General features: G+C 40.9%; 2 protein-coding genes across 4 annotated transcripts in view; one reads left to right on the forward strand and one right to left on the reverse strand.

Annotated features, from left to right (window-relative positions):
- apip (APAF1 interacting protein) overlaps positions 1–22,474 on the reverse strand; it is a 22,758-nt gene extending 284 nt beyond the window's left edge. Inside the window, exons 1-8 of one of the 3 annotated variants that reach the window (XM_008117404.3) lie at positions 22,111–22,449; positions 19,245–19,321; positions 17,420–17,520; positions 13,031–13,079; positions 8,583–8,700; positions 6,464–6,599; positions 1,601–1,768; positions 1–653 (exon numbers count right to left, since the gene is read on the reverse strand). The exon at positions 1–653 is cut by the window's left edge and continues 284 nt beyond it. In XM_008117404.3, the coding sequence (XP_008115611.1) occupies positions 554–653; positions 1,601–1,768; positions 6,464–6,599; positions 8,583–8,700; positions 13,031–13,079; positions 17,420–17,520; positions 19,245–19,274 (702 nt within the window). In that variant the 5' untranslated portion in view covers positions 19,275–19,321; positions 22,111–22,449 and the 3' untranslated portion in view covers positions 1–553. The other 2 variants (XM_003225169.4, XM_062967867.1) reach the window with 2 other exon arrangements.
- A 4,557-nt stretch (positions 22,475–27,031) lies between these two features.
- Positions 27,032–99,448, forward strand: pdhx (pyruvate dehydrogenase complex component X). Its single transcript, XM_062967868.1, has 11 exons — positions 27,032–27,210; positions 38,727–38,810; positions 44,018–44,118; positions 47,856–48,061; positions 48,319–48,417; positions 57,795–57,978; positions 59,717–59,864; positions 73,366–73,424; positions 76,729–76,887; positions 95,542–95,606; positions 97,345–99,448. The coding sequence occupies exons 1-11, from the start codon at positions 27,069–27,071 to the stop codon at positions 97,607–97,609; spliced, it is 1,512 nt and encodes a 503-aa protein (XP_062823938.1). The 5' UTR covers positions 27,032–27,068; the 3' UTR covers positions 97,610–99,448.
- Positions 99,449–103,066: the final 3,618 nt, after the last annotated feature.

A 103,066-nucleotide genomic window follows, 5' to 3' on the forward strand; every position in this document is an offset into this window, starting at 1 on the left:
ATCACATTAACCTCCCTCCTCCATTTTATTCCGTTTTGCCAGCAATCGCAGGCAAAACGGAAGGCATGCAGGGTGCCTCATGGCACTCCCATCACATGGGGGCATCGGACAGGGAAAAGAGTGGCAACATGCATTGCCCTTTCCTCCATCCCATGAGTGAAAGACATTAAAAATGCGGGTAGCTCCACTGGAGCTACCTAAAAATCACTTACCTTTCTGTTATTGCCAAGGAAACATCTTGTGATGCTTCTTCACTATTTCAGACATGAATGGGGCACCATCATGTGATGCCAGCATCATCTGATGGCGCTAGGCAGGCCCCATCCCCAAAGAGTATTAAGGGATCAAAAACCCCAAGTGTGATAAGGTGGTAGGTAGCAGAGAACGTTTCAAGAAACCTAACAGTCTAGACTATCTTGCAACTTCTTTGTGATTATAACAAGTAGACATGTCTGATAGTAACATTTTGTAAAATAGGCATGTCTGCTAAGATATGGAGCCCTTTTATAATATTCCACTGAAAGACGGGCGTCATCTCAAGGCAAAACCTACATTAAACAATCCCATTTTCTTTAGTAGGAACTACAGCAGGATCGAGTCCATGTTGCTTCATTTGTACTGCAACATCGAAGAGGTAATCAAAACACTCACACCTGGAAAAGAAAACAAAACAGGAAAAATACAATGGCATTTTTCTGAATAGTTATTTCAATTCAAGGTCCAGCACCTTATGTATCACTAATTGAAGCAACATGGCTACATGGGAACTAATACCTTTCATTCTTGCATAATATTATTTTAAGAATATTTTCTTTTCACATTGAAAACACTATTGTAATTTGTGATTAAAAGAATAAAGCAGTTATATGGAGGAGCTATGATAACAGCTTAGGAGTTACGATTAGCTGATAAACCTAATTGTTCCAACTCCATCCCCACCCTCAAACCTGTATTAAAATTCACAAAAACTGGATGTCCTTAGAAGCACAGTAGAGTCTCACTTATCCAACATAAACAGGCCGGCAGAACGTTGGATAAGTGAAAATGTTAGATAATAAGAAGGGACTAAGAAAAAGCCTATTAAACATCAAATTACATTATGATTTTACAAATTAAGTACCAAAACATCATGTTTTACAACAAATCAACAGAAAAAGCAATTCAAATGTAATGTAGTAATTACTGTATTTATGAATTTAGTACCAAAACATCGCAATGTATTGAAAACACTGACTACAAAAACATTGACTATATAAAGGCTGACTGCGTTGGATAATACAGAAGGTTGGATAAGTGGAGTTTGGATAAGTGAGACTCTACTGTATTTGCAAAATGACTATGAAAATAAAATGTCATGGCTAGAGAATAAAGGTATTTTTCTCTGTGAACAATTTGACATCATGATAATATTTTCAATTTCTACGTGATTAAAAAGACAGTTCAAGTGAAGCAGAAATTACGATGCACCATTACCCTTATATGCGTGGGGATACATTTCTAATTTTTGCCTAACAGTGACATGCATGTGGTTATGCATGAGAATAATAAGAAACCTCATTTGCCATATCAGAGTTACTACTGCTAGTTGTTCTGTACTTACATGGTCTTAGCTTTTTCCCAAGTTCCGCCCCAAACATACACTCCGTGGCGTCTAACCAGGACAGCGCAGGAGTCTGGATACTCAATCATTGCCTTGGCCATTCTCTCCTTCAGATCCTTTTCTTCAGGTGTGTTCTCAATAATGGGAACAACTAAAGTATCATCATACCTGAAAAGGATTCAAGCAGAAAACATAGATCCTGTTTATATTAGGTGATAGGAACAGTGACAGGATAGCATGGAATCATGACCTTTGCCCATCTGAAATAAATGTGAGGAACACATAAAATCTTTCTCCCCTACAACTCAGATGGTTTGAAAGTCACTTCGGAACACAAATGTTGTAAGAACTACATGTCAGTGAGTCAGAGCAGCCTAGACCCCCCCCTCCCCCCCGAGGCAAAAAAAGTAACAGATTTGCTCTTCCATTCCCTAGGTGATGTGAGGCATTTTTACTTTTAAAAAACAATGCAGAAAAAGTTTTTAAAGTCAAAATAAATGGAGCATGTGCAGCTCTTCAGTCTTGCAGTGGGTGAATGAATTTGTCAAACACTTGTGGTTATTTATCCCTGATGTATACAGTATTATGGCAACAATGCTTGATCATAGTAATCTAAACCCTAGGTGATTAGGTGCATAATAACTGGACATGAACCACATTATTCAGGAGTAAGTCCCACAAAACTTTAGAGCATTACTTCTTTTTTAAAAATGTTTTTAAATTAAGTTTCCATATGAGATTTACAATAAAAAAATGGGGGAGGGGGAAGTAGGGGGAAGGAAAAAAGAAAGGGAAATGAAAAGGGAAAAAAGAAGGGGGAGGGGGGAAAATGAGACGGGTATATAGGGAGGGGGGGAAAGGGGTAGGGAGAGCATTACTTCTTAAACTGTGTGTTCTGACCCCAAATGGGGTCCCCTTAGCTCAATGTTGGGGCCACAAAATATTTGGCAACAGCAAACACTTTCTGAATGCCCATGTTTACAGTAGACTCTTCAGAAAATGCATCAGCCATACACCATAAAGAGGAAAACAGACTGTTTAGCAAATGCTGATTTGTTATTTTATTACCTATTGATTTTTATACCTATTTTATAAACCTGTATACATGGGGTCATGCAAAATGTTCTTGGGCTGACAGGAGTCCCAAGTAAAAAAGTTTAAGAAGCCTTTGGCCTAGAGTACAGAAGGACAAGTGCAGAACTGTATATGGCATGTCCCAGGGAAGGATCCAACAGAACCATTGCCCCTGCACTGTGGCTGTGTGCCTGTTCAGAATGCATGGAGTGTTGCCATGGGGAGAGGAGGGAAAGGAAACCCTGCTGTGATAATAGCTAGCTGCTACTACAATGCTGGATTCAGGTTTTCCTGAATGTTGCTCAATTTTTGGCTGGGTTGTGTCAATTTTTCTGTGTTTTGTATAGATTTGTCTTAGGGTCCTTCCACACAGCCATATAACCTGGAATATTAAGGCAGAATAACCCACAATATCTGCTTTGAACTGGGTTATCTGAGTCCACTGTCATATATCCCAGTTAAAAGCAGATATTGTGGGATTTTATTCATCTGTGTGGAAGGGGCCTTAAAAACCTTTGCTGCATCAGATCTGTACAACTACAGTAGACTCTCCACATTAGCTGATTTTTCATTATCAAGTAGAACTGCTGGCTTAATGAAAGTGTGGGGCGCTGGTGACTCCCCAAGAAGTTGTTAAACATTAATTTCCATCAGCTGCAGCCAGTACACACAATGAACAGAGACAATTAGAGCTCAAATCTAATAATATCTGGAGGGCCATTTATGTCCCACCCTGCTTTAGTGGATTATCTATATTATTCAAATAGTATTCCAAGATCTTGATTGTGAACAAGAGACAGCATGTTCCCTGCAGGAATTTCCATAATGAATACTAAAGCAAGATAACCCTGGCATTCTTCAAACCATATTAATTAAAATTGGTCAGAGTATATCTAATGTAGATACTGGAACATAACAGAAAGCATAACAGAAATCACAAATTGTACATGCCATGATTTTCAAAGAATTATATGCTTCAACTTCATGTTCTCAAAAAAGATCAGATGTTGAGATAGTGCTATGTATAAATATATTTCTATTATATATATAATGCCTATGGTTTGCTCATGCATAAAAGTATTATGAGTCTTAGTGTCAAGACGTCCTGATAATTATAAAAAGCCTGAAGAGGAAGCATGTTGTGATGGTGCAGATTAATAACCAAGAAAAATGGAGCTATGAATTAGTCACTGGTTCATTTCTCACTCTGTCATAAACTGATTTGGTGGTTAAAAGCAAGTTACTCTATGCCTCCATCACTCACCTACAATATAGGGGATAATGGGACCAATTTCCCTTAAAATTGGGGTCTCATTCAGCTGATAAAGATTTCCTTTCTAGTTCACAGAGTGTTTTCTGCTCTTCTCTCCATCAGTGAAAAAAGATAAGAGGTAGCTGGCTGTTACAAAATGAACTTTGGTCTATTTTCCTGCAGTTTTTGAATAAAAAAGGAACTTTGGTTTGTAGATTGGAAAAAAAAACTTTACAAGAAGTGCTCTGGTTTGCAGATTGGTAAGGCTTTGCAAGAAAATGAGCTCTGGTTTACAGATTATGGAATATATCCAAGAGAAGTAGTTTATCACTCTTTGGTCATACCCAACCCTGCACTATGGGCATGGCAGTTCAAGGAAGATATTGGCAAGCAGGAAAGTGTACAGAGAAGGGACACAAAATGATCAAGGTCTGAAAACCAAGCCTCAGGAGGAACCATTTAGGGGACTGAACATGTCAGGCTTGCAGAAGAGAACATCGATGGCTATCCTGAAGTATCAGAAAGTGGTCACTGGTCACATAGAAGATGGAATGAGCTTGTGCTCTGCTTAAGTCCCCCCAGGGAAATAGAGAGGAATATAAATAAGTATATTATTATTATATTGACATAAACCAATTCATTTAGATCACAAGAAAAAAGATTCTACCAAAAGCATTAGAAAAAACTTTATTGTAAGAACTGTTTGACAATAGAGCAGACAGGGTTGCTGTGAGTTTTACGGGCTGTATGGGCATGTTCCAGAAGCATTCTCTCCAGCCGTTTTGCCCACATCTATAGCAGGCATCCTCAGAGCTGTCGAGGTCTGTTGGGAACTAGGCAAATGGGATTTATATCTGTGTAATATCCAGGGTGGGAGAAAAAACTTTTGTCTGTTTGAAGGCAAGTCTGAATGTTGCAATTGGCCACCTTGATTAGCATTAAATGACCTTGCAGCTTCAAAGCCTGGCTGCTTCCTGTCTGGGGGAATCCTTTGTTGGGAGGTGTTAGCTGGCCCTGATTGTTTCCTGTCTGGAATTCCCATGTTTTCTGAGTACTGCTCTTTATTTGCTGTCCTGATTTTAGTGTTTTTTAATACAGTAGAGTCTCACTTATCCAAACTAAACGGGCTGGCAGAACCTTGGAAAAGCAAATATCTTGGATAATAAGGAAGGATTAAGGAAAAGCCTATTAAACATCAAATTAGGTTATGATTTTACAAATGAAGCACCAAAACATCATGTTATACAACAAATTTGACAGAAAAAGTAGTTCAATACGCAGTAATGTTATGTTGCAATTACTGTATTTACAAATTTAGCACCAAAATATCATGATATATTGAAAACATTGACTACAAAAATGCCTTGGATAATCCAGAACCTTGGATAAGCGAGTCTTGGATAAGTAAGACTCTACTGTACTGGTAGACAGATTTCGTTCATTTTCATGATTTCTGCCTTTCTGTTGAAATTGTCCACATGCTTGAGGATTTCAATGGGTTCTCTTGTGTAGTCTGACATGGAGGTTGTTAGAGTGGTCCAGCATTTCTGTGTTCTCAAATAATATGCTGTGTCCAGGTTGGTTCATCAAGTGCTCTGCTATGGCTTCTCTGGTCGAATTAGTGTCTTTCATGTTCCTTGATTCGTGTTTGGGCAATATGCTGCGAGCATAACCTCCTGAAGCCGGAAGTTGGAAAATGCTGAATTACCTCTACTGTCTGTATATCTGTGTTGTATGTCTAATAATGGCATTGAATGTTTGCCATGTATATGTATATTGTGATCTGCCCTGAGTCCCCTTCTGGATGAGAAGGGTGGAATATAAATACTGTAAATAAATAAATAAATAAATTAGCATGGCCATACAGCCCGGAAAACTCACAGCAACCCAGCGATTTTCAATTCTAAGATTCAATGATTAGGGAGAATTTAAATGGAACAGAAGCTCAACTTAGCAATTAGGAGAGATTTTATAGACCTTGCAGAAGCGTTGTTATAAATTTGAATTGAAATGAATTTAGTTAGCATTGGTATCACATTATGTACATGAGATGCTCAACACTCTGAAGATGCAAAACATTACATCCATTTCAATTCATCTGCAATGGAATTACATATGGAAATCTCAACTATGAGGTGTAGTTGAAGAGATAACTACAATATTGGAATTTGAATCTTGACCAAAGATCTCCCTGCCACATCTTCCAAGGAATTCTATATCCTTAAACAGCATCAGAGAATATCTGGTTATATGAAATACTGCATCTCTCACTGCATAATTATAAACAGTAGGAGCAAATGTTTTACATTTCCCTGAAATGTCTTGGTATACATTCCTCTGGTTTTATTACAGCCAACAGAAAAAAGGAACAGCACCAACTGTGCTCTAATAAAAAGAAAACCGTTATGATGCTTATTATTGTCTCAGGTAAATGACTGGGAAAAGGGGTCACTACAGATAACATAAAATTTAATCTTCTGAATGTTGCACATCTAATAGACTTTATGACTTTAAATCACTTACTAATGAGAAATTACCTGAAATATCCTCCTGTGGTACATTTTTGGATTCCTTTTATCATCTCCTGATGAGTAATTTTAAACTCACTTCCTGGATAGAGAAGTGTTGCCATTACAGCAGCTTTGGAGTGGGTGTGGATCACTGCTCCTGCTCCTAAGGGGATAAATACAGAGGAAATGTCTACATAGTTGCTTTAAAAAAGAAAAGAAAACAGTACTGATATTTTGTCATTCAACATTAGCTCCTATTCCTATACTTCTTTGGAAGAATAAATGTCCTATAGGTTGAGTCTCTTTTATCTAAAATGCTTTGAACCAGAACGTGTTTAGATATTTCCAATTTTTGAAATGTCTGAATTTGCATAGACACAGTGAATGAGGTATGGGAGAAAGGAGGCTAGTCACACATCTATCAAGGAGGAAAATAGAAGGAGGACTCTACCTATACAAGGCCCCTATAAAAAGAAGAGGTACTAGATGCTTCTCCAGATATCACATTTTCTGCCCTTTTCATAAAATATCTGGGAGGGAAGGAAAAAATACCTCTATTGCATATAGAAGTGGTCAATGGGGTCACTCTGTAGTTGCAGCTGTTCACAGAATGTTCCCTACCTGTGCACTGCTTGGTCAGAAAGTGAGTGTGGAAGTGTGTGGAACATTTGCTTTTAACAGTAGTCTTATGTAAGTAAAGTAAACAGTAGTCTTATGTAAGTAAAGTATTCCCCCTTCTACTCTTTGGCCCATCAGGGCTCCTTAAGGAAAAACACAGCAGATACTGAATGTGTGGTTAACCCCCTTTCCCCAAAGGTGGAAATTTCATGTTTTGGAGTACTGTACTTCAGATATTGAATTTCTAGAGAAGGAAGATACATCAGAAAAGGAAGGAAATAATGCTCTTTTTAAAAAAGGTCTTTCTATCCCTCAGACAAATTCTCTTACAGCTTGCATGAAGTGCATTTAAACAGCACATCCTGTTAACATAAGGCGTCAAAATGCAGAGATTTGAAGATTCAAATATGTAAATGACTGCATCTCTGGATACTTGAATCTGCAGATGAGTCCTCCAAAAGTGTGAAACTACAACCCCAACAAATAGTTTTCTCAACTAGATACTTCTCTTGTCAATGATGCCACTTACAGGATTATGTCATGATAATTAGCATGAATATCCTGCAGGCAAGTTTTTGTCTTACTTAGAATCAAGCTGTGAAATCCAATCTCTTGTTCCCTGTGCTCATTTCCATTAAGAGTACACAATCCATCCTGTTCACAGGCACTGCGTGAGATTTTCCTATAGACTTCCTGCCTCCTTGCCACCTTTTCCCTAGTTGAACCTAGCAGTTTATGCACTGAGTTTCCCATAGTGCTATTTATATATTCCTACCCAATAAAAATTAGCCAGTGACTTGGAGAGCATGCATACACACAGATACACTCATAGTGACAGTTTTCATTTATATAAAATTGCAGTAACTTGTCCCCAGCTTGGATCATTACCTTGACGTGGGAGCTCTGGCGTGGACTGGTCCATGAGGTCACGAAGAGTCGGAGACAACTAAACGAATGAGCAGCAGCAGCAGCAGTAACTTGTTATAATATAGAGTATGTGCAGACTATAAGTGGGTATGGAAAATGGAGTCACTGTCAATGATTTTAAATAATCTAACAAGTTGCTGAGAACTACTATTTCTGCTGTGTGTTTTCAAGGCATTTCCAAAATATTTGGACATTAGAACTATAAGAGGGTTCTCTTGGCAAGATTGTCTCAGAGGAAAGGCATTTGCCTCTGAAGCTGAGAGAGTGCGACTTGCACAAGCTCTCCCTACTGGTTTCCAAAATCAATGGAGGTTTGAATCCTGGTCTCCACAGCTGTAGTCCAATCCCGCAAACCACTATACCAGGTTGGCTAGGATGTACAAAAGGTAAAACAAATAAATATGTTTTAGTGGTAATTGTAATACTTGTTTAATACTGTAGCAAAGCTTCTGCTTCAGTAACATTACAGTTGAAATGAAGATATTTTCATTTCATCAAAAGAATACACTTTCATGAATATTTAATATTCTCCCTCCCTCCCTCCGAAATACATAGAGTGTCTACTTTATACATGCATACATCAACATTTCTTTTGGCATACCTCTCATGGTATAAGCATTCATAAAGAGTGGTGTGCACTGGCTCTTCTTTAGCTTTTTGTGTGAAGGAGGCCCACTGATGTCTTGTTCTTCAATGTCACATACAAACATATCCTCAGGCTGTAAAGAAAGAACTGGAGACAGTAACTTGGCATAAGAAAAAGCATATTCAGGTATATACTATACAGTAGAGTCTCACTTATCCAAGCCTTGCTTATCCAAGATTCTGGATTATCCAAGCCATTTTTGTAGTCAATGTTTTCAATATATCGTGGTATTTTGGTGCTAAATTCGTAAATACAGTAATTACAACATAACATTACTGCGTTTTGAACTACTTTTTCTGTCAAATTTGTTGTATAACACGATGTTTTGGTGCTTAATTTGTAAAATCATAACCTAATTTGATGTTTAATAGCCTTTTCCTTAATCCCTCCATATTATCCAAGATATTCGCTCATCCAAGCTTCTGCCGGCCCGTTTAGCTTGGATAAGTGAGACTCTACTGTACCATGCTTATCTTGCAATAGTATAATATACATATATACTCATACATACTGTAAATATTACAGATACCTCTACAGATCAAAAGTTTTATATGTGATTCATGAAAATATGAGGCAGAAAAGATTTTGGAAGCAAGGATTTTGGAAGTAAATGTATACAGCCAATTTTATTACAAGTTGAAAAGCAATGGGATGAAACAGAAGTTGTTGAATTTTTTTTTAGTCTAATGGGAATCTGAGGGATTCTTCTGACGCTTGACATATTGTTTGAACAGGTAAACCAGTGAGAAAGTAGATGACATTCTGCACAGATATATAAATCTATGTCTAGGATGAACCTAAGGAGAAATTGGTTCTTCTTTGATACAGCAAGCCACATTGTCAATTGAGAGGTGGTGCCTAACCTTTGATCCTCATCTCTAAAACACCTTTAAAGGTCTTCTAAAATATATGGTCAATTTAAATGAAAGTAAAAACACACTAAAATAAATAGGTATTCTGCCTATCTGAAGTATCTGCTTCTATGGAGGAGGGGACTGGGACTCTTTCTACACTGCCATATAATGCAGTATTTGATCTTAGATTATCAGATTTGAACAGGATTATATAAATCTACATTGCCACATAATTCAGTTCAAGTCAGATAATCTGAGGTCAGAAACTGGATCATATGGCAGTGTAGAAAGGGCATGGGAAGCAAGATAGATAACTTGGAACAGTGCTCAAATATGGCTACTGAATTCATTTTGAAAGTAGAGGGAAACCTCAGATTTTTTTGAGCAGAATGAACCAAAACACATCTCATTTTGCAGTAAGGCTTGTGCATATTTTTCCCACTGCAAACAAATGCTTATAAACTAATTTGTAACACTGAAAACATTGTATGGTTGCTAGTATTTGAGAAAGTATGCGGCCCTGATAGAGAAACAAAAGCAACCCATGAGTTCTTTGACATCATACACCTACAGTGCGGTAATTACACTTTAAAGGACATGGCAATCCTACCACATCCTAGGATCTGAAGTTTAGATATTTAGCCTTCTCAGCCAGAGAACTCCAGTGTCTCATATGTTAAAAAATTCCAGAATTCCATGGAATATTAATGCTGCAGTTAAAATGGCATCATGGTGGCAATTTGACATTACAATTGTTCCTACACATTTGCAGGTTAAGCATTTGCAGATTTGATCATTTGCAGATAGCTGTATTTAGTACCATTGCGTCTGCTACTAACCTACACATGACTGAAAAAAATAAACCATACTGTTGTCTAGGCATTTGTAGGTCCTACAAAGCATTTCTATGGTCAACTTCTCTAGGAGGATCTACAAAGCCCTAGAGAAATGTTCTCTTGGGTAAACAAAAATAGTATGATTTTTAGATTTTTGTTTCCACTTTCACGGGGACCCTATGCCTTTAACCCCTGAAAATGTGGATGAACTCACAAATACCTATATATGTAGGATTGGAGCCATATAGTTTATCTTTGTTTTTAACCCCAACTCTTTTTGTATTGCTTGACTTTAATATTTGTCAGGTAAGAAGTGTACTTTGCAATTACTGCAACTTCAGAGTAACCATCAGTATTCAAAGTTTTTTCTTTTGAAAGAGTAAAGACAAACAAATGAAAGCTGAGATTCATATTCCCCAGAATCCATCTGAATTCTAGTACATATGCAAATAGAACCGCTACAAAGAACCTTGGTTAAATATTTACAGAACAGTCTATAGAAGTCAACTGAAAAGAAAAGTCCACCAGACAGGATTTCAGCCTTAATTCGAAAGTGCACTTGAACGATAATTTCAATAAGACTGAGTCAGAAACCTCACAACATAAGGTTGCTGTTGTTGTTATTTTTAAAGGACTGATTGGATCTTATTATATATTCTTAGGGAGTGTTGTTATGGGCTTTCAAGCCATTTCGCACTTATGGCGACACTGGCATGAAAGTTACTTGGCAAGATTTACTTGGAGGGGATTTGCCATTGCTGCCCTTTAAGATTGAGCGAGTCACCTAGTGGGTTCCCATGGCCAACTGGGATTTCAAATGGTGATATCCCAGAGTCCTAGTTTAACATTCAAACCACTATATTATATTGGCTTTCTAGAAAACATTACCATTACTAGTAACCTTACCTTTTGCAATTTTAGCCATATTTTTGGTGCATTACAATGTTCACAGCAAAAGTTTCTAGGCCAATATGTACAGGGCAATCCTTTAAAGTCAGATTACTCCATTGTACAAATAATGAGCTGAATCATTCTTAGAAAACCATTTCAAGAGAGAAAACCACAGAGGCCACTTTCCTGATACATAAAACTTTACCAGCATTCCAAAAGAGGCAGCAGAGGTGCTATTTCATCTTGCCTTTGAAAACAAGCAAGCAACTGCAGTATACAGTGGCCATATGACATTTCCTCTAGCTGGCTATCCTTGTTAAATCACCAATCGAAAGGACCATTGCACTCGTAAGCAGCTCTGCTGTTGATAATGTTCTCTAAGCCCAACACAAAGCCAAAGGATAACACAGACAGACAGCGTATAGCAGCAGCAGTGGCAGCTTAATGACAAATAAGGTTCTTTACTGCCAGCTGCCAAATGAACACAGAAAACAGGCTGGACAACACAGGAAAAATAAATAAACCCATTTTAACCTTCCTATGTAAGGCCATCTAGCATATCAGCATGAACTTAGCATATAGAATTGGTTAAAATAGCCACAGAAGGGAAGTTCTTTGTCCATCTACATATATTCCCCCCTCCCCAACTATTCTTGCACTGCAAAAGCCCCACCAGGCTCCCTTTCTGTGGCAAAAAAGACTGAGTTCCTTCTACTCAAAGCCTACAAGAAGAGCAGGTCACCCTGTAAATAGGTTGTACTATCCCCATTGCACTATTATTTATATATTATAATAATAATAATAATAATAATAATAATAATAATAATAATAATAATAATAACTTTATTTTTATACCCCGCCCCATCTCCCCGAAGGGACTCGGGGCGGCTTACATGGGGCCAGGCCCGATAAAACAAACAAAACAGTAACAAAGCAATAAAACAATTATCCCAGTAAAAAACATCAACATCAATAAAAACAATCATTAAAATCAACAAGCAGGATACAGTGTTAAAAACAGGAGACTAATTCGTAGATCCCAGGCGAAATGCAGAGTGATACGAAATGGGAAAAGGAAATTTCACAGTTGGACGATAAAGTGCGGTATAAAATGGCAAGACAACAACAATGGGACTATTATGGAAACAATATATATCACCTCATTTTATATATCACCTCATTTTCAAAACCAAAAATTGACTGAAATCTGGCCATTTCCAGTTTCAAGGTTTGTTTTTTCTTTGGCAGTCCACTGATCTCGGGGACACAAAATTAGCCCCTTTACTAAATGTAGTTGCCTATCCCAGCGATAAGTGGATATTATAGCTTTCAAAAAATTTCTATGCACTAACACTGTTCATAGCAGGTACCACAAAAAATCCTTCAATGTGGAATATGTGCTTCTTACACACAGGTTGGCATACAATCTAGGAAAATACACCCTCAGAACTGTCTCTAAGGCCCTATCTACACTGCCATATAATACAGTTTCAGAATGCAGTTTGACTCCACTGAACTGGTATATATGGCAATGCATGTCCTTTTCTGTTTTTGCTTTGGATAAGGATTATGAACTATTATATCTCAGAGCCGTTAACAAGAAGGGCCATTTAGAACTGAAACCTACCACCAGTCACAGCAAGGAAAGAAAAAACAAACTAAGCTCCATAAACATCTTTGTAGTCTGACACAGCACCAGGACTATTTAGCAGACAAGACTAAAGACCTTGTAAAACTACAGCTCCCAGAACTTCATTAAAGTGGTATCAGAATGTATTAATTCTACGATGCACCCTGGCATTCAAATGTTACAGGTACATACCTGGATTCTTTCTTTTTGGACACCAGAGGGAGCAATATATATCTCATCGCTGCAGGGAGAAACCAGAATTTTAGTAACAGGTAGAAAGCAGCACAAAGCATCTGGCTTAATTTGAAAACACAATAGGAAGCCTGAGAATTTTTCCCCCTGCAATGCTTGTCAGCAGTGGCAGTTAACCTATTGCCCTAGGCTTAGTCAGTCCTAGAACAGTTAGCATCAGTACAGTTTGGATGTGATTATTTTTGTTGCCCTATGCTTTAAAGGGCAACAAAATGCTCTATATAACATATATTCAATTACATGATACTGTGATTACTCTTGTACATTCCGAACATGGTAATTGCTTTATCTGCGCAGGCAAAAATGTGACATTTAACAAAATACACAGATCTAAGTAAGCTAAAGTAATGCAAAGCTACTTGAGGCCAACTTTATTTATTTATATCCTGCCTTTCCCCGGTATGGGTCCCAAACTGGAGTACAAACCTTAATGGAAGCAAAGTGATACAATTTTAAAACTCTTGATACAAAAATTAAAACACAAAAACATATCACATTGTGATTCCTTTTCCTGGACAACCAAAAAGGGCAAAAAAAGCTTCAAAAGCTATTGTAATGTTACTTTGTGTCTTTTGGTGGATTTAATAAAGGTTGGCACTGCAATATATGAGTATGTTGGATTTTGTTGTGGTATACTGAACTTTGGACTGCTTCCTTGGAAACGTGCAGAGCAGAGACATCTAGTGGTTAACTGAACCAGCTTTCTCTGTGTTTGAAGACAAAGGCAGCATTATGTTTCTAGTAAGAATGGAGATTGTAGAAGGGGTTCTTTTCATTTATAAATAACATTCCACTAGCATTGTAGTGACATGTTTTCACAGGCAAAAAAACCTCGATAATATATGTGGGGAAATGTTAGGAATTTTAAACAAGTTCTGAATGCACATGTTATTAATGTAAGTCACTCCATACATCACTTATGCAATGTATTTGTACCTAACCCATTTCATATCCCTTGGATTGATTTATATAGAATTTGGATTTGAGTAGGACCCTGTTTAGTGCTATACCCCACAGGAATAAAACCCTAGTATCTTTGTTTAAAAGGAATAAGGCACCAGAATTGCCACAATTGTCAGTGCCCCCAAACCTATCTTAACAGGCAGCAGTCACATTGAGAAATGGATATATTCTCCTACTGACTGGGGTTCAGCAGGATAAAGTTTCCACCTGCTCCTACCAGTGATTTCTGGTGCTACAAGAAGTTGCAGCTGAAGTCCTGCTTCTACGGCACTTTCTACACTGCCATATATAAATTCAGATTATCTGAACTGGATTATATGGCAGTGTAGACTCATATAATCCAGTTCCAGTTCAAAGCAGATAATGTGCATTATCTGCTTTGATAATCTGGATTATATGGCAGTGTAGAAGGAGCCTCAGTGTTGCATACTGTTGATGAGAGGAGGACAGAAGTGTCATCCTGCTCTAGACTGAGTAGTAGAGCAAATCTCCATCACTTGACGGCTGCTGGCTTTTGGTCTGAACAGGAAATGAGATGTAGTTACACATTCATAAATATGGCTATGATGCAGAGTCTTCACAAATGCAAAAATACTAGATTCAGGAAATGGTGGATTTATAGTTAAGACCAGGGAGTTCTCAGACTATGTTAGTTAGTCCAGTTTACGACATGCAGTAATTGATTTCAATTCAGGCATCAATTCTATTAGACTACTATATATTTATTTATTTCAATCGTTTATAACCCGCCCTTCTCACCCTTTTTAAAATGGTTCATGATTTTAATCAGTGATGCAAAACACTGTCATGGCAACAATACAGTAGAGTCTCACTTATCCAACATAAACGGGCCGGCAGAATGTTGGATAAGCGAATATGTTGGATAATAAGGAGGGATGAAGGAAAAGCCTATTAAACATCAAATTAGGTTATGATTTTACAAATTATGCACCCAAACATCATGTTATACAACAAATTTGACAGAAAAAGTAGTTCAATACACAGTAATGCTATGTAGTAATTACTGTATTTACAAATTTGGCACCAAAATATCACGATGTATTGAAAACATTGACTACAAAAATGCGTTGGATAATCCAGAATGTTGGATAAGCGAATATTGGATAAGCGAGACTCTACTGTAATACTAAAATGTGGGGAGGGGGTGGTGTTTCTGCCACCTTGCTGTTTCAGAATTAAATTTGATTGGTATAGCTTGTGTGTGTGTTTTGCAAACCAAATAATGATACAAAATTACTGCTAAATATTTTAGAATAAATATATCTTATTTGTTGCATGCCAAATTTTCTACATCTCATGGACACAAAACTGTGATAAAGAAATGGTAATCAATTTACTAAAGTGGAAATTTCAATAACTTTCTATTGGAATAAAAACATTCCTTGGAATGTCCATTATTGGATTAACCGCCTCTCAATCTTAGTTATTTCTTCAATTATTACATCAACCACTTTTTATGTTTGAAAATATATTGGGCCCTTGGTATTGGCTGAGATTTGGTTCCAGGCACCCTCATGGATACAAAAATCTGTGGATGCTCAAGTCTTATTATTTACAAAGGTGTGGCAACATCAAGGCTTTATGTTTGGAAATTATTTTGAATATTTTCAAGCAGTGGATAGTTGAATCTGTGGATACAAAATACATGGCTACTGTTATAGAAAAAGGATTGTTACATTGTTGCAATGGCATGTTTCAGGACAGTGACTTCTTAATATTCTTTTATCAGTCATTTTCAAGATAAGAGTCACAAACAAACAAATCAGAAATCACAAGAGACTGCAAATGTATATGACTTAATGGGAGCGTCTTTAAATTTTCCACTTAAACGGTCATGTATATTGTCTGCCAATATACTATAATGTATATTTCTTTGTGACTTTCTTCTACAAAAAACAAACAGGAATATTAAAAAAGGCAAATGTCACCATATCTTGAATCAAGTCATTGTGAAATGTACAATATCCATCCTAGAACTATCTGAGCTGGTAGTGGACTTTTTCTCTAGAAACTGGATGGCCAAGGGATAAACACTTCGTGGCATAGCAGTGTAATGTGCCTCCGTCTAGCTAGGAATATTTTGAATGGGTGCATTCTGCTACTAAAAGGTGGATGATTTTTCCTCTGATCACCACTAAGAGGAGCCAAGTATCCACAAATAAAAATATTCAGATAGCTTCAGTTAAAAGGGGCAAATATTTCATTATGTACTCTTTAGAAAATCTACTCTGAATAATATACCTCCAATCAAACCATTATTTTGTCAGGTGTTGGATATTATTCAGTGAGTTTGCTTCCGTGAGGGATACAAGACTGTAAACATCTTAACCTGAGCCCCACAAAGTTAGGAAGAGAAGGAGCGAAGAATTATGCTGGATCTGAGAGCAAAGGTTTTATCTAGTCCAACATTCTGTTCACACAGAAGGAAATCAACTGACTTTTAGAAACGTCCCATGCTCCACAGTAATTGATTCACAGACACATAGTGCCTCTGAGAGTGGATATGGTATATATCCACTTGACTAGGAGTTAATTCATGTTATCTTTTTATTTCTAGAGACACTGAGCCTGAAAAAACCAGCTTGATATCACCAAAATCTACATTATGTTTCATGCTTTCCTACTCCTTTCTTGTGATGGGTGGATTGAATGAATTGTATGTTTGGGGTCTGGTTGAGGCATATTCAGGTTTGGCAGGGATTACGATGCCATCCTAAAACTAGAACCTTGAAAATGGCATTATGGAGAACAAAGGAGGTGAAGAATTCATTACCTTTGGCAAGAAAAGTGCTAAAGAGAAAACTGATGACAACTGTTGAACTTTTGGTTGCAACTACCACATGTTTACATAGTCAAAGACAATAGCTCTTTTAAGTTAAACAACCTATTTGTTCTGGAATTGATGAGGCTATAGCAGGTCTGAGCTGAATGACAGAAGTTATCTAAACAACCAAGTAATGGATAACCAAACATCGATACTCTTTTCCTTTTCGACTCTGTAGCTGATTTGCGAGGAATGTAGTTCTGTACACCCAACTCTCTTCTCCAGCAGCAAGTCTGAATGTAGTAGGTTGGTGAGTATGAATGAGTGAATGTATGTGAGTGAATGCTGTGTATATGTGATGTCTGCCCTTTGTCTATTTAACCAATATTATAAAACTAATACTGGTTCTATGTGTCTGTCTACTTCTTTCTCTCAAAATGCCTGATCTACTCTGTCCCACTGAAAACATATTAAAGAACATTTTAAGGTTCAAAAAGTATTCATGACATTCTCTCCAAATTGATAATGTGTCCATAAGTTCACTTTAATGTAAAATATATAACAAAGAGAACACTACTAACCCATGCTTTATGCTGATACCACCACCGGTCCCTGTAACCCACCCTAAGTGATAAAACTGCTGGCAAAGCTCTGGGATTAGATTCCTGGGATGCACTTTGTCCTGTAGAAGAAACAAAAAGAATTGAAAAATTAGTGACCTATTTATTGAAAGCTGCAGTATTTAGTCAACTAACAAGATCAGTTGAATAAAAAATGTGTTTTTAAAATATCAGGGATATTTTAAAAAGTTAATTATTTTTAATAGATGTGTGGCTTTGTTATTAGAGAAACATAATTTCTACCTTATCTCAGAAGAAAAAATCTTCCTAAGACGCCTTTCTTCAGAATGATTGTTTGTTGTTGATTAAGTGCATATCCTTAATAGTGTAACTTAAAAAAATATATACAACTAACCTTAACTATATTTTAATGAATGGTAAATTCGTTTAAAAACAATAGGATTGGCAGGCAATACAGTTTTTTCTGTATACAGAACTGTGGAAATGTTCCTATTAGTTCTGTTCCCGCTGTATGGACATATGTCACTTAGCAAACCATGGACTTATTAAAGAGTTAAAAAGGGGGCATTACCTCTTTAACAGAAAATTTGGAATAAGTTCTAAGACCAGAACAAAAGAGCATGTGAAATAAAGCAACCAAATCTGGTATGCCTTGCAGAAGTTAACAAAAAGACTTTGACTTTTTGTAAACTTCTTCCAACATGTACGGTATATAGATTTTTCATTTCAACAGCCTCCATTGTTCTTAGGATTTCCATTTTAAGGGCCAAACTTATATAATTATGCTTAAAAAAACTCACTGCTGGTGCTGCTGACTTATCTGCTTTCTATTTTGCTGTTGAGTAGGATCCTAATCTTTCCTATGTCGAGCTTGTATTACAACATGTTCTACAGACACACTGCTACAATCACTGACAATTTGCATTTCTCCAGCCCTCCTTCATCATCTTTCCTATGCTGATGCAGTCAAACCTTACAGCTAGACAGAGGACATGGAGGAAAAGTTGAAGGCAGTATAGAAACACTTTGTAAAAAAAGGAGTCTCTTGAGGACCGCTGGCATATTTAACATATGCTTGGAAATAAAGGTTGGCTTTATACCATGCTTTCTGGAACACTCTTATCTAGAAAGAAAATCTTGGCACATGCCTCCTGTACTCTTCACACAAGGTCTACTCAGAGCTTCAAATTAACTTGTTACTTGCTGTTAGTTCCTTGCATTAGTAACAAATACATGATTATATAAACGGAATCATAAAATCTTAAGAGTTGGAAAGTCCATCTGCCTGCCATGTAAGAAAACAAAGCTAAAATACTTCTGATAGATCATCATCCAACCTTTACTTAAAGACCTCCAAAGCTGAGACCATCATACTTTATTGGAGTCAAAATTCACCAGACAGCATAGTGGTCATGTTGATTGTGGAGGCTATAGTCTGAAAAATAACATTTCAAAGCTCAGGTCCAGAATACATTTTGGATTTATTGGAACTACAGAATCTAATACAAATGTCTGCTATAGTTTCTGCTCAAAATCTGAGTCCTGGATGAAGGTTTCCTCTCTCTCCTTCGATAGACGGAAAGCTCCACAAACTTTGTTCAGCATCTTAGTATGCACAGAGGATGCTTCATATTAAATGTTTCATTAGACCTCAACTACTATACATTTTCTCATCAAAAGACTACTTTAAAGAATCCTAAATATTTACATTTGGACCGAAGAAAAATAAATTAGATTTCAGAAAGTCATTCCACTTGGTAGGGTAAACCTGCCATCAGTAGCAAAGTTAAAAGATAGCTTTTAAATGGAGTTCTGCTGAAATTACCATTAACAACTGCAATTTGTCATTCTTCATTTACCACATCTTAGCAGATGCCAACAAAACACTCCAGGGCTGTTTTCCTGTTAATGTAAATGGGAGTACCTCGATTGAACACAATGCAGCTATGCAGATTTACACAAGTTAATGTTGTGAATCATTGCTAATCTGGATTTGACTATAAAAATCAAATTCCCTTTGAAACCTTTCATATTACTATATATTAGTCCAGCTTTATACATGCTATTTGCGACAAAGAAAAATGATATAGATTTGCATAAGCTCAAAGCAAGTTTCACTGCACCAGAACTTCTTCCAAATGAGTTTCAATTTATGCTAAATATCAGCATAATAGCAGATATTTGCAAAAGGATTCACAAGGGATTTACAGAATTCATGTTATACAAACAGGATTGGGGTATAGTGATAAAAAAGGCAAACTTGCTCTAACATTTCAAGGGAAGTGTAGCTAACTTGTACAAAGGCCTTATATTATAACAAAACACAAGCAAATTTGATGTGCATTCAAAGTACACAAACAGATCCTTAGTAGAGGGAAATCTACTCATCTACTCATCATGGGTTTAACAGCAAGTACAGTAATTGCAGAACAAGTGACACTGAGGTTGTCAGAAAATGTGTGAACAGAAGTAAACTATGTGGAGGAATGACAATCGCAGTTGGTTAGAAAAACCAACTGGGATCCAATTGCCAAACTGTCCTATTTTCTTTCTGGGGATAATCTACACTCAGTCTGCTACATAGCCAAATTTATTATAAAAGTTGCCCACTTGAGAAATCTCTTTCTCTCACAAAATGGGATCTCTTGTCATGGCGACAAACTTATTTAAATCATTTTCTAATTTAATTTAATCTGATTAATCAAGCTTTGGGTGCCTAAATGTATTTTAGCTAACTATTACAGGAGTGTTAGGATAGAGATTTTTTGTTTATTGTGTCTTTGTATACTTGTCTATTGTCCTTTACTATTGATACGGTCAAAGGACTAATCAATAAAGAAATATATCTGTCTGTCTGAAAAGGAATGACTAACTTTTCAAAGCTCTGACTTCAGATGTGTTTTCAACCACCTGGTTCTGTACACAAAGACAGACAATATTCCCTTGGCTATTTTCAGTTATGCCACAGCTTTCCAAACTATGTGCTGCAACACCTTAGTGCGTGTTGGCTGCAGTGCGTAGGTGTGTCATGCAAATGTAACAAGAACTATCAGAGTCTATATATAATAAGCAATAAATCATATAATTTGAAAAATATAATTGAAAGGCTTCATTAGGTATGTTGTGATTCCGGCCATGAAAGCCTTCGACAACTCCAAGGAAGGAGCTGTTACCTGCTGGAAAATCAAAAACGCTCAAGCTAATATGGACTTTGCCACCAGAGATCTTTCATCTACAATGCCTGCATTGTAGCAAAGGAATTTGTTGTCACCCCCACCAACAGTTTAGTTTTCCCCAAGAAATAATTTTGCATTAGGGTGAGAACTGTGCAGCTCTCCAGAAGTTGTTGAACTGCAACTGCCAGCAGTCAGAAAATTCCTACCCGTGAAGTAAAGGTAACTTTATATCTGCTTTCATGAAATGAGACACACCACTTCTATTGTCTACCACTATGCGATACTAAGGCCTCTTCGACACTGTCATATAAAATCCAGATTATCTTCTTTGAACTGGATCATATGGCAGTGTAGAAGGGCCTAAGAGTCAGGATGGTTTAGTAGTTTGAATGTTGGACCAAGACCCTGGAGACAAGGGTTCAGTTCCCTACTTGGCCATGGGAACCCATTGGGTGTTACTTTCAGCCTTAGAAAACCCTGTGATGGATTAGTCTAAGGCTGTGGGCCCTTCCACACAGCCATATAACCCAGAATATCAAGGCAGAAAATCCCACAATATCTGCTTTGAACTAGGATATATGGCAATGTGGACTCAGATAACCCTGTTCAAAGCAGATATTGTGGGATTTTCTGTCTTGATATTCTGAGTTATATGGCTGTGGGGAAGGGTCCTGTATCTACACTGTAAAATTAACACATTGACCCCACTTTAACAGTTATGGCTCAATGCTAAGGAATCATAGGAGTTGTAGTTTTACAAGATCTTTCATCTTCTCTGCTAAATAGTGATTGTGTCTCACAGAATTACAACTCTCGTGATTCTATTGTGCCATGGCAGTTAAAGTGGTGTCAATCTGCATTAAAATTTTATAGTACAGATGTAGCCAAAGATGAAAATGAAGGAACAGAACAATAGTACGAAGCACTATTTTTCCCAGCATAAATTTAATCTAGTGTTTCATTAGGCTCTCAAAAGAGAATCGTCAACAATCTGCTAATCTGTTATTGACAACCTTCATTTAGGCAGGTAATCAAAATTATCAAAGTAGATAATCTGGATTTTATATGGTAGTATAGAAGGGGCCGTAGACTGAGTCCTGACTAATCATCTTCAAATGCAAGTATGAAATTCAACTGATGAAGTTTCCCAACTGTTTTGTCTTTGCTATTTGGTGAGTTAGGGGTGACTGACCTTGGAATCCAGGAGTTATAGTTCACCCGCATCCAGAGAGCACTGAACAAATGCAACGAGAAATGACAACAATCTTGGAAATGTATAATATTTTCTTACAAATCATATATTAAAAATATAAATGAAAGGTTTTCCTGAGATACGTTGGGTCCCTCCCTATATATTTTGTTATTACATTTTATGTATGTGTCCTCATCTCTTTTAAGGCCCCTTCTATACTGCCTAAAACACAGGGCACAAGTTTACAAGTCATGGTGAAAACCCCCCTCCCCCCAGCTTGCATGGGCTAGAACGGAGGCCGAAAGAAGTTCCTTCCTCGTTACCTGTGTGTTGTCCCAGCCATTCCTGCAAGGACAGCTGCAATCCCCCCGGGGTTCGGCCATAGAGCTAGATTTCAGCTGCTTCCCTTCTTTCCTCCTATTGGGCTGCTGGAAATGGGAAGGAGACGAAAGACCCCGGGCCCTTCCTGCTCCTGACGCAGAGCGAAGCCTTCTCGTGATGCTGCAGAAAGAGGGAAAGGCACTGGAAGTCACGCAAGGCACTCTCTGATCTTGGTTTGGAGCAAATGTCACGACCCAAATCTTCCCTAGAGTCTTTGATTGCTCCATCCGTTGCCTTTATGTAAAAAGTAAGGCTGTAGTTGCATAGGCGAACCCCAAACTCTAGGTCTCCAAGTTTAGTGGACTTCAACTCCCAGAAGCCTCAGCTGCCTTGGTCAATGAGTATGATTTCTGGGAGCTGAAGTCCAAAACGCTTGGCTGACCAGCGTTTGGGAAACTGCATTATACTATACTACGATTTTTGTTCCTGGGTTATAAATGCCATTTCCTAATTGGTTCTATGGAGCCCCCTGTGGTGTAGTGGGAGAAAGCCTTGTGACTTGAAGGTTGGGTTGCTGACCTGAAGGCTGCCAGGTTTGAATCCCACCCTGGGAGAGTGCGGATGAGCTCCCGCTATCAGCTCCAGCTCCATGCGGGGACATGAGAGAAGCCTCCCACTAGGATGGTAAAAACATCAAAACATCCGGGCGTCCCATGGGCAACATCCTTGCAGACGGCCAATTCTCTCACACCAGAAGCGACTCAGGTTGCTTCTGACACGAAAAAAAAATTGTTTCTATCATAAAGACATGGAAAAAGTTTATTAAACTGCAAAAACTTTGTTTCTTAGTGGACATCCTGAAACACATTTTGCTATAGCTTTTTAATGAATATCTCTTGAGTCTCAACCAATTCAACATAGTTTGTGGCAGCCATGAAAACGAAGTGTCTGGAGTATAACAATTACAGTAGAGTCTCGCTTATCCAACCTTCGCTTATCCAACGTTCTGTATTAGCCAACACAGTCTACCTTTTAGTAGGCAATGTTTTTGTCGTCATTGTTTTCAATACATTGCAATGTTTTGGTGTTAAATTCGTAAATACAGTAATTACTACATAACATTACCATGTATTAAACTGGTTGTTCTGTCGAGTTATTGTAAAACATAATGTTTTGGGCTTAATTAGTAAAATCATAACATTCCAACATTTTCACTTATCCAACATTCTGCCGCCCTGTTTATGTTGAATAAGTCAGACTCTACTGTACTTTCAAAGTAAGTACTGCACCATTAAACAGGAAATAACAGGAACCGGGAACAATTTTTTTCAAATTGTGTTATCTGCTGAATGCAAGCAATCTGTATTTACTCCTGATGTCTGTGTTGGTGCCCTCAAATTAACTATTTATTTATTTATTTATTTCTATCATTTCTACCCCACCCTTCTCACCCGAGGGGACTCAGGGTGGCTTACAGACTGGCAATTTATGCTGATACACCATAGTACAATAATATAAAAATTAAAACAGTTAAAACAATTATAATATACAATATACAAAATTTAAAATCGTGCAAAGTGCTTATGCCATTCATCCACCAGACCTTGTATTCCAGACCAAGTCGAAGCCAGTAAAGACTTATTCTTTAAACCAGGGGTCCCCAAACTTTTTAAACAGGGGGCCAGTTCACGGTCCCTCAGACCATTGGAGGGCCGGACTATAGTTGAAAACAAAAACTATAAACAAATTCCTATGCATACTGCACATCTCTGATTTTGAAGTAAAAAAAAACCCAAATGGGAACAAATACAGCCTCAATGTTAATCATAATTATAATCCTAATAAAAACAAAAAAGAGAGTTGGAAGAAACCCCTTGGGCCATTTAGTCCAACCCCCTTCTACCTTTGTGCACCAAAAGCACAAGCAAAGCACCCCTGACAGATGGCCACCCAGCCTCAATGTTAATAATAATAATAATAATAATAATAATAATAATAATAATAATAATACATCACACAGTCCTAAACACTTGGGAAGTGTTCAACTTGTGATTTTGTAATACAAAATCCAGCATATATATCTCATTTGCTGTGTTATACTGTGTCTTTGTGTCAATAAGAATAAGAATAAGAATAATAAAGAGGGTTGGAAGAGATCCCTTGTGCCATTTAGTCTAACCCCCTTCTGCCTTTGTGCACCAAAAGCACTGGCAAAGCACCCCTTAATAATTAAGTATTAATTAAATAATAATTACAATATCATTATAATCAAGCAAAGCTTCGGAAGGCGTGCACCAGGTGAGGGAGGAGGTTGGAAAGGTGTGCGCCTTTCCCTCCTCCCTCACGCCACACGTGCGTTCCTCGGTGGAGGAGGAGGGAGCTGCTGCCGCTGCGGGGGCTGGATAAATGGCTTCAATGGGCCGCATGTGGCCCCCGGGCCTTAGTTTGGGGACCCCTGCTTTAAACGTTTGCGCACATAGCCAGGTGAAATTTGGTGAAATAACACTTCAAACATATTTTACAAACATATTTTCTAAGACAGCACTCTTGTCCTGAGATTCCTCTTTGCTTTGATGATAAAAACTAATGGAAACTATAGTATTATCAGCAGTGCTATTTTTTCCTGAAGTAAATATAACTTCCATGAAAGTGAAACAATCATTTCACCTTCCCCCCCCTTTTTTAGCCTATAACACCCATTAGCTTTAGAGTGCAGCCGCACTGTACATTTAATGCAGTTTGACACCAGTTGAATTGTTATGATTCCGTGCCATGGAATCCTTGGAGTTGTCCCGAGGGAGATCAGGCTAGCTCCAATCACCAAGCCTTCCGTACACAACTGAAGACATGGTTTATTCGGCAAGCCTTTGACTATATTTATATTCTTTTAATGAATATAAATGGAGGACCTATAGATTATTTCACCAAGCACTTATAAGACTGAAATTGATGACTGTTGTTTTATACCTGCAGCTATTGCTGTATTTTACTGATTTTAACCGGTTGTGATGTGTGATGTTTATGTTGGCTGTTATTGTTTTATGTTATTGTTAGGTGGTGCAGTGGGTCAAACCCTTGTGCCGACAGGACTGATGACTTGAGGGTTGGGTTGCTGACCTGAAGGTTGCCAGTTCGAATCCAATCTAGGGAGGGCGTGGATAAGATCCCTCTATCAGCTCCAGCTTCATGTGGGGACATGAGAGATGCCTCCCACAAGGATGGTAAAAACATCAAAAACATTTGGGCATCCCCTCAACAACGTCCTTGCAGATGGCCAATTCTCTCACACCAGAAGCGACTTGCAGTTTCTCAAGTGGCTCCTGACACGAAATAATAAAATGTTATTTTTTTGCACTTTTTGTATTTCGCACCTTGGAGTGCTTTGTGAGCTGCCCCGAGTCTCTCTGAGAGGTGGTGGCGGGGTATAAATAAAGTTTATTATTATTATTATTATTGACACAATGACATTGTATGACACAGCAAACAAGATAGATATGCTGGATTTCATATCACCAAATCACAAGTTGAACACTTTCCAAGTGTTTAGGACTGTGTGATGTATTTTCGGATGATTCGCGCAGATCCCAGTAGGGTGGCCTTTTGCAGTTGGCAGATCGTAATTTTGTCAATGTCTATTGTTTCCAAATGCCGGTTGAGATCTTTTGGCATGGCACCCAAAGTGCCGATCACATTATTATTATTATTATTATTATTATTATTATTATTATTATTATTATATTATGACACAGCAAACAAGATAGATATGCTGGATTTCGTATCACAAAATCACAAGTCGAACACTTCCCAAGTGTCTAGGACTGTGTGATGTATTTTCGGATGATGCGTGCAGATCCCAGTAGGGTGGCTTTTTGCAGTTTTGATATTATTATTATTATTATTATTATTATTATTATTATTATTATTATTATTATCATCATTATTATTTTGTCAGCTTGTGAAACTACAGCTCTCGTGATCCCATAATATTGGGCCATGGCAGTTTAAAAGAAACAACCAGGGCCAGCTAATCACCTCCTCAACAGTGTAGAGATGAACCCTTGGTCAACACAACTAATGATGAGAGAGTATAGTATCTTCAGTCCAAAATTTTGGGTTGTCCACCTTGCAGTAAAGCAATAGAGATATGAAATGCTGTTGTGGGGCAAATATTGACATGAAAACAATGCTAACAAAATACAAAGGTGTGTATCCCTGTTTTCCTCTGTGAAGTGTTGGACAAAGGAACCTAAGATCATGATCTTAAACAAGTCACACACTCTCGGCCTCGGAGGAAAGCAACGGCAAGCCTCTTCTGTTAGGAATTGTGGGAGTTGAAGTCCAAAACACCTGGAGGGCCCAAGTTTGTCCAGGCCTGCCCTATAGCATTCTTTTAGCAGAGAAATAGTGTTGGGGAAGTTTCACCTGTTGGTTGTTATCATTATTATTTCTCATTACTAATTTGCCTGGCATGGTACCAAAGGTACCGGGCTGTGGCGCAGGCTGTTGAGCAGCCAGCCAGCTGCAGCCAGCTGTAACAAATTACTCTGACCAAGAGGTCATGAGTTCGAGGCCAGCTCGGAGCCTATGTTTGTCTTGTCTTTGTTCTATGTTAAAGCCATTGAATGTTTGCCTTATATGTGTAATGTGATCCGCCCTGAGTCCCCTTCGGGGTGAGAAGGGCGGAATATAAATACTGTAAATAATACAGAAGGCACAGATTGTGTATATACATGCAGTAACTTATAGAGCAGCAAGCCTCCTTCAATGAGAAAAAACATTTTGCTTTTCTGATGACGGGGAGAGAGTATCAGCATTGCATACAGAGTCCAGAGACTGAGTGTCTTTTCCACGCGTGGAGGATTAGTTTTGTGCAGGCGGAAGGGAGGACAGCCCCGTGGTGCCTTTTCGCTCAGGCAGGGCGATAGACAGCCCCGGCGGGAGGGCGGAGGGAGAGAGAAAGATGGCGGCCTCCTTGTGGCTCACCCGCTGCAGCCGAGGAGCGGCCAAGCTGTGGCTGGGCAGCAATGTATCCCGAGGGGTCCTGCGTTGTCCGCCTCGGGAGACGCAGGGGAGATTTCTTCACAGGACTCATGAGCTGCTGGGTGAGTGCCTTGCTAGAGTCCGGGGAAATGGGCCCTTTGCCCGCAGTCTCAGTCCTGAGGGATTGTCAGGCAGGAATGACATTGAAAGGGAAGCAAAAGGTGGGCTTGGGGTTGTGTGTGCGACCAAGAAAGATCTATATTGAATTGCAATGGCTAAATGTGTGCAGTCGTCTGCCCTCCTGCCCCCCTCAATGTATACACCAGGCATGGGCAAACTTCGGCCCTCCAGGTGTTTTGGGCTCCAACTCCCACAATTCCTAGCAGCCGGTAGGCTGCTAGGAATTGTGGGAGTTGGAGTCCAAAACATCTGGAGGGCCGAAGTTTGCCCATACCTGGTATACACCCTTAACAGTTTATCATTATGTAATGATAATAATGACAACACTATGTAGCAAAACTTGAATTTTTTTTCTGTTCTTGGTTTGAAAGTGTTATTTCCTGCTTAATTGTGCGGTACTTACTTTGAATGTAGTTGTTATTCTCCAGACACTTTGTTTGTGTGGCTGCCACAAACTGTGCTGAATTGGTAGAGGCTCTGCGATATTGTGTTGTCGAAAGCTTACATAGCCGGAATCACTGGGTTGCTGTGAGTTTTCCGGGCTGTATGGCCATGTTCCAGAAGCATTCTATCCTGACGTTTTGCCCACATCTATGGCAGGCATCTTCAGAGGTTTGTTGGAAACTAGGCAAGTGGGGTTTATATATCTGTGGAATGTTCAGATTGGGAGAAAAAACTCTTGTCTTGTTTGAGGCAAATGTGAATGTTGCAAATGACCAACTTGATTAGCATTTAATGACCTTGCAGATTCAAAGCCTGGCCTTTACTCCTGATTGAGGTGGGGTACAATATAGCTAAAACACAAAGTTGTCATCATAAACATTACATAAAATACACATATTAAAATGTCTTTCTACAAAATACATATGTTAACATACACAGAACAAAGATGAAAATATAGTGAACACAAGACATGGGTTTAAAATTCATGAATTAATAATACTACCAATATCAATACTTCAGTTGGGATTTTATTTAGTTAAAGATGTGTACATTTGGAGGGGGGGACAGATGGCAGATAATAATAATAACAACAACAACAACTTTATTTATATCTTGCCCCATCTCCCTAAAGAGACTCATGGCGGTTTACAAGGCAACAGTAGTGCAAAACATAAAAAATACAACAAAAATTAGCCAAAGTCAATAAACAGCACCAATTAACATAAAATAACAACATACAGGGATTAACAAAAACACGTCCATCAAAGTGAATAACTAATAAAACAAAATGATAAATTGTAGTTAAAAGCCAGCTATACAAACTAAGTTTAGCGTCCCAGCCACAAAAGATTAAAATATCAACATTAAAATGTTAGGGTGAAAACATCATTCTATTTAGGTCATCCAGTATGATATATTAGCCATTATCAAAGCACTTCTTGAATAGCCATGTCTTCTCCCTCCGAAAGGATTGAATTCTGAGGGCTGGACCCGAACCGTATAGGGTTTTGTAGATTATAACCTGCACTTTGAATTGGAATCGGCAGACAGTGGAGCTGCTTAAATAGGAGTGTGGTGTTCTCCCTATAGCAGGTCCCAGTCAGTAAACTTGCTGCCGATCTTTTAACTAGTTGCAATTTCCAGGCCATCTTCAAAGGCAGCCCCACGTAGAGTGCATTGTAGTAATCCATTCTAGATGTAACTAAGGCAATGACCACCATGGCCAGATCAGGCTTTTTGAGGTATGGTCACAGTTGGTGCACAAGTTTTAGTTGGGCAAATTCCCAACAATGAGTCTAGGAAGCCCACCAAACTGTGGTGTGTAATCCCATCGAGCACAGGTTGCCACTACATACCCCGATTGGCCTTATGACTGACCAGGAGAACCTCTATTTTGTCTGGATTTAGCTTCAGCTAAATGATTATAATTATATGAAATAATGTAATGATGCTAATATTATTTTGACATTTCTCCTTCTTAAAATGTATACACCCTTAATGGGATTAAAGATCCTAGTAGTAGAGAGATTTTGCAACATTACAAGAGAAGCTTTGCAACTCTGTGGTTTGGGCAAGAGCTTCATTTAAACTATAATGCAGTCTGGTGCCACTTTTAACTATCGTAGAATTATAGTGGTTGTAATTTTCTTTGGTCTGTAACCTTCACTGCCAAAAAATGCTGGTGTCTCTCCAAAGTACAACTCCCAGGATTCCATAGCATTGAGCTATGGCCATGAGAGTGGTGTCAAGAGGGATTACAATAGTTCTGTAGTACAGAGGCACCCAGTGTGAGCAGGTCATTGGTGCATAGAGCCAACCATTTGAACTTGGCAAATGTTTCAAAAAATTTGCAATAGCAAATCCATTAACAACAATAGTTTATAGTGAACTCTGCAGAAAATGCTTAATTTCTCCTGTATAAAAAGGGGGACATCAAATCAGCCTATTTAGCAAACCTTGCAAATAATTATTTATTATCAATAAATGTTTGATTTTATGCCTACTTTATAAACCTGTTTACCCTGGATAATGTAATAATTACTTGGGCAGAAAGGTATCTGTGAGTGGAAAATGTTTATGAAACTGGTCCATTGGATCTGAGTAGATCTGTACTTTGCAAAAATCGGTGGGGAGTTGTCCATGGTCAAGCTGGCACTTTGCTCACTTCTGGAGTGTCATCTCATGACAAATATATTTGGTCTAGAGTACTGATCCACTTGGCCACCATCATCTGGGCTGCCCTATAGTCTCAACACTACATCTCAATTGTGTAATACTGACCTAGAGGACATTTGGATGAACACATTTAATAGATAATGGCAATGCTGGCCTGACCTGTGTCAAAGAAGGAGAGCTGTATATAAATTGTTCTAATTTCCATGCATAAAGAATCATGTGGCAAATGAATGCATAATACTCCATTTAAATAGAAGCTTGTTCTTTCCAACCTACATATTGATTTGATACACAAAATCCATAACATTGGGTTTACAGACTTTACAAAATTGTTATAAAACCTAAGCCATACACATATTAGACAAGCAACTATCAATTGCGAACAATATACCTCTTCTATGAATGGTATTGATAATTTCAATCCTGTTACTAGTTCCATCTAGACCTTTTTGTGTCATTAGAAATCTGGAAGTCAGTACTTAATATGTTACACAAGTTCCATTGATTCAGAAACTTTACTATAGTTGGGACTAGCAGATGAATTTGGATCTTACATCTAATGTGACTGTAGTATGTTTGTAATATGCTCTGTATCTATATTAATTTTAACCCGCAGGTGGCAGAATCATATTATCTTTAGTACATTTTTTTCACTTCTTTTAAGACATAGCTGTACTGTAAAGGTGCATTCTAGGTGATGCATATGCATGATGCAGATGAATGAGCAGAAGTACTAATGGAGAATTTGTATGCTGATGAATATGGTAGTAGGCTGCTGAGAATATGTACTCAAAGCATTTATTCATTTCTTAGTTGCAAAAATTATTTTTATATGGATAGTTGATAAACATTGGTTTAGGAATCATTTCCAGGAGAGTTCTTACAATATTTTGTAGAAAATACAACAGTAAAAGAGTGGGGCACTTCCTTAAAAAACAGTATTAATAAAACTGATGCTTCCAGCTGTGTGCGCCCAGATGATTCAAGAATGCCATGTCTTCCCACTCTCCAAATACCTCAGCACTGAACAATACATTCTATATATGTTTAAAGTTTATGCTTTTAAAAACCATTATATTGACTTTTTGTTTTGATAGGACTATTTGTGTCTTGTCTTGTTCTTGCTTTTAAATGATGGCATTTTCTGCCTATAAAGAAAGGAGCCAGGTTAAACATGAAAAAGTAGCTGTGGATTACTTCTTTAGATGTTTGCATTCTTTAGGTGAATTTTCATGACATATTTGTTGATTTTGTACTTAAACATTCATAGAGAAATGTTATCCTCATTATCACTGCATCAGCCTATTAGCTAATGAGTAATAAGATAGAACCAGCCTATTTTGATTGTGTGTTAAAAAACTGAAACAAGAAGGCAAAATTGTATGTAGATGGTCAATAGCAATAGAGTTATAGGTTTGTTACACATTGTTATGCTTCTTATTTGCAATCCCATCTCCTGCTGTTTCTGTGTGTATCATCATTATCAACGATAACTCATGTCCAAGTATGATTGCTTTCCAAGTGTAGGGTTTTGGCAGTGTACCCATAGGTGACTGTAGAGACCTATTCTTGACCCACATGTTCTTCAGCAGTGAGATCATTGATTTCCAGGTAGAAGACAGTCCCGGTCAGGGTTGGCTTGATGTGCCTTTCTTTTGACACATTTCTCCCTTTCATCCTCCATTCATGCCTCTTCAAATTTCACAGCACTGTTCGTCACAGGTGACCTCCACTTAGAACGCTCAAGGGCCAGATCTTCCCAATTCTCAGTGTCTATGCCACAGTTTTAAAGGTTAGCCTTAAGCCCATCTTTAAATGTCTTTTCCTATCCACCAATATTCCATTTTCCATTCTTGTCCTGATCCTCAAACACTCTCTGCTTCATTCAGAAAAATGCTGCACTCGTAGACCTCAGACGGTGTTGTATTTTGGTGTCAATGTTGACTTTTGTGGAGAGGTGGCTGCCAAGGTAGCGGAAATAGTCAACATTTTCTAATGTTACACCATTAAACTATTTCTGGCATTGCAGAGGGATTGACTGGTGCCTGCTGTGATGTCTCATGGGCCTTGTAGTCCCGTTCCTAGTGCTATTGTGGCAGACGAGAAGGAAAACATGGGATTTCCACCGGTTCAGCTTGAATCGGAGCCTCTCCACCTGGAGGATGTTTGTCCTCAGGAAGTTACCCAAACAAGCCTTGGGCAGAATTCTCCCCCGTTTTCCCGAAAGGACAATTATAATAGAGATAGAGGAGTCAGGGAGGCAAATCGCCGGAGTCTCAGAATCGCGGCCAAACAACTAGCTGATTAGGTCTGTTTCCCTTGGGAAATTCTAAGGAGTCATGCATCTGGACAGAGTTGGGTTTCGCTTCTTGTTCTCCAGGGAAAGTGTTCTGTTGGCGGGAAAACAAGACCCTATATAGGGGTTTTGCCGCAAGGGGAACCTTGCGGAGTCAATTGATCAGCTTGAGAGAGAGATCGTGTGTGGACTTCGTATTCCTTGTTCCCTGCTTCCTGGATCTAGTTTCAAGTCTTGCCTTGTCTCACGTTTTGCCACGGACCTTGTTTCATGCTTCAAGTTGCCACGTTTCAAGTCCTTGATCCAGCCAAGAATCAAGCTTAAGTTCCAGCCTTGTTGTCAAGCTTCAATGGACTATAAGACCTTGTCATCTCCCCACACTTCTGCTTGGCAAAGTGTGTGTTTCGGTTAATGGATTATAACTTTGAACTCTAATATCTTATATTGGACATTATTTTCTTGGACTATATTTGGCCTTTCCTGAAAGGTCTGCTTCTGAACTATATTCTTCACTTGTTTTATTTGACTTTATATATTTCTATAATAAAGATATTAGATAGATTCTGGCCTCCGTGTAAGGTTATTGGTGCTCTGCAGCCTGGGTCCTGACACCTGCTGAAAAAGCATTTTGGTTAGCCAGTTAGAAATATCCAATATTAATATTTGTACCCATCAATAATAAGAGATGTTCACATCATTCTGAATAATGGCACAGTCACAGGTTTTTTTTTCCGTTTCAAGGAGCAACTTGAGTCACTTCTGGAGTGAGAGAATTGGCCGTCTGCAAGGACGTTGCCCAGGGGACGCCCGGATGTTTTGATGTTTTTACCATCCTTGTGGGAGGCTTCTCTCATGTCCCCGCATGGAGCTGGAGCTAATAGTGGGAGCTCATCCGCACTCTCCCCAGGTGGGATTCGAACCTGACAGTAATTAGTGCTGTTCTATCACAACTCTTCCCATTGTGGCTAAACAGTGGCACAGAATTTGTGGACCATGCAAGAAATTCCTTTTCCTCCATTGCTCATGTTCACATAGTTTGTGTCATTTTCTTGGCATCTTTCACAGTAGAAAATGCTACAGGTTCAGGGCTGCAGCAGATGTGATATTCTTGAGCTTCTGTAAAGCAAAGCATTGATTTTGCTGCAGCAGCGAAACATGCTTTTAAAACCTAACAGAGTGATATAATAGGTGGATTGGGGGTTAAGACCACATGCATCAGTGGCTTCTCTTGCAAAGCTCTGGCACTGAGTGATTGGCATTAGTGTGAGTTAACCCAGGGTTGGAGAGCTGCTATGCATTTCCTGAATAGCCTTTCTAATTATGGCTGAGAGCCTACATTGGAATATAGGGTGTGTGTATACTAGGCTTGCTCAAATAATTCGATTTCCCCGTTACTCGTTACTAATTCGTTACTTTCGTTACTTGTGAAGGGTTTGACCTTGATTGTCCACGCGTCTAAATATCGCGGTTTCGAACCGCGACAGGCCCTTTTTCTTATGTCGGCTTTTTTTTCGTTGGGAAAAAAAGGTTTTGCAAATCACCCAAACTTGTTTAAGTGCACTGGGGCAACCTAGCGTGTTGTTTCCACCTTGTGGCCAATCAGAGAGCACGTTTAACCCAGGGGAGGGGCTGGTAGTACGTCCTGAATGAAAAGAGCGTGCACGGGCGCCTCGTGGCTCATTTCGGGATCTGCAGAGAGAGGGTGGGTTGGGAGTGAGATTCCGCAGGCAGGCAAGATTGCTGCGTCACAGCTTCCTTGGCTGAACTAGAGCTACAGATTAGAAGACCGGGAGAAAAGGTTGGGTGGGTGAGGTGGGGTGGGAAAGTGTTGGGTGTTTCAGAATTTTTTTTTCCCAAAGGGCCTGTGGCTTGGCGTTTGCCACCAGCCCTGCAATTTTTCTGCTGCGCCATATTGCCTGCTGCTGCGGGCGGGGTGGGCTTTCGTTTTTATTAGGAAACTTCTCTTTTTTTCAACGCTAGTGAGATTCCAGGCACTGCAGGCAGGCAAGATTGCTGCGTCACAGCTTCCTTGGCTGAGCTACAGATTATAAGACCGGGAGAAAAGGGTGGGTGGGTGAGGTGGGGTGGGAAACTGTTGGGTGTTTCTGCAGGGTGTTTTTCCAAAGGGCCTGTGGCCTTTTCCCCCCCACAAGCTTGGCGTTTGCCATTTGCCCACCAGCCCTGCAATTTTTCTGCTGCGCCGCCATATTGCCTGCTGGTGCGGGCGGGGTGGGCTTTCGTTTTTATTAGGAAACTTCTCTTTTTTTCAACGCTAGTAGCAAAGTCTGGCCAAAGGGTTGCACATCCCATTATCCTGCGTTGCATCCCACCTCCTTTGGGAAAAAAGGGAGCCTGTTTTTGCTTCCTGCTGCTGTGCTGCTCTATAGGCCTTGTGGTCAGTGCCAGGGCAGCCACTCCAACAGTGATTCCATAGCGCAAAGTCTGGCCAAAGGGTTGCACATCTCATTATCCTGCGTTGCATCCCACCTCCTTTGGGAAAAAAGGGAGCCTGTTTTTGCTTCCTGCTGCTGTGCTGCTCTATAGGCCTTGCGTCCGCCATTAACGAATTAATTTAGAAAATAACGAATTTTCGTTAATTTTGAATTTTTTTGGGGGCAAAATTCGGAAATGACTTCAGAAACGAATCGCTACCCCCCTCTACTTTTGAAACGAGTTTAGAATCAATTTTTTCGTGGATCGCTCAAGCCTAGTGTATACAGTTCTCTTTCATGCGGTAGCTCTCAAACCCCAGTGGGAAACAAGAAGAAAATGGATATAGTTCAGGCCATGAAATAGCAGCTGGGTTCAACTTGGAGGTAGGAGAAATGAGAATCTACCCTCCTTTCCTTCCCCTTGAACCCCAGAAGAACTGTATTTTCATGGTTTGAATTGTCCCACTCCTTCATCCCTTTTCATCCCTTTCCACAATTTGACAGCAGCCACATGGTGGATGGTTTTTGAACAGAGTGTGACTGCCAGAGAGTAGCCCCATTCACCTCATAAAAAGAGACAGGACTCCATCCTACCAGTGTTTGATCAGCAAAAAACTGTGTAAAGTCCACTTAGACCAACAATTGAAGTAAGTCCCATCTGTGATTTTAAACGTACAGGTGTTTTTCTGATCTATGAGCAATGTGCTTTGCAGTATCATCAGACCTTGATAAATGAGTGTTTTACAAACCAGTATCTGGTCTTAACCAGACATAAACCATAACGATAAATTGTGTGTGTATGTATGATACCCATCATCACCATCATTATATTTATTTATTATCTCCTTTCCTAACAGCTCAAGATGGGGTACAACACAGTCAAAACACATCAATATAAAACTAAATACATCTATCAAAATACCACTATAAAATATATACACCCAAAGATCAAATTGCAGTGGCAATCAAATGTAAATCCAAAAGTCATTCTATAGTTGACTGGGTAAGCCTGCTGGAAGAGATGAGTCTTCAGTTGTGTCTTAAAGTTTAACAGCTTGGTTAGCTGTTGGAGCTCTTCTAGCAGTTCATTCAACAGTCTTGGGGCATTTCCAGAGTACACTTAAATCTGCTTCAGAGTGTGTTAAAGAAATCTGCTCTGAAGCAGGTTTAAGTCCCCACACCCAGAAAAAATGGGATTTGCCTGTTGGGTGTCCTCATACCTTCCCAGTAACTTTCACACAGGGCCCTTGGAACAGCAGATGAAAAGATCCTCTCGGTGACGGTTAGCAGTTGGGTTTTGGCTGGCAGCTGTAAGTGTCCCGCAGAGAACCTCAGGGACCTAAGGAACAGATTGTATATGCAATCCTGCAGGCAACCTGGATCCAAACCATACAGGACTTTAAAAGTCAAAAACAACACTTTGCACTTTGTCCAGAAACGTATTGTCAGTCAGTGAAGTGACTTTAATATGGGTGTGATATGCTCAATCCTAGGATTCTTCTACACTGTTATATAAAATCCAGATTATCTGCTTTGAACTTGATTATATATCAGTGTAGATTCAAATAATCCAGTGGATTATTTGCTTTGATAATCTGGATCATCATGTGGTGATGTAGAAGGGGCCCTGGATGTGCCTGTAACCTATCTTGCTGTCATGTGTTGAACTAATTTCCAAAATTGGTACAGAGGAAGCCCTATGCAGAGCACATTGCAGAAGTCTAACCGTGAGGTTACCACCACCATCTTTAAGTCTTCTGATTCTAGAAAGGGGTGCAACTGTGCCAGTAATTCATACAGAAAATCAGTAAGCTTGGTCAGAATTCAATGGACGGTTGAGAAATAATACAGTAAGGACATTTTAAAAACTTAAATAAGTTTTGAAATTAAAGATTTCCTATTTTTGTCCTTAGTTTACTCAACACACAAGCATTTTGGCATTTATACAGGGTATATAAGCTAACTTGTATAGGGTGTAAGATGATGGGATTTAAATGAATAAACAATAATGTTAAACAACTTCACTGAGAGAATTGGGTTATTTGGACTGCTACACAAACTTTGGTTTCAGTCTGCATTGCACTCTTATTTTGGTCAAGTGAAAATACATGACCAAAGGAGAAAATATACTAGTGTAGGCAGTGGATCCTTGCATGAACTAGTTTCCTTTCTGTTGCCAAAAATATATCAGGTCCTGCATTACATTGTGAAAAAAATTAATGAACATGATGAATAGTTATAGCACATACTATAATAAAAACTAACAAAATATAAAAGCCTTTGCATACAACCAAATCACCCCCTTTTCCCCCTTTCTAATGTGATGTTTTTCTTTAGGTTAAAATGGCCATTATCTTACTGTCATTCTCCTTCTTGGAAAAAAAGTCTTGTATAAACCTTAAGGAGTGTTTTTAAATGAAAAAAACACTATACAATTTAGAATGAATCTGTTTGCTATTCTTAGATGGAAAAGAATGGGAAACCTCAGTTTTCCAGGAATTACAAGAACTATGAGAGAGCAATAGAGAAATGGTCTTCAGGATGTACTCTCTCTATCCCTGTTCTATTGGAATGGCACCTTTGCATCTAAGCATGTATATCTATATGCTTCAGAGTCTGGTTCTAGATACAGTATTGTATAAATGCTGCTTTAGCTAACACTGCCTTGCATTTAACAACACACCAAAGGAAGCCCTTCCCATCACTCTGTCTGGTAGAAAACTTCTCTCTTTCCTTTTTGGTAACTAGCCTATCTTTTCTTAGCTGCCAAAGAAATTCCTGCTATTTTTTAGCAAGCTAAGTTTTGCCCCCCCCCCCCCCCCCAAAAAGCCTAATAACTTTTGGTCACATATTTACAAAACTTAGCTAGCACATTATAAATTTTTATAGCAACCAAATGCTTTTGGATTGTATATTTACAGAATTAATTCAAGTGAGTGATTGCTTTTAATTTTGCTTCCTTTAAATTGGTCCATATTGATTTAAATGTGATGTTGGTAAGCATATTGCCAGAATTAGACTTTCATATATATAAGAAGCAAGAGATGAACTGTCTTGTGTACAAGGAAGTCCCTCTTTTATGAAGCAAATGTGTAGATTTAAGATTGAAAACGTAGAATATTCCCAGCATGATTGTGATAAGCTATACATAGGATGCTATCATACATTTTGTTTCAAAACTATATGATTTATACATATGGAATAACCAAAGATATTTTCAAGCTGTGGAATGCCCTATAGTGTTTTAAATGAGAGCATGTCTCACTTAAATGAGAGCTCGTTTCACAATAAGGTCTATTTTGTAACATAATGCCAGGTTTTTTTATCTTATCTAATTTTTAATGATATACTTCTACAGTTTCCCAGATAATGATTTTGTAACTCTGACAAATTATTTCACTGGCAAGTTACTGTCATGTCTTTTTCTTCAGAAATTGATGTATTTTGACAGCCACATATTGTTTAAGCCTAGTCTGGAATTCAGTAGAGAATTACGCTCATGTCTTCAAAAGGTCTTTCTTTGTGATTACTTAATGATGCTATTGAGAGACTAAGTTAAATGGAAATGTTTTAACTGTTGCCTGTAGAAATGAAGTTAAGATAAATTCCAGGCTGATTTTGAGCTGATTTCATCCCCATGATAATTCTAAAAGTACAGGATCTTGGGACGCTTGCAGTTTTAAGACAAAGATGCACCAGTTTCAGGGAACTTGTTTTAGGCATAAACCTGCTGTTGTAGAAATGTACTTTTAGTGTAATCTTTATCTGCTGGCTAAGATCTGTCAGCATAAAATCTAAAATGGGGATAGAGGTAAGAAGAGGGGGAAAGCTATTTGAGGTCCAAGTCTTACCCCGTCCAAGGACCCAGCCTGCTGTTTAGTTTCAGCAAGACTAGCCCTAAGGTATTTTTACATCCTGAGACTTAAATGGTTATAGGTTCATCCCAGCTTCAGCTGACCTAGTATTGGCTCAACTAGCCCTTTAATGCCTTTGCCAATTAGGTTTGGCTTATATTTTCTTAGGATCAAATATATCAGGTTTTCTTGCAACTTTCATACCATTTACGGTAAATAAAATAGTACTAATATTCTCATACTTATTTTCTCCCAAGGTACTCCTGCTGTAAAAATTCTCATGCCGGCCTTATCACCAACGATGGAAGAAGGAAACATAGTGAAATGGCTGAAAAACGAAGGTGAATCTGATTTTTGATTTTTATTTTGAATTTGATTTTTATGGGCTGAGGCTATTGCCTCTCTCATTGTCTAATGAAAACTACATATTGGATGAATATGTTGATATTCATTCTTTAGGGACAAGCCTTTTAATTGCAAAATGTGCTGACATACTTGCAGAATCACCTGACAATTTTGAGAAATTTAGGAGAACAGATGAAGTGCCAGATGACTGTAGACAAGTCAACATTGCTCCACTCTTCAAAAAAGCCAACAATGATGTAAACCTCAGGGCAATTTGGCCTGGCTTCACAATACCAAGGCTCGGAGTTTGGAGTATAACTACTCCCTGTTGTGCTACTGTGGTTTTAAAAGTTTTAAAAAAGGAGTTTTGTGTTTACATGGAATATACTATTAAAAAGTAGTACTGAATTTGTGGTTACTCCCTATGTATAGTTTTGAAATGTTTCTCTTTTTTAACACTTCAGACCTTTTAATTTTGTTCTCCTTGATTCTGCTTGATTGTGTAACATGCCACAGTTATCAGGAAAGTGCAGGCAGTTCCTGAGTTATAAACGTCTGACTTACAAACAACTCATAGTTAAGAATGGAGGTGAGACAACAGGAAGTGAGAGAAATATACTCCTAGGAAGGAACTCCTAGGAAGTTATCATGTGAAAAGGGGACTCCACTAAAGCTTTATTACCAATTCTTGTTTCCACAACAAACCATTTTTTTCAAAATCCAGTTATCATAGGAACAGAATGTGAGATGAAATCTTCTGAACAAGGGCACAGACAGCAACAGAAACACCACAAGGGTACAAACTCTTCCCTATGCTATCCAAAGCTCTCTCTCTCTCTTTCTCTCTCTCTCTCTCTCTCTCTCTCTCTCTCTCTCTGTATGTGTATACATATACATACATACATACATACATACACATAATAAAAGTGAAAAATGTGTATGTGTGCATGTGGAGGAGGTGTCCACTTACACAGACAGCCTCTCGCCTCCACAAACAGCTATAGTTCCCACTGAGCAGGAGACACCAATGGCCCTCCTTCCACTGACATGCAGGTTGCAGCGAGCACCATGAACATGAAGCCCAAACCCTGCTAGTGTCCTCCACAAACACCATTCTGCCCCCCACCCAAGTGGAGGTTTTATGCTGGGACAATTTCATCCTAGATGTTCTGTTTTTCCTCCAGAATGGACATCCCAGGGTTCCTTAATTTGCATGAACCCACCCACTGCCTCTACCTTAACCCTTTCCTACCCTTTCCTATGGCACACAGCAAATAAAGGAATTGATCAGCAACTGAACAAAAGGTTTAGGGAGAGTTCACCATGATTAACAAGAGTTGTACTTGACCTACATCCAGAGAGCACAGTTAACACAACCAACAATGTATCTGGACCAAACTGCCACAGATAATGGGACTTGCAGTACCTTCACTGATACTGTGACCCCCACCAACAATAGACTGGAACCAAACTTGGCACAGAGAAGCCCCATGACCAACTGAACATACTGCAGAGGTTAGTGGGAATGGACCTTGATTTTTGGAGTTATAGTTCACCTTCATCCAGAAAGCACTGAACCCAGCTGACATCTGATCTGTACTGAATTTGGCACACAGACCCAACATGGCCAACTGTGCATACATGCCTGGTTTGGGGGTGATTGACTTCAGATCTGGGAGTTGTAGTTCACCCTTATCCAGAGAGTCCTGAACCCAGCCGATGACGGATCTGGACCATACTTGGCACACAGACTCAACATGGCCAACTGCAAATACTGGCAAGATTTGGGGGTTATTGCCCTGGGAATTTGGGAGTTGTAGTTCACCCTTATCCAGACAACACTGAATCCAGCCAACGACGGATCTGGACCAAACTTCAGTGATACTACCTAACATCCCAAAACAAACAATGCCTTATTCTAATAACCCAGGCACCACCGGGGTAGTGTGTTTGTGTGTGTGTGTGTGTGTGTGTGTGTGTGTATGCTGGTACTATTAATAAGTTTCCTGTTCTCAGTGATAATGACTTTTTGATAAATTATATGAATTTCCTGGTTTCATCTCTAAATTAGGAAATAGTTATTTTAAAAAAAGATGGAAGAGATGACTTTTCACATAATGATCTCTTGGGTTATCATTCATTACTCACTGCTCTCCCAACTTCTTGCCACATAAAATTAATTATTCTGTATTAAGGTATATCGAAATCTTCAAATCCATATTGTTCAGGTATTCTTTTTTAAATGGCATGAATGAAAGAAGAAAATTACACTTTGAATTTGTGGAAACAGTATCAGACATATCTTCTTTCTCTTAATATAAGTGGACTTTATTTTAATTTTGAAGAAATGCTGTGGAAGTATATGGATGGATGTGTCAGTTTTGTAGAACTTTGACTTTTTAAATTAATAAAATCCCTAAAATAAAATAATGGAGATTCCCTTCCATCCATCTAGTTTCTCTTACTAAAGTAACTCTGGAGAGAAGGGATGTAGGAATCATTTTTTAAAGTTTATTTTTTCAATCAATAAATCGCCCATTATTTCTTTCTCGAAGGGAAGTATTTGCAGACACTTTTAAAATCATGTTTGCATAGGAATGAAAGCACCCATATTTACACATCACAAACTCTTATTATCCTGTGTTTATGTTTTTACTTTAATGTAATAGAGGAAGTAAAAGACAAAGATGTGTGTGTGTGTGTGTGTGTGTGTGTGTGTGTCATTTCAGTGCCACATCTATTGCACACTGACATAATTGCTATGTTTAAGTGTTTCAAAAGAAAGCAAAAACAAATCCAATACAAGGCTTAGACAGGTCATTTTTTGTTTTCCTTAGGTAAGACTGTTAAGAGATTTGTTTATATTTAAATAAAAACTTTATTCCATACAACTGTGTTACATAATCAAGCCTTTGTCACTGCAGTTCCTGAAATACAAGTGCTGATTTTGACCACAAAGTTTCACCAGGTTCCCATTATAATCCAGTGTTGATGGCACACATCCAGTCAATCTTCAGTGGTCAAAGAACTTCATAGATCTGTTACCATAAGAAAGCAAACAATTATATGAAATCATGGTTTTAAAGAAAAAACTAGTTTAAATTGTTCAAATTTGGACATTTTGAAATGAAAGATGAATCACCAAAAGAGTCACTTTCATAAGGACTATAAGATTGCCACTAGCAATAGTTGAATGTGTGTAGTATTTAATGCAGGAGGTTACTACTTAAGTTCACTTCACTTTTGAAGCTAGTGTTAGTAATGTGCATTTTGCATTCTAGAACTCATCTGTGCATATTTTGGATATATCAAATCAAGTGCTGATAGGAGTAAAATCAAAACTTTGCAGTAATGCATTAATAGTAAATGCATAACATCACTGCTTCCCTTTTAATATTTTTCCTTTAAGTGTCTGGCTGTTTAGTAGGCTTGATCGATCCATGAAAAATTTGATTCTAAACTCGTTTCAAAACTAGAGGGGGCAGTTTTTCGTTTTTGTTGCTAATAACGAATTTGGCCCCCAAAATTTTTCGAAATTAATGAAAATTCGTTATTTTCTAAATTAATTCGTTAATGGCGGACGCGCATGCGCGGTGGCCCAAAAACAGCCCGAAGGGGGGGGGCTTAGGGGGCTCTCCCGCCCTCATTTTTTGAGTGATCTTCTTCAAACTTGGTACAGTGGTAGAACACATTTAACACTGATAGCTCACCAAAATGTGGAACGTTTCCCTTATCCTCTGATTTTTGGCAAATTTTCATAGCTTTTATAATAAACCATTTTTTAATAATTGCAGAAATCTGTTCCTGGTTTGAAAGTCTTATTTCCTGTTAAATTGGGTTGTCTTTACTGTGAAAGTCATTGTTCTACTTCAGAAACTTTGTTTTTGTGGCTGAAACTTCGTTAAATTGGTGTGTGTGTGATATATATTGTGTATATATATATAGTCCCTGCTTGTGTGTGTGTGTGTGTGTGTGTGTGTGTGTGTGTGTGTGTGTGTAGGTAAAGGTAAAGGTATCCCTTGACGTTAAGTTCAGTCATGTCTGACTCTGGGGGTTGGTGCTCATCTCCATTTCTAAGCCCAAGAGCCAGTGTTGTCCATAGACACCTCCAAGGTCATGTGGCCGGCATGACTACATGGAGTGCCATTACCTTCCCAGAAACACCCAGAAAATGGGAATTCCAGACAGGAAACAATCAGGGCCAGCTAATACCTCCCAACAAAGGATTCCCCCAGGTAGGAAGCAGCCAGGCTTTGAAGCTGCAAGGCTATTCAATGCTAATCAAGGTGACCAATTGCAACATTCACACTTGCCTCCCACAGACAAGAGTTCTTTCTCCCACCCTGGACCTTCCACAGATATATAAACCCCACTTGCCTAGCTTCGCACAGACGTCAAAACCTCTATGTCTGCCACAGATGTGGGTGAAACGTCAGGAGAGAATGCTTCTGGCACATGGCCATAGAGCCCGGAATACATACCACAACAGTGTGATCCCGGCCATGAAAGCTTTCGACAACACAACCACAGTATCCATTCAAGTTCATGTAGCGTGGTATGGACTGGAGACCTGTATTGGGGGGAGGGAGGGTGCGAATCTGGGCCCCTGGGAGCAGCCGAGGACGGGCCTGGCCCACACCCCCTCGCATCCCGGGCCTCTTCCTCCTCACCGCCGGGCCCCTCTCGGTCTCTCCAGGCCTGAGCTGAGGCGAGGCGGCGGCGGCGGCCATTTCCCCCCTCCGTCTTCCTCCTCCTCCTCGGCCTCCTTCCCCCTCGCCCCCTCCCATTGGCTGAGCCTCCCATTGGCTGAGGGGCAAAAGGAAAGGAGTTTGGGTGATTTGCAAAAGCTTTTTTTTCTTAACGAAAAAAACGAAGAAATAAGAAAAAACGGCCTCTCGCGATTCGAAACCGCGATATCCAGACGTGTGGACAACCAAGGTTCTATATTGCTTCAAAACAAACGAAAATAACGAATTAATAACGGGTAACGGGAAAATCGAATTATTTGAGCAAGCCTACTGTTTAGTATTGGTAGTGAAAGTACATTCCTTTTTGAAAATACTAATTTACTCTCTTTTGTCAGCTTCATTTTAAATCAATTGCACCGGGTTTGCAGACCTATAAATTATATAGTAGTATTAACATTACTGTGTTTGTCCTTAGTGGTCTGAACACTAATGTTGAATAATATTCCCTTGTACAGGAGACACAGTGAATGTTGGAGATGCGCTTTGTGAAATTGAAACTGATAAAGCAGTGGTTACCATGGAGTCAAGTGATGATGGCATATTAGCTAAAATCATGGTAGGAAAAACTTTCCCAATCCATATTAGGGATGTTCATGTGTAAACTTATTATATTGCTCTCTTTCTAATGATTTTCAAACTTCTACTAGTCTTGTATTGTGCAGTATGAAAGTAGAAGGCTGTCACCAAGCCAAGTAGATTTTTTTGTCTTCAGTAACCAATTTCCTTTTATATTTTCATATGAAATAATATCAATAGGTTTATATGTTTACATCGGTTGCTACTTGAGCATTAGTAGAATTTTTAAAGCCACTAACAACACTGACAGAAAAGATAAAGTAAGAAATGGTTTTACAAATGACTACAGATTAATTAAGCATAGCCCCATCCTCATAGTTATACTGATGCCTGATGTGCTTGGCAATAAGTTATGATAGCAATGCACTTCCACATGTTTAATGCAAAATATGTTTTCAATAACAGTTTTTATTCAGGTGTTCCTTTTAGGCCAATTGACATTAGCATGTGATTGATTTGATAGTCTGACAAGTACATACTTTCTAAACAATGTGACACTTTCAGACACAAGCTTTTTCTTTGAACACTAGCAAACTTGTGTTTGGTAGAAATTGTGTTTTCACACTACATCATTGGTTCTAGATGAGGAATGAGTAATGCTTTATTTAGTGGCATGATGGGTTGTTGTAATGTACAGACTGAAAATGTTGAAAGAAGTTTTTGGTGGGAGAAAAGTTTCTAATTGGTTTATTGGGAGACATTGAGAGAATGTGGGGGCATACAAGAACAGAGTAGAAAGGGGCCGGGCTGTGGCGCAGCTGTTGAGCAGCTGCCTTAAATCACTCTGACCATGAGGTCATGAGTTCGAGGCCAGCCCGTGGCGGGGTGAGCACCCGTCAATTAAAAATAAAAAATAGCCCCTGCTCGTTGCTAACCTAGCAACCCGAAATATAGTTGCATCTATCAAGTAGGAGATAAGGTACCACTTATAAAAAGTGGGGAGGCAAGATTAACTAATTTACGACCTGGAATGAGGAAGTGCCGTCAGTGTGGATGATGAAGCAGCTGCTCCCCCCTGTGGCCAGAATCGAACATCCCCTCAGAAGAAGGTTAACTTGCCTCTGCGTGTCTCTCTCTGTCTCTGTTTGATGTGTTTATGGGCATTGAATGTTTGCCCTATGTGTGTTATAATGTGATCCGCCCTGAGTCCCCTTCGGGGTGAGAAGGGCGGAATATAAATACTGTAAATAAAAATAAAATAAAATAGAAAGCGGCTAACCAAGTTCAGTTATATGCAGAAGCCCTTCTGTCAGCATTTTTTACACTGACTATATTTGGAACATGATCAGAAGGTGTGCTAAACTTGCCTATTAAAATGCCATTAAGCCAGTGTCATTGTAGGCTTTCCCTTATGCAAATTCATATCACATCACTGTACCTGATATTGAACATGTTCTGCTAAAACGTTGTGCTTGAATGTGTCTTGGAAGTGAGTTTCAAAGATAGACTTATGTGTGAAAGGGATACTTGATACCAGCCTGAGTAGTTAAGGGAGAAACCAAGTGAGAAAATGTCTGCTTGAATTATGGGATAATGGGGCAGCACATTTTGTTAAGGCTTGGCATTTTTGACAACTTTGCCTACACAGTGTTGGGTAGTGATTTTTAAAAAATATAATAGGTGCTAACTCGTAGGGAGGATGTCATCAATCCCAAAGAGCTATAATTGGACTTTTCGTGTAGCCAATTATTTGGTCTTTTGAAGAGAGCCATGTGGAACCATCTTCAGTATGAAACTAATTAGAATAGTTCACACACAGCAAATAAGAAATCTGCTGGCTTGGCTTTCCTGTTAGCTGCTCTCTCCTAGACTATAGAACTCATTTTAGAAGAAGGTTGAGTTGACTCTCTCCCTGTTCTTCCTCCAAAAAAGGACTTCTCTGTTCAAGCTGGTTTTCTATTACAGAATTAGCAGAGGGTTTAAACAGATGAGATGTATATAGAAATGTGGAGTTGCCGGGGGGGGGAGGGTGGATGAAAAAATTAGTGAGAAGCCTTTTTTCCCTTCCCCCTGCTCCCTGAAAAATTGGTGGAAATGAATAATGTAGCAATTTTTTTAAAACAACACGTTCACATGTTTACTTTGCCAACAATCTTTGGTCTGCTGTGGACTCAACTTGTTGTGTTTCAAATAATAATAATAATAATAATAATAATAATAATAATAATAATAATAATAATAGTTTTATTTTTGTATCCCACCTCCATCTCCCCCCAGGGACTCGGGGCAGCTAACATGGGGCCAAGCCCAAATTTACACAATACAAGATAAAAAAATATAATTCAGAGCAAAAACAAGCATCATCAACATTAAAATTATACAAAATTTCACCATTTTAGACAACAGTATAATAATAAATAAAACTGAGCCTATATCAAATTAAAATAGTAGAAGACTGGGCGGTAGTATGAGGAGAGCATAATTAAAATCTGATGAGGTAGATAATAATATTTCCTAATTGTTCAGGTTTCATTACAGTTCAGCACTTTATAGCTCTGTCTGTAATGAAAAATAACATTTCAGTAAGTAAATTCAATTATTATGAATCTAATCTGATGTAATATATCATACATGATAACCTTATTATATATTTATCATGGACTATTTATATAAGATGCTCATGGTAATCTTATGCAAAATTAGCTATATGTTTTATATTCATATAGTAACAGTGCCTTTTAGGGGAAAATGGCAAAATTATTATTATTATTCCAAATTATAAGCTGTAGCATGCTAATAAGTAGAGTCTCACTTATCCAACATTTGCTTATCCAACGTGCTGGATTATCTAACACAGTCTGCCTTTTAGTAGTCAATGTTTTTGTAATCACTGTTTTCAATACATTGTGATGTTTTGGTACTAAATTCATAAATACAGTAATTACTATGTAGCATTATTGCTGTCAAATTTGTTGTTAAACATGATGTTTTGGTGCTTAATTTGTAAAATCATAATCTAATTTGATGTTTAATAGGCATTTCCTTAATCCCTCCTTATTATCCAACATATTAGCTTATCCAACGTTCTGCCAGCCCATTTATGTTGCATAAGTGAGACTCTACTGTATTATATTTTTCAGTTTTTGCAACAAAAAAATCCCCTGCCTTTACAATATTTGAACATTTTTATATATCTAGGTGAACTTATTTATTGTGTATAAGGAGTTTAAAACTGTTGCAGCTTATGTTTTAATAATATGGTAGTTTCATTTGTATTTTAATACACATAGATTATTGCTAGATGTCTTATATTCTAGCTAATAGAGAAAGGGAGGATACAAAAAACCCAAATGTTCAGTAAGTTAAAAATAGAGTTTATATACCAAAAACATGACTGTCTCTGTGTTCTAGGATTTTTAAACCATTATAGTTTGACTTGGAATCATACAGTGAAATCTCAGAGAATTTTATTCCAAAAGAAGTCTTGCTGAGTTCAGTGGTATTAGTCTTTCATAAGGTTCTTCTTCCCCAGAAATATCTCTAGAGTAGCTTCTACGTGATTATATAATATCAAGTTATTATATAATCACGTAGAACTAGATGTACCATATTGGATAATGTGTAATACTCTAGTGAAGAGTTTAGATATGCTGGTAGAGAAAATGTTGACAGTGAAAAATTCATGGATGCAATTTTAAAAGTTTGTCTGAGTTTTTATTTCTTTGTCCACTCTTGACAATGTATAAGCATCCCTATTCTTTTAATCCTATGTTTCAGGCACAGGAAGGCAGTAAAAGCGTGCAATTGGGTACACTAATTGGCTTGCTGGTAGAAGAAGGGCAGGACTGGAAGCAAGTAGAAATACCATGTGACATTGGTGAGGCACCCTCATTGTCTGGACCACTGGCAACAACTCCTGTCCCTATCCCATCACCTTCTGTCGCCTCGCTAGATAAAGCAGAACAGCATCCTAAAAAACTGCAGTGAGTTTCTGATCTTTCTGAAGTATCCTTTCTCATTCCTAAAAGCTACTTTAATCAGTACTTTCAGCACGGATTTATATTTTATAGATCAGCATTTAGTTTGTTCATATTTTTGGAACTTCCTTTAGATGCTGCCTTGAATTCATTTTGGATGAAAAGGCAGGATATAAATTTATTGATATGATGTATCAATTCCTTTATCAAAGTTAGCCTCCTTATATGTGAGCTTTTAATACAGATTGATGCTCTTTCTTTAGGTTTCGCTTAAGTCCTGCTGCCCGCAATATTCTGGAGTCCCATGGACTTGATGCAAGCCATTGCACACCCTCAGGTCCTCGAGGGATTTTCACTAAAGAGTATGTCACTTTTTTCTCTTAATATTGAGGTTGGTGTCCAGTGAAATGTGGGGGGGAAGTTCCTTTGGGAAAAATTACAGTAATATTTAGAAGTTTTTGAGACGTTCACACTTGGATTTCAGTAACATTCTGATGGAGGTTAGAACAACTTTGGCCAATTGAGAAAGCGGGACGTGCAGTCCCTGAAAAAGCAGATGAGGTTTCATTTTTCTTTTTATGTTTTAGTTGTATGGGTTAGGGTGCTATGCTTTGAAAGAAGAGGTAAAAGCAATTGCACTGGTGAGTCACCTGTAAAAAGATATGGTTAATAGTAAGGGATAGCCTCTGTTGCTGAACAACAGAAAACCAAGATATTTGCGTGTGTTACAATGTCACAAAGTGACGCAAAGTGGACTGGGCTGTATTTCTGTGGACTATTTAAAGTAGAGGAGGGCTGTTCGCCTATTGAAGAAGCCTAACTTGATTTTTCACAAATTCTTGCTTCAATTGGAATTAATGGAAGAACATTTGTTATTGGTAGATTATCATGTGTATCAAATCTCATGGCCATAAAAGGTTCTTGATTATTCAGTATCTAATATTGAAGGCTCTGCTTAGAGGGGGATGGACGATGGCACCTCATGAAAATAGAGCTTTCTCCTTAATCTGTCTACATTTTGGCATGCAAGTACTATACTTAGATAATCTCTCAGTGTGACTTGAAGCTCTGTACTAGGCTAAGGCCTAGTTTAAGGCCTAGTTTAGTAAAATGCATTCATAGTAAGGTTTCTATTTTGTTCCCAGTGTGACATCATTTAGACAGAACAGCAAACTATATTGATGGAATTTCTTTTGTAATAATAGTTCATTATCAGAAAGCTTAGTCATTATGTAAGTGTAACTGTAATATGTGGTTTGTAACTAGATCATGACAGGTGGGAGCCCTCTAGGTTACAAAGATATCTAATTAACTTTTCCTAGTAGCCATGGAGATATGCCACAGATTTTGAGAGGAGAGTGGGGGTTTGCAGTTTAAGAAATGGCATTATCCATTTTCTCTATGTTCCTTGCTCTTTTTATTTTGTATGCATCTCTGATTTTAGTACTTTTTGACAGAATCAATTGTCATATATCCATTAAAAGGATAAAGTAACCAGCTGTTTTATCATCATTATGAATTGCAATACGTTGAGAGTCCATATAGCTACTGTTTAAAAATAAACCTGTGTAACTACTTTTAGTTTATTTTAGTTAAATCACTTTGATCTGATTTCAATGGGGCAAATAATCCATTGCATTTGTTTTATTTGTGTGCAAACACGTTGGAAATACACGAATATTTAAAATTATTATTTAAATGATCTAAGGTTAGCATTCATGAAGATACAATAATAGTAAGTACATGCTTTGTCCTTTCTAAAATGCTTTCTTTTCTTGTAATGGATTTGCACTAAAAATATAACAATTTAATGCATAAGAGATTATTTAAAATATTATTCAGTGCTAGGCTGGTTAGAGGCAATAGCCACAGCTAATCGATAAGATAGCTGTTTCTGTGTATGTATAAAACATGTTTATTGATTATTCTGTTCATCATGCAAAGACTAAAATACATAATGTTTTGAAACTTATCCAATGTAATACATTTTGGGCATTAACTATCAATAGCATAACACTAATATTATTGACACATAGTAATGGAAATTAAAATAAATTATGTTCTCCCACATTATTGTTGATACAATATAGAATGCACAACCATATTTGCACAAAAGATGGTGGGCATCATGAACTAGTGCAGTTTTTCCATCATTACACAGTTTATAAAATAGAATAGAATAACTTTATTGTTATTGTACATTGTACAATTAAATGCCATCCCCAATCACGTCATATATGTACAAATTGCAATGCCTTTTAGTGCATCAATAAAAGGCATCTTATATACTCAGATATAAGGGGGAAAAGTTTAGTAACAAACTTATCCCTGAAAACCTGGTTGACATCCACAGTTGAATGCTGGCTCCATTGAAGTCAAAGCCAGCCTACCCAGTTTGGGAGGAAAAGGAAGGGGAAGCCAAAGGTGCTGAAATGGCATTAGAGTTTCTCCACAGCACAAACCAGGAATAATTTACTGGGTCCCAACAAGGACCCTCTGGATACAATCGTCCCAGATCAGATCATGAGGGGACTGGGGAGTGGATCTTTAGACTGAAAGCTTTAAGTCATATCTGAAAAACATATGCTTCCTTAAAGGATTTTGTGTGTCCTGAAAAGGCTGCTACTCTCCTCAAGCCAGGCACCTTCCTTCTCAATCTTATATCTCTTTCTATCATCTCCCATCTTAACGTTCTTTTTGGCCACTCTGTCATTGGCTTACCAGCCCCATCCAGGCACCTACGGTAGTGCATCGCTGCTGCTCAGTTGGAGTGTTCCCTATATGTTGGAGGTAAGCTGGCTGGAAGCCCGAAAAGTCCTACTAGGTGTTGACAGGATCCCATTGCGAGGCCGCTATTATAGCCACCATCACCATGTGAGGGAACTTCGGGTGGAGACCACTCAGACGACTAGCTATGAGGAAATTGTACACTATTTGGCAGTCAGTCAGCCATCAACCAGACTGTGCTTTTCCAGCATCCACTGCTTCGATAGCCCTCAGTAGGCTCTGAGAGCCTTCTCAGCAGAGCTCTGGCTTCCAGAGTGGGGTAGATGTGTGCATGTATTTTTGTGTGTTCAGTGGATATCCTATCTGAACAAATAATGATTTATTCTTAACTGGAAAACATAAAAATCTAGCTACTCAATGGGTCATCTAAATGAAAACTGCTCTATGGCTTAGGCTATTTACCTATACAGTGTTCCCTCACTACTTTGCGGTTCACTTTTCGTGGATTCGCTGTTTTGCGGTTTTTCAATAAACTCTAAAAGACTATTATAAGGCAAAAGATTTATACAATCTGAAGAGAAACAGAGTATGAGACTATTATAAATCATAAAAAAATTACAATTTACAGCCTAAGGAAGGGAGGAAGGAGAAGCCAAAGGGAGAGAAAAGGAGCCCAAGCGGCAATGGGAGGAGAAGGAGGCGATTTATCAACACACGATTGGTTGATAAAGACTTAAAATAGTGTGTAACTACTAAAATAATGTATAAATATTAACATAGATATAGCATCCCTACTTCACGGATTTTCACTTATTGTGGGTGGTCCTGGAACTTTTGCGGGATCTGTTTGAAACTACAGTAGAGTCTCACTTATCCAACATAAACGGGTCAGCAGAATGTTGGATAAGCAACATTAGTAGCTTTCAAGAAAGATTTGAAAACATGGCTTTTCCGTGGTGCCTTTGGAGAGTAACTATTTTACATTCCTTTCCTGTTGCTCCCTCGAATATCTACCCTCTAGACTACACCACTTCCTTGACCCTGATTGCTATGGTTTTATTTTATGTTTCTCTCACCCCGAGTTTTAATTTAATGTTCATGTGGACCGCCCTTGTTTTTATTGTTCTCTTGATTTGTATTGTAATGGATATTTTATTTATTGTACTGTTCATTGTGTTCTGAAATGTTGTTTTTTATATGCTGTTTATTTTGTATTGTTTTGGGCATGGCCCCATGTAAGCCGCCCCGAGTCCCCGTTGGGGAGATGGTGGCGGGGTATAAATAAAGTTATTATTATTATTATTATTATTATTATTATTATTATTATTATAAGCGAATATGTTGGATAATAAGGAGACATTAAGGAAAAGCCGATTAAACATCAAATTAGGTTATGGTTTTACAAATTAAGCACCAAAACATCATGTTAGACAACAAATTTGGCAGAAAAAGTAGTTCAATACGCAGTAATGCTATGTAGTAATTACGAATTTAGCACCAAAATATCACGATGTATTGAAAACATTGACTACAAAATGTGTTGGATAATCCAGAACGTTGGATAAGCGAGTGTTGGATAAGTGAGACTCTACTGTACTACATTTTCAAACAAAATTGCTGTTTTCCCACTCAAAACTGCAGGTGGCAGCAGGACACAATTTTAAGTCAGGATGAATAATCACTAGCAAATACCTCTGAAGAAACATATTTCATAAATTAATAGAAATTTAAAAAATGATCTGGATCTCATGACAAACACACACACATATACACCAACAATTGCAAAATCTGAACTGGTATAAAGTAGTTTAGATATCAATAATATGGACTTTATAGGAGCATGTGTGCTTTGTCTTTCTATTGTATTATGTAATTTCTGTCATGTTAAAAGCAATTATGCACAGGTCTCATCTTTATATTGCAAACAGAGAACATGCTGACTGAATTAGAAGAAAATTGAAACAGATATATATCATGGTTTTGGTGTCCAAAATATTGAACTAAAGCCCCGTGGCTTCCACTGACAAAGATAATCTGTCTAAAAACTTGCTGTAACCATCACTGGAAAATAAAATATCTATGAGAAACATCAAATTAAAGAGGCACTGTAAAACTAACAGTTTTCTATAATTTTTAGTATTGTCAAAAATAGGGTTGCATTTGACCTGAGCTATTACTTTTGTGTTAATACTTCATTTAATTCACTGGCAAAATCCCTATTGCTTTTAGTGGCCCAGATCTGCTCTTATCATCATCATCATCATCATCATCATCATTTAATTACTTATTAATCGCCCTCCATCCACGATGCTCTAGGCAATTTACAAGATAAAATTGTAAATGATAAAAATACATACATACAAATATTGATAAAAATTAAAATAGATTAAAAGCTCTAGTAAAGAGCCATGTCTTGAGTGCTAGGGTAAAAGGCCCTAACTCATGCATGGCTCTCATATAGGGCGGCAAGGCATTCCATAAGGCAGGGGCAGAAACAGAAAAAGCTCTGCGCCTGGTCCTCTCCAAGTGCACTTCTCTAGGACCCGGTACATAGAGTAAGTCTCGTTGGGATGGTCGTTGCGACCTCCGATGTGGGAGAAGGAGAGACGGTCCCTAAGATACGATGAGCCCTGGCCGTAAAGAGTTTTAAAAGTCAGGACTAGCATTTTATATAGACCACAGATGTTGCAGCACTGGTGTTATGTGGCATTTCATGGGTGTTCTTGTGAGTAGCCTGGCTGCCGCATTTTGAACAATATGGAGCTTCCGGGTCGTGGACATCGGAAGGCCAACATACAGGGCGTTGCAATAGTCCAGCCTAGATGTGACCGTGGCATGGATGACTGTTGCCAGAGCCTCATCAGATAGATAGGGTGCCAATTGCCTCGCTTGTCGTAGGTGGAAAAAGGCCTGTTTGCTGGCAGCAGCGACCTGAGCTTCCATTGTCAGCTGCGAATCTAAAACGACACCCAGGCTCTTAACGGTGGGTGAAGGAGATAGGGCAGCACCATCGAAGGTGGGTAGCAAGTGGGTCAGACCAGTTGAGCGGTCATGCCAGAGAATCTCAGTCTTCGCCGGGTTCACCTTCAATCTACTAGCACGTAGCCAGTTCGACAGAGCCTCCAGACATAAGATGAAATTGTCTGGTATTGACGTTGTTCCAGGCTCCAAGCGCAGAAGGAGTTGGGTGTCGTCTGCATATTGATAGCAGTCTAGACCAAAACTCCAAGCCAAACTAGCAAGGGGTCTAACGTAGATGTTGAAGAGAAGAGGGGAGAGAATTGCACCTTGGGGTACCCCACATTGGAGGGGAGATCTGTCAGAGACTTGATCCATATACTCCACGCATTGGCTCCGGTTTCGCAGAAATGAGTTGAACCAATTGAGGGCCTGACCGCGAACTCCGGACATGGCGAGACGGTGAATCATTAGATCATAATCAACGGTGTCAAACGCTGCGGTAAGGTCGAGAAGTACCAGTAGCGTTGATCCGCCGCTATCAGACTGGCGACAAAGTTCATCTGTAATGGCAACCAGGACTGTCTCCGTCCCATGGCCAGGGCGGAAGCCTGACTGGAAAGGGTCCAGGCCGGCTGTATCATCCAGAAATTGTTGCAATTGTCCCAGCACAGCCCGCTCTATCATCTTACCCAAGAATGGGAGGTTGGAGACAGGACGATAGTTGGCAAGGGTCATGGGATCCAAGCTAGGCTTCTTTAGCAAGGGACGAACCCTTGCCTCTTTTAGGTTGTCTGGGAAGACCCCCTGTTCAAGAGAGCCATTGATGATATTACTCAACGGATCGAGTAGACCTTCCAGGCAGCTCTTCACCAGCCAGGAGGGACACGGATCAAGGGAACAGGTGGTTGGATTTGCAGCAGCTAGGATTCTAGCGACATCTTCCTTGTCAAGCGGAGTAAATCGGTCAAAGATAGGCCCACTAAGCGGCCACAAAGTCTCAAGCTCACTTAAGGTATCAACTGTAGGGAGCAGTTCCTGCCGAAGCACGGTGATTTTATCAGTGAAAAACTTTTGGAATGCCTCTGCTGTAAGAGCCGTGGTTGCTGGGTTTTGGACTAAGGGAGCCGGACTGGTCAAAGCACGAACGATTTTGAATACTTGAGCTGGGCGCGATCTAGCAGAGGCTATTAAGAAGGAATTGTAAGATTTTTTAGCATCCTTGACGTCTGATTCGTAGGACCTGCGAAAAGCCTTGAAAGCGGACAGTGACACCTCGTCGGGTTTCCTTCGCCACCGATGTTCCAGCCGCTTTCGTGCTCTTATAATTATTAAGCACTGAACGACAGAAATAAATCCATTCATAACTAGCAGCCATATATTACCCATGCAAGTCACAGGGGAAGCAATTAAATTTTATAGTGGATTGTGGCATCTAAAAGAATATGAATACACACACACACACACACACACACACACACACACACACACACAGTTTGAAAAAGAACTCCCTAGTTTTAATGTGTTTTAACTTAAAACTAGGGAGTTCTTTTTCAAACACCCTGTATAATATTTCTGCCTTCATGGCTGACAAATCATCTACCCAGCTTATATTGTTATTACTTATTACTAAGTTTTTATATAATGTTTTGAATATGCTGAAATCCCAGAACCTAATTATGGAATGAAAGGGCTGATAATGGTATTTCATGGTATAAAAATTGACTAAAAACATACTTTTCTCACAACATTTGAATCTGTGTAAATTAAAAAAAAAGCATTAGTAACAGACCTAGCATTATAAAATTGCTAATGGCTATACTAAGCTGTCCATGCTTTCTGCTCATGAGAGTTAAAAAACCGTTTGTTATATTATTTTATGCCTTATTGTATCAGCTACTAAAATAGTCTTTGCTGTATAATATGAATATTATTATCACTTACATTCATTTTGTTTTTTATGATCAAATTAATTACTGCCACTAAGAACATGTTGGTGCTTATACAGCCAGGTTTCATGACTGTAGCTTCCAGGCTGCTTTGAATTAATGATTCCAATTAGGAAAGGATTGCATTTGTAGCTCTATTCCTGTTTGCCACCGGCATTTGATATTAGAAGGTATACTTATGTGGACAGTGCAGTCTGTTTAGTTGCCATTGCTGATACCTGTTGATGGACAGATTTGTGGAATGTTGTTTAAACCAGTTTATGATTTTCTTTCCCTGAGGTTCCCAATCAAGGACTTTTCTACATGATTTAGTTATGCCTTCAACAAAACAGAACTTTTGGAAATTTTCTGGAGTAGTAACCGACAGCACTGTCATATTTTCAACTTTCTTTCTCTCTTCCACTCAGTCCTAATTTCAGAGCTGAGGTCTGCATTCATTGGCTTTGCTGTGTCATTTGTATAGGTATTTTCAGGGAAGAGGTAAAATGATAAGATACTGAAGAAAATGTATGAAAAGTTAGATGACACTTCACCATCACTCCAGTGTTAGAGATTGATTTTGAATATTTTCATTTACAGATTCCTTTCAGACCGAAAACACTATCACTTCTTGGACTTACAGCCTAGAATTTCAATAAGCTACTAGTAATAATGAGATGTCGGCAATGAATCATAATCTATATATATAATAAAAGTGAATGTTTGTATCGGAGTATGTATCAGCGTTTTGATTGGCCTGGCGGAATATGTGCTCGCATTTTGATTGGCCTGGCGGAATATGGATCAGCTTTCTGATTGGCCGGCCGGAATATGGGCCAGCTCTGATTGGCCGCCACTTTCACAGGCCACTGGGATTGCTGAGGGAAAAACTACTACCAACTGGCTTCGTTCGGCCTACTTATCTCCTCAGAACGATGCTAGCTTTGGGACAGTTAACAGCTTTCGGCCTACACTTTGGTAATAAAAAACACCACTGCCAGCATCACGAAGGCCGGACCTGGACCAAACTTGACACACATCACCCCTACGATCCATGAACCCACTGACAACAGATGGCCCTCTTTGGCCCCTCTGCTGACATGTTTAAGGCCTTCCAGGCTGGCCCCACGCCGCTAGGCCCAAAAGGGGACGCCATCTTGCCTCAGCTTTCAACTTCTTTGTAAGGCCCTACTTTCCTCAAAAGACAGCAGAGAACATTGTTATTATCTTTTTAATGATATGCTTATGAACACTTCTAGCCCCCAAAGCCCCAATCCAAGCCACCTTTGATCATTTTGCTAACACGTTTCAGGCCTTGCAGCCTGGCTCCATTGTGCTAGGCCGCAAAAGAGGCGGCCATTTTCCCTGTTCCAAACAGAGCAGCTTTTGCCTGTGTCTTTTGGATACAGCACTCTCCTTCAAGGTCAGGCAGCAGTACGTAAATAGGTTGATCCACTGTGACGGCACTTCCTCATTCCAACGTCATAAATTAGTTAAATTTGCCTCCCCACTTTATAAGTGGTACCTTATTTCCTACTTGATAGATGCAACTATCTTTCGGGTTGCTAGGTCCTTTGGCTCTGGGAGTTATAGTTCACCCTTATATAGACAGCACTGAACCCAGCCAACTTCGGATCTGGACCAAACTTGGCACACTGCCTCATCATGCCCAACTGAGCATACAGGCAGGGTTTCGGGGTGATTCTCCTTTGGCTCTGGGAGTTGTAGTTCACCCTTATATAGTTAGCACTGAACCCAGCCAACTTCAGATCTGGACCAAACTTGGCACACTGCCTCATCATGTCCAACTGAGCATACAGGCAGGGTTTCGGGGTGATTCTCCTTTGGCTCTGGGAGTTGTAGTTCACCCTTATACAGACAGCACTGAACCCAGCTGATGACGGATCTGGACCAAACTTAAGTGATATTTCCTCACATCCCCAAACAACTCAATGCCGTCTACTAATAACCCGGGCACCGCCGGGACCCCAAGCTAGTTTATACATAAAGTTCACAATGTCTTCATTTTGGTTTGACTATGAGGGGTGTTTGTAGATTAATGTATTTTATTTCGTTGAATCAAATGTTTGTCTAAGATCTACTTGTATTTGTCTTTTAAATGACAGGGATGCCCTTATGCTTATCGAGCAGAAACAGAAAGGAAAACCCTTGGAAGGAAAGCCAGTGGTTTCTTCTCTCCCTTCACAGCAAGTTGGAGTGCCTTTAACACCATCAGCAGCTGGGAAACCAACTTCTGCTGCGCGTCCTCCAGCTCCACCGGTTTCTGTGCCAGGACGGCCTCCTTCCACGGTAATAAGCATGATAGGATTATCTTTTTTACTTGGACCTATACAGGGCTGGTTTAACCTATAAGGCCGCTGAAGCGGCCGCCTCAGGCAGGGCGGAAATGGGCAATCTGTCCTGTGCGCACGCGCGCAGGGCAGATCGCCCATTTCCACGGAGCCTGCTCAACGCAGGCACAGATCACCAGCCGATCGGTGCCTGCATTGAGCAGGCAGGGAGGAAATGGGCGATCTGTCCTGTGCGCACGCACGCAGGGCAGATCGCCCATTTCCACGGAGCCTGCTCAACGCAGGCACAGATCGCCAGCCGATCTGTGCCTGCGTTGAGCAGGCAGGGAGGAAATGGGCGATCTGTCCTGTGCGCACGCACGCAGGCCAGATCGCCCATTTCCATGGAGCCTGCTCAACGCAGGCACAGATCGCCAGCCGGCGTTGAGCAGGCTCCATGGAAATGGGCGATCTGTCCTGTGCGTCTGGCGATCTGTGCCTGCGTTGAGCAGGCTCCATGGAAATGGGCGATCTGCCCTGCGTGCGTGCGCACAGGAAAGATCGCCCATTTTCTCCCTGCCTGCTCAACGCAGGCACAGATCAGCTGGCGATCTGTGCCTGCGTTGAGCAGGCTCAGTGGAAATGGGCGATCTGCCCTGCGTGCGTGCGCACAGGACAGATCGCCCATTTCCGCGCACAGGGCAGATCGCCCATTTCCACGGAGCCTGCTTTCTCGGTGATTGGGGTTTTTTTTTGGGGGGGGGGGCACCAAAATCCTTTTTTGCTTACACTTGAAAATTTCCTTGGGCCGGCTCTGGACCTATAGATAAATTCAAGTGTAAACATCACATGCTAAGATTAGTTTAAAATGAGCGAAGGATTGTTGCCAAGGAAGTTGTCATGTTCTATTTAAAGTATTTTCTTGACTGAAGTGTTTTACATAAGTGATTTTTTGAATATACATTTACATGTAACATGAAGTTTGCCCATATGTTACTTACATGGGACATGCATATTCTTCTTTAAATGCTATAGATACTGCCAGAAGTCAGAAAATATTAGAAGTTGTCATTTAAACTTGATGCTGCAGTTTCCTGGTTTAATAATGAGTGTTTTGCAGTGTTCAGAGTTGTTACTTGTTACTTTGGCTATGCTGGCTTTTAAATTTTATACTTTTATTAGTCTTAGTCCTATGTTTTGTCTCAATGTTTAGGTGTGAAAATGTAACTCTGTTATGTCATTATCTAATTTGTGGTAATGTCTTTTTAATCACTTTGATGTGGTTGGATATGTTTTTTTGTTGGGGTTTTTTGGTTGCTCCTTTCTCGGCTGCTATGGACCTCCCCCCCCCCCCCCAAGCGGCTCCTTTCTTGGCTGCTTGGTGAATTTTTTCCCCTCCTGCAGGAGAGGGTGGCCAGGGGAGTCTTTAGCGCATGCGCATTATTGTCTTTCAGCTTTTTTGGATTATGAAGTCCTTGTTGTTGTATTTTTTTCAGTTTTTATGAGTGATGGCCACTCTTTGGACTGATAGGTGTATTGTGTCCAAATTTTGTGTGTATTCATCTAGTGGTTTTGGAGCGATGTTTCTTTCGCCCATGAACAAACATCATATTTTTATATATATAGATATGGTTGGCATAAATGAGATCAAACTAGCTTTCACTATGAATATTTTTTGAAGTTAAAAGACAGCCTATTATCAAAAACATGTTTAATCTTTTCTTCATTTACTATCTAAAATATGTTTTCCTGTACAGGGCACATTCACTGAGATCCCTGCAAGCAACATTAGAAGAGTTATTGCTAAGAGATTAACAGAATCGAAAACAACTGTCCCTCATGCATATGCAACTGCTGATTGTGACCTTGGTGCAGTTCTGAAGCTAAGGCAAGAGCTGGCAAAAGGTGAAAATATTACTATTTGAACTGTCTTGTCCCATGGAATACATAGTGTTAAGTAGTCCTGTCCTGTATTTGATCTGCTCTGTCAGTTCTATTCTGTGGCAGATTCTACATTCTTTCTAGGCTCTGGTGATGATCAAATAATCTCTCCTTGATATCTCAATTCTGCTTCTGTTGTCACAATTTCTATAAGAATTGGGAGTCATGAATCCTTGTGATTACTCAGTATCTTTAATAGAGGTAATGAAATTGCTTTGTTGAGACTATTATTTAAACACACTGTTTAAAAAGAGCTTGGAACTTGAAAATTGGCAGTTAAGTTCCCTCCTGTGGACACAAGTTAAAGTTATAATTTGAATGAGTGAATGTATTAATACCTGAAATGCTATAAGTATCTGGATAGCAACAACGTATAATACTTTGGTGATTTTTCAAACTTTGTTTTTCAGTTTTGGGGAAGTCTTCCTATTGTTAGGTTCCAACTGGAATACGCCCATTGAAACTATGAAATTTATATGTCATATTCATATATAAGATGACTTTATATATATGTTTGTGATGAGTCATGGGCCATGTAGTCCCGTTCCTAGTGCTGTTGTGACAGATGAAGAGGAAAACTTGGGTTTTCCACCATTTCAGCCAGAAAAGGAACTATCCCAGCCAGAAATGGAGCCTTTGCACCTGCAGGAGGTTTGTCTTCCAGAAATCTGCCAAACAAGCCCTGAGTCGAAATCTCCCCCTTTTTCTCGCCGTAATTATTATCTCCAGCAAAAAGGAGTACAACAGGCTAATCGCAGGAGCTTGAGAATTGCAGCAAAGCATTCAGATGATTAAGCCTGCTTCCATGAGAAATTTTAGGGAGTCATACATCTGGACACAGAGATTGACTTTCGTTTCTGATTCCCCAGAGAAGTGTTCTCTGGTGGGAAAACGAGGCCTATTTAGGTTCCTTGCTCCCGAAGGAATCTTGCGGAGTCAATTCGTCAGCTACCGGAGCAGCGTGTGTGGACAGCTACTCCTGCTCTCAAGCCTTTGTTCCTGTTCCAAGCCTTCGTTCTCAGCCTTGTTTTCTCCCCGGATCTTGCCTTGTTTCCCGGACCTCGCCAAGTAATTACCACGGATCTTGTTCTTGCTCCTCGTTTCCTTGTTGCCTTGAATCAAGCTTTGTGTTCCAAGAATCAAGTTATTTCCTAGCCTTGCTCAAGTTCATGGACTAAAGGACCTTGTCATCTCCCCTCACTTGCTTGGCAAGTGAGTGTTTCGGTTATTTGGATTACAACTTTGGACCTTAATATTTCATATTGGACATTGCTTCTTTGGACTAATTTTGACCTTTCCTGAAAGGTCTACTTCTGGACTATTTCCTATACTTGTTTTTATTAACTTTATATATTTCCTTAATAAAGATATTAGATAGATTCTGGCCTCTGTGTATGGTTATTGGTGCTCTGCAGCCTGGGTCGTGACAGTTTGACTCCGCCACCCTAAGCACCAATTAACCTAGGCCAGAATGTCTACCGGAGCCGGACCGGGGGCCCAACCACTCAGTTACACCATCGACAAGGATGAAGTGGACCGCATCCGTGATAAGCTCAATGCGCAGGAGGGAGAAATAAGGGGATTGAAGGAACGCGGAATCCGTCTCCCGGCCCTGGCGCTGCCAACCAAGTTTACTGGAGAAGCTTCTAAGGTTCATGTTTTCCGTCGCCAATGCCAGGCTTATCTAGAGGCCCGTAATGCCGAGTTTCCCCAAGAAGACATCAAGGTGGCGTGGATCTACAGTCTCCTGGACGGGCCAGCGGCCAACTGGGCGACGGCACTGTTCGACCAAGACTCCCCACATCTAAGATCAGCGCAACAATTCTTGGATCACATTAAGGCGACTTGGGGGATTGAGGACAATTTGGAGGCAGCCGGCCACAAACTCCGGCGCCTCTCCCAAGGGGACAGACCCATGTCCCAGTACATAGCCGAGTTCCGAGTGCTGGCCCATAACACCGGATGGAACGATATAGCCCTCAGAGGACAATTTCGGGAGGGTCTCAACATCGAGATGCTGGAGGAAATCTCCAAGGTGGATCCTCCACACTCTCTTGAAGCACTCATTGATCAATGTTTACGAGCTGAAGTCATGATTGCCAACAGAAGACAATGGATCCAAGGCCAGAGCGGTAGGACCGGAGCGAGACCTCCCGCTCCCACCGGCGTCCAGCCGCGTCCAGTGTGGAGACCCCCGCCACCAGCTCCATACCCCAGAGGAAGCGAGGAGGTGCCAATGCAGTTGGGCAATGTGCGTCCCAGATTAGATGCCGCCGAGAAGGCCCGCCGCCAACGCCTAAATCTCTGTTGGTACTGCGGAAACGGGGGCCACTTTGCCAGAGAGTGTCCAGCCAAAGGGAAGCCCGCCGCTCGTCTGGCGGCGGCGTCCTCCACGGAGACGAAGACGTCTGAGGCAGCTGGCACACAGCCGGCGGGGGAAGCCAGCGACCGGGCGTAGAGAGGCTCGCCAACCCGGTCAAAAAACCCACTCAAGAGCCGCCAACCGGGGTCCTATTTCTTCTAGTGGTCACCTTGTGGTCAGTAAAAAAAGGACCCGTCATGGTCCATGCCATGATAGACTCAGGAGCCACAAACAACTTCATTGATAGAGAGTATGCTGACTCTCTGGGATTACAATATCACGACTTTAAGAACGCCCGTGTGGTGCAAGCCATCGATGGCCGCCCCCTCAAGACAGGTCCAGTAAGCCAGTGGTCGGAGCCCACCAGAATGTGGATAAGGGAACACATGGAAGAGATTTCCTTCTTTGTTACCGAGGTTCCCCACTTCCCTGTGATTTTGGGAATTCCATGGCTGACACTCCACGACCCAAGCATCTCCTGGTCCAACAGAGAACTGCAGTTTGCTTCAAAATATTGCCAAAACCATTGCCTTGTAGCCAAGGTCTGTCATGCCACAGACGCTGAACCCATCATCACCTTGCCCAAGAAGTACTCAGAATATTGGGATGTATTCAATGAAAAAGAAGCCGAGAGACTACCCCCACATAGACCTTATGACTGTGCCATTGACTTGGTGGAGGGGGCCCCGATTCCGCGAGGACACCTCTACTCCCTGACTGAACCAGAGCAAGAAGCTCTCAGGGAGTTCTTAGAGACAAACCTACGCAAGGGGTTTATCAGACCCTCTCAATCCCCAGCCGCTTCCCCAGTGATGTTTGTGAAAAAGAAGTCAGGGGACCTACGTTTGGTGGTGGACTATAGAGCATTGAACAATATCACTAAACGAAACCGGTATCCCCTGCCTCTGATCTCAGACCTCTTAGACCGGCTTCGAGGGGCTAAAGTTTACACCAAACTGGATCTTCGAGGAGCTTATAATCTAGTTCGCATCAGGGAAGGGGACGAGTGGAAGACTGCCTTCCAGACAAAATTCGGTTTATTCGAAACCCTGGTTATGAATTTCGGTTTATGTGGAGCTCCCGCAACGTTCCAGCATTTTGTCAACGATATCTTTCAGGATTATCTAGATCGGTTCCTGATTATCTACCTGGATGATTTTTTGGTGTTTTCTAGATCACAATCAGAACATGAGAATCACGTCAGAATGGTGTTACAACGATTGCGGGACCACGGACTTTATGCCAAGTTGGAAAAATGCGCTTTTGATCTACAAGAGGTAGATTTCCTGGGATATCGTGTCTCGCCACTAGGGCTCACCATGGACCCGGCAAAGGTTGCAGCAGTATTGGAATGGCGGGCGCCAACCAACAAGAAAGAGGTGCAACGATTCTTGGGGTTCGCGAACTACTACCGCAAGTTCATTCCAGACTTTGCCCGCTGGTCTGACCCAATCACCAGCTGCATCCGTGGGAAACAGCCTTTCCGCTGGACAGATCAAGCAGAGAAAGGGTTCCAGCAACTAAAGAAATTATTCACGTCCCAGCCAATCCTTCAGCACCCAGATCCTGAAACCCCTTTTGTCGTGCAGGCGGACGCCTCCGATGTGGCGATTGGGGCTGTACTCCTACAACCAGTGGGAGATCATCTCCATCCTTGTGCCTTTTATTCCCGTCAATTGACCGCACCAGAGAGAAATTACACTATTTGGGAAAAGGAACTTTTGGCCATAAAGGCAGCCTTTGAAACTTGGAGACACTGGTTAGAAGGGGCCAAATTTCCCATTGAAGTCCATACTGATCATCGGAATCTAGAGCATCTAAGGACTGCCCGCAAGCTAAATCAGAGGCAACAACGCTGGGCTTTATTCTTTGAACGTTTTAACTTCCAAATTCATTATGTAACCCCAGCCCAGACCAAGCAAGCAGATGCTCTGTCACGGAAACCGGAATACGCTGCAGGGCGCAAGGAGACCTTTGAGTCCCAGCTGCTACAACCCGAGAACTTTGCCACACTCACAGTGGGAAACACCAAATCCACTCCCATTGAATCAACTCCCTCTACTCCAGGGCCCCTTTGTGCTCAGGAAATCAGGGCTAGTCAGCAAGCAGATGCCTGGGCACAGGACCAACTTCGCCAAGGACTACATTTTCCCTTTTCGCTTAAGGATGGGCTACTTTGCTATAGAAATCATGTTTACATTCCCCCAGGACCGGGCAGGGGAAAAGCACTTCGTCTGTGTCATGACTGCAAGCCAGCAGGGCATTTCGGACTATTCAAAACCATGCATTTGATCCTAAGAGATTTCTGGTGGCCCAAGATCCGCAAGGATGTGGAAAAATATGTCAACACCTGCCCAGTATGCCAGCGCTCCAAGACAAGAAGGGAAAAGCCCTCAGGGCTTCTGCATCCCCTCCCTACCCCATCCTACCCATGGGAAATAATCTCTGCGGATTTTATCACTGATCTACCACCTTCCTGTGGATTCACCACGATCCTAGTGGTGGTGGACCTTTTTACCAAGTTAGCCCATTTCATTCCCTGTGATGGCCTTCCCACGGCCAAAGAGACTGCAGATCTATTCCTTCAACATGTTTTCAGATTGCATGGATTGCCCAAGAGTTTGGTCACAGACCGTGGGTCCCAATTCACCTCTCGTTTCTGGAAAGCACTACAAAAACTATTGGGCATAGACTCTCGTTTATCTTCGGCTCATCATCCCCAAACGGATGGGCAAACTGAGCGCACCAATGCCACTTTGGAACAATACCTTCGCTGTTATGTGAACTACCAGCAGGACAATTGGGCTTCCCTGTTACCGCTGTCAGAGTTTGCCTACAACAATGGGGTCCAGGCTTCAACTAAAGAAACCCCGTTCTTTGCAAACTACGGCTTCCATCCACGTTTCTTTCCTCCTGTCATTGAAACCTCAGAAGTTCCCGCAGCAGAGGACTGGCTGCAGGAACTCACAGCGGTGCAACAACTTTTGCTCCAGCAACTGGACCAAGCCAAAGAGGACTATAAACGCCACGCTGACAAACATCGCCAGCCGGGCCCCGAAATCAAGGTAGGAGACCGGGTTCTTCTGTCCACTCGCTTTTTGCCCTCCCATCGCCCTTGCCGGAAATTAGATGCCCGTTTCATTGGCCCCTATCCAGTGGTGGCGCAACTTAACCCCGTGACTTTCAAACTCCAACTTCCGCGCTCTATGCGCATTCATCCAGTGTTTCATCGCTCCCTGCTCCTTCCGGCGGATGGTGTGCGCCCTGCCCTGATGCAGACCGGCCGGCTCCCACTCCTGTTTTGGTGGATGGGGAGGAGGAATTCGAGGTTCAGGACATTTTGGATTCTCGCTTTCACCGCCGCCGCCTACAATATCTCATTGACTGGGTGGGTTTTGGCCCCGAGGAACGTTCTTGGGAAGACGCTTCCACAGTCCATGCCCCCGATTTAACCCGCCGCTTCCATCAGACCTATCCCGCCAAGCCGCGGCCTCGCGCCTCGGGGAGAGAGTCCCAGTTTGAGAGGGGGCTTGAGGAGGGGGATAGTGTGATGAGTCATGGGCCATGTAGTCCCGTTCCTAGTGCTGTTGTGACAGATGAAGAGGAAAACTTGGGTTTTCCACCATTTCAGCCAGAAAAGGAACTATCCCAGCCAGAAATGGAGCCTTTGCACCTGCAGGAGGTTTGTCTTCCAGAAATCTGCCAAACAAGCCCTGAGTCGAAATCTCCCCCTTTTTCTCGCCGTAATTATTATCTCCAGCAAAAAGGAGTACAACAGGCTAATCGCAGGAGCTTGAGAATTGCAGCAAAGCATTCAGATGATTAAGCCTGCTTCCATGAGAAATTTTAGGGAGTCATACATCTGGACACAGAGATTGACTTTCGTTTCTGATTCCCCAGAGAAGTGTTCTCTGGTGGGAAAACGAGGCCTATTTAGGTTCCTTGCTCCCGAAGGAATCTTGCGGAGTCAATTCGTCAGCTACCGGAGCAGCGTGTGTGGACAGCTACTCCTGCTCTCAAGCCTTTGTTCCTGTTCCAAGCCTTCGTTCTCAGCCTTGTTTTCTCCCCGGATCTTGCCTTGTTTCCCGGACCTCGCCAAGTAATTACCACGGATCTTGTTCTTGCTCCTCGTTTCCTTGTTGCCTTGAATCAAGCTTTGTGTTCCAAGAATCAAGTTATTTCCTAGCCTTGCTCAAGTTCATGGACTAAAGGACCTTGTCATCTCCCCTCACTTGCTTGGCAAGTGAGTGTTTCGGTTATTTGGATTACAACTTTGGACCTTAATATTTCATATTGGACATTGCTTCTTTGGACTAATTTTGACCTTTCCTGAAAGGTCTACTTCTGGACTATTTCCTATACTTGTTTTTATTAACTTTATATATTTCCTTAATAAAGATATTAGATAGATTCTGGCCTCTGTGTATGGTTATTGGTGCTCTGCAGCCTGGGTCGTGACAATGTTGAGGGCAGGTTTTGATATGACATGTGAATATGTGAAGGGTTACTTCACAGAGAGGGGAAAGCTCCAGTGTCTCCTCAGTGCACCAGCTGCCTTTGGATGTTGTCACCATTTTCTCACCAAGGCATTCAGAAAGGCCAGAAGCAGTGTGGTGATGGAGAGAGTATAGGGCTTGGTTCATTTTAGGCGCTCCTGGGACTGTGTTAACTTTTCACGTTTTGCCACTCTACTCAGTAGCAAAACAAAATGATGGTTCCTTTTTGATAAGCGGTAAGGTACTGTTCTGTGGATAAATCAAGCCAGTTTTTTTAGTCAGTTTTGACTAATTTTTTTTAGACTTCTACATGAATATATATTGTAAATATTTTTTCACCAGTAGTTGAATCCATAGATCTACTCACATGGCGACCAGCAATTGGATTCAGGTGTTAGAGCTGAAGAAAAGGATAGTTTATCTTGAACTTATGGTGCATTTCAGAGATGTACCACAAAATAAAGGTTAAAGGCAAGCCATGCCAGTGAGCGCATCAAAACCACCTCTTTTTGGTATGCAAGGAGAATTCTGATGACTGAGGCCTTTTACATGGAGTATTTTTTTGTTTGGGGGGGGGGGTTAAAATTTGAAAATGGGAGAAAATCTCCAAAGATTTTGGTTTCAGAGCCACCAGGCCTTTCACTAGGCTGCACCAATGAACCTGTAGAGTTGTGAATACAAACTGTACAAGCCCCACAAATGTGCCACGAATGTTTACTGTTGTATGCCTTCAGGCCTTTTAAACTTATGGCAACAGTAAGGCAAAGCTACCACATGATTTTCTTTACAAGATTTGTTCAGATGAGGGAGGGTTGCATTTGTCCTTCTTTGAGGCTGAGAGTATGTAACTTGCTCAGGGTCACTTAGCGGGTTTCCATGGCACAGGAGAGATTCAAACCAATTCAAGTCCAATGCTTAAATCACTGTACCACACTGGCTCTCTCTTTACCCGAGATACACTATATATTTTGAAGTTATGGGTAGAATCCTGTCTGTTGACCTATTCTGAATAATGAATTCGTACAACTGTAGATTTCTTTCATTCAATGTGCGTGCTCTAGCAGGGGTTTTCAATCCGATTAAAGGCCATAATCCTGGATCAGAAAAAGTCAAGGAAATGTATTTCTGAATTAATCTGAAGAAGAACAAATTTTAAATACGAAATACTGGGTGTTTGTTTAATGCCCTTCTTTCTGTACTCTTACTTGGTACCCTCCCAAGAAGTTTTCTTTTTGCTACATTTTCTAGTAGGTATCTGATGCATTTCTACTCCCTATCTTAACAGCCTACTTTCGTGAAAGTGGACTACTGTACAGTTACAGATGTTCTACTGCTATCTCACATCTCAGATCTAAGCAGCATTAATCCAAATTAGCAGATATTTTTGAAGGAGGCAATAGGACTAGGAAAACTCAGGGTTCATTTTCTGATGGTAGAACTTTCATCAGTGGATCCTGGAGGAAACTATTCCCATCCCTGCCCCTGTGCATTTTCAACAGAATATTGTTCTTCTTCCCTTCCCATCGGCCCTTCCTGTCACTAAGAACCCTGCTCCCCATCCAGATAATTAGATTGTACATTGTCTGTATGGTGGGAAATCACATCCTCCTGGATATGCTGATAGATCTTCTTCCAGCAGTGGATTTGCATTATTGGGTCTTGGTTTCTGTCTTCTGGACTTTAGCTGTAATTTGAATAATTTTCTTTCTTTTCTGATGTGTGCTTGTTTGTGAAGTCGCTTGCAAGGCAGCATTCAGCACTCATTTTTGTTAAATTGGTTTTGATGGCAAGTGGGGTCATCCAGATGTCATGTCATGGGCAAAGGATTTTGATTTAATGGAAGCTTTGCCTTTGGTGGAGATATATGCTGCTTTGATACTGCTATATTCCCAACCACAAAAAGAACCCACCAGTTTCAGTGTAAACTTCTTCACATGAATGGCCTTGCATTTTGGATTTCAAGGTTACCTTTTAATTAGCAAACTTGGCAAGTGCAGAGGCCAAATTCTTCTATTAGCATTCTAAGCAGGTACTGTTTATTCAAATGGTAATTTTGATTTTCTCATACAGAACCAACGCTATGTACTGAGCTTTGAGCTTTTTGTTGAGCTCCTGTCATTTGATGACATTACAGATTGACTATAGAAATGTGAAGAGTAAGAAAATTCCAATCTTTTAGATTTCTCACAAAACACTTTGGGGATTCTCATAGCTTTGCATGTATATTCAGAAGTACAGTAGAAGTCTCGCTTATCCAACCTTCACTTACCCAATGTTCTGTATTATCCAATGCAGTTTACCTTTTAGTAGTCAATGTTTTTGTAGTCAGTTTTTCAATACATTGTGAAGTTTTGGTGCTAAATTCATAAATACAGTAATTATTACATAAAGTTATCATGTATTGAACTGCTTTTTCTGTCCATTTGTTATAAAACATAATGTTTTGGTGCTTAATTTGTAAAATCATAACATAATTTGACGTTTAATAGGCTTTTCCTTAATCCCTCCTTATTATCCAACATTTTTGCTTATCCAACATTCTGCCGGCCCATTTATGTTGGATAAGTGAGACTCTACTATACGTAAGTTGGTTAAATTAGCCTCCCCGCATAAGTGGTCCCTAAATTTTCCTACTTGACAGATACAACTGCCTTTCGGGTTGCTTAGGTAAACAACGAGCTAGGCTATTTAATGGTCGGGCGCTCAAGCTGACGTGAGCTGGTTTCAAACTCATGACCTCTCAGACAGTAGTGATTTATTGCAGCTGGCTACTAACCAGCTGCGCCACAGCCCTGATTGGAAAGATGTAGAAATAATCAACTTCACCAATGAAGAGTTAGTGTATTATATTATAGAATACTAGCTGTGCTCGGCCACGCGTTGCTGTGGCGTTGTCTGGTGGTGTTGGTGAGAAATTGTTGAGGTAGTGATGGTATTGAATGTCTGTTGTATGGTTGTCTTTATGTTTAGTATGCACATTGAAGTGGATTATATGGCAGTGTGGAGTCAAGATAATCCAGTGCAAAGCAGATAATATAAGATTCTAAATGGGTTATATAGCTGTGTGGAAGGGCCTTGAGTCTACACTGCCATATAATCCAGTTAAAATCTGATAATCTGTGGAAGAGGCCTAAGTGAGGCCTAACTGTGCCTGTCCCCTGGGCTGAGGAGGTTGCTAGGAGACCAAGTGGGCTGAGCTTAGACTTCAAACTGGCAGCAATTGGATAAAAACTATTATTCCTCTCCCTGTAATTAGGACTTTATTTTTATTTTATTTTTGTTGTATCAACCTAGAGGCATGGATGATGGATTGTGTTGTCAAATTTCGAGGTTGGGGGGCCTGTAGTTTTGTTGTTTTGTTGTTTTGTTGGTCGCCGTGATGCCATTACTCATTTATATATATAGATATTATTCATAATATCTGAGATTCAGAAGTTTCAAAGGGGTGCTGACCTTTACATCATTGTTGGCATCATTGTTGTCAGATGGGAGGTACCACATTTAGGGCCCAAATATGCTGGGGGAGGAGGTTCTAGTTGCATTGCATCTACCCATTTTGAGGGACAGTACATCTACCACTCCACCAAGGTTGTTTCATTCCCAACATCTATTCTAAAATTAATTTTGAATCAGCCGAACTAATCAACAGTCTCTGGTTTTGAGAAATCAACCACCTGCTCCAGAACCTTGAACACATGTTCTTATATGCTTTGATTTTCCTATATCAAAAAGACAGAAGAGCTGTGAAGGTTATGAGTTAGCCATACTATCAAACCTGCAGGCTATAGTCCAACCTAAGTGTGCCCTTGGATTTGGACATGCACATTTAGGCATGAATACTTTGTATCCAGCAATTCTGCTAGCAATGGGCTTGTTGCACTAGCAGTGTAATCAAGTTCAAACTTTCTTTCTGCATGTAGCATGTTTGATTTTGACCATGGGCTTTCTTTGGATAATAGCCACAGTAGTTATAAGAAGTAATGATACTTCTTTTCTTACAGTTCTTCTGTATATTTATTTATATGTTATCAAATGACACAGATCTGAAGCCTTTGTGCTGTATCTTCATTTTAGGCGCCAAAGGGTTAATAAAGTAGTTGTAAAGTACGCAAAAAGAGTGTTATGATGAGAAATAACTTGTCACATGCCTTCAGGATGGGTCCGTAAATAACCCAAAGATGGACAGCATCGTAGATCTGTCCTTTCTTCAAAGACTGCATCTTGTTATCCCAGTTTTGTCATGAATGTTATGATTACTGTAGACTAAAAAAAAAGTCAGTGACTGATTTCCCTTTCAGTAGGAGGAAGTAGAGTTGACATACTGCCTAAACAGTATGTGTGTGTGCCAGAAAAATCCAAACCACTCAAAGTTACTGTACACCTTTAGGCCAAATTGGTGGCCGGGGATCATGGTCTTATGTTTCTTAAATATTTTAGACTTTCAGCTGTGCAGCAGAGTTCCTACCTGCCCTGCTAATATAGTTAACCCAATTTCAGGATTTGCTGATGCCTTCATCTCAGTAATCTGAACAGTATAAAGCCCCCAAGGTACATCACACAATGACATGTTTTGCGTTTACAGTTGAACAGATATACAAGATAATCCTTTTGATTATTCCAGTTCATGCTTCATAGAACATCAAAAAGAACAATGAAATTTGTATTTACAGTGTCTTTTTTTGGAGGGCTTATTTTTAGAACTACAGTAGACCTTTGTATAACAATAAAGCAGTTTGTTATATGTCATATGCATTGCCATTCATTTGGTGATGACTTAATACATGATAAAGCTATTGATAACATTCTCTGCTTAATGTTATTGTTACCACATATATTTGCATTTTGTTAGACAAATATGTAGACAAAATTGTTATTATAATGCTGTTTGATTATTCTGTGCTCTTGCATAGCAAAGTTTGCATATCACCTGTGTTCCAATAGATAGGTATATGAAATGAATTTCTGTTACATATTTTCCAGGAACATTTATCACATCAAAAATGCTGTTATGGTCTGAGAATTGCATTATGAGGAGTGCTTATGTTAATAAATTTGTTTAGAATTTCTTCCAAATTCTATCTATATTACTGAAATACCACTGAAGCATTTGGCCAGCTCCTTTAAAGAAATATTTGGTTTTAACCCCAGTGTAATAAATTATCCATAAAACTTGTATGATAGTATTGCTTATTCAAACCATCAACATTGTCTTCTGTTTTACACTCTAGTACTAGTCTTTCAGTCTCTTAAACCAGAATATCAATTTTAAGATAAGCAAACATTTCATCTCATTGTCCATTGGGCTGCACTGCATAGAGCTGTGAAGGAGAGGTGGATAACAGATACGTGTTATTATTATTATCATTCTCATCATGATACTTTCTTTTGTGGTTTGGTCTTATGACCCAGTGCATGAATACTTATATGGACCAAACTGGCAACTGTTAACCAGATAACATTTTCATCAGCCAACCCCGTTATGGAATGGTCTGCTGGAAGACAGCACTAAAAACTAATATCTTCTAACAGTCCTTTTAATTATTTTGGCTTTTAAGTTAAGAGTTTTTAAATTATGAATTCCTTGTTTTTTAATACAGTATGCATACTTTTTAAACTGGCCATGTATTTTAATTGGTGTATAACTGTCTGTTTCTGTATTTTAATCCATTGTTCTCCACCTTGGTATGTAGGAGAGGTGGATAAGAAATAACAACAATATGCAACACATGCAACTGGGGCAAATATAATGACAACGTGAGGCATGATCAGACAGGCTTCTTGAGTTCTGCCAACTAATGAATGTCCCCTTTCCTGGCTGTGTAGTGTCTGGATTGAAAAGAGTCTCTTGAATTATCTGACATGTGATTGCCACATATATGAATGCTTATGAAAGGTGGGGGAGGGTATGATTGAGAAGGAGATTTGATGTTTCTATAATGAAGTATGAGATATCAGCTATATTAAATTGATATTTTAAACAGGTTGAGATTCAGGTGCTAGAACAGTACACTGGGCCTGTACAGGGGACAACTATTTCAGCTGGTTTGTTTTTGTGTAAAGATGCTGCATAGTTCAGAGACTGATGAACATCAGAAGGGAGAAAGGAAATTCCAACTAATATGTTACAAGGACATATTAGTCACCATTATCTCAAACCTCATTATTTTAAGTGATGTTTATCTCCAATAAAGTGTTATAAACCCTTCCTCCTTTTCCCTTTATACTTACTATTAGCATAATGGTGGTTTTCTATCTTCTTTCAGATGTTCTTAATTTCCTCACTCCTTGAAAATACAGCTTAGTTTTAAACAATATGTGCCCTGCTTTATGTGGTCTCAATTAATAGCAGCTCATTTCCAAATTGTTCTTTCCTTGTAGTAATGGGAGAAATGTGTTCTGGGTTTTAAATTTATGGTACTATAAAAAGCAAACCTACTGTGAAGATAAGTAATTTAATTATTAAAACTTTTTTTATAATAGGGCTTTCCAAAAGGTCATTCTGCAGCTTTGCCAATGACACTCTGAAATAGTGGCATCTGAACATTGTCATATTATGCATTGTTATCTTGAAACTATACAACTTAATTTCTCTTTCTCTCCCCTGCAGATGATATTAAAGTGTCAGTAAATGATTTCATTATTAAAGCAACTGCAGTTACCCTCAAAGTAAGTAATGATTGAATACAATATTTCATTCTTAACTTATTTATAATAAGGAACTTGAGAAACAAGAAGGGGCAACAGAAACAGTGAGGATTTTGTAGATGAAAGGTGCATCTACACTGTAGAATTGATGCAGTTCGTCAACACTCAGTCGGAGTTGTAAATTTACCATGTCTTTAGCTTTACTGCCAAAAGTGCTAATGCTTCAACATACTACAAATCCCAGGATTCTCTTTAAAGTGGTGTTAAAACATTTTTCATATTCTTTGGAATTTGTAAAAGGAATATTCTTTATCTTTATGTCATCAGTGTTTGGAATTTATTTCATATATATCTAGAGTGATACACACATAAAATGGTTAGCTGGACTATCTAGCAGCCTTTTAAATATGGGTGTCTTAACATGATAATCTCACTTTGATTTTGTCATTTGTGTGTATATTCCTGAATTTTACAAAGTATTTCAGAATGTTTGCCAGAGGGGGTCTTCTTTAAGCTGATCCTATTGGGTGCAAGTATTCTTCTGTTCCCATGATGCACACATTCACAGAATGGAGGCGTTATCTCTCCTTCACAGTTCACTTAATGTCATCAAATTCCATATTTCTCTTTTTCCTCACACTGCTTTGGGCAGGAGTTGAGGGAACTACATATCTAGCGAGCTTTTGATTTTGAACATCTGCCCTTGTGCCACATAACAATCTGCTCTAATTTGTTCTATTTATATTCTCCTTTCCTGCAAATTGGCACTCAAGGCATCGCACTGACAAATTCAAGTATACACAGTCTCAACACAATTCCAATATATTTGTGTCGGCAATAAAAACACTAATAGCTCAAAATCAAACAAGCAAACATATACATTAAGTGATAAATAAACAGTTGTCTGAATGAATAAATCACTGATTTTATAAACAGACATCTCTGGAAAGGAATTTCCAGAGGTGCAATTCCAACCGTTGTTAGCACAAAATGTTCATTAAAATTCTCAATGGTACTAATGAACATATTGTGAAAAATGTCATTATGCTAGGTTTCAAGATTTTAAAAGTCAGAGTTTTAACTATGAAAAATAGTTGGCAAGCTCAACTACCACCAGTCAGTAGCCAGTTCATGCAGCAGCCCTTCAAACTCTCCAGGTGCATTTCCACATACAACACTGTCCTTTACAGTGGTAATGGCCCAAAATGTCCAAGAGAATTATCATGAAGGCATGATGTCATGCCTTTCTGATATGGTATGTCATTTTGGCTTCTTTTATCCAGATATTAATGTAGATCAGGGAATATTGTTCTGCTAGTAATTTGATTTGCCAAAAAAGTGTGGGTGTTGTCTAGAGCAAGCAAATGCCTGCCACCACCACCCCACCCCCAAAACGTGATCTTCAACTGTCAACATCATTGCTAGGAGCACCCTTAAATCTAATGCTGAGGCTGCCACTAGTCAAGCCCTTCTTCTCTGCATTCATTTTTTTATTCCTTTGCCTGTGATAACTGCTCTTTGTCTTTAATCAAATCTCCCATTTATATGTTAAAATAGGGGAAAACAATGATGTCCAAAGGGCATTTATCAAAGAATCATGTGGATATGATGTGTGCTTCCAAGTCATTTTTCACTTATGGTGACCTAAAGTGAACCTGTTACGGAGTTTCTTGGCAAGACCTTTTTTTTTTGGGGGGGGGGGGGGGCTTTGAGTCTAAGAGAGTGTGACTTCTTAAGGTCACCCAGTGAGTTTCCATGACCTCATCACATTGGGATATAATCCATTTATATCAGTATGTATCCCATATTTTTTTAGAACTGGGTGCATACTATATTGAGATGGGATGCATACTCTCCTCATCACACCTAATTATTACGATTCTTATGTTTTGAAAATACTGTGCTTTGATTCTTCACACCACGGAAGGCTGGCTGCTCTCCATCCATTCAGAACACCTCCTACATCACTCTATGACCTTTTAAAAAGTATCATTGCTGATGGGATGCATGCAGATTTGCCTATCACACACAAAAACAACGCTATTTAAAAATATGATTAGAATTCTGTCTGCAAATAATCTGTTTTTGTGATGCTCATGTGATTGGACCCATTTGAAATCATTCTCAAACAGTCTCAGAAACAGAGTATTTCCTAATGTGATAAGGTTCCAAGTGGGCAGCTCTATTCTCCAGACTTCTGGGCTAGTGCTCAAACAATTACACCATGCTGGCTGTCTTTGCAGTTCCTTATAAGTACTGTAAACTCCTTCCAAAGACTGAGCTGCAATATGTGAGTTGTTCCAACAGTAGAGAAATGCTCTGTAAAAGAGCAAATCATCAGTGGCAACCCCTTAGTGCACATAAAGATATGCTGATGATATACACATGTGTAATCAGTATTCCCATATACATTTCAGATCAGTATTCAAGGAGGAAATATAAATTGAATTCAGCCCTGTGTGGGCCCTTTTCAGAACAGCTGTTTTTTACCTTTATAAACAAAAGACACTGTAAATGGTAAACCAGTAAAAATAAAAATAAATCTAAAACAAATGTGTGTGCTTTTGGGTTGTGTTTTTAACATTCAGCGTGGTGATGCTATTCCTTACTTTGGGGGCTGAAGCAAGAACAATATGGGAAATTTTCAAATTTGGTTTTGTTCTGCTTGATTTTACTGCATTTAAAGTCCAGCAGTAGGATTAATGTTACTAAAATAGCTCACAAATTTAAATTTCAAATGCCAAAGTTCTGAATTTTAGCAAGTTTTAAATTGACCAAGCATTGCATTTAGTTATAGGACAGAGGCTGTTAACGGGGATATGTTAGTGTGAGTTTCTCTCCCATTTTAGTTTGGATCATGCCCCCTACCCCATAAATCAAGAAGGAACACAAAATCTATATACATTTCCTCATGGTTGCAGGCAAGACACCACAGTGCTTTTTCTCCTAGGCATCTGCAAGGTGAAGGCTGACATCTGATGAGTTGGAGTCTGTTAATAATTCAGTAATAGCTCCAAAGCTGTGGGCGCTGATCAATCTTTCTTGCTGCCTGTAGCTATGAAACTTCCATGTCTGTAATGTGCATTCCCTTTCCAAGCTAGAGGAAATATACATGGGTTCTAGCTAATAAGATTAGTCTATTTTTAGACTTCTATGACAGATAGTTATTATTACTATTATTCACCTTGCCTTGCTTAAGGCAAACCTTTTTCCATAAGTGAATGCCTCTGTTCCCACAAATTCTAAAGGGGATTCCTTTTACTTTGTAATTGGTTGTACCATTATTCCTTTAACAGCTGGGTCTGTCTCTGTTTCCTTCTTACAGCAAATGCCAGATGTGAATGTGACCTGGGATGGTGAGGGCCCCCGGCAGCTGCAGTCTATAGACATCTCTATTGCTGTGGCAACAGACCGAGGTCTCATTACACCAGTCATAAAAGATGCTGCAGCCAAGGGAGTTCAGGAAATTGCTGCATCTGCAAAGGTAGGGCTCCTCTCTAGGACATAATGGCACTTAGATCTTCAAAAAGTATGGCTTATTTCAGAAAAAGACACACAGTTTCTTTTAGATATACTTCAGATAGCCAAAAGCTGGGGGTGGGGGGTGTTGGTGGTGGTTGTTGTTAAATAAGACATCTGAGGAAATGTACAATTCCACAGGAATGGCCAAGTTTTCCTTTCTGGGAAATATTTGAGGAGTTTAAGTGATATTAAAGTCAACAAATGCTTCTTGTGTCTGTCCTGTTTATATAACATTTCCAAAGAAGCGATTAATTTCAAGTACTGTTGTACAAATTCAGGGATGTACATTCTAGTCCCTTTTCCTGTTGAAGCTCAAAATCATAATTTGCATTGGAACAATTTAGCTCAAGACCCAACTACTGGACTAGGTGGAATAGTGAGATTCATGCCAGGTTCTCTTTGATTTGTAGCTCAGTTTCTTATATGCAAGGGGCCCCTGGTGGCACAGTGTGTTAAAGCGCTGAGCTGCTGAACTTGTGGACCAAAAGGTCCCTGGTTCAAACCCCAGGAGCGGAATGAGCGCCCGCTGTTAGCCCCAGCTCTTGCCAACCTAGCAGTTCGAAAACATGCAAATGTGAGTAGATCAATAGGTACCGCTCCGGCAGGAAGGTAACGGCGCTCCATGCAGTCATGCTGGCTACATGACCTGGAGATGTCTATGGACAACGCCGGCTCTTTGGCTTAGAAATAGAGATGAGCACCAACCCCAGAGTTGGTCTCGACTGGACTTAACGTCAGGGGAAAACCTTTACCTTTTTCTTCGTGTACTCTGTGAATGCACACTAATGGAGAAGCTGCGCCTGCGCAGGTTCCGACGGAAACTCTTCCAAGCTGAAGTTCAAATTTTGGCGGTAACCACGCCCCCCCCTTCCCAAGGGGCATATAAGGCGGCCCCAGGCGCCCGCTCTCCAGTTCCTTTTTTTCCGCCGCAAGGTTCACTTCGGACTCTTCGCATGTCTACTACTCGTTTCAAGCGTTGCACGCAGTGTGCTGCTAAAATTCCTGACTCGGACGGCCACGCCAAGTGCCTCTTCTGTCTTGGCGAGGCTCATGTGGTCAGTACCTGCCGTTTCTGCCTAGCTCTCACAGCTCAGGCCAGAAAGAACAGAGCCGCTAGGCTTAGAGCGGCACTTTACGAAAAATCTCTCGCGCCAGAACCGACTCCGTCGACGTCGGGTACGTCGTCGTCTTCAGCCCTAAGAGCTATGTCGGCGCCACCAGCTAAGCCTCCGTCAGCTAAAGCCTCCTCGGTCTCGTCCAGGGTGTCCAAGACCTCCAGGGCCGCTAAGCCGGTCAAGCCACCGTGTACCGTGACGACGGCTACCGTATCGACCCGCTCCGGAAAGGTGGGGCCTTCCTCGACGTCGAGCTCTTTGGCTTCGGTGACCTCGATCCGCTCTCGTATCGGCTCCCCTCCGTCCTCCTCTGCTATCAAAATAGCCTTTAAAAGGGCTCACGAGGAGTCTCGTCGAGCGCAATCTGACTCAGCTGTGGTTCCTCCCACACCTGGCAAGTCCTTGAGGGTTGCATCCAAGCAACCGCCGACAAAGAAACGGCTGACTCAGCGCTCCTCTTCCTCGGCCTCCTCAAGGAGAGACCAGCCATCTTCCTCGGCAACCTCCTCGAGAAGATCCTCTCCAATTGTGCCAGCACAGAGGCCTAGAGATGTTTCTCAATCTCCATTGCACCCCCTGTCTGACGGGGAGCTGCAGGACTCACCCCACCACTCTACCCAAACGGTGGTCAGGGTGCCGGTGCCGGAGCCCCTTGCGCCGCCTCACTCGTCGCGCCAACAGCTCTTCCCTCCCACCTCGACACCGGAGCGTGGCAGACAAACGGCTCGCCTGGCTCGAGCAGCTCAGGCCTCAGCCTCCAAGGATCCTCGGCTCCCGACCCTCTCTTCCCGCGAGGCCATGCCTCCTCCCGAGACTGTGCTTTCTTCTCCCCCTCAGTCCCCCCAAGGGGCTGAGGAGGAAGATGTTGATGTTGACCGCCCAGACTCTGTCCTCTCGGCCTCGGTGGTCTCTCTCGGTCTCGACCTCTCTCCTCCCCACGATGCGTATGAGGCGGACCCGCCTTCTCCTACTGACAATATTCGTGCTTTCTCTGATCAAATGGTCAGAATGGCCGACGCCCTGGGTTTGGAGATCAAGCAGACTTCCAAAGCAGTGTCTGATCCAGTTTTCAAAAGGGTGCAGGCCCAAGCTCCGCCGGCCACGCTACTCCCTTTCCTGCCTTATCTGTTGGACGTTATCCAGGCCTCCTGGAAAACCCCTTCCTCCATTCCTCCGACCTCGAAGAGGATCGAGACTTGGTACCGTACCGACGATGATACCTTGGAATGGCTCAAACACCACCCCGACCCCAACTCCCTGGTCGTTAAGGCCTCTCAATCCTCAGGTCGTCAGTCGAACACTCCGGCCGACAGAGAAGGGAAGCGCTTCGACGCCGTGGGTCGAAAACTTTACTCCGGAGCCCTTTTGCTTTGCCGCATGGCGAACTATGGAGCCTGCATGGGTGCCTACCAGCAGATTATCTGGGAGAAGGCACAGCCCTTCTTCGCTAAGATGTCGGACGAAGACCGCTCCGTCCTCACTACCCTCCAACAGGAAGCAGACTCGCTTGCTCACCACCAAATACAAATGGCGAAACATACAGGTGATACTGCGGGCAAGATGATTGCCCACGCGATATCCATCCGCCGCCACGCCTGGCTGAGGTCTTCGGGTCTCTCTTCATCTTCCAGACAGGTCATTGAAGACCTTCCCTTTGACGCGCTCGGACTATTTAACTCCGGTACCGATGACAAACTCAAGTCTAATCATGACTTTAAAATTCTTGCGTCTAAATGTGGCGACCAACCGCAACCTCAGCGCACCCGCTGGTTCCCGCACCGCTCCCGCCGCTTCCCGCCGCAATCTTTCAGACACCACTCTTTCAGGCGGCCTTCGGGCTCGAACAATCAAACCCATCTCCAACCTCGTCGGGGACCTCATCCACAAAAGCAACGCGGTCGAACCACCCCCGCTCCTCCGCAGGCTAACCGGCGTACCTGACGCCAACCCCTGCCAAAGCTCCTCGCCCGCTACCGATGCAGAGCCCACGCTGCCTCGACCCTCCGGCGCCTTTGCAGACCGCCTAGCCCCCTTCTACAATCAATGAGAGTCTATTACTTCAGATGCATGGGTTCTTTGCATTGTCCAAGACGGCTACGCCTTAGAGTTCACGGACCTCCCACCTACAGGTCGCATTCTCCACTCAACTCCTTCCCCAGAGATACTGGCCGAAGTCGAGGCATTACTGGCCAAAGGCGCCATCCGTCCCTCCCCTCCCGAACTGGACCCTTTAAGTTTCTTCTCCAGATACTTTACAGTCCCGAAGAGAGGAGGCGGGCTACGCCCCATTCTGGACCTAAGGGCCCTCAATATATTCATTCGCCCTTCCAAATTCAGGATGGTCTCTATTGCCTCTATCCTCCCGATGCTGCAGCGGGGAGACTACTTTGCCTCCATAGACTTACGAGACGCCTACTTCCACGTGGCGATACGGGAGGCGCACAGACGGTTCCTCTGTTTCAAAGTTCTCGACCAAACCTACCAATTTACCGTTTTACCCTTCGGCCTCGTTACGGCCCCGAGGGTCTTTACCAAGGTCGTCGCCGCCGTAGCGGCCCACCTCAGGCTACATGGCATCACGGTCTTTCCTTATCTGGACGACTGGCTTCTCGTCGGGCCCGATCCGGTTCTTCTCGAAAACCACGTTTCCTTCACGCTGCGTCTTCTAAAATCTCTCGGCCTCCAACTCAACTCCGAGAAGTCAAATCTCTCCCCGTCAACCCGAATCCGGTTCATCGGGGCCCTCTTCGACTCCGTCACAGAGACTGGTTCACTTCCATTCGACAGATTCCTAGCTCTCCGCCACCACATCGCCCTTTGTCGATCTGCCCGGAGGGTCAGAGCCCGTGCCATCCAAGTCCTTCTGGGCCACATGGCCTCCACGGTTCTCACGACCCCGTTTGCCAGGCTGCGCCTTCGGGTCCTGCAAAGGTGGTTTATAGACACTTTCAAGCCGTTCTACCACCACAACTCCAGATACCTGTCGGTACCGTCGTTCGTCCGCCAGTCCCTCTCATGGTGGACGTCTCACCAAAACGTGTGCAGGGGCCTCCCATTTCATCCAGCCCCGCCGTCGCTAACCATAACCACGGACTCCTCCACCTACGCTTGGGGAGCCCACATGAGCGGTCTAACGGTTCAAGACCTTTGGTCCCCTTCCGAGAGGGCCAACCACATAAACTTTCTCGAGCTTCTCGCCATTCTCAAAGCCCTGAAAGCATTCTCCCGCCTCATCCGTCACAAGTCCATCCTCATTCAATCGGACAACCTCGTAGCAGTATTCTACATCAACAAACAGGGCGGTACGGGTTCGAGGAAATTGATGCTCCTCTCCTCCCGTCTCTGGGTTTGGTGCATAGCCCACGACGTACAGGTCTCTGCAATCCACCTGCCGGGCGCCCAAAACGACCTAGCAGATGCCCTCAGCAGGATGACATCTTCCTCTCACGAGTGGAAGCTCGATCCCGAGATCCTCGACGGTCTGTTCCTCCACTGGGGACGCCCTACTCTGGATCTCTTCGCGTCTCCCCACAACGCTCAGCTACCCCGCTGCGGGGCGAGACTTCCCCCGAACTCCTTCCCCGGCTGTCTAGGAGATGCCTTTCTACTGGACTGGTCGGCGGAGATGCTTTATCTTTTTCCACCGATTCCTCTCATACCGAAAGTTCTCGAAAGACTTCTCTCGATCTCGGTCACAGCGATTCTCATAGCTCCGGCCTGGCCCCGCCAACCGTGGTATCCGGCCCTTCTTCGTCTCTCCAGAGCAACGTTTCGCCCTCTGCCTCCCTCGCCGCACCTTCTCTCAAGGGAGGACGGCAAAATTCTTCACCCGGACCTCCCTTCCCTTCATCTCACTGCATGGAGGATTCTTACCTAGCCTCCCTTCCGCAGAACCTGCAAGACGTCCTTCGGGCAGCCCATAAGCCGTCTACTACCAAGGCTTATTCCTATAAACTCTCTCGCTTTCACGCCTTCCTTCGATCCCGTAACGTCGACACCTTTCCGACCTCGGTATCGGTGGTCCTCGACTTCCTCATGACCCTCGTCGAGAAGAAACTCTCTCTCGCTTCTATTAAAGCTTATCTCGCAGCTCTTTCCTGGTCTTTTCAACGCCACGGTCAGCCATCTCTCTTTTCTCACCACTTGATCAAAACCTTTCTCCGAGGCTACAATAACATCTGCCCGCCGTCGCTACCACCTACGCCGGGCTGGAATCTCGAACTTGTACTTTCTCAACTCACTTCTGCTCCCTTCGAACCGCTTGCCTCGACCGATCTCCGTCTGCTTTCCTGGAAGTTGGCCTTTCTAGTGGTGATCACGTCGGCACGACGGCCATCCAAGCTTGCTGCTCTCAGGGTCGACGAGCCTTATCTACGTTTTCACCATGACCGCGCTGTTCTTCGCCCGGACATTACCTTTCTCCCTAAGGTGGTGTCAGCTTTCCACCTCAATCAAGACATTGTCCTACCAGCTTTCTTCTCTAACCCCTCCTCTCCTCTAGAGCAAAAACTGCACCTTCTCGACGTTCGAAGGGCACTTCTCTTCTACAGGGACCGTACCAAAGACATCCGTAAGACACAAAGACTCTTTGTCGCCTATGCCCAGGACAAGTTGGGTAATCCCATCTCTTCCCAAAGACTATCCCACTGGATCGCTCAGGCCATTGAGTTGGCCTACGAACTAGCCAAGCGACCTCCTCCTCCATCCATCCGCCCGAGGTCGACTAGGGGCCTCTCAGCTTCAACCGCCTTCCTTAGGGGTATTCCGCTTGACTCCATATGCAAAGCGGCTATCTGGTCAAACCCTCTTACTTTTGTCTCTCACTACAGGCTGGACAATAAAGCCTTAAAGGACTCGGCCTTTGCAAGATCAGTACTCTCATCTTGCCTCTCCTGACTCTCAAACGTCTTTTCTCCTTATATTCACCCGCAGGTGACTCTCTATACCTCTCCTTCAAGTTTCGGCCGGTCGTTTTCCCCATACCTACCTCTAGGGATGTGTTTTTCCCTGATTATGTTGAGCAGTTGCTCTGTTACTTGGTACCGCCTTATTGATCCTGGCGGATATGTCAAAGACCATGATGTGTTTGTCCCTCTCCCCCCTGGGAGAGCGTTTATATGCACTATACGCAATTGAGTGTTTTTTTCTATCATGTTTATTGAAAAATTTCTATGTTATGTTTCCTCTTCTACTATGCTCATGTTTGCATTGCACTGGTCCTTTCGGACAATTGATTGCACTGGTCTCTTGGGACTGTTATCTCATTATGTCCTAATAAATATGTGTTTGGACATTCACTAAATTGTCGAGTTTGCCTTGTCCCACCATCCGGGACCTTAGCGTGTCAGTCTCCATTAGTGTGCATTCACAGAGTACACGAAGAAAAAGGACAGGTTGCTCACCTGTAACCATGTTTCTTCGAGTGTACTCTGTGAATTCACACAAACCCGCCCTTCCTTCCCCTCTGGCAAACCTCTCCCTTTCTCGTTGCCTTGGCGGCGTAGGAACTGGAGAGCGGGCGCCTGGGGCCGCCTTATATGCCCCTTGGGAAGGGGGGGCGTGGTTACCGCCAAAATTTGAACTTCAGCTTGGAAGAGTTTCCGTCGGAACCTGCGCAGGCGCAGCTTCTCCATTAGTGTGAATTCACAGAGTACACTCGAAGAAACATGGTTACAGGTGAGCAACCTGTCCTTTTACTTCTTATATGCAGTTCTACTTGAGCATCATAGCTGAAAAGAAGGGAAAAATCATAGAGTTTATATCAAGAATTAGAACTATCCAACTAACTGAAAATAATATCAAATCTATATTTAGGAGATGAGGATGGGAGACATGCTTGATCTCATAGGTCAAGAAAACTTTCTCCAGAAAAAATTACTGTCAAAATTTTACTATAGGAAACAATTTAGGTAAAGGTAACAGTTTCCCTTTGACATTAAGTCTAGTCGTGGCTGACTGTGGGGGATGGTGCTCATTTCCATTAATAAGCCAAAGAGCCAGCGTTGTCCGTAGATGTCTCTAAGGTCATGTGGCTGGCATGACTGCATGGAGCGCTGTTACCTTCCTGCTGAAGCGGTGCCTATTGATCTATTCACATTTGCATGTTTTCGAACTGCTAGGTTGGCAGAAGTTGGGACTAACAGCGGGAGCTCACCCCGCTCCCCGGATTTGAACTGCTGACTTTTTGGTCAGCAGGTTCAGCAGCTAAGCGGTTTAACCCTCTGCGCCACCAGAAACAACTTATTAAGGAAACAACTTAATACCCTGCATAAACTTTTTAAAACAGCTGTCTATAGAATTATCACTGCAAGTTTTGTTCTGTATTATTATCCTTGCCTTTTGCTCTAGCTATCTTTTTAATTGTAGCAAATGCAAGCTAAAGGTGTGCAAAACATAGATTAAAATGAAATCAAAATATAGTTGTATGCAAACATTATTGCAAAGATGGGGGTAAACCCAGAACATATGAGATTTTTGGAAACTGTGTGATGGATTTAGAGAAACTGCAATGTCAGGAGAATCGCTCTCTGCTATAATTACTACAAATGGATTTAACTGTTGGCAACAAGGGAAAGGTGGAATCTACATTTCACAGCATAAGCATCAAGAGATTTATGATTACAAATTAAAATAACATGGAAATCTGTTATTTGGGAGAAATTTTAAAATGTTTATTTCTTTAAAATGACTTAGGTAGAACACACCTTTAATATTATCTTATAATTTACTAGTTAAGCATCTCTTATGCAAGATTCCAAAATCTTCCAAAATCCAAACATGTCCACATAGGTGATTGAAATAGTGACATCTTTGCTTTCTGTTGGTTCAGTGTACACAAACTTTGTTTCTTACACAAAAATATTAAAATTCCCTTTAAGGCTATGTGTGTAAGTTGGGTGTGAAACAGCAGTGAATTTCTTGTTTAGATTTGGGTCCTATCTCAAAGATATCTCATGATGTATATATATATATATTATTTATTACTTATTTATTTGCCTTATTTATAACCCTACCTTTCTCTACCTCGAGGGGGACTCAATATATATGCAAATACATGTATAGTTATTTCAAAATCTGGGGGAAAAAATCCAAAGCCCAAAATACTTCCGGTCATCAAGCATTTCGGAAAAGAGGTAATTAACTTGTTTATGCTGGCCTTCAGAAATAATTGAATTGGAAGCATTAGGTACAGGCCCAACTTGGACAATATTAAAGGGCTAAAAAACAATCAGTCTTCTTCCTGTGTAGGTGTCGCCTACTCTGTTTTCCTCTTTGCACTCCATACCTGCAGTGAACAATGTGCTAATTAACCACAGATCAATATGGATTTTCAGGTGCAGGACTGGAAATGAATAAGCAAGGAAAGATTTTGCATTGCTATAAATTCTAAATTGGATATGATTGTAGACAAGATTTGCAACTTTATTTTTATAAGTTTTTGTTGTACTAAACTTTTATAGGAAACGGAAACATCTAAATATTTAGATACATAGAGGCATTATCGGTTTGTATCAGTCTATGTCTTAGAAGGACTGAAGGGAATGTAAATTGGTTCTAGATGTATATCATTTAGATTCACCATGCTATATGTATCCATCATATAAAAAAGCCTAATCTGAATGTTTTTTTAAAAATCTACTGATTTTTGTTTCTCTGGTGTGTGTACACAGAAATTAATGACCTAGCTTTTTAAACTCTGATGTACAGCAGGAAGCAGGCATTGTAGTAAGATGTATTAATTTCTGAGTATTTACTAGGCCAATATTTTTTTCATAAAGATAATGGATGGATTGCAGGAATCTGAGACTTTCATCTATAACAATGAGCTTTATTTTTAATATCTTTACCACAATTCCGATCCCATCCTAATGCTACCGGGACATCCTTTACTGTCACACAGCTTTCATAACTAAAAAGTGTATTATTACCACAATAGTTATGTATGCCTGTCAAGATTAATATTTTTCTCGGTATAAGTGTGTATCATCCCTCCCAGTATGATTATGACCTGAATATAGTTAAAAGCTGGGTCTGGTTGATAACGCTTTCCCCTTATGCACTCAGGTTCTTAGAACAAATATTATGTGTGATGTCATATTGAAGTATGATTTTGTACTGTAGGTAAAATAAAACTAGTTTTCAGTGTTAGTGTCTTAATCAGATGTGAACTAAGTATTTGTCACTCTGGAGCTCTTACATCAAAGGCTCCCATTTTGGCAATATTTTGTCAAGCTGCAAGTAACCTATATAAAGATTCTACATGTCTGGGAAGAGATTTCCAACACTCGAACTATTAAATTCTCCAAGAGGTCTTTAGGGGACAAAGCAAAAAAAATTGCATCCTTAGTCAAAGGATGTCTTCAATTCTTACACAAATCCTGAAAATACAAGCTTGGGGAACAATTTGATGAGCTGTGAGGACATGCAGCCTTAAATAACATCCTGAAAAAGACTACTCCAATTCACTAGTTGCATGGGGAAGTGCTATTTTTTACTTTGACTTGATTCCAACTCCACCCATGACCAGTGTGCGACTCCTGATCACTTTCCATGAAATGTTCTCAAATTTGAACAGTTCCAGCACTCTCAGCCTCCAGATAAAGATGCTTCCCAGAATCAGGTTTTTTCAGGTTGGGGATGCAGACTGAGCAACTTTACCAGTGTGTTGTTTTTGGGCTACTGGATATTCCAGCCCTGACTTTTCTGGGCATTGTGTCAAGACAGTAGAGAATCCTCTGGAAGCATATTTTCATAGACTTTCTTTGAAAATTATGTGGGCCCTCAAATCTGTCCAGAGAACATAGAAAAACATGGGTTCTATCTCTTCTACTGAAAATGAAATTGTTTAATACATGGAGGGAATGGTGCATGCCTGAAGATGTTGATAAAGTACAACTCCCAGCAACCCCAGCCAACAAGGGCAATCGTGGGGAATCTTGGGAATTATACCTTAAGGAAGAAGACCCAATTCTTCTACCATTGCTATAATGAATATATATATAGGTATATGAAATGATCAGTAGTCTTTACTTCCATGATCCCATAGCATAGCACCATGCACTTACACTGTAGAATTAATGTAATTTAAAGTGGCGTCAAATTGCATAAATTCTAAAACGTAAATGCATTCTAACTTAACCATGTTGGTTTTTAATAATCCTGATGTAGGCAAAGCTGCTGCAATCCATTTTAGCTATGAGAAGCATAATAAACCATTGTACAATCAGTTGTAAGACATGTGATAAAAGTGTAGTATTATATAATATTTATTTGCTTATTAAAAGATTGAGAAGAGCTGTTAAATTTGCTCCTCAAGACACCAAGGATAAGTTGTGAAAATCAAAACTGACAAAATTGCCTTTTATTTCCTTTTAGTTAAACCAAATATACTGTCTTGCAGAAGTAGTCACAAGTATGCCCTCCTTTTCCACCTAAATTTAGTTTTGTTAAATTCCGGGACTTGAAAGGAATTTAACTGGCATGGCTACCACTTGTAATACATAAAATGCACACCTTCACAGTGAATCTTGTGTAAATCAAATGATAACAATGTCAATTAAATTTTTTCCATATCTAGGCTATAAATACAGCAAAATGTAGAAAAGTAAAAGCTGTCGGTGTGGGTGGATATGAATACATCAGCAAGTTACTGTCAATAATAATAATAATAAATAATTTATTTCTTACCCACCTCTCCTCATATTTTGAGACGGGTTACAACATTGCTAAAACACATAATCAAAACACATAATTATCATTTTAAAACACTCTGTAGAATACACATATTAAAACATATTTCCATAAAATATATATTAAAATACACAAAACTAAAGTTAGACATAGAATGGAAGTTTATAATTTGTCATTAAAACTGTCTGAGTAGGTCTGTGGAAAGAGACAGATCTTTACTTGTGTCTTAAATTCCAATAGCTAATCTGGCTGTTGGAGCTCTACTGGCAGATCGTTCCACAGTCATGGCGGCCGATGAAAAGGTCCTATGGGTCAAGGTTGCCAGTTGAATTCTGGTAGTCTGGAGCAGACGCTCCCCAGAGGACCTCAGTGTTCGGGGAGGATTGTATGGGAGAAGGCGATCCTGTAGGTAACCTGGACCCAAACCATATAGAGCTTTAAAGGTCAATACCAACTCCTTATACTTTGCCCAGAAACTAATTGGCAGACAATGGAGTGACTTTAGGATAGGGGTGATATGCTCACTCCTAGACATTCCTGTAACCAATCTGGCTGCTTTATTTTGAATCAGCTGGAGTTTCCGAACTTGGTACAAAGGTAGCTCAATGTAAAGTGCATTGCAGGAGTCCAACCTTGAGGTTACCAGTGCGTGCACTACCATCTTCAGGTCCTCCAAATTTAGGAAGGTGTGCAGCTGGCATAACAGCCAAAGCTGATATTCCAAACCATAATTGCACTGTATGCTAATTGAAATATCTGATCCAGCTGCTTATTTGTTTATTTATTCTGATGGCATTTTAAATTATTAGTGACATTTGTTGTTTTAAATATAGTTCCAGACATATCATATGAATAGAATATGTTTTAAACTTTTATTGGGAAGATGTGATGGATCGAAATATGAAAAGTGAAATCACAGACGATACATTTTCATGGCTGTTGTTCCCTCCAAAAGAAAATAAATAGATATAGATATACAGTAGTGTCATGGAGCCAGATCCCAGGGCTGAATTTCCAAGCCCTGAATCTGACTTCATAACATAAAACAACCCTGCAAGCACCTGGCGGGAGGAGATAAAATGAGCCTGGGAACTCAGAGTTGAAAGTATAAACAATTATAATTGCTGTAGTGTGTGGGAATAGAAATCATGGTAGAAATGTGATCCCGAAGGTGGGGTTTGATGATGATATTTGCGTGTGATATTACGTTGCATCAGAAGTGATAAAATTAGATGTATGTAAACATTAGGTCATTCTCGACTTTTCCAAAGTCATGTATTCTTCAATAAAGATTGAATTTGAGAGCAGCTATCTTTGATCTGCGTTCAGACTGGTCCTTTGAAGTGAGCCTGACATTAAAGTCGAGAATCCATTTCTCACCCTCCTGCGGAATTCGCAGTGAAGTGATAATGAGTGAAGAAGGAGATCAAAGCCCAAATGGGGCAGAGAGGCCTTTGCAAGGGGCCCGGCCGAAGAGAGAAGAAACGCTGCAAGCCATAGCTTCCTCTACGGGGTACCCCAGGCCGAACGGCGTGACCCAGAGAATTCCCAGGGGAGGAAGAGGCGTCTCTGCGGCTGCAGAAACCAGTTGGGGATCTGGAGGAAGTATGCCGGAGACCGTGGCCCTGCGGTTATCCATCCTGGAAACTAATTTATCCAGGCTGTCGGAAACCGTGGGGAGATTGGTGCCATTATTGGAAGAGAATCTCCAAAAGGAGCCCAGCCGATATGGCGCCGAGAGAGAACCAAGTAAAGAAGGAGATTGGAGCCAGAGGGGCCAGCGAGCGTCAACGCAGAGTCCCGTGGCGGCAAGGGACGAGGGAGATGAGGAATACTGGCGGGAGCTGGAGTTCCGGGACAGAATGGCACGAGAAGTGGAGCGTCAGCGAGCCCTGGGAACTCTGAGGCCGCCATCTCCAACAGAGCTCCCAACCCCCCGAATGGGCGTCGGGGTGGAAAGGCCACTGGGGCCAGGGATCGGGTCCAGTGGATTGGCAGACGAAGGCGGAGAGGAGCGGGGGATCCAGGAAGAGGAGGAGGATGTGCCGTACGACGAGGAAAGGCGAGATGAGGGGGCTACAGCAAGGCCAGTATGCGGATGGGCGGAAGAGCCGACAGCGGCGGCAGACTTTCGGGAGCCGCGCAGAATGACCACCGGAGTGGGGCGCGGCGTGTTCCAAGGAGCCGCCCGAGGAAACCTGATGCAACCCTTCCCCATGCCTCCCAGACAGCATCAACGGGCTGCAGAATGGATGCCTAGAAGGGAAGATCTCAAACTAGAATACGGAGGGGAATCAGATGAACTGAACTTTTTTCTAATTAGCATCAGAGGATACATGGAAGACAATGCACACACATTCCCCTCCGAGGCAAGCAGGGTTCGAGCCATCGGCAACACACTAAAGCGAGGAGCAGCCAGCTGGTATGTGCAGCTTCATGCCAGACGCGACCCATGCCTGAGGTCAGTGCCCCGCTTCCTCGCCGCACTGGAAAACCGGTTCAGAGACCGGCTAGAGCAATTGAGGGCTCGAGACCAGCTGAAAGGAATAAAGCAGAGGGACAAAACAGTGCCCGAGTACGCAGAGGAATTCCTTCACCTCGCGGAAAGGGTACCAGAATGGTCTGAAGTGACCAAAGTGGAGTTATTTAAAGAGGGACTGCGCCCCGAGATTTTCAGCTGGGCAGCGCACAGAGACGACCCCGAAACGCTCCAGGGATGGATTCAACTAGCGGGGCGCGTCGAATCCACCCTGGCCCAAGTAAAGCGCTTCAGGAGCGGCAGCGGCCAGCAAAGACCGGTGGCGAGGGGTCGAGGAGAAACGAGGAAGCAGGAAAGACCCGGAGGGAGGCCGGGGATTCCCTCCAGAGGAGACGACAACAAACCTAAACCGGGATGCTTTGTATGTGGGAAGACGGGCCATCGAGCAGCAGAATGCTGGGCCCGGAAGGGGGAGCCGCCAAAAGCCCCAAAGCCCAAGCCAGCAACCGGGAGGCGCGCGGAAGAGGAGGTGCAGGCCCCAGAATCTTCAGAAAAACTGGTGAGTCGGGACAACCGCATGATAGTAGTGCCAATCTGCCTCTCAGGGCTAGAAAATCGGGCCACCTGCAAGGCATTTGTGGATTGTGGGTGTTCTAGAAATATTATAACCCCGGAGTTAGCAGGAGCGCTGAAATGCCAGCAGATGGCGCTTGACTCCCCAATTGCATTTTCGCAGCTAGATGGATCAGTCGCTGCTGGGGAAGTATCTACAAAGGAAATACGAGGAATCCCATGTAAAATAGGCAAATGGGAAGGAAGAATATCCTTTGTGATAGCACCTATTGCCACATACCACGTAATATTAGGGATACCATGGCTCGAACAGGCAAATCCTGAAGTAGATTGGAGAGGAAAAAGCCTAGCATTCAAAGAACAGCAGATGCAATGGGAGATAAGCAAAATTGCAGAAGAGGAGGACGAGGAAGATGAAGCAGGGGAAATAGACCCACAGCTATTGCCACCTGAATACAGAGACTTTGTGGATGTTTTCAATCAGAAAGAGGCCAGTAAATTGCCTCCCAAAAGGAATATAGAAGTAGAAATTGAAATAACCCCAGGAGCAAACTTACCCAAACCAAAAGTGTATCCCATGTCTGTGCAGGAGAAGGAGGAATTGAGGAAATACATTGATAAAAACCTGGCGCGAGGCTTCATTAAGCCATCCAATTCTCCTCTCGGGGCCCCAGTGTTATTTAGGAGAAAGAAAGACAACTCCCTAAGATTGTGCATTGATTATCGAAATTTAAACGCAATTACTAAGGACAATAAATACCCTATGCCCTTAGTCAAGGATTTAATTACCGTATTGAAGAAAGGGAGCATATTTACTAAACTGGATTTAATTGAAGCGTATCATAAATTAAGGATCAAACCGGAGGATACTTGGAAAACTGCATTTTCCTGCGCATTCGGCCATTTTGAATACGAAATTTTGCCTTTCGGGTTAAAAAACGGAGGCGGCTGCTTTATGCAGCTTATAAATGAAATACTACACCCGTTATTGTACAGAGGGGTATTCATATTTCTTGATGATATCTTGATTGTAACTGAAGATAAGGAAAAGCACGTAAAATTGGTCCGGGAAGTTTTGCAGAGACTAAGAGAAGCAAAGCTGTACGCAAAACTGTCCAAATGTGAATTCAATAAAACTCAAATTGACTTTCTGGGGTATCGGATATCTCCAGAAGGGTTAGCTATGGATCCAGCTAAAGTAGCAGATGTGAAAGAATGGGGAGTGCCTCAAACAAGGAGGCAATTACAATCATTTCTGGGGTTTGCAAATTTTTACAGACCCTTCATAAAAGGTTTCGCGCAAATAACCGCACCCCTTACAGAACTTTTAAAAACAAAAGGGAAAGGGGAGACAGCAAAAGTGAAAGCTCCTGGCGCCAAACTGAGTTGGACGCCAGAATGCCAAAAGGCATTCGAAACCTTAAAAGAATGCTTCACTGAAGGACCCATCCTAAAACACCCCGATATCAGGAGCCCTTTCATAATCCATTGCGATGCCTCAGACTGTGCGTATGGGGCAGTACTATTGCAAAAAGATCAAAATGGGAACTTAAAACCCTGTGGATATTTGTCACGGAAGTTCAGCGAAACTGAAAAAAGTTGGCCAATATGGGAAAAAGAGGCATTAGCCATATTAAAAGCCTTAGAATGCTGGCGACACTTCCTCGAAGGAAGCGGAATCCCATTTGAAATTTGGTCTGACCATAAGAACCTACAGTATTTAAAGTCTCCTAGAAAATTGTCCCCCAAACAAATTAGATGGGCGCAATACTTCAGCAGATTCGATTTCCAATTAAAGTTTTTTCAAGGGAAGCAGAACGTCTTGGCAGATGCTCTTTCACGCATGCCTCAACACGAAGGCATAACCACAGCAAAAGAGGGGACAATATTCTCTGACAAACAATGGGGCTTAGCTGTCAGGACAAGAGCACAAACCCAAAAGGAGGACACGGCTTTTGTTGAACTCGGCGGGGAAGAAAACTGGGGAAATGAACTTAAACAGTCTTATGAAGGAGATCAATGGATCGCGTCCAACGCAGAAAAGGGGGAACAGAAGGGGGGATTTTGGTTTGTAAACAAGAAACTGTATATCCCAGCAATATTAAGGATTAAGATTCTGCATCGTTTTCACAACAACCAGAGCGCTGGTCATACAGGAATTACAAAAACAACAAAGGCAATAGTAAAACATTGTTGGTGGCCAGGAATGAGGAAGGACATAAAGAATCATGTTGTTCAATGTGATGATTGTGCCAGAAATAAATCGGGAGGAGGGAAGCCTATGGGATTGTTACAAACAGTAGCGGAACCTACCAGACCTTGGGAATGTGTAGCTATGGACTTTGTGGGAGAACTGCCGGTTAGCAAAGGACATCGTTATATTTGGACAGTATTAGACCTGTTTTCTAAACAGGCTCACTTTATAGCGCTGACGAAACTACCATCGGCTGAGAAACTAGCTGAATTGTACATAAATCATATTTACAAACTACATGGATGTCCCAGTAGAGTAGTCAGTGACAGAGGAGTACAGTTCACAGCAAAATTTTGGGAAAAATTCTTGGAAATGCTAGGAGCAGAAAGGAGTCTAAGTTCTGCTTTTCACCCCATGACAAACGGGGCGGTAGAACGTACTCAGCAAACGCTTGGGCAGTTCCTTCGAATGTACTCTAACTTGAGACAAAATGACTGGTCTAGGTGGTTGGCTTTTGCGGAACTAGCCTTTAATTCAACTATACATTCAGCAACAAATAAAACCCCCTTTGAAGTAGTTTACGGGTATGAAATACAGCCTTTACCCCAGTTGCCAAGGTGGACAGAAAATGAGGAAACAGAGGCAGGGAAGTGGAAAACGCAAATGCTAGAATGTTGGAGTCAAGTGACTGCATCCTTAAAGGAAGCACACAAAAAGTATAAAGCGTTCGCAGACAGAAAGAGGGTGGAAGGCGATAAATTAAATAAAGGAGATCTAGTGTGGTTAAGTACCCAAAACATCAAATTGGGGCTACCTTCAAGAAAACTGGGCCCCAAATATATTGGACCATTCAGAATACAGGGTGTTATCAATGAAGTGACTTTCCAGTTGGCATTGCCAAAAAGTTTAGGGAAAATACACCCAGTATTCCATCGCAGCTTACTGAAAAAGTATATGGGGACTTTGGACAAAATGGACACATAGAGTTATTGTTTGATTTGTTTCAGAACTATGATGAAAGAAGAACCGAAGAGGAGGACGAAGAAAACGAGGGCGCCATGTCATGGAGCCAGATCCCAGGGCTGAATTTCCAAGCCCTGAATCTGACTTCATAACATAAAACAACCCTGCAAGCACCTGGCGGGAGGAGATAAAATGAGCCTGGGAACTCAGAGTTGAAAGTATAAACAATTATAATTGCTGTAGTGTGTGGGAATAGAAATCATGGTAGAAATGTGATCCCGAAGGTGGGGTTTGATGATGATATTTGCGTGTGATATTACGTTGCATCAGAAGTGATAAAATTAGATGTATGTAAACATTAGGTCATTCTCGACTTTTCCAAAGTCATGTATTCTTCAATAAAGATTGAATTTGAGAGCAGCTATCTTTGATCTGCGTTCAGACTGGTCCTTTGAAGTGAGCCTGACACAGTAGAGTCTCACTTATCCAACATAAAAGGGCCGGCAGAACATTGGATAAGGGAATATGTTGGATAATAAGGAGAGATTGAGGAAAAGCCTATTAAACATCAAATTAGGTTATGACTTTACAAATTAAGCACCAAAACATCATGTTATACAACAAATTTGGCAGAAAAAGTAGTTCAATATGCAGTAATGCTACGTAGTAATTACTGTATTTACAAATTTAGCACCAAAATATCACAACGTTTTGAAAACATTGACTACAAAAATGCGTTGGATAATCCAGAACGTTGGATAAGTGGGTGTTGGATAAGTGAGACTCTACTGTAGTAGCATTAAATATGACATTCCAGGTTTTACATTTTCTTCTGACTTATGGCTTGAAAGTGATTGGTTGGGATTTTCTATAATCACTAGATATTTGTAGACATTTACAATAACATTAAAGTCAGTATTCCAGTGGACAAGGTATTACTTGACTTGAATAATTGCCAAAATATTATTTAAGGAGAATTTAAAGTATGTTGTGACATTTTAAAAGACTAAAGAATCACAAGGAAAATCTGTGCTATACCCAGATTTGTCTGTTTGTATACTGGAGGCCTGTTTCCAGAAAATAGTTATATGAACTCTGGTGTCACAAATTGAAGAACTTATCGGAAATCATAACCATTCTTCATTATACTTAATTTCTAACTCAAATATTGCTGTAAGTATAATATGTGTGTTAAGTATAGTTATTTTTACAAATATATCTACAGTAGAGTCTCATTTATCCAACAGAAACGGGCCATCAGAACGTTGGATAAATGAATATGTTGGATAATAAGGAGAGATTAAGAAAAAGCCTATTAAACATCAAAATAGGTTATGATTTTATAAATTAGGCACCAAAACATCATGTTATTCAACAAATTTGACAGAAAAAATAGTTCATTACACATTAATGCTATGTAGTAATTACTGTATTTACTAATTTAGCACCAAAATATCACAATGCATTGAAAACATGACTACAACAATGTGTTGGATAATCCAGAACATTGGATAAGTGAGTGTTGGATAAGTGAGACTCTACTGTACTTTGTAAAAAGTCATGCCAGTTAAAAACAATTTATGATTACTTTTATTGTCTTAGGCTCTCGCAAAGAAAGCAAGAGATGGAAAATTGCTTCCAGAAGAGTACCAAGGAGGCTCTTTTAGGTATTTTCAGTCTTTCTAATTATGGTGCAGTGTGGGATGATCCTTGTTCCAAAGTATTTTTGTCTGGAATCTTGTCAGGTCTGCAAAATGAAGTATTGAACTCCCATCTGAATGAGTCAGAATGGGGGTGAAAGGACATGGTGCACGGGGCCCATTTGCCCTGATGCCTGCCAAGGCTGTTTAAAAAAGTCATGGGATGCTTTGAGCTTCTCCAAAATTTGGGAGCTCATCCACTCTTTGCAGTGGTTTGAAAAGTTGGGTCCGTTTTATTCAGAAGCAACCACAGCCATCCCGCTGTCCTCAGGCAGCCTTACCTTTCCCCTCCTTTCTCCCTTTCTCCTACGCTGTTCCAGCCAGTGGCAGTAGATATATGACAAATCATGACCAACAGTAGTGATCACTGCTAAGCCAATAATGAGACAGGAAATAAGGTGGCATTCCAGTGGCACTGACTGCCGTCGTGCTGATCCAGAGTGCCCCACTCTGGGTAAGCGTCAACATACACTGCCTTTGTAGATGGACCTTAAATGAGCCATGAGCATTATGGCAATAGATTTTTATAGATATAGGAGGTATATTTCACAAAATGCAAATAAGCAATATTACGGGCTAGTTTTATCCCTGAGCCTTAAATCATATTCATTCATGCTAGATTATAGAGATGAATGGGTTGAATGTCAGGTCACATCTTGTTACTTGTTTTTTCCCTCTACATCCCTACCGGCTGTTAGGAATTGTGGGAGTTTATGTCCAGAAACATCTGGAGGGCCGAAGTTTGCCCATACGTGCTCTATATCCACGGGGCATTTGAATGCAGAAAAGTTTGAGTGGGCAGTGTTTGTGTTATGTGATCCAAATTTTAAGGATTCAATTGGACTCCTTTACTTTCTTATTGTAAAGAACCTTCCTGGAAAAAAAATGATGCTAATACTTATTCTGGATACAACTTATCCGGTATTAGTCAATCTACTCCCTCCTGCAGCTGCTGTTCAACCCAAAAAACTGCTTTGGGATGTGGATTGGGAATCCATTTGGATTAGATTGCTTGCCACCATGAAAAGCTACAGCAGGAGCAGCAGAAGAAAAACAAAAAAAAACAAAAAAACAAAAACAAAAAGTTTTACTAGAATTGGATATTATAGTACAGTGTTACATCTTGGTTGATACATATGCTAAATTTTGAAATACAGCATAACTTGTAATTTCTTTTACCCACATCTGAAAAAATATATTATCTCCAGACATTTTCTAGGTTCTCCTGTGCAATTTTATGGTATCCTTCTTTTCATTTGTCATTGTCCATAGAGTCATGCCAGAGATCCTAGAAATGTTAGAAAGATGTTGTCTCGAGGCATTTTCTAGGTCCTCCAGCACAGTTCTGTGATATGCTTCCACCATTCATTCATTTTAACAGGGGTCACTATTATCCACAATTTCACAGTTCTGTAGTAAGTCTAATAACATATGCCCTGCAGCTTTGAGGGGATTGTATTGTAAAAGCATTGGTTATACTAGTTTTATAACATTTTATTATACTGTTCGTGGACTTTCCATAAGCAGTTGATGGATCAATGTGTGAACAAAATGCTGAACTACCAACACTGTTCACCCAATTTATCTCGGTTCTTTATATTCTTACATCTGCATCAACACTTAGCAATTTCCAAGATATCTCTTTGGAGTATTTTATTCACGCTTACCATTCTTGCCTTTCTTTTTTCTCCCCTTTCAACAACAGCATTTCAAATCTGGGCATGTTTGGCATCAGTAGCTTCATCGCAGTCATAAATCCTCCTCAAGCCGGTATCTTAGCTGTAGGACGAGCTCGGCCAGAACTTGCACTTGTGGTGGATGAGGAAGGCAACGAGAAGCTTCATCAATATCAACTTATGACAATTACACTGTCAAGTGACGGCCGAGTAGTGGACGATGAACTAGCCTCAAAATTTCTGGAAAAACTGAAGACTAATTTGGAAAATCCCTCCCGTCTTGCCTTGAGTTAAAGTGGTCAAGATTCTGCCTTTATCTTGGCAAACTATGGGAACTGAACTACAGAAGAAGATAAAGTGAGGAAGAAAATAGTATTACATGAACAATTAAATAGTTTATTTATTTGAATTAACTTGAAAGATTTCTTGGCTACTATATGCTAAGATATTGTTAAATAATTGAATTGATAAAACTGTTTAAGAGCATTTGCACAATACATTCAAATACATAGTGTGGTTGTTTCAGATGTGAGTATTTTGGATAAGACTTCGTGGATTTGTCTGCATAAACAATTTTAAAAGGGAACAAATTTGTCCATTTTTTCAGGGCTAAACTTTATCTGAGGGAAGGCAAAATGTCTTCTTTGTCTAGCCAGCCTTAGAAGTCAGTAAACTATTAGTCAGCATCAGTATTGCTGCTGTTTCAAAGAGAAAAAGCTGCTCCAATTAGAACAATCAACTATAATAATCCAAGAACTGTATAAAGAACTTTTCCTGTTGTTTCCTTGCTTACAATAGATATTCAAATATGTTAAATAGTTATGAAAAGTAAACGTGCCCCAGTGGCCAGGACTAAATTATAAAGTCAGGGAAACAGATAGTAGTATTTCAAAACAATTCAGTGACTTAATTACTAACTTCGATACATACATACACATCAAACTTAAACAAAGCATTTAAATTTCCAATACTTGTCTTCCCATAGTTTCCTGATCATTATTACTTTGACCTTTTTACTGAGGCCCTGCCCATAGTTAAAGCTTTCCCAATCTCCTTGGCGTGTATTAGGATCTAGCCAGATTATACTAAGTGTATCCCTAATTCGTACACTCTAAATAACACATATTACACACAGTGGTATCAGTCTGTGGATTGGAAAAATACAGATTTGGTTATGTGTAATGGAGCTAGTGAAAAGCAACTTCCCATGGCAACCCCGCCAACCCAAGGTTCCTTAGCTGTATGGGCCTATGCCTCTGTACTATAGCCTCCTATGTTTACAAGGTCCTTGACTGTATAACACTTTTAGGAAGCTGGAGGATCTCCTTTATGGAAGCTAAAGAAGAAGACCACATCTGTCAGTCTTTTTGTACATGCCTAAATTGAGTACCACTCTCATATCCTCGCTTGGATTGTCTTTTCTGCTCTTTAGCAGGTTGAATCAGATCGGAGCAGGCTAGAAGAAATTGTTCCTTACAAAAGATATAAACCATTAGAGAAGACCTGTAAGTAGTTATACATACATATTTAATATTCTTACACTAAGATGAAGCTCTAATAGGAATAAAAGTGAAAAACCAAAAATACAAAATAAAGTAATTTGCTAATGACATTATCGTAATGTCGGAAGATCCAATGAAGAAATTTCTTAAAATGAGACACCAGGTTAACCAATTTGAACTAGTTGTTGGACTCTCAATTAACGCAAAACAAAAATATTAGCAGCAAAGTTAAATAACAAAGAAAGAGAATTAAGACAGAAGACAAAAATTGAAACGTATAAGTGATTGATTGCAGAAAGTCTATTTATGGAGTGGGTTGCATTTTTAATTATGCCTTAAAAATAAATCTTTTGAATCTACTATATTGCCAGACATTATCAAATAAAAGAGAACTATCTTTTTTAAACAAATCCTGACAATATGGTTCTCATGGTGCTAATTGACATATATAACACAATATTTTATCTGCCGTCTAACATAGGTTACACTTGAGTGCTTCAAATTAGTTAAATACTCATATATCTTTGTACACAATTTCTGACATGGCAATTGCTCCTATGTAGATAATGAAACAAATTGGTGTAAATGTAATTTGATGTGCAATGAATAAACATATATGACTCTTTCTGTATATACATTATCAAAAGGAGATACTGCTGATCACTGTCTGGGATTTTACAGAGAGTTGCAGCCCCTTAAAAAGTCATTCTTATTATGTAAGTGCATCAGAAAAGGAACGTATGAAGCCATAATGTTGTACCTGGAGGTATGACCCTTGCAATTTAATGGCACTTATTTCGGAATAAATCTGTGTAGGATTGCCCCAGTCAATCCCAGAGTCGTGGGTTCTATATGTTGTGGTGCTTCTAATTCATAGTGGAATAGAGAAAATTTTGTTTTTCTATAAGTCTAGTTAGCCATAGACATGTGCGCGAAATTCGTATTACCATTTCTTACCATTTCTTTTGTGTCTTCCATTAAATTGGGAGCACAAAACAGGAAGCCCCCTCCCCACATGAATCTCAGCCTGACACAAAAGCTGCTTTCGTGTGGAGCCAAAATTCCATCCGTGTGCGCTTCTTCTCTTTCTCCTCCTCCTTCCCTCTCTCGTGGCCACAAGGCCCTGCATTCACTCATGAAAGTTGCGGCTGGGCAGCCCCACATCTAGACCTCAGAATCAGGGCGGAAGGATCCACCGCCCCTCCCTCCTTTCTGTGTGTGTGTGTGGTAGGATGTGTGACTGAGCAGGTACTCGGCTGCAGGCAGGCACTGACAGGTGCACACGTGCTTTCCAGACCTCCCTGCACCCCGCGACACACACACAATCTTTCCAGGGAGAGAGTGTGTGGCGTGGAGCATGCAGGCAGACCTGGAAAGCTTGCACACGCCTGTCAGTTCCTGCCTGCAGCTGAGCATCTGCACAGTGCACAGTGACACAGCCCACCACACACACATGCCCCGCCGCCCGCCACACTTGCCGAGTGGAAAGGAAGGAGGGGCAGTGGTTCCTTCCGCCCTGATAAAGCATGCTTGCTGAGATCCAGATGTGGGGTTGCCTGCCCATGACTCCTGTAAGTGAACGCGGGGCATTGCGGGAGAGAGGGAGGAGGAGAAAGAGAAGAAGTGCAGTGCCCACATATGCATGCACCTGCCAGTGACTGCCAGGCAACCGAGTGCCACAGGAAGGGGAGCTAGTGGGTGGGAAGCAATAATGGGCTGATATTTGGGCCCCAAACGAAAGAACTGAAAACAACCCTCCCAATTTCGGGAGGCTTTCCAAAAACAGATTGGGCCCTGCAACGAAAACCCGTAAACGAGACAGGACAAGCATTTACCTGAATGCATGCCACTAGTTAGCCAGCACTCTCAACCAGCTGCAGTCCATCAGCAGCCCTTTTCACTGTGAGACAATTGTTTGGTCTCATAGCCAGTCATTTAAGATATAGGTGCACTGTGTTTACCAGTCTGGTCTGTTAAGTCTGGCTACAGAAGTCTGTCTGCAAAAACCTGTGCCAATATCTGTACAGTAAGGTTAGAATTTTCACTAGCCTTTCTCTAAAACCATATAGATTCCATTAAGGATCATACATTACAACAACAACAACAACAACAATACTTTATTTATACCCCACCCCATCTCCCAAAAATGGTCTCGTAGTGGCTTACAATCATAAAATAAAACATAGTTAATAATATAAACAAGGCCGATAACATACACAAATTATAACAAAAAATAACACAAAACAACCCAAACATCAGTAAACAATTATATATAAAAACAGTTTAAACAACTTTAAAAGTCCCAGCCATTGCTTTGATAAAGATAAGCCATAAAATCCGATTGTTAGTTGCTAGGTATTACATTTTGCCATTGTCAAAGGCCTGTTTAAAAAGTCAGTTTTCACTTCCTTCCTAAAGGTCATGAGTATGGGCACTTGCCTAATCTCCCTGGGGTGGGTGTTCTAAAGCTAGGTGGCCACTACTGAGAATGCCCCCTCTCTTGTCCCCACCAACTGCACTTGTGACGGTGGTGGGGCCATGAGTAGGGCCCAAACAGGTTCATAGGGGAAAATGCAGTTGCGTAAATAGGCTGGACCCAAACCATGTAGGGCTTTGTAGATGATAACCTGCACTTGGAATTGGACCTAAAAGCTAATAGCCAGTGAAACTGCTTTAATGTGGGGGTGGTACATTCCCTATAGTTCACTCCTGTCAGCAGCCTGGCTGCAGATCTTTGTACTGATTGTAGCTTCTAAGCCATCTTCAAAGGCAGCCCCACATAGAGTGCATTGCAATAATCCATATGAGATGTAATTAAAGCATGGACCACCATGGCCAGATCTGGCCTTTTGAGGTACAGGCACAGTTAACAGACAAGCTTTAATTATGCAAAAGCCTCCCCAGCCACTGCCGACACCTGAGCTTCCAGGGTCAGCACTGAGTCCAGGAGGATCCCCAAACTGCAGACCTGTGTTCCCAGAGGGAGTGTTACCCTATACCCTGATTGGCCTCACAACTGACAAGGAGGACCTCTGTCTTGTCTGGATTAAGTTTATGTTTGTTAGCCATCATCCAGCCTGTCACAGCTGCCAGGCATTGATCCAGGACTCGGGGAGCTTCCTTGGATTTAGGTGGAAACGAGTAAGAGAGTTGTGTGTCATCTGCATACAGATGAAACTGAACTCTAAAACTCCCGATGACCTCACCCAGTGGTTTCATGTAGATATTAAAAAACATAGCGGAAAGAATAGACCTTTGTGGGACTCAACAGCCAGGGTTCTGGGCAGGTGTCCCCAGCACCACCATCGGGGTCCAGCCTTCCAGGAACGAGCGGAGCCACTGCAATGCCAAGTCCCATCCCAGAGAGCCGGTCCAAAAGGATACCATGGTTAATGGTATCAAAAGCAAAAATGGTATCGATAACTAAGATGTTATTAAACTTACCATGTTTCTAAAACAAGTTAAATTGTGAAATATTTGAAAATACAACAAAGTAAAAGATTTTTTAAAATCCAGCACATTATAAAAGGCCCATCCCATCTAAACAATCTATCCCAAACAAGATGTGGCTAAGACAGAAAAGTCTTCACCTGTTTATTGAAAAGATGTGGGGAAGGTGCCAATCTAACCCTTCTGGGAAGGAAGTTCCAGGGCCAGGGAACATAGAATCACAGAATCATAGAGTGAGAAGAGACGACAAGGGGCATCCAATTCAAGCCCCTGCCAAGAAACACAGAATCAAAGCACCCTGACAGATGACCATCCAGCTTCTGCTTGAAAACCTCCAGAGAAGGAGACTACACTATGCTCTGAGATAGCATATTTCGCTGCCGAACAGCTCTGTCAGGAAATTATTCCTCCTTCCTAATGCTTAGGTGGAATCTTTTTTCCTGCAATTTGAATTCATTGCTCTGTGTCTTAGTTTCTGAAGCAGCAGAAAGCAAGCTTACGCTCTCTTCAATGTGCCATCCTTTTGAGTATGAAACATGGCTATCATTTCCGCCTCTCAAACTCCATTTTTCCAAGCTGCCACTGAGAAGGTCCTCTGCCATCTTCCCATCAGATGTACCTGGAAGGAAAATGGCAGAGAGAGAAGGGCTTCCCCAGCAGATCTCAAAACATGAGCAGGTTCAATGGCTGATACTGATAGAATACTGAAATAGGATGTGCTCACGTGCAGCATATTTTATGCATTTGAAATATGTTGTGCATGGAATATTAGGGGGGGGGGAATGTACAGTTCCTAATA

This window comes from Anolis carolinensis, chromosome 1 (assembly GCF_035594765.1).
Source record: "Anolis carolinensis isolate JA03-04 chromosome 1, rAnoCar3.1.pri, whole genome shotgun sequence".
Classification (NCBI taxonomy): domain Eukaryota; kingdom Metazoa; phylum Chordata; class Lepidosauria; order Squamata; family Dactyloidae; genus Anolis; species Anolis carolinensis.

Bases quoted from the DNA above. Each gene is read 5' to 3' on its own strand.
- pdhx (XM_062967868.1), top strand. From the start codon at position 27,069: ATGGCGGCCTCCTTGTGGCTCACCCGCTGCAGCCGAGGAGCGGCCAAG. The intron at 48,062-48,318 runs GTGAGTTTCTGA...CTCTTTCTTTAG, and splicing joins CAGCATCCTAAAAAACTGCA to GTTTCGCTTAAGTCCTGCTG. The intron at 57,979-59,716 runs GTAATAAGCATG...TTTCCTGTACAG, and splicing joins CAGGACGGCCTCCTTCCACG to GGCACATTCACTGAGATCCC.